At 43.7% G+C, this 125,983-nt stretch overlaps 2 protein-coding genes across 6 annotated transcripts; both read left to right on the top strand.

Moving 5' to 3' along the window:
- Positions 1–15,764: 15,764 nt before the first annotated feature.
- On the top strand, positions 15,765–16,616 carry LOC128911907 (RING finger protein 223). The gene has a single exon (XM_054207496.1). The coding sequence runs from the start codon at positions 15,765–15,767 to the stop codon at positions 16,614–16,616; it is 852 nt and encodes a 283-aa protein (XP_054063471.1).
- Positions 16,617–29,973: 13,357 nt separating this feature from the next.
- On the top strand, positions 29,974–109,848 carry PAX3 (paired box 3). Of its 5 annotated transcripts, none has more exons than XM_054205953.1 (10): positions 29,974–30,058; positions 31,036–31,271; positions 32,647–32,704; positions 33,427–33,561; positions 35,495–35,503; positions 84,033–84,232; positions 95,540–95,705; positions 96,808–97,022; positions 109,036–109,282; positions 109,814–109,848. In XM_054205953.1, exons 1-10 carry the CDS (start codon positions 29,974–29,976, stop codon positions 109,846–109,848), a joined length of 1,386 nt encoding a protein of 461 aa, XP_054061928.1. The 5 variants fall into 5 exon arrangements, with proteins under 5 accessions (XP_054061928.1, XP_054061924.1, XP_054061926.1 ...); XM_054205949.1 differs by lacking the exon at positions 35,495–35,503 and adding an exon at positions 48,592–48,600 and having other exon boundaries at positions 32,647–32,776; XM_054205951.1 differs by lacking the exon at positions 35,495–35,503 and having other exon boundaries at positions 32,650–32,776; positions 84,027–84,232.
- Positions 109,849–125,983: the final 16,135 nt, after the last annotated feature.

Genomic DNA, 125,983 nt, shown 5'->3' with positions numbered 1-125,983 from the left:
TTGAATCAACTTGAGCAACTGTAAGCGATACATAAGCTGATGACGGAAATCTGTGACCCTTTTTTTGCTAAGGAAGGTGAAGGGATTTGTGAAAGTTATGTTCCTAATATAGGCTGATTTCTGGAATGAAAGAAACATTTCAGGTTCGGAAAACTCACTGACGTCTTTTGGACATTTTCTTAGGAAGATGACGATCAATCTGACCAATCTGCTCTACCACCTCCCCTCAACCAATTTGTGAACCACCTGGCAAATGCAAACCACATTCATCACGGGAGCAGAGGTTTCCCCGGACTTGCACTCCTGCTTTTTTAGGGAGAAGTGGCAGTGGAATAGTGGACAGAGACACAATTTGGGCTGCCTGATGGCCCCATGCAGGACAGGCTTATTTCCAGGCGTCCTGCTGGCAATGCCACCTCTTGGCTACCCAGTATCTAACAGCTGCATGGCTGCAGGATACAGCAGTGTGGCTTTGGGGGACTGGGAAGACAGAAACAGAGACATTTCCAGTATGGAACAGAGGATAGTAGGAAGGACCACAAAGATGATCAGAGGGCTGGAGGACCTCTGCTGTGAGGACAGGCTGAGAGAGTCGGGATTGTTCAGCCTGGAGAAGAGAAGGCTCCAAGGAGACCTTAGAGCCCCTTCCAGTACAGGGGGTCTACAGGAAAGGTGGGGAGGGACTCTTTATCAGGGAGTGGAACGATAGGACAAGGTGTAACAGTTTTAAACTGAAAGAGGGGAGATTCAGATTGGATATTAGGAAGGAATTCTTTCCTGTGAGGGTGGTGAGGCACTGGAACAGGCTGCCCAGAGAAGCTGTGGCTGCCCCATCCCTGGAGGTGTTCCAGGCCAGGCTGGATGGGGCTTTGAGCAGCCTGGTCTAGTGGGAAATGTCCCTGCCCATGGCAGGGGGGTGGATTTAAGGTCCCTTCCAACCCAAACCATTCTATGATTCCGTGATTCTACGACCATAGCACACCAGTGGGAGGTATATGGGCCACAAAGAGCATGGAGGATTCAAGGAGAGAACTGAGGGCAGAAGACTGACTATTGCAGTGGAAAGTGCCTAGTAATGTGGAATAAAAATCTATACGAAGCTTGTTTTATCATTTGCACTGCCCACGGAACAACTTGTTTATTCTTGCTGAAAGCGGGAGTATGAATCATCCCTCTTCTATTCCTCCTATAGAACAATGCCCTAATCGCCCTTTCCTGAGACCTACCTCACAGTATCTCCAGTGGCCAAGAAAAATACTCAGGATTTGGCTCCGTGAAAGATTTGCTTCAGAAAAAACACCACAAAAGTGAAACAAAAAATTCAAGAACTGTCCCACACTTCGTATGCCCCTTACAGATTCTCTGATCTTTAGAAAGGCAGTTTTCTGTAAAATCAGTGGAAGCAACATCACTGCAAAGGACTACATGAGTAGCATTCTGAGAGTGTTTAAAAGAAGCTGTTTATAAACTGTCCAGCTGCAAAGAATGTTTTTAAAGCTTCAACTGGTGAAACTACCTCATCTAAGGGCAAAATATCTCACTAATAGCTGCTCAGCATTCAGCTACATTTTCACAAGGGAAGAAAATCACCTCTGGGCTGAGGATAAGTGTGAAAGACGAGAATACAAAGGATAACTTTTGAGAAAGCTGAAAATAGTGCCTCGCGCTGAAAGCATTTCCTTAACAACAACGGGCGTCACTGTCATGACAGTGGATAATTTTGCCTCCAGCATCAACAGAGCTAAGAGCGAAGTACAAATTCCACGACTGGGGGTGGATAACGATGCTAGGAGAACACAACTCAGTTTCCAGATGCCAGTGTGAGTTTGCAATCCTGACAGCCAGACAAGTCTTGTTTTGACTGGTAAGCCCAGGGAATGGGTCTGAAGGAGCAAATACGAGCATAACTTCTACAGTCGCTCTACAGACAACCACCATGTTTCCCTGAGGAGGATCGTACTTAGAATTACTTCAGCTAACAGCCCTCTTGGGCAGCAGTGGGTTATTAGTTATCCACACAAATGTCAGAACTGCGGTTTTCCAAACAAAAAAACACTGAGACGACGTGAACATGGACAAACTGAAGCCTCCACTGAAACTGCCCTAGAGTAGGCACAGAGGCCGCTGCATTGAGGTGTCTCTGGCACCAGGGGAAAAGGACTTAGAACCATAGAATCGTGTAGGCTGGAAGGGACATTTAAGATCATCGAGTCCAACCATCAACCTAGCACTGCCAAAGCCACCACTAAAGCATGTCCCTCAGCACCACATCTACCCATCTTTTAAATACCTCCAGGGGTGGTTCAACCACCTCCCTGGGCAGCCTGTTCCAATGTTTGATAACCCTTTCAGTAAAGAAATTTTTCCTGATATCCATCCTAAAGCTCTCCTGGCACAACTTGAGGCCATTTCCTCTTATCCTATTGCTTCTTCCTTGGGTGAAGGGCCCGACCCCCACCTGGCTACAACCTCCTTTCAGGTGGTTGTCGAGAGCGAGAAGGTCTCCCCTCAGCCTCCTTTTTTTCCAGGCCGAACTTACTAACATCTGAAATCCCGAGAGGGGTGATGAAGATTTAACAAGGTAGAGCCATAAACACCAGCACGCTGTGACCTGGGACCTGCAGAATGTGACGGTGGGATGGGGGCTGTGCCAGAGGGAGGGCTGGGACTCAACTTAGGGTTTGGTGTGATCAATCTTCTTCACCATTTGAAGACGCTTACGGCTAGAAGCAGAAACACTTTGGCCATGCGGTGAAGACAGAAATCCCACCAATTCATCAGTATCGGAGCACATTGTATTTAAACAGGTTTTGAACACATTTTCTTTCCAAGCTTCATCCCATACGTTTTCATTATCCTCAGTCATTTTCTCAATGTACTGAAAGCCCAACTCTTACTTTCATCTTCCTTCACCATTTTTTGGCAATTTGCATTTTTCACTGTTTATATCGCAAAAGAAACTATTAAACTTTTTATGGTTTTAATACCAAAAGTTTTGAGTACTCTTCTTATAAGACTCTTGCATTTTCATTTTATGTGGTTGACACGCTACTGAACACGTTATTTTGGATCTGAGACTTTTGTACTGATCGTCAGACCCAGCCACCCACGAACCTCACAGGGAACAAAACAGAGCTTTCTCAGCTTGGCTGGAAGAATTGAAGATTTTGAAGTGAGACGAAGAGACGGCAAAGTTCTTGTCGAGTGTGCCCTTAGAAACCAATGTATGAGAGACTACGGTTTTCACAGCACTTGATTTTTTTGCTTTTGATTTAATGCATATCAAAGTTCAAATAAAATTCATTCTGAAGACATTTCCTTAGAAAAAAATCTTTTGCAACATAAGTCAGTAGAGAAAGAAGCACAAAGCTTCACCAGGCTTTGCTCTGCAGCAGTAGGAGTGGTCTTGTGTCTGCAATGTAAAGCCACAGGTAGGTACAATTCTCACTGAATCTCTCCCAGATTTCATCTCCATTTGAGATGTAGCAACATAAACCAGCTTGATTTTGCACAACAGGACTACCCACAGCTGTAACGGGTCTCAAGGCGGTGTCTTTTGTATGCCATTTCTGACTTTGAGAAAATGTTTTCCATGCAAATATCTTCGTTAGTTTAACTGAGCAGTATAGCCAGATTGGACCGTGTTTCTGTAATACCTCTGCAGCCTTCACCACGCTGACTGCATCGCTGATTGTCTTTGCACAGATGGGCTTAAAAATTTGAAGCTCCAGCACACAGCATGTGCTAAATATATGTCAACCCTTTAGGGTCCAGACTGCTCGTCAACTCCCATAACTTTAGGCACGGGAAGAAATGGAATTGTAGACCCATGTTTTATAATTCTGACCTAATTTTATTATAAAATCCTTATTATAAATATGGTCATATTTTTCAGTTTTAGAGAATGTAAGTACAAAAGCAAAGTGAATTTTAGAACTTGGAAAGATTAAAAGCATCGCCAAAAACTGCAAGAAAGAGAATGTGCTGAAGCTGTGGCTGCTGTCTTGGGTAGGAATAATTAACTTTTCTGTTTGCAGTGTAAGTAACCAGATAATGCTATATAATTGCTTATGATTTGCATTGCTTGAAATTGTATTGCTAATTTCCAGCAATGATTAGCATGTCATTTAAATAATTATTCTGCACCGTATCATTCGGACACTTCAATTGCACGCACATCTACTGTGAAATTCCTAGAGGTGTTCTCAACATTTCAAGTTATTTGTAGGCTATACCATACCTTGGCTGTTTCAGTGCTTTGGGAAATAACAGCAGAAGAGAAAGTCAATAATGCTGTGTTTAAATAACAAACTTAACCCCTAAGAATGTTTAAAAGCTTGACTATCATAACAGTTGACCTTTCTGATTTTATTTACAATTCTGTATCTTAGCTCTCTGTAAAAAAATCTGATTATCTCAACAGCAATCTAGGCCTAAAATGGTGAAAATTTGTCTCGTTGAGTTTTGCCTTAATGCACTTGAAACCACAGAAAGGTTTTCTAGCGTTTTTAAGGCAGCGTTCACGCTGCTGCCTGGCGCACCTCTGCTTACAGCAGTCAGTGCCTGGGCTGAAGGGGAGACACAAGGACCAGGGAATTGGGCACTCAGGCTGATAGTACACCTTTCCCATAGAGACGTGGTCACTGCTGTAAGGGCTCAACTGAATAAACATCCTTTCTCTTTGCTTGTTTTACGCTGAGAAATCTCCTGGTACGCTATCTTGAATAAAGCCTCATTCCTCATGTGGAAGAACGGTGACAACATGACAGCTCTTGAATAATTATTATTAAATACAGCGTAATACCCTGCTTCTTACAACTCCCTTGTCTTTCAGGCAAGCTATTATTCTAGAAGGGTTGGGTTTGCTCTGAGCCCATAGGCACAGAAGGAAGCCTAAACACGGTGTGTTGTCTTTAAGCAGTCAACGGCTGACGGGCGGCTCACACCCAGAACGGACAAAACTGAGCAGACTGCAGGAGAGGAGCTGATGATTTAAATCACGTACCTTCCCTGGAGGAAAAGCCATTGATACTCACTAGTGGTGGGGAACAGCGGTTTATCTTGCCCTGGCAGAGAACACTTCCAAAGGCCCTTAGTGCACTGCACTTTTTTCTATGGTTCTTCATCCTGTTCAGAGCTGAGGATGGGTTTGAAAGCCAGGTGCCTCTCCATCATAGCTTCTCCTTTGTGGCACCTTACCTCTAAGAAACTTCCTGCCATCACTTTTGAAGCTGCAGCATTGTGTTTTCTAACTGTTTGTTGCTGTGGCATGAGTCACTGCTGTCAAACACTCGTTCGGAATGCAACAGACTGAGAGTATTTCCTTCTTTCTTTCCTCTATAGTGTTTATTTGCGGTATGGAGCTGGGCATTGCCAGTGCAGGTTAACCTGGCCATCAGAAATGGTTCAGTCCTCACAGAGACCCAGCCAACACGAAGCATCCTGAGAAGGGCAACGGTTTTTTGCTGGGAGCTGCCGACTTGTTAATTATTATTTTTTTTCAGGTAATTTATGAGTTTCAACAAAAAGTCTGTTCGGGTGTTAACAGTCGAGAGAAGCAAGGGTGGGAGTGGAAAATGAGCAATGAAATGAAGGGTAGTGCAGCCAGTTCATAGATTTATTTTATCTCCAGTTCATAGATTTACTTTGTTTGTATGCATGAACTTTGGGTAACTAATGCCTTTTAAACCACTAAAAAAATATATGCTCAGTCAATTCATTCAACTATGAAGAGCTTTGAAATTCTCCGCTTTTCATTCTACTGCCGCCCACATTACAGATGTCATCCTAAAACCATAAATAGCTCTTGGGTTTTTTGCTTTATTTCTACTATTTACATGACAAACCTTAATGTCATTGATCCTATTTTAAAGACAGCAAAAAATCCCACACCCATATGTCAATGTTTTAACGTTGATTGACTGGCAGTAAATCAAGAACGATACATATGTACATTTTTTATGGTATAGTAGATAGAAGCAATCATTAGGAGGTCTGACAACGTTTGCCTTGATTCCTTAGAAATAATACAAGTCATCCACTTCAAACACTGGAAGCTATGAAATGAACTGTACCAAGCAGTGAGAAAAAACCTTTTATATTCTGGGAATTTGCCCTGATTCTAGCAATTAATAGTCAGCTACTGTTAATCTTACATATGAATAAATGAAGTTGAGATTACTTTCAGATGTGATCAGCGTATTTCCAGAGCTGCCCTGGCTTTCCGAAGCAGTTTGCAACCCCTTAAAATGTGACCATCTTCAGACTGGAGGAAGGAAGGAAGGAAAGGGGATCCACAAGGAAGACAGAAATATAGGGCTACCCTGCACTTACAGACCTCTTGTGGAGACATCACGGAATTCAGACGCAGGCAGACTGAAGAGATGCCTTGTCTGGGCAGCTCCCTCATCCCTCTTCAGAATGCAGTCATCATTGATCCTTCACCTCTAATAACTCATTGTAGGAGAGATTTTCCACTATGCCTCAGTCTCAGAGCAAACGTTTTGCTGTTGAAATGTATTTAAGTATCTCCAAATGGCAGGCATTTTCAATATTTTTTGCAGGAGAGAAACACGGCCATACTCTGTCATCACCCAACAATACAAACCCAACTCTCTGTACAGCTATTTTAATAATCCTTATTTTCCTTATTTTTAACTATTTTAGCAAAAATATTTCCTCTGCATCAAATTGTTGAGTATCAAATGTCATCCGAGAGGTGACCGATCACCCCCAACTGGAGCTGCTGCACCCTCTGACTGGGAAGGTGGATGTTACGGCAGCATCTACAGTGCTACAGCCTCACCCATGGCCCTTGCACGGACACTGTGCAAGTCAACAAGGCTTGAGACATCCATTGATTTGTTGAGAGGACAACCATGTCCACCCTGTTAACTCTATTTATTTGTGCTCATTTGGGGAATATGCATTCTTTTGAAAGACAATAGCAGCACCTACAGATCTATCAACTATGATTGTTGACCATCCACTGTGGATCATCCATCTGGTTGGCGGCTTCCTTGGCGGCTTTCCTGGCGGCTTTCCTGGCAATGGCTGAAGTCATGTTTTAACTCCCTTCCTTAGTGGTTATAAGTCCCTAGCAGCGCAAGAGTTGAGAGAAGCTGCATTCCTTGGGTGCTTTCTTGCATTAGCATCTACAAATCTGAACCACAGCTATAACTCGGTGCCCATGCTTCCAGCAGAATTAAGACAGAAACTCTGGGTGAGCTTCTGAAATCTTATTTGAAGCCTCAGACAGTCAAAGAGACAAGACTACAGAAATAAATAAAACAAAAATATTGATCTCAATACACTGGGTAAAAATATTTCTCTAAGATTACGGGATGAGGTTTTTGAGGGCAGAAGTGTTTCCAGAGACCTGAAGTGGCCCTAAGAAAATTTCTCCCAAATAAGGTATTTTTCTCTCTACCCAAAAAACAGTCAGTATAGATCACATCTCCCAAAATGAGATATATGACGATTTCTTGCATGAAGAATGAATCGCCTCTTCTGCTGTTGATAAAATCATCCAAAGGTCTCTTTTAAAGTAACTGCCAAACCAAGCTTGTTTTTCACTGATTTTTTAATCTGCATATGAAAGACTTGATCTGGAATGGGACCTCAGCCCGGCTTCCGATTATATTCCCTCAGGTCTGAAAGTGGAAAAATTATGCATGCAGGGCCTGATTCTGTACTGGCTAAGGAAGGTGCAAGCAGGAAAACGGCAATCAATCCAGTGGAATTCTTCCAAATTGGCATTCACTAGTGGGAGTACAAATTTAGTCCACATTTTTTGTGGGGAAAATAATTGTGAACAAAAAAAAAATGGCAATTGAATCCATTTACAATTATTCTTACTCATAAAAGTCAGGAACCATATACTCTTCAATTAAAGTAATTTAGATTTCAAATTAGGATGAAGGAATCTCTTTCTGGACTCAGCTAGAACTGCATTTTTAGCTAATTGGAGAGTTTTCTCTTCAAATTAAACATCCTGAGTTCTCACCCCCATCAGAAAGACATCCCAGTTGTTAGTTGCTTTTGTTCCAAAATATTTAATAGCTAATCAACCCATTAGAAACAAGCTTCTCATCTTCCTTTCCAATATTATGAAAAAGAGTGGGCCAGCAGACCAGACTATACAGCAGGCGTATGCCAAGTAACAAATCAGATATCCCTTTCCTTCTAGAGTTACAGTCACCCTTGGCGGGGCAAGTTTAGCAGTTGGCGGCATCCCTTTTGGCAGTCTCCGTCCCCTTGCGATGCTGGAGATCCGTCCACTGTGTCTGAGTTGCTTGGCTTGTTCAGCGGAGTCAATTAGACAGCTATTGTATCCCCTCTAAGCCGCCTCTTCCGGAGGTTGTGCACTCCTGCTCCATTGGGTTTCCTTCACAAGGAAACTCTTCCCAGTCCCTGGTCATTCCTGCTTTTCCCTCAACACTTTCCTTCCTAGTTTGCCTTCCTAGAGAAGAGGCGCCAGAAGCTCAAACGGTGCTCAGTACGTGATGGATACAGTGGCAAAACAATGTTTTAATCGTTCCTAATTGACCCCTAACACTTGATTTGCTTTTCTGACTGATACCTCTTTTAAAAGCAGCGGCTGGGCTCCTCCGAGGTTACGGAGATCCAGGTAGGGAATGCAGAGGCTTCCAAGAGGTGGGGTGAGCAGGGGGTCTCAAGGGTGGCATGTAGCTCTGCCGTTCCGGAGGCAACCCAATTTCTATCCCTTACAAGCCCAGGTGAAGAATATGAAGTTTCTTCTCCCCTATATAGGCACTTCTTGAGCACAAAGCTGAAATACATCTACAATAGAAAATACTACTATTTGAAACTAACCTTGAGCCCAGAGAAACTGACAGAAACAGTCCTTTAGGTTTCAGCTGGCTATAGGTCAGGTTTTAGGTTCATTGCAAGTGATTTTTGAATTTGTTATTTCTTGTGAGACGATGTTAAGGTTTGTCTAAAAAAAAAATCAGAAAGTCCCATGTGCTCACTTCAAAAAAACACAAAACAAAACAATTTTAATATCTGAATACATGCAATAGCATGAATGCAAAAATCCCCAAGCCCTTCATCTGTTTCTCATTCGGAATAAAATAGATTTAAGCATATATACATAATATTGTGGTCTGAGCAATAGTAGTTGCTTTCAAGCTGTCTTTAAAACTATGTCACTGCCATTATCAAGGATAAAAACTTGTCCCCTTTGCAGCTGATGAAAAAACTCTTACCAGCTTCACCGGATCAGGATTTCCTTTGGAGATAACCAACCCTATTTTAACTCAATGTTACCAATGATACGCGGTAATAAAATCAGTAACTGAAATGTGCGCTGTGTATTTTAAACAGAGCTCCCAAAGCACTAAATAATCTTGTAAAGTGATTCCATATAGGAATAGCTTTCCTTTCTCGGTACGATGCAAGGACAATTTGGGTAGCAGAAAGTCACTGCCCAAGAGCAAACAGCCATGCTGGCATTCACTAATTAATCACCCTTATTAGTAATTATTAATTTTGGCTTTATTTTCCCACAGAGCTGCTTTAATGTGGCCAGCAAAGCCATAACGCTTAGCTCATTTTAAGCCCCAAGGTGCACAGCAGTCCCGCACCCCGGAATGTCCTGCTCCGCGGAGTTGTGCCTCCTTGCCGAGGCTGCGGAGGCAGCACCCTGCACCAAGCACGCCCCGACAGGCTCTGCCAGCCCTACGCTGCCACCTACATCAGCATCCAGCCTCAAATTCCATTTTCACGATCACTGCGACGTGCAGAAAGCACAGTGCTGGCCAAAACAAAGTCCTTCTCTGAGGTTTTCTCTCTTTTTAGCTTGGTCCTTTTTGAAAAAACAACAGTTAAATTAGCGCAATTCCTGGATTCTTTTCTCATTTGTATCATCGGCAAAAGGTTTAAAGTGCAGTTTGCTTAGTAGAAGGTAAATTTTATAAAAATACGTTTGGTCCTAAAGCTGCAACCAACCTGGAAGACTGCACCAATTTAAATACTGTTTTCCATGAGATTAATTAAATCCCTGCGAACACTCAGGGCAGATCTGCCCTAACACAGAAACACAGTTCCTGTTTCAGGGAGGCGTTAATAAAATGCCATACACGAGAGAGATGTGGGCTCTTTTGGCTGCGCTTCGCCGGGACCCATGAGGCGCTGGGCTCTGGACCCCAAACGATTCATCTTGATACTCCTGTTAGCTTGATTAAACACGGGTCTGCAAGGGTAACACTGGAGTCAGTATTAACCATGAACCGTGGAGTTACCCCATGTCTGCCATTAGCTTAAATAACATTTCTGAGAGGGGTTTGCCCTGAATAGCGAGTCTGTGGTGACGCCCCTCGTTGCTGTTATTCCTTGGCTATTTGAGAAGGATATTGCACTAAGGCACATAACTTCACAATTTTAAATGGTTCCTCATCTTTTCTTAACCAAAGCTCATAACGCAGTTACCTGTTTGGGGCGTGCTGAAAAGACAGCATTATGGAAAATAATTGGATGGGAATAATCAGAAATTGTTGCCATCAGAAGTGATGCGATCACCTCCAGCGTTGAGCCCGCCTCCTTCGCCTTTTTATTGCCAAAAAACCTGTTGCACAATTTGGCATCAGATTGATGCCAACCAGGGCATGTCTGTGCTTGGGGCGTCAGGTCAACATCGGGTGAGGAAGAGAAGTTAAAGCTTAATCTAGAAGAAAAGAAAAAGCAGAGAACTCGCCAGCAGAGGTATTCACCTCTGCAGTGAAGGCACTGTCTTTTACACATTCCGCATCACCTGAGGCAACTGAAGTAGGACCATCTTTAGCAGCTACAACACAATAAAGTGTATTTTGGGGGGAAGGGGTGTCAAATAAGGTGCCTCTGCATCTATTTACCTCTGCCTCTTTCCTATTACAAGCATTAAAAGAACAACACATTTTGGATATGGCTGTGACTGATGTGGAATTGCGCATAATTGCAATCCTCCTTCTCTCCTTTTTCAGCTCCCTGAAATGGCCCCCAAATATTGTTGAAAATTAACATTCCTTTTTGTACTGAATGCAATAGACAGCGCACGCAATAGCTTTTAGGGTAGTTCCAAGACAGAAGAGGTAAAAAAGCACTTTAATTATAAATTATTCAGAAATACATTATATGAAATAAAATGTTACAGTGAAGAAAGCAGAAGATGCTGTTGCAGCATCCTACAATACAATGATGGTTGATGGTTGGACTCGATGATCCCAAAGGTCTTTTCCAACCTAAATGATTCTATGATTCTATGATTCTATGATAGGGCATAAAGACAATGCACAGCTTTTGCCGCCCCTCAAAAGTAAGTGGAAATGGGGTTGGAGGAAAAAATTCTTCCAAATTAATGTGAGTGGAAGGATGTAAAGCGGAAGAGTTGGTTTTTTTCCTAAATATTTACCAAATGAGCTCTAGGGTTAGTTACTTAATGCACTCTAGAAAGTCATACAATAAGTAGACTTTGAGAAAAGTAAAAAACTCCTGATATTAAAATATTGCCAAAAAGCTTCTAATGTCTATCATAACAGTTCATTAAACCACAAGGACTTACCTGAAGAGCTGTCTGACCTTCGCATCGGTCCTAAACAAGCTACTTAATCATTGAAACATATAGAAAACATAAGGATAAAAAAAGGGGGGTTTAACTTTTTTACTGAGAGTAGGCTGGCATCTCATCCATTCCTGTCCTGGGCATCCATCAGAGGGAATGTTCTTCCTACCTGTAAATAAAAAGCAAGATGTCAAGTTTCATTAAATATACCTATTGTAACGCAACACAGAAATCCTGAAGAATTAAACCAGCTAAACAAGATGTTATTGCTGCAGGGATATATGCCTCCCTTGTGAAAAACGGGAGGATTCTTCTACGAGGTTTTGGGCTTGGCTCATCGGTGAGTTCATTTTACACTGTTACAGCTCTTCTAAGATCAAGTCTTACACCAGCAGAAAACTGGCACACTGCACTGGGTAAATCAGGCCCAATATTCAAAACGCAAAAAATCAATTCTTACCAGCTGCAGGATGATTATTTTAACTGGAAAAATGTGTATTTTGTAAGGATTGTTTGCCACTTTTGCTCAGAATTCGTAACACAACTTCTGAATAACATCCAAAGTCTCCAATAGTGGTTCAGCCAAAAGTCAGCCCTCTGAATCAGCTCAGTTGCATTTCAGGGTGTTTTTTTTACAATAACTAATACATATTTCCCACTAAAGAACACGCCCTACAAGCTGACAATCCAAAGAACAAATGCTCATTGTAATTAAAGTGACGAAAGGAGAGAACACGTCTGGATCTTAATACTGTAACTCTTCCAAAAATCTGAAGAACTTTCTCTTCTCTTCAACCCCAGCCTAGGAAACCTGTGAATTCAACATGAAGAAATCTTCTAGTACTCATGGTCCAACTCCTCCAACTTGTCCAACTTGTGAAGAGTTATGGATTTAGTCACCAGAGGAATCTGGCCAAGAAGTCACCTTCAGCTCCAGGTCAGACGCTCTGACAGTCCAAGTGACTGAGGAGCCAGGGTAGCACCACGTCGCAGGGAGTAGGAGTGCGTGCTGCACAGACGTACACCCTGCACGGGGAATCCGGGCACCCCCGGAAAGCTACAGCTGAACACTCTCCTGCACGGGATGCAATATGCTTGCTCTTCAAGTTGTCACAGCAGACTTTCAAGCCTTGCGCTGGACTAGGATACCCCTTTATATACACAGCACGATGCTGGATTAAGACAAAAGGGCTGAAATCATTAATGGCTTTGTTCCACAGCAAGGTAAGTACATAAATCAGCATCACTGTGGTCCCAGACTCATTTCCTCTCCTGACCACAGCCACCAGCATTTTTCTTTGCACTGGCTGCAGACCTCATGCACCCAGGCAGCAACCCACTTCTCTGAGCTGCTCCAGCAGAAAAAATAATAAAAAAGTAAAGAGCGTTCAGTTGGATCATCTCCATGAACTGACCGTGTCATCGCATGAGCTCCTGTGCTAGCAAAAGGCTAAGGACAGAACCCTCAAGTGCCATGAGATACACAAAGAGGTAAATCGGAGTAGCACCCTTCCACAGAGAAAAGCAGCATCTCCCCAGGCGTGGGAACCAGGCGGTTTATATCTTCTATTAAATAATGTTCTCTAGGGACCGCACGGCACAAGGTAATCTTGCTCATGCACGGTCTAGTTATACAGCATTGTGTTCACAGGGCTAATTATGAGCAAAGAAGTTTCTGTGACTACGCACCAGTTTTTCTCAGTCTTAGTTTTATCAAAAAAATGCAAATTTCATCCTAATTTCGCATATAGCATTTTTAATTATTATTTTTCAGTTATGCACAACTTTGCCATCTATTCTATATAGTTTTCATGCCAGAATTACAGGAAGGTTTCCCAATGCTAACTCTCATGTACTTATTAGGTGGAGTTTCAGTTGACCTCAAGGCAGATACACATCAGATAAGAAAACTCAGAACACAAAAGACAGGGGCAAAGCAGTTTGAACCAGAAACGCAGCTGATGTATCTGGACCTTATTAGAGCATTTGACACAGTGCCTCAAAAAATTTTACTTGAAAAATTAATTCGGACCTGCTTGGATCTAACGACTTTCACGTGTTTTGAAAATTAATTGAAAGCTGTAGGGTTATGAAAGTGGCAATAATATTAAGCGGAAGGGAGGTGCCTGGGATAATTTGATATATATCTTTTAACAATGAACTAATTAAATGAGAAGACGACACTAAACAGGGAAATGGCAAGCAAATAAAAAAAAAGGGGGTGAAACAAAACAAACCACCAGAAACGTATATTTAAGAATACCTGAGTAAATATGATAAGATTTTGTGTAAGAAATAGAATACACCAGAGTTAGAGGAAGAGTCCAAATTCATCAGGGATGATATACAGCACTGGGAAAACAGTAACACTGAAAAAGTCCTCCAGGTGATGGGGCAGATTAGCTCTGAGGGTGCAAACCAGTATGGGCTTTAAAAAGGGGTGATTTTTGACATCACATGCCGAAGCAGCTGTGCACTATGGACAGTGACTGCAAAATTCATTTTCTTTCTTCTTTTCAGAGGCTGAGCCTGGAGTTTTAACAGACTTTAAACCACTTCCTAGGATAAATCACAAAAAGAATCAGGCTCCCTGTACAGAGAGCGTTCCTACTTTTCTCTGGCTTTATCCCATTATTTCAGTTTATGCTAAGATGAAAAACTTGAAGGAAGTTCCCTCTTTTGCCAGTTTTATTGTTCAAGGACTCATGGACAATCTTCAGACCTGCCGCCACAATTTAGTAATATGTGCCTTTTCATCCTTCCAAAAAGCCCTTTCTTTCTAAACAAGCAACAGTTTCCCCATTTTGCCTGGCTCTTCAAGAACACTCCGGTCTCAAGAACAATGTAACTCCCAGCACAGGCAGATAAAAGAAAGGATGTCACGGTAAGGAGGAGAGGGAGCTTCCCCTAGCAGTGAAGCGTGCCTGATACAGCTTGTCACGCGCCAGAGGGGAAGATGCCGGAGCTGAGACAGCTCTTAGTCCAGAGCTCTTTCCCCAAAATGCAGCTCTGACACCACCGCAGGGCGATGCGGAGTGCCCAAAACCTGGGCCTTGCCTGCCAGAGCTATCCCCACCTGCAACTGCATTTTCAGAGCTACAAAGAGAAATAACTACTTTTATGGCCTGAGTTACACCTGAAAATAATGGAGTTACTCCAGACTTGCCTGCTGTGACAGAGCAGAATTTGATTTAGTGCAATCTATCAGATTGTTTAACATATGACATTGGTAGCCACGAACACTTCATTGTTCGGATTGTTTTGCACCGAACTGGGCAAAACCTCTAAATCTTATAGCAATGCCAGGATGTAAATAACAGCATCAGTAGTTCCTTCCGCCTCTGGCTTCCCTAATAAAATACCTTTTATTTTCACAGTGCTCTGGCAGGGGGGTTGGGCTAGATCTCTCCAGAGGTCCCTTCCAACCCCTACCATTCTGTGATTCTGTAAAATCACAGTGCACAAAAGGTTCTTGCCGAACAGAAGCAAAATACACGTTAGCCTTCGAGCTGTATGTATTGAACAGATGTTAACCTGCGATGATGGGGAAGCCCATATTAACCCTTGATTAGCGGTGTTCGCTGCCTAACGGAGGGTTTGTAATCAGAGCTGCTGGTCCTGATGCATAATCACACTGGGGAGTCCTCACAGACTGCTAAAAACAATAGAACGATTGAACAAACGCAAGTCAGGACTAAAAAGCTACCGGCACTTTCCACCTGCGGGCGTTTCCCAGCGCCAGGGCGGCTGCCGGGGCTGCCGGGCGGTGGGACCCCGCGGCAGCGCCGGGCCCCGGCACCCCGACCCCCGCCCCCGGCGACCCCCCCGCCCCTCCACCCGCCTCCCCAGCGGGGGCCGTGCCGAGGGGAGGCGAGGCGGCCCGGGAGCAGGGCCCGGGAGCAGGGCCCCGCCGCCGCCGCCGCGGCCGGGACGCGCTCCCCGCCGCCCCGCACCGGGGGCGGGCGGCGCCGATCCCGCCCCCCGCCCGCAGCCCCCGGCGCAGGCAGGCGGGCGGCCGCCTCCATCCCTCCCTCCCTCCCTCCCTCCCTCTCTCCATCCCTCCGTCCCTCCCCGCCGGGCCGCGCCGCAGCCCGCGGGCGCGGCCAGGAGGCGGCGGGGCCGCGGCTGCCCCGGCTCCCCGCCCGCCTGCCAGGCGCGGTGCGGGACTCTCCGCGGCGCTCCGTCCCCCCTCCGGCGAGATGTTATGGCCGAGCCGGCGCAGAAGGGCGGTGTAGGGCAGGGCGGGCGGCGGGAGGAGGAGGATGAGGAGGCGGCGGCGGCGGCCGCGGCCGCCCCCCCCGCCAGCTACGAGGACTACGAGTGCAAGATCTGCTACAACTACTTCGACCTGGAGCGGCGGGCGCCCAAGCTGCTGGAGTGCCTGCACACCTTCTGCCAGGAGTGCCTGAGCCAGCTGCACCTGCGGGCCGCCCAGCAGCCCCCAGCCGCCGCCGGCGCCGCCGCCGAGCCGGGGCCCGGCCGGGCGGGCTCCCTGGCCTGCCCCCTCTGCCGCCACCGCACGGCGCTGCCCGACCACCGCGTCCACGGCCTCCCGGTCAACACCAAGCTGGCCGCCGCCTGCCCGCCGCAGCTGCGGGCCCGCGACCCGCTGCCCCAGGACCGCCTGCCGCCGCTGCCGCCCCGCCGCCCGCCCCGCGCCCGGGAGGCGGCGGCCGCCCTCGCCCCTCCGCCCTCCCCCGCCGGGCCGCGCTCCTCGGGCGGCGGCTACGAGAGCTGCCAGAGCTGCAAGCGGGCGGCGCTGAGCGCCGGCTGCGTGTGCGTCGTCGTCTCCTTCCTCTCCATGGTGGTGCTGCTCTTCACCGGCCTCATCTTCGTCAACCAGTACGGCGGCGACGGCGGGCCCGGCGCCTCGGCCTCGCCGTCGCCGGTGGGGCCCATCTGCCTGTCGGTGGCCAGCATCCTCGCCCTCTTCTCCGTCGTCGTCACATGGCTCATCTGCTGGCTCAAGTACCGGCCCGAGGCGGCGACCGGCGGGGCCGCCGCCAACGCCACCCCGCGGGGCCGGGCGGCGGCCGCCCGCAGGAGCGACACGTAGCGCCGGCGGGGCCGAGGGAGGTCGGGGGCCGTGACGCGGGAGCGCGGCCCGGCGCCGTGCGGGGCCGTGTGGGGCCGTGAGGGAGCAGCGGGCCGGCCCCCTCCCGGCCGGCAGGTTGGTGTTAGCCCCGTCCCGGGCGGGCGAGGCCGCGGCTCTCCCGGCTGTACCGGCCCGTCAGCGCTGGGCCTGGGGCCTGCCGCGGTGGCGGGGGGCGGCCGGGCAGGGCCCGGTCCCGCCGGCGGTGACAGGCCGCAGCCCCGCTGGCGGTGACAGGCCCCAGCCCCGCCGCCGTGACAGGGTGTGGCCAGACCAGCCCCGCGGCCCAGGCGGAGCCCGCGGTGGCGGGGACGGTCGCAGGGTGACCCGGCGAGGGGTACGGCCGCTCCGGAGGGAGGGCAGGGCCGTCCCGCTAGCCGAGGTGTCTGCGAAGGGCCTCCCCGGGGCTGGGGACGCCGGCTTCCCGCCGCTGTCGGGAGCGATCCCTGGCTCCTGGGCTCCCCGATGCAGGAGGAACAAATCCCCGTTACAGAAAACTGGCTTACTGTTGCCCCCACCTGGAAGATAATTGGAGAGATTGGCTGTGGGTAGGAGCAGAGCGGGATCACGGTGTTACAATTGCGTTTTCCCTTTTATGAAGTTAAGTCCATAGGCGTAATAAGGCGTAACAGAAATGTATTATCTGAAAGAGACTGAGCCAAAGTTTCCCTACGATGTATTGAGTACGGTTTTGTTATAATTTTATTAGAAGGCCGTCGGGCCCTCTGTTGGTCACTTAAAATAAGCTTTATTATTTAATTCTTTGAAATTCTCATTTAATGTGGGAGACTGAAATACTACATTGCACACTTAAAACAATTTATGGAAGATTATTTAATTAATGGAGCTCTGAAATAGGGCTAAGGGACTCCTGTGGTAGGGAGTAATTTTTCACTGGCCGTTGATTTCGATTTTTACAGAGTGAGAGAAGCCCACATTAAAATACGGACGTTCAGCATCACTGCAAAAGTGGAATGCGGTAGCATAATTTGTGTATTAAACATTTACCTTCGACTGAGGTAGCTATAATGAGATGGTGATTTTCCCTCTTGGTAAGTTTCTCTTCTGTGTTAAGAGTTTTTCTGTAAAGGCCAGTAGAAAACGTTTTTGTTCTGTGAGGTTGGAACATCAAAGATGTCTTTGAAATGTGACAAGATGCTCATTATATGACATGGAAAAACATTGCCATACAGCTGGTTTTGTAGTATATTAAGGAGAGCACTCTATATAGATACTGTTCTATGTTGCAGGATAATTCATTTGGTGCCTGAATTTTTTTAACTTAATTAGTTGGTATAATCTACTCTATTGGGAATAAGATAATGCTGCTTATTCCGTGTTTCTACACAGTACTGTAATGGAATGAGGTAATTATTTTCGTGCTTAAAAATTCCAGAATTTTACAAGTGATCTTTTAGTATGTGTATTTTGCAAGCTGTCTGCATGATATTCTGACAAGTATCCTCTTAATAGACCTTTACTTGACCACTTCTATTTATCACAAGTGCAAAGGAATTTACTATGTAGAACTGTAAAGACAGCAGGTGAAGATGTGTGATGTGTTTTATGACTGCACAAGTGATGTGTACTGTGCATTGCCTCGATTATCACAAATCTGTGAAAAACAACCCCCTGGCCCCCAAAAAACCCCACAGACCCGAGCGAGCGGTGTTTATACAAGACTCTGTTACGATGGACACAGTTTGTGGAAACCATATATGATTTTTGTGTCACTTATGTCTATTTAAAAAGATCCGCACCAGCCTTTTAAAGTGGTATATCATAATATAAAGGCCCTGAGGAGATAAATTACTGGGATCAACTGTGGCTCTGACCGTGGTTCGTGTATTTAGACCAGTGTTTTCAAACTTGGAGTTGCTCGTTAGCCATGTAAAAGGTGTATGCCTCCTAAAATCAGGCCTGACTATTAGCCCCTGTTGGCTTCAGCAGTAGTTGTGGATGTTCTGCACCAAAGAAAATCACGAGACTTTTATTTAAGCATCTAAATGAGAATTTAGATGGTTGACTTCAGGTACAAACATTTGAAAATTTTGGCCTTAACCTCTCTGTTCTTCGGTTAATGCATCTGTAAAGTTTGATAATAGCGTTGACCTACCTCACAGGCAAGATGTGAGGCTTTATTAAAGTTTTTAAGCAATTGGAGATCCTTGAAGAGGAGGTGCTATAGAAGTGAAAGTATTATTATAAATGATACTGTCGTAAGGATAAATATATGTAAATTAATGGACATACACAGCAGCAATGTTTTCTAAGAAAAATAAATATATAAAATATGTACGTGTGTACATCATATGGACCGATATATGATTTACCTGTTTGTGCTTCTACTGCAAATGCAGCGTTGCGTATCAGCATTTCTATTTGATCAGGTAAGCTCCGGTACCTTGCAGTTCGGAGGAGCCCACCCAGCAGTCACTGCTGTAACTCCACCTCATGTAGACATGCCGAAGGTGGCTCCCAGTGCTCGTGAAGCTCAGCTGGAGCTCACCGCGTAGCCCTCACTTTGCTCCTGTGGGCTTCCCGGCTGCAGTGAGCTGCTGGGATAGCGCAGATGTTGTGCTGCCAGCACTGTCGGAGCGAGCGAGATCATTCGCACCAACTTGGGTATGTTTACAGGAGCTGCAGTCGCAACAGAAGCTATTTCGTAGCTCTGCCCTGAAATACTGATTACAGTTAGAAATGTATACTCCATCTTTTTCCTTTTCTTTCCACATCATAGTTTTGTTCTTGCCTTTTCTCTGTAAACAGTATTTGCCATTTTGACTAAACCAATGGTTTCAACTGGGATCCATGGACTACTTCTAAAGGATCTGCGAAAGGTAAGTAAGAAAAGCAAATTGATCGTCAGAAGCTTAAATCTGTTACGTGAGGGTCAACTTTAAAATGTTTGGAGGTTGGCACATTACAAAAAGTTGAAGATCACAGGCCTAAACAGGATTTTCAGGCTCATTCACAATTGAACGATCGTGTTACATATCAGGTTCCTACCCATATATTTGAAAATATTTCAGAGACAAATTAAAACGGACAGTCTGACCATATGCCAAATCCTTCTCTCTGCTTATGCAAATTTGGGGAAACCACTGGTTTCGGGAGCATTAGTCTGGATCCACATCACAGTACCAGTCAGAAAAAAGTCATGCATTGTATACATCTCTGGCTACTGTAGAATCCCAGTATTATATTTGTATTTTGGGTTCCTTTGAGTGTACAGATTGCTTGTCCAAAGCCAAACTTTGCTCAAGTTTCAGTAAAAAAAAGTTAAGTAAAATACAAAAAGATAAAATCCTTGTGGCTGGTGGTGTTTTATTATCATAACTATTTCAGTCAAAACGCTTGTGTTTTCTAGTTGTTTAAAAACGCAGAGAGGCTGCAGCTGAAGGGCTATGCATCAGTTACACTATCCACACATCTTACAGAAAAATAACAGTGCTTTGAGGCACTCTGTGGGAAAGCAGAGAAGGCGGGGTATACCACAACACCATGGGCAAAATCATGGGAAATACAAGCTGCTGGGCTTTTTTTTTCCCTCGCACTCTTTTTTTTTTTTTTTTCTTTTTCTTGCGCTGCAACTCCTCTGCGTTACACGGGCTGGGGCACAAGGAGCAACAGCCAAGAAAAGGAAGCACCAGGAAAGTAAACAAAGGCCTGAAGCTTTCTCAGGAATTTTTTGACCTCTGTGGGATCACAGGCTGCATGAGCTCTGAAAGAACTGCAGTTTCCAGTGCCAAAAGATCTTACATTTTGTGTAGCGGTAATCCCCCTATTCCTCTACCTGAGTGGAGCATGCTGGACTCCAGACTGGAAGATCAGATTAAATGTTAAGTTCATGAGTTGGAATTGGCTGCCCCACATCAGTGGTATTAAGTCCAACAGAGGGAGAAAAAAGCAGACGGGGGGCAGAACCCATCTTACCAACACAGAACCTGGGTGGGTGGTCATGTGCTGTAAACTGTTCTCTCCCATCTTACCTGGGATAGTCGACTACCATCTCTGCTTGACGAAAGTTCTCTCTGGAGCTAACCACAGCTGCAGGATAAAGCTCAGGATATGCCTCTGCCATTTGTGGTGTTTGGGGATGTGCTAGGACACTCAGTACAACATTACAACTTTACTTCATTCATGTTGCCCTTCTTAATAACGTGTGCTCAAGAATTCAATTTTTTAAAGCACCATTGTGTTTTTAACACAATGCCACTGTGTAGAATTTTTATTTCTGCTCTCTCCTTTGAAAGTGTCACTGGTAAATACTGCGGCTCCAGGAAAGAAAATCATATTCCTTTCTGCATCACTAACCCACAAGTAGTAAATAACCATACAATATTAATTTATGTAACGTTAGGCATTCATCTTTTGAAAGGCAAGTTTGACAGAAAAACACCTGAGTATTTCATAAATGCATGGAAGGAATAAAAACCTTGATTATCTAGTCAGATTGGTTAAAGGGCCTGCATACGAAGATACTTTTGCATTCCTTTATCATGCAAGAAGAAGCATAGAAGTTATTCTTGTATTTATGATCACTAGAAATGTACCACAAAGCCAAATAAGAAAAAAACTGACTAGCAGCTGTGGGTACTGAGTTGTACATCCCTGCAATTGGATCAATGACCTGAACTTCCAGAAGCGACTGGTAGTCTGGATCCGATCTATTTTTGTCTGGGTTGAGGCAGCATTTTGGAAGCACATTTTGAAAATCAGGCTGAATCACAGTATTGTGGGTTGAGAACCCGAAAGACCATTTTACTCTGAAAAGCGAGTTTCTGTCTGCATTTATACCTTAGAGGAAAGAATAAACTCCCCTTATTTTTCCCTTGTGCTGTAAGAATATGTTATTAAAATATGGTGGATTACAGGCGCATATAGAAATACTGTTGCTTCTTACCTTAATGCTCTTCTTTTGTAGCTCAGATTATCATTCACAGGGATTCAGGTTTGCTTCCAAGGCTTACGTCCCAAAGTAGCTTATTGTATATAACTCTTTGTATAAAATGTCTTTTGCCAATGATGGAAGAGTGAGCTGCCTTCACGCAGTTACCACAGACTCCAAGGGATACGGGTGTAGTTATAGGGTTAATGTGTATTTTCAGTAGAAATCCTGCTTCGGTGAGCAGTTCCAATGGAGTGGGCGAACTGTTCCAACTGGCCAAGACTGCTGGTTGTACAAAGAGGCAAAATCCCGCTGAGTGGGAATTTTGGGTGCATGTGAACTACACGCTTCTCTGGAAAACACTATGCAATCATGTAATCAGACCTGGTGCTGAAAACCTTTACTTAGAAGGGAATAGTTGTGGATCCAGAGAAGTGCTGGAGCAGCTCCCTCGCTCATGTTCATGCCTGGCACAGTCCGGTCTCCGTGTTTCCCATTTCGGTGTGTTCTGTGTATCAGTGAAAATTCAACAGCTGCTGAAGAAGACTATTTCAATACAAACACGTACATCATTCAGAGGAATGGTTATTAATCATCTCTGACTTGCAGGCTTGACATAAGCAGTGCATTTGATATTAATACAGTGTGAGATATCTTTCTGGACACAATACTGAGTGCCTAACATTCATTGGAAATAAAACTAGGAGAATTCTTTGCCTAACTTTGTCAGAGCTCTTGGTGTGTGCTGAAATCCTCCTGAGCTCAGCGGTCCTTTTCCCTGTGTTACGGACGTTTCGTAGATATAATGTCCCTGTCTGTTCTGCTGGTCTAGAGGATATGATTTATCTCACTGGAAGTTAGTTAATTTTGTTAGCATATTATATTGCCAAGGAAAACGTGAGTCTTCATTTGTATTAGCCTCTGCGCATTTAAACCACATCAGAGGCAGCTCCCTGTCTGTCCGTTGGTGTAAGATCTTCACACAAACATTACAAATGTTGCCTTCGTGTTACAGACAGGGCGATGGGTCCTTCGTGGCTACAATTTCTAATGTTTCTGAAGGGTCTTTAAATTTTGTGTCTCACTTTTAACAAAGCCCTGCAACTTACCCTGCTTCTACATTTTATCCTGATGCATGTAGAAATGTAGATATTGGGAAGAAATACCAAAACTGTGTTAACAAAATGCAGTTTCCATCATGGGGGATACATATATTCATACAAAATATATTCAAGTACGTTGTTCTTTCATCAATGCAGAATAAAATCCTTTTGCTTGTGCTATGGGGAAGGAGCAACACCGACTGTCCATTTGGTGTGTATTTCCTCTTACTGAAACCACACAGGTCTGAAACTGGCCTTGCAGCTCAGGTTCTGAGTCTCAGGCATATTTTTCACATTGTGCAGATTGTGAGATTTTGGATCAAGGTGACCGAAATCTCTTACAAATAGTTTCAGTTGAGAAATACCTCATCTATTTTGAGATTTTTACGGTAAACAAATATCATAAAGTTGATTTGTCTCATTGGATTATGACATTTGAAAGATATTTTTTTAAAATTATTATGTTTCCCCTGAAGCTACTACTGATTTGTCAAGGAATCTAAATCTTAACACTTCAGCTCATTACAGGTGCAGATGTAAGCAACATTTCCCCATCCTATCTCTAGGTTGTATAACCATTTAGCAAAATCTAAGAAATCCCTTTTAGTTATTATTTTGTTCTCTTTTTATTAATAGCGGATAGCAATAACAGCATTTGGTTTGGGGGGTGGGGGGATTGAAGGACTGAAATTTGAGAAATATGCTTGTCATATAAATCAAAATTTGCTTTCCTTTAAAATGGGAAGAATGAGACTTTTTATGACTTAGAAACTGTGGTGATGTGCAGTAATTCCAGTTTGATTTCCACATTGTAAATGAGGACTTGTTACTCGCCCAGGGACTAGTAGGAGAGAGAAAAAATACTCGTCTGTCCAAAAAAAAAAAAAAAAAAAGCTGTAACTATTGCAGACTTTGAAGTGAATTAAATGAAACCATAAAAATAAAACGGAAACCACCCTTTCTTCTGGGCAGGGAGTAAACGTTTCTCTCGGGGGGTAATTTAAGATCTCCCCGTATTATTTAGGTATCGAAATCGTCTGGGAAATAGGTGACATTCCGGTTGTTCTGGAAGTTCTGCGGACGAAGGGAAGGGGAGGAGGACGGTCCCCGCACGGTCCGCAGCCGCCGGTACCGGCGGCTGCGGGCCGTGCGGGGACCGTCCTCCTCCCCAGGTGACACCGGAGTGGGACCCGCAAGGCCACGCGTGTTCCTCTTTAACTCCCCCCCCCCGGCACGTATTCCGAAGCCAAATATGTTTGTTTGATCCTTGGGTCCGTAAAAACCCCGCAGTAAAACTTCCCCCCGACACACACACGCCCTCCCAACTCAGACGAATCCGAAATTTCGATTGCGATCTTTAAAAATCCGAAATAAGGGAGTAACACACGCTCTTTTTTTTTTTCTTTTTTTTTTTTTTTCCCTCCCGGCTCTTTGCAGTAGAGGACAAGCCCGTCCCCCGCCGCCGTGGCCCGTTGGATGCGGCCCCCCCCCCCCCCCCCCCAACTCGGGATTCGGGGTCCGGCGGCGGGGCTGGGGGGACACCGCCTGTCCCTCCTGCCCCTCAGCCCCGGGACCGCAGATGCATCCCTGTCCTCGTCCCAGCAGGCATGCGTTAGTATGGAGTGGCAGCTGTAGTATCGCTTACTGCAGGATCTGGTAGTAATCAGAAAGGTGAGGAGTTAGTGAAATACATGTTGTATTTATTGCCATTTTACAGGGAGAGCCAGGGCGGCCGGTGCCGCGTTTGTAGGGTTAAGCGTTTCAGCCTTGTCCCGCCAGCGGCCTCGCCGGCCTTCGGGGAACTGGATTTCGCCCTTCCCGGGGATCAGCTCCCAGCCCGGGGCACGGCCGGTCCCCGGGCGGCGGGCAGGTGCCCCCGAAGGCCAGACCCGGCGGGCGGCGGAGGAGGCTCTCCCGGGTGTTCGCTCCCTGGGATCTGCCCAACCCGCGGAAGTGCTTTGCCTTCACCCTCCAGATTTCCCTTTCCTCCGACGTCCCGGCAAAGGCGATCCCCGCGGACATTCCCTGGGAAGAAAACTCCTCCTTACGAGGGGCAGCGGCAAAGCCCCCTCCTTTCCCCTCGACCCGGACAGCGGGGCTCCGGAGGGGTCCCCGGGCTCGCCTCAGGGGTCCTCGGCGTGGTTAGGGGGGGTCTGGGGTATCCTGTCCTTTGTCTTTACACAGAGACTCCTCCGGTACCGAGCTGCCCCGCACCGAGCCCTTCTCGGGCTGCCAAGCGCTCTGGGGCTGTAAATTAATGAAAACGTAACCCCTCAAACCAGGGGGGGCGGGGGGGAAGAAAAGAATAAAAAAAATATAAGGCGGTGCTGAGACGTGCGGATGAGACATAAAAGCGATGGAAAAAGGTTCAAAGCTTTCGGTGATGACTTTTCAACCTTTATTTATGTGCCTATTAATGCAATATCCATCATGGAGATATGCATCTTTATCCTTTCAACTGATATGCTGGGAATCAATTGGATATGCAGATTGCATTTCATAAGTTTCCAAATGTTAATCTCCCCGGCCCTTTGCTGGTAATTTCTTTTTTTCGCCAAATAGTATTATGTTTCTGCCACCAAAAAAAAAAAAAACCCCGAAAAAAAAAAGCCCTTAAAACAATTAATCTTAAGGCTACTTGTCTCGAAATATATATTTGCTAAGGCTCGGGCCCAGGAGCTGGGCGGAGGGCGACGCTCCTGCCCGTTCCACCGCCGGACCGGGGCCTTCCCGGGACACCGACCCGGGCTCCGCCGGGGCGGAGGCGTCCGCGGGCTCGGTGCGGGTCCGGGGCGACCCCCGCTCTTGCAGTGCGGAGCTTGGTGAGGCCGGGGGAGGTGTCCCGGCAGGTCTTTTCCCCTCTAAACCTGGAGGTGGGGTCTGGCTCCCTCCTGGCGCTGGAGCACGGCGGCTGGGGAAGCGGGCCGGCCCGGGAGCCGGGCGGCGGGGCTCGACAGGTAACGTCCCCAGACACCTCTGGGACCGTAAACGGGGAGGAAGTGATATGCAAAACTACGTCCTGGAGAGGCTTTCCCTGGGAGGGCTCCACTCGCGGAGCTTGTTTCCAAGGAGGAAGCTGGGCTGTACGGGGCTGGCTGTCGCCGTAACCGGTCGCTTCTCCAGTGTCGCCGCCCGCGGGATGCCGCAGGGTGCCACCACCTACTGCTTCCCCCTGCCCCGCTGCGCCGCCCGCCTCCCCATCGCCTCTCCTGCTCAAAGCAGGGCATTTATTAACCGTTCGTGTGACTCTAACCCCCAAATTACTAGAAGAGCACTGAAGTTCGACATTTTACAACCCGCCGTCGTGCGCAGGTCACTCTGGTCCGAAAAAGTCGATATGGGTTTGGTTTATCTCCGCTCTGGTCCGCGGCAGCGCTCGCATGCCCCCGCGTCTCGCCGGAGCGGGAAGGGACCCCCTCGACGCGGGGCAGGGGCTGGGGACGGGCCGGCGGTTGCTGGGAACCCCGCAGCCCCCGCTCCCCACCCCGCCGGGCGCAGCCCCCCCGCAGCATTCCCTGCCCCGCTCTGCCGGGCCCTACGAGATCCCCCAAACCCGCTCGCTCGGTAGGAGAGGGAGAAGAGGGGAACCTGTGTAAAGAGATACATGAGGCAGCGGGTGAAACCCCCCCGGGCAGCCCCGGGGCAGCCACGGCAGAGACCCCAAGCCCAGAGGTTCCTCGGGAGGTGTTTATGGAGAGGGCAGCGTGCGGCACCAACCAGATAGTACAGGCGCCATACACACACTAGTTTCTTTCTTTTCTTTCTTTCTTTCTTTCTTTCTTTCTTTCTTTCTTTCTTTCTTTCTTTCTTTCTTTCTTTCTTTCTTTCTTTCTTTCTTTCCTTCTTTCCTTCTTTCCTTCTTTCCTTCTTTCCTTCTTTCCTTCTTTCTTTCCTTCTTTCTTTCCTTCTTTCTTTCCTTCTTTCCTTCTTTCTTTCTTTCTTTCTTTCTTTCTTTCTTTCTTTCTTTCTTTCTTTCTTTCTTTCTTTCTTTCTTTCTTTCTTTCTTTCTTTCTTTCTTTCCTTCTTTCTTTCCTTCTTTCTTTCTTTCTTTCTTTCCTTCTTTCCTTCTTTCCTTCTTTCCTTCTTTCTTTCCTTCCTTCTTTCCTTCCTTCTTTCTTTCCTTCTTCCCTTCTTTCTTTCCTTCTTTCTTTCCTTCCTTCCTTTCTTTCTTTCCTTCTTTCCTTCTCTCTTTCTCCCTTCCTTCCTTCCTTCCTTCCTTCCTTCCTTCCTTCCTTCCTTCCTTCCTTCCTTCCTTCCTCCCTTCCCTTCCCTTCCCTTCCCTTCCCTTCCCTTCCCTTCCCTTCCCTTCCCTTCCCTTCCTTCTCTCTTCTCTTCCTTTTTCCTCTCCTTTCCTCTCCTCTCCTTTCCTCTCCTTTCCTTTCTCCTTTCCTTTCTCCTTTCCTTCGCTCAAGTACACGTTTCTGTTTATAAAGCTGTACTCTCCTCTCCCTCTCACCTCCCCTGGAAATAGTTAGATGGAGAACTCCCTCCGAAATCCTTAAGAGAAATTAATGTATGCGCGCAAACCCGGAAACAGTATAATTGATTTATTTCTAATAGAGGAGAAACCAGTAATGTTATCGTTCAGAAATGATTGCCTGTGTTCTTAATAGCTCTAATTTTCACCGTCCATTTGATGTGCTGCAGGTTTAATATAGAGCACTTACTAATCCAATTAAAAGTGCACCTGGCCTGGAAGAGCTCTGTAATTAGCAGGAGCATTTTTAGCTATTTCCACTGGAAAACCGTGAAATCATCTCTGCTGGCCTAAAGGACTGTAATATGGGGGTGGGGGCGAGGAGGGGAGGGAGGAGCGGGGCCAGGCGTTCGTGCCTAATCTTTTTCCCTTGAATTTTTAACAGTTCCCGTGCGGGAGGATGCGGCTGTTTCCTCTCGGTGCTCTCGGTGTCTGGTAGCGCAGGACGCGACTAGGTGGGTTTCACACCGCTTCCCCCCCCGCCCACATCATCCCGGCCCAGGTCCCTGTCCCGGGGAAGCGGGGCTCGGCTCCGGGGGGGAAGATGTTGGGGCGGCGGGGGCCCACGGGGCCGGGAGCGGAGCGGGAGACCGGGAGGTGTTGCGGTAGCCGCCGCCTCCGGTCATCGGCCTCGGCGGGTGTCTGCTCCCACGCTCGGGGCCGCAGCGGGATCGGTGTTGGGAGTGGGGGGGGGCGGTCAGGGGATGCCGATCGCGCCCTGTGCGCTCCCAATTAAAACTTAAATAGCTTCGTCCTATTTTTTTTTTTTTTTAATACCACTTCTCCCGACTTCCTTCCTCCAGCAAGATACGCGTGGCGTGGAGGGGACCTTTGCAAGGTATCCGAGAGCCGTGTGTACCCCCACACCTCCGGCTGCCCCAGCCCGGCTCCGGCCGGGGTCTCACGGGGCAGGGGCGCGGGGGCGCGGTAGCGGTTCGCTCGGAGCCTCGGTCACCGGGGTGCTTTCGTAAAACGCAAACGCCGTGTAAAATACACGCGTCTTACTGTCGTGCGAACTTTCCTTGCCAACCTGTTTCTGGGGTGGGTGGAAGCTTTCCTGAGCGGAGCCGGCCGCCGCAGCGCTCTCGGGGTTCGGGGTTTATTATTTTGCATTTATTTTTACGCGTTTAAAACCAGCTCGGTTTGGTGGCCGGGGCTGGAGAGAGACAGGACCATGGGCCAGCGGGGTGGCCACGGCCGCGGTGGGTGCGGCGGGGTGACCGGGAACACCGGCTCCCCCTCCCCGAGCACTCCAGTGCGGAACCCGCCGGCCGACGCCGCGCTTCCCCGAGCGCCGCTGCCGCCTTTCCCTCGGCGGGAGGATTCGTTTAGTATTCCGGCTCCGGATTTCTGCCCAAATAACGCGAACCCCCGCCCTCCCCGGGGCCGGTACCGGCCCCGAAACGATCGCCCGACCCGTAAAGGGGAAGGGGACTGGGAGCCCAGGAAACATTGTTTCCCTCATTTCAAAGGGGGAAACCTGAACGATTCTCATCCTTTTGATTGATTAAGGTCTTGAATAACTTGAAGCTCGGGAGTGACAGTTACTGAATAGACTATTGCAAATAAAGAGCACTGTGGAAAGCTGGGCTGGCACTTCAGAGTGTAAAGGAGGCGAGTTTGCTGGCACTTACCAAGTTATAAATAAAAGGCCATGCACAATAGTACCTTCTTTAAGGACAGACAGTCTTTACAACACTCCTGGCGTCATATCCTGCTGTGGTCACTTCAGCTCCTAGGCAGACTTTACCTCTTTTATTTTTCCAGCAGTTTAGTTTGAATACTACAATAAATTCCTGGGAACAAACGCTTGCTAGTAAGACTTTAACACGCACCGCATCGCACCCGCACACACCCGCATGTACACACTCACGCACACGCGTGTACCGCGGGGACACGCTGGTGCCATCGCGTTTTAACAGCAGAAGTCCCCACGGAGACCTCACGGGCGGCTCCGGCTTTCGGAACTGTTAGCGCTCTTTGGCCCCGGGATGTTTCTGCCGGACGGCGACAAATTTCGGTGGAAAATAAATAAATAGAAGGCAGGAAAAAGTTTTTTTTGTTAAAAAAAAAAAAAAATTAAAGGAGGGGAGGTTGTTCCCCCCGTGCCCCCCGCCACTAGTGCCCGGAGCGGAGCCAGCAGACAAAGCGCTCCATGGGCAGCGAGGCGGGGGCTCAGGGACACGGGGTGCCTGGTCCGGGCTGGTGCTCCCTTCCCCAGGACGGGGACCGGGGCCGGCACCGAGGCCGGGGCGGCCGTCGGGGCACCCAGCACTTCCCCACCGCCGGGCGCAGCGCCCGCGGGGCTGTGCTGTGCCGTACCAACCCGTGCCGTGCCGAGACGTGCCGTGTCGTACCGAGCCGGGCTGGGCCGTGCCGTGCCGGTACCGGGCCGCGCTGCGGCGGCGGCGGCCGGGGCGATGCGTCGGACCCGCCCGTCTCGCCCAATCAGCGGGGGCGGCGCGGCCGGGCCGGGCGGCGGCGGCCAATCGCGGCGGCGCCGCCGCGGAGCCGCGCCGGGGACGGAGCCGATAAATGGTCCCGGCCCCGCGGCCGCCGCTCCCCGCCGCACCGGGGACCGCGCCGCCGACCCCCCCTCACCTCCCCCTAAAAAACATCCCTCCCCCGCGCTCAGCCTCGCCGCACGGCGGGGCCCCGGCCCCTGCCCTCCCGGTGCGGGGCAGCGCGGGTCACTGACAAAGGGGCAGCGGCGGAGCTGCCTCCTCCCCGCCCCCCGGCGGCATCGCCCACCCCCTCCCGGGACCGCTCCTGATTCGGTGGGACCGGCTGACAGCGCGGATCTCTCCTAGATCAGCCCTCACCTGGATATAACCCTGCCGGGACGCCGCGATGACAACTCTGGCTGGAGCTGTCCCCAGGATGATGCGACCCGGGGCCGGGCAGAACTACCCCCGCAGCGGGTTCCCGCTGGAAGGTAAGGCCGCCACCGGGCTGCTCCCACTCGGAAAAGCGAGAATTGCTCCGTGCCGGGATGCCAGGACAAAGCAGCTCCCCCCCGGGTCCCGCCGAGAGCCGGCTCCCCGGGCAGCCCGCCGGGCTCAGCCCCGGGCTGTCAGAGGCGCCGTCCCGCTGGCGCAGGGCCCTCTCCCGGGACGGGCACGGCTGGGGATGCTGCGGGCCGGCGGCTCTGGCCTCGCACCCCGGCAGCGGTCCGTCCCCTCCAGCCGGCGGGAGCGGGGGGAACCGGCCCGGGAGGTCGGCGGCGCAGCTGGCCCCGCGTCCGCTCTTTAGCGGAGCGAGGGGCAGTGATTCGAAGAGCCCGAAGTTAGGAAAGAAGTGAGGAAAAAGTTAGCAAAAAAGATTTAAAATCAAATAAAAGCGATGCAAACGAAATCGAAAGGGACTTTAGAATCGAGGGCACGTCCCCGGCCGGCCGGGCCGCTGCGAGCGGTGGTTCTTCCTCCAGGCAGCGGCGGTGCGAGAGCCCGGCAGCTCCGGGGAGCCCCGCGGGCCCCTGCCCGGGGGAAGAACGGGCGGCGGCGGCTGCTCCCCTCGCCGAACCCCGCGGCGGCAGAGCGGCGGGCAGCCCCCCCGCCGCCCGGGGAGACCGCCGGCTTCCCGCACCGGTTTCCCCCCTTCTCCGCCGGGGTCGGGGAAGCCCCGAAACCCGGCTCCGGTGCGAGCGCAACAGGTGAAGCCGCCCCGCCGCCTTCCCCTGCCCGCAGGGGCGGCAGCGCGGGGCTCTGCGGGGGCCGGCGGGCCCCGGGCGCGCTGCGGGGCGGCGGGGCGGGCGGGGGCGGGTGGCGAAGAGTTGCCTTACAGAAAAGCAACGACAAAAAAAAAAAAAGGCAAAAACCAAAACAATAACAAAACAAAAAAAAGACCCAGCAGGATCCGAAGGAGACGTTAACGCCATTTCCCCCTCCTGCCTCCCCTCCCCTCCTTTTCTAGTCTCTACTCCTCTAGGCCAGGGCAGAGTCAATCAGCTCGGAGGAGTGTTTATCAATGGCAGGCCTTTACCCAACCATATCCGACACAAGATAGTGGAGATGGCCCACCATGGCATAAGGCCCTGTGTCATCTCTCGCCAGCTACGAGTGTCCCACGGCTGCGTCTCCAAAATTCTCTGCAGGTACCAGGAGACGGGCTCCATCCGGCCGGGGGCCATCGGCGGCAGCAAACCCAAGGTGAGCCCCTCCGTGCCGGCCCGGAGCCGGGCAAACCCCGGCCGCGGCGGCGGGGAGCGAGGCCCGTCCGGGACTCGGCCCCGGGCAGCCGGCAGCGGAGTTTGCGGGCGGGGAGGGCCGGGGGGGGACCGTGCGGGGGTCTGGGGTGGGCGCAGACACGCACCGGTCACAGAACAGCCTGCCGCGGCACCGCCTGTTGCTCCCAAACTTTCCGAGGCTTTAAAAAATATTGTTGCAGTTTCATGGCAATGATTTTTTTTTAAATTAAGAAAATGTTATTTAAAAAAACCACCAAATTTCTCAAACGAAACTAGAGAGAAAAGCGTGGGTTTGTGAACGCTGGGCTGCCCAAAGGCCCGGGCGCCCCACGCTCAGCCCCGCGGGAGCCGCGGGTGGGCTCGGCGCTGCCGGGACGGAGCCGGGAAGCGATCGGTCAGAACGTCAGGGCTTGCACCCAGCGGGATCGGGCCCTCGCTTCTTTCGTTGCAAAGCGCAAAAAAAAATAATTTACTTTATTTCCGTCTGCCTGTCTACCGCTCCTTCTCCTGCTCTGTTTATTTTTTTCTGTCCGCTCCAAAGCTGCGTGTATTTATAGTTACACAGCTAAAAAGTTTGTGCTCACAATAATGCAGACAAATATGGATCCCTGTCTCAAGATTAGCCTCCTCCTATTGTAGCTTTTCTTTCCCACAAAAACGAAGTAAAGGTTTGCGTTTCTGTTGAAAGTTGCTGCTAGATTTTTTTCCTTTGTTGCTTCTAAAGTAGCAATGCCTGAACTTTCAGTGTTAAAACTCGAGATATGAACGAAAGGCTGTTCCCAGCCGGGATACCTTTGTTTTCTTTGAATTCGGCTTAATTTTAAAATAACGAGGACATCGAAAAAACCTCTCGGTACTCGGACTTCTCAGCGTTTTTATTAACGCGACTTTTCATTTGGCGCTGCGAGCTTTGTTCAGTCGAAACTTCACTAACTTGGAGCTTCGCTGACACGGAATCCTCCTCTAATCCCGACCCAGAATTTCCCCGGGATTTTTCTGCCGGCCGCACGGCAGCCGGTGCTGCCTAAATCGGGCTTTTCCTTGCCGAGGGCTCGATCCCACCTTCCCGTGTAACCCCGGAGGTTTTCCCGGGAAGTTTCGTTTGACTTGGGGGGTGCTTGTCTTACGCGGGCCCGTTGTTACCTATTACATCCCCTCTGATTTTAACCTGCCCGTCCTCGGGGAGTGTTATAACGGGGTTTCTCAGCGGGGCCGGTTTCGTCTCCCAGTGCGGCGGCGGCGGCGGCAGTGGGGGAGGCTCCGGTCGCCCCGGGGATCCCGGCGGCGGCAGCCGGGGCTCCCGCAGACTGTGCCCGCTCGCCTTGTCTTTACTGAAGCAGGTGACGACGCCGGATGTTGAGAAGAAAATCGAGGAATACAAGCGGGAAAACGCGGGCATGTTCAGCTGGGAGATCCGGGACAAGCTGCTGAAGGACGGGGTGTGTGACCGCAACACGGTGCCGTCAGGTACGGGGGGGGCCGCCCGGGCAGCGGGGGGCTCGGACACCTCCCGGGGTGCCGGGGCCGAGGGCGGTACGGGGAGGGCAGCGCCGTGCCCGGGGCGAGCTCCGTATCCGGCGGGAGCGGAGCCCCGGGCCGGTGCCCGTGATGCGGTCGGCGTTCGCTCGCTGGTACCGGCAGACGCGTCCCGGGAGGTTCCCTGCGCTCGGCGGGGGTGTTTTCAATTAAATCGCAACTGCATCCCCCTCCCCTCCGCCTCCCCCTGCTTCCCCGCTGTTCCGCTGCTGCTGGACGGCTCGGGGCTTGCCGGGAACCCGGAGCTGGGAAGCGGGAGCAGCTCCCTGTGCCGGTGGGTTGTTTGCCGGGGGGGGGTACACGGAGCCGGGGCGGTGTTTGTCCGGGTGTCCGTGGGCTTGTTCTCATCACCCACTGCCCCGGCTCGGGAAAAAAAATACAGGGCCCCTGTGCCGGCGCTGGAGTGCGGTGTGGGACAGTGCCCTGGGAAAATCCCCGCTGGGACGGAAGCGGGCTGCTGCCCCCCCGAAAGCCCCGACTGGCAGCAGCTGGGGGGGGAAGTGGGGCTCTGCTCCCCGGCCCAGCTGCCGCGGGGGGCTGCTGGGGACCAGCCTGGTCACAGCTCTGCGCTCCTCCCAAAGTGAGCTCCATCAGCCGCATCCTACGGAGCAAGTTTGGGAAAGGCGAGGAAGAGGAGGCCGAGCTGGAAAGGAAGGAGGTGGAGGAAGGTGACAAGAAGGCCAAGCACAGCATTGACGGCATCCTCAGCGAAAGAGGTAAAGTCCCGTTTCCCCCTGTTCTCCGTGGAGCCCTGGGACCGGCTGGTGCCAGCCCGGGGTGCTGGTGGGTATCGCTCTCCCCCTTCCCTCCCCTTCCTCCGGGAGGTCGTCCTGGGGCCAGTGCAGCGGGAGGCATAGGGCGAGGAGCTAGCCCCGACGGGGTGGTTGCCACATCCCGTCCCGTTCCCCCACTGGTATGACCCTGCGGTGTGTGGGAATGGCGCAGAGGTGGGGGCAAAGAAGGGGGCTGCCACAGATTTGGCTTTTAATAGCAGGGATGGGGGCCAGGGAGCAGGGAGGTCTGGAGCCGACCATGGAGCCCCTGGCACGGCTGCGCAGGGGCTGCTTTGCCAGCCCACGCCGAGCAAAAGGCTGCAGCTGCACAGAAGGGGCAGTTGCAGCCAAAGGCTGCGGAGCCTCAAGTCTCTGCCGCCCTGGGCAGGGCAGGGCAGGGAGACGCATGTTTTGGGTCTTCTCTTAAAACTGCTGGGAAAAGCTTGTGCTGGTGGCTTGCCAGGGACTGCGGGGAGGTTGCAACCCGAAGAAGGCGCAGGCGAAGGGGTGCTCCGAGGGCAGCCGCTGCCCCCGCTGCGGTTGTGCCCGGGTCCCCGTCTGGGCCGGGGCGGAGGGGCAGGCAAGGGCCCGGCTGGGCCGCCTGTGCGTGGAAGTGGCTGCCCAGCACATGCAGAGGCACTGGTGAAGGCGAGACAAAAGTACCAAATGAGCTGGTCAAACATTTGTACAACTTTTCCAGCTTTTACAAAGAAGGCCTTCTATACACAATCTACACTTGGAGATGAACTTGGAAAACAAAGAGGGGGGAGTCCATTGAAACTCACACTTTGGCTTTGCACAGACAAAGCTTCAGCTAGCAGCAGCTTGATGTGAACAAAAGAAGGCAACCTTTTTATAATTCAAGGAGAAAAGAAGAGAAAACAGCCCCACAAAAGGCTGAGAAAAGACATTATGGGCTTGCAATGAGGGATGAATTATTCAATGAGCCCCTAATAGCTGATGCTCCACGCAGTTTTATGGACTCTCTCCACCATGGAAAAAGTAGCTGTTTTTACCTAGAAAATGTTTCTAGCATTTCTAGACATTTAGAGATGCTGAGCGCCATTCACGAAGGACAACTGAAACCTGTTCTTTACAAGTAGAATAACTCCTTGATGTGTAGGAACAAACCCTAAAACCCTCCCCAAACTTTTAGTTTTCAAGTCTATTACTAAACCTTTCAGGGAAGCCTCATCTTCTGTGTGTCTGTGTTTGCATGGGTGCATGTAGTACAAACATGCAGAAGGTGCTACCAAAGTAATAGATTAAGGCGAGAAGGCACGGTTTGATTTGCCCCTGTACGATGGGTCACAGAGTTTCGCCCAGAACCTCCTGCAAGAGAGAATTGTTCTGAGGGATGTGCACCACGGGAAAAATAGCTAAACTCGGTGCCCTAGTTGTTTTAAAATATCTAGCTTTTCTGCCTTCCTGAATTTCTCAACAGAGATTAAAAACAGAAGATAGGAAGCCTTGATAATATCCCTGCTTTATGGAACAAAATTAATTAATAGAGACAGCAAGAGAAAAGATATTATTAACAATATAACCCACCCCTCTTTGAAATACTCCTCCTGTTCTTTGACTCTCTGCTCTTTAAAGCGGGGCTCCCGATCTGCTGTAAATCGGTGTCTGGGTGCGTGGCTGCTGCCCTCCAGCCCGGGGCAGCCCCGAGACTCCCACAGGAAAAGCAGCGGGGCTGTCGGTCCCACGCTGCAAACGGGGGCTGGCTGGTGCCCCCCGGCACGGCCCTACGAGGAGGCTGCGTTCTGCCCTCCGACGTAACCCTCTCCACTCTCTGCAGACGTGAGTGTCCCATTTTGCCTCTTCCAAGTTCAGTCAATAGCAAAATTCCCCCTGACTAAATGGGGTAGCGCAGCCCCATCCTGTCCTTGCGCACGCAGGTTTTTGCTGGATGGACGTGGCCGGGCGGTTCTGTGCAAACGACAGCTTGATAATCCCGTCTGCTCGGTGTCGGTGCCGGGGAAGGTTTGGCAGTTGGAGGGAGAGCGTGCTCTTCCCCGTAGCAACGCCTGCTCCCCCTCGCCGGCTAGCAAAGCTGTCACTTAATCTTATTACCGGAGTGGCTGGGATGCTGCAGTGTGAGAGCGCTGCTGCTCAAGGAAGGATTTGTTGCTATATATGTGCCTTACATATGGTATAGTGTGATATTATAGGGACAACACAAGAAAAAAATGACCATAAAATAAGTCCACCGCTGTCCACTGGCCAACAAAAAGGGTTCTGCTTCAACTCCCCTTGCCAGCAGACGAGCTTCCATTTCACCCCGTCTATAAAAATCATCAGGTCAGATCCTGCTCTGTTACTGAAGTAACTGGCAGCGCTCCTGAGGATTTTGATGCCGCAGGATCGTGTTTGCCCGCGCCCACCAGCCCGGCCGCGAAGCCCGGTGTGGCAGAGGGTGCCCGCTGGCAGGGCGTCTCGCATGCCCTCCCCGGCGCTCTGTTTGCTCGCAGTGTGTCCGAAGGTTTAAAACAGCAAAACCCTGGCATGGCAGCTCACTGCCGAGGGCTCTCCGTGGGAGTGCTCTGCGTTACAGAGTGAAAAAAGTGCAGTGTTTTGGAGCCTTTTATAGTTTGAGTTTTTGTTGGTTTTTTTTTATAGCTCTGGTCTCAGGGGCTCAAGGTATCCCAGTAGCAGGACCGTGGGTGTGGAAGGCTTTTGGTTAGGTCAGAAAGCAAGTCCTGGGGCTGAACATGGAGCAGGGAATCGCTCTCCTGCTCGGGAGCACGTATCTAGGCTGGATGGATACTTGCTGACGTTGCCTGAAATTCCCTCCAACTGTGGGCATTTGGGTGGCTCAGGGAGAGGCATTTTTTCCGAGGGCAAGGATAATGATTGTTGTAATTTTAAGGGTAGCTAATTCAAGATTTGGGATTTGGGGAGTACTTACAGCAGAGTGGGATTAGAGAGAAGAGAAACATGATATTTTTGAAAAATGGGCGACAGAAACAGTATAGCGTGTGCCTTGGGATTTCTCCCATCGCACATATAAGCATAGGTAAACTTTTGTATGCCCCTCTGTGATTCTGTTTCAGCCTCTGTTCACGGACACTTAAACCTGATTCTCTTGATGGCGTTTACAGATGCCACATGTGCAGCCCGCTTTGCTGTGTCTCAGCATTTCTCTGTGTCACCCTCTACCCTGATTTTGGATATATATTTAAAGAAAACCTCAATTGTCACAATGCCTATCAGGAAGCTTATAATTCTATAATAGCATATCTGTGTTTCTGCATGCATGATATATTTTTCTTAAAGGCATAAGCCATAAATAAAGAACATGAAAGAGAAACTTTTGTGCCTTTATATGGCACGTCGGGGCATATTTTTAGCGTAACCGCTACAGAAGAGGGAGTCGCTTGTACCTTTAGCTGGAGCTACACGGGGCAGGGTTTGCTGGCTAATCTGATAACTCCCCCCTTCATAAGATAGCTGTTGTTTTCTGCCAGAAACCGGGGGCTTTCAGCGCTCAAACGATGGGGCGTAGAGCTGGTCCTGGGGCCGCTGCGAGCGGGCGGCGCTGGCTGGGGCTGGGGGCCGGGACCCCCCCGTCTGCCCTCAAAGGGGGCCTCTGTTCCCGGCCGGCGGAATTGGCCCCCGGGCCCTGTCCTGGCGGATCCTCCCCCAGTCATGCGCACCCGTCCAAAAAGGGCCCTACTCATCCCAAGCCTCTACCCTTGGCTGTACTGAGAGCAATTCAGGCTACAGCAGACTAAATTGCCTCCTTTATTTCCTTCTTACTTTCATCTTGGACCAAACCCTTCCCCCCTCTCCCTCCCCTTCCTCTTTTCTTTTTTTTTTTTTCTTTTTTTTTTTTTTTGCTTTCTGTGTGCCTGAGGCTCACATTAATACAATTTCGGCACCACCCCTATTTTTGTGTGTGTATGTGGGGAGTTTGAAGGGGGGGGGCGGGAGGAATAAAAAAGGACCTTAGCACAAAAGCCCTGCTCAGCAGCTAGAAAGTTCAAGCTGGTGCTGCTTGTCTAGCTGTGTGATGCTTTTCCTGTTTGCGAGTTTTGGGAAACATTTTTGCTTTGTACTGTAATGGAATTAAGAGGACAGATGCTGACTGTAAATGGGACACGCGACTACCAGCCCCTAGCTTAAATATTTAGATGCAATGTTACAATTACTGACTTGATGCACAGGCTTTGAAGTGGTGGCACATGATCTAAAGGGTAGCTGGGGCTAGACGGGCTTGCAGATGTTTTGATTAGGGTTGGTCAGTATCACGCAGCCAGTTATTTTTAGGTTGTTAAACTAATAAAGGCAGTTTATTAAGGGACAGGATTAACGTGCAGGCACCAGATATCAGTTGGAGTCATCCCATTCATTTCTGCCTCGTAGACCGTCGGGTTAGCGGCCGGAGCATGGGACGAGGCAGATGCCGAATTAGATTTTTGGTTGTGATTTTCTGATGCAGGGTTTGTCGTGATTTTGCTCCAGCGTCCCGTCCCAGGGCGGGAGGACTTACTCGTGTGAAATACTGCTGTGTCTTATGGCTGGGAAGCACAGTATGTTCCCTCGCTCAATGCTCCCGGTCAAGATTCACTTACCGAACGAAACGTGATGTCTGTGGCTGCAGACGATTATCATCTCGAGCCTGGAATTTCATACAGTACTTTACATATTTGGTAACTAGCAGGTCTAAGAAATCAACTCGTGTAACTTGAACAGAATTTCAGTTCTGAGGCTCTCAGAGCTGACAAGAAAATAGTGCTTAATTAAGAAAAAACTCCCTAGCGACTCCAGGATTTGGCTCAAGGCAGACAGTGCTAACAAGTATTTTCTGTCTGTCTCTTTCCCTTCCTTTCCTCATATCTCAATAGTGCGTGAGTCCAGTCCTGGATAGAAAAGCCGGGTGCCACACAAGCGCAAACCGAAGCAGGGGATGAAGTCTCTTTTACCTGGGCTTTGTCTCTCCTGCCTGCCCTGTTGTCGCCGTGGGGCTCTGGGCCAGGCTCCCTCTTCCAAATCATTATGCTGAGCGAAAAATAATAACTGATGCCCTCAGCGATCAATAACTTGCCAACAAGCGAGAGCATGGTGTCCCACCGTGCTGAGCATTTTCAGAAAGGTGCTGTATGTTTGTGTTTTGAGTGGCTTCAGAGACAGGAGAGCTGGGGGGCTCCGAGGAGAGTGCTAATTAGCAGACTCACTGCACACTAATCGCCTTCCGTAAGCGCTAGTAATACTTCCAGCTGTGGGAAGAAAGGGTGTTACTCAGTCTAGCAGCGGCTCTCTGAAGTAATATATAGACACATCATATCCCTTTCTTGAAATCGTGATTTCCTTAATGGGTTTGCATTATTTTGCCATCTTATGAAAACTTTCTCCAATTTAAAAAGGGTCTGTGCCTATTCAAACAGAACTGCTGTGGGCATCCTTTCCAGTTCTTCTAATTGCATATATTTAGAACAAAGGCAAATGTTATTTTAGCAAATATCAGGATGGCTTCACACTCAGCAGTTGATTAACTGGAATTTGTACTCAAGTTTTCATCTTATTTTGTTGCTCTGAAAATATTAATAATCCATTAGATTTACAGTGTTATTTTGGAAAGGCTGAGGCAAGAAATCGGCTTCAACGTGGCTAGGACTTACTCCGAAAATGTGATTTTTATCTTTGGCTTTCTGGATTCTCCTACCATTGCAAAATCCTTGACGTCAGTAGGAATTTGCCATGGGTGGGGATCAGGCTTTTCTTGAAACCAGCTCTGTAACGTGCTGAGCAACTGGAGCTCTGGGGGAAATCCTCAGGTTTAGGTTTACTGGATCGGGTATCAGACCTCCAGTTCTGCAAAGGCTATCGTATGTGGGTAACGGCGAGGAGTCCCAGTCAAAGGGCCTATTCATGTATGCAAAGTTACTCACGTGGGTCGGGGCAGGCAGGAATGGGGCCTGAATTTGTTCTATTCTGTTAATAGAAAGTACCCACTCAACACGAGTGTGGCTCTAATCCCGAGTGAAAGTCTGGGGCAAAACTCTCATCGAGGGCAAGGACCTCTCCCTCTGTGTTTACACAAAGGTGGCAATGTTATCAGCAGACAGAGATTTTAAGTTAGATAAAAAAAAAATAATTAGAAATTAATGCTGAAAGTAAAAGTTGATGCTGATGAAATCCTTAAAACGGATTATTTTCCGGGTCTGATTTCGAATAGTAATTCTCTGTTGTATCAGTCAAAGGCGGTGCTTTTATCTAACACTTACTCAGGGAAGGTTTAGTTTGGTATTAGGTTTACTTATTGATAAGGGTTGGAACAGGGTTTAGAAGAGGGAAGCCAATAAAGTTGATAGTGATAAATTATCACGAGTCCCCCGGGCTGTGTAATAAAACTGCATTGGGAAATGAAGCAGAACTACAAAGTGCTCTCTGGTTAATTTAAGAAGAAATTGAGTGAAACGCAAAGCAATAAATCAGAGCAAGCCAGTCAATGTGAATTTCTCCATGTAAATGTCACTTTAAATCCTATGGAACAAACACATGTGGCTAAAGAAAGACTAAAATATATAAATAAAAATGCAGGATATTTCCAAGTGTTCCCCAAGCGCTGAGCTCTCTGGCTAATAAAAATGATGTACAGTAACATAATTCACCGCAAGACCTTGTTTAGCGGGGTGTGAGCACCGCGTTTTACTTTACTTGCCCTGGAGTACTGCTGCCCCATGCTGTTAAACTAATTCAGTTTAAATCACCCTGCCTAGAAAAAAAAAGTGAAGCGTAATGAAATTAAAACTCACTGAGGACACATTAGAGTTAAAGTGTGTCATGCGCCGAGATTATTTAGTTAGTGGAGTTTGATGTGACTGTCGACAGGTCATTTATTTATCCTAGTAAATAAAGATTCACGAACTATTAAGAACGTGCATATATAACTAGTAAGACAGTAAAAGGCAATTAAGCAGTCAGTTTAATGTCTTATCTTGCTGGTTGCCCTACAGTTGTTTTACAACTAGGAATTAAAATTTGAAAAGGAAGTTTTCAGTGTCCCTGGCCAAATATTGATTAAGTAGTTGTTTGCTGATGCCATTGTGGCACATAAAAAGGCCAGTAGTTCTGCCCCTTGTTGTTCATCTTCCATTGTCGCTGATTCTTAACCTCGGAGATCAAAGGAGGATCATTTCAGTTTATCTGTCTTGGAAAATCCTTCTTTGCTCCTAAACCCGTATGGATTAATGACCAAATTGTCTTTAATGAGATGTGAAATTTGAATGGAATCCTTATTTTGCATGGTCTGTTGCATGTATGCACTGTACGCTCTTACAGTTTTGTGAGGGATTTTTGTTTAGCATTATTGGATTTGTTTTGTTTGAATCGGTTTTTAGTATGCAATGCACTGCAATTTTACTGTTACAACAGGTAAAATATGTGGTATTTCACTGAATTTTAATGAAACTAATTTTATTGCATGTAACCTTTCTGATGAGTGTAGCCTAAAGAAAAAAGAAGTTGGTTTTTTTTGTACCAAATCACCTAAGAGATAAATGGTCCAGGGCTGCCACTAAAAGAAAGGGAGTTTGAGAAGCCAGCCAGTTCTCCGGGTTGGGCTCCCAGTATAAAGGGGACACAAACGAGCCTGCAGCATTTCTTTGTGCGTTTTCTTCAGTTTTGATTTTCTAGACCTAGCTTTGATTGGCGAGTGTAGCTGTACTGCCCTGCCTCAAAAAAGTGGGGAAAGTCGGATGGGCCAGGCTGTGCTGAACAGCAAGCAGGAATCCTTGAGAAAAATCGGTTCCTTCTTGCATTACGGGAAGCCGTACTTAGTTCAGAGGTAGTAAAATATATTCCATCACATCCTCGGTAGAAGAGGCTGTGCAATCTGCAGGTGTTATGTTGGCTTGTAATTACGATACGGAGTTTCATCTGAATTGTAGCGTCTGTGAGCGTTAGAGCCAGGTCCTGCTGCTTCCACTGCTGCAGCTGGACACGAAAATGCAGCTTTACAAGGAGGAGTAAGAAGCCTGGTAAAGCTGGAGAGCCTTTTCTGGTGTCACGTTGATTTTTACGTGGGTGAGCCTCCTCTGCTGTGGTGACAAACAGCAGAGGGCTATGCCAGAATTTTTTTAATCAGCATTTTCTCACTCGCTTTCTTAAATACATGCTGTTTTCGTTTTGTCTGGTTATCTCTGAATAAAATATCAGTCCGTGCACACTTCACAAGTGCTCAGCTACTTTAGGAGATATTTTGCCCCAGAGTAACAGCTAAAATTTTTTGCAAGCATTTTAGGTGCAAATTTCCTTAAAGTCCATGAACTCAGGTTGTTCGTTTCCATGGAGAGCTGCAGTGAGGACACTGATATACATTCTACCTTTAGATTTTTATTTTTTGTTTTAATGGATATTTGCCTGGATGTAGACTTTCTGCCAAACACGACCAATGTTTATATCATGGGCAAGTCCATATAAGGACCTGTCTTAAGGATTTTTGTATTTATGATGTGGCTCGTGTTGGATGGCTGATCCAAAACTGACTATGTAGTAATTTCTTTATCAGATATAATGTCACATAGATCTCTGTGGTTTGAATCGTACGAGGAATAAACTGTCTGCAGCTGACATGTCTGCAAGCAGACAGCTTATTCAGCCCCTGTCAAATCTTGTTCACCTTATTTAAATGAGTAGGACTGTTCATGCCAATATAATCAGAATCTGTTCCATACACCAGCCCAGGAAAGCAGTAACAACTTCAGTTCTCCTGGCTAAATTGCTCTCTCCTTTGTTAAAAATGTAGCCAGTGTATAACCCATACACCCCCTGCGAGGCAGTAGCACCAACATGCTCAGAGTAACCAAACTGTACTTAAAACTGCTTTCCATCTCTGCATCTTTAACTGGCTCAGGGAAAAGTAGAGATGGATGCAGACAGGTTTTATAGAAACAAGGGGTAGTGGGGAAAGCTCCCACAGAAAATCCTTTTTTACCGAAGATGATGTGGCAGGGCTTCCCTCTCACTTGTGGTGGTTTGATCAGGTGTGAAGTGCTGAGGAGCTGGAGCAAGAACCGGGGGAAAGAGTGGCCGGATGAGGACTCTGACACCTACCCGCCCCCTCCAGTCAGGCTCCGTGATGAGAAAAAACCTGCCCAGAACTAGCTGGAAGTCAGCTTCGCACTGGTTTCATGAGCAACAAAATACATTGTTTTCAGAAAGGAGGCGTTTTGACAGAAAAAGGAGAAGTGACAAATGTTTAGCTTAAAGCAATGTGAAAATGGAAGGTGAAATACACTATTTTCCCATTTTCACAATGAAATCCTGCAAAGTATGGAATTTGCCAAAAAAGCCCCAAGGAAAACCTCAGGAAATCCATTTACCGAGGTATAAATCAAGATTAACTCCGCTGCAGCTGGTGGGCTGACGCTAGGGTGTGAGCAAACGCTGAATTAGATCATCAGTATTTACACGCAAGAAGGGATAGTTTCAAATAACTACATCCTGCAAATTTAACTCACCCACTTCTGATAGTTTCACCAAATCCAGAAAAGTTATCCAACTAAGGACTGTTTCCACAAGGAGTGATGTTTCAAACCTTCATGGTGCAGTATTTTGGAGGGAGGGAGGTCTACAATTTCTTTCTGTACATTTTTCTTTAGATTTTGAATACATGCGGTGCAGAGGAAGGCACGGTATGCTCTAACCTCTCTTGCTGCCTATGGTAGCTATTATGTGTACGGTATGTACTGTGTACTCTGCCGCCTTCTGTGGAACTGCAAATTAGTAGAAGAAAAACATTGAGGAATCTATTTAGAAGATCGTACAATTGATGTTGCAGTTAGGAAAAAGCCCTGTGGGTTCATCCCTGGTTTAGTGCAGTTGATTGGACCTGCTCCCTTTTAAATCAACAGGATCATGCAAAAATGCACAAAATATTTGGCAGCTGTACAGAAAAATCACACAAACGCCTGTTGCTTTAGCACCCACGATTTGTTTTCCACCAAATGCAGCGGTACCTTTTGAAAAGCCCTTAAAACTAATTGCTTGTCCACCTTTTCTGGACATCAGCGAGACCGGCATGAACTGCGGGTGGTGTGCGCCGGGGCAGGTGATTTGGAGCAGCCTGAGCTGAGCTGATGCCCAGTGGGGACTCAAGCACCGAAAAGTATTGCAGGCTGTCGCGGGATGCTCACTTCTCCTGGCGAAAATGCAAAATGGCTGCATATAGCAGACATTTTGTTTGTCTTTTTATTATTTCCTTCTCCTGCGCTTAAAAAGTTTCTTGAAACCAAGTTGCACTGTCGTTTACATCTGAGCAATCCCAGTGCAGGTTGCTTAGGGTTGAATTTGGCCCTGTATATGAAAGTTTAATTATGTTTCAGATTTGAGGGAACTCATTCGCTTTCTCAGATTTAGTAAGACTTTATAGCGCTAAACAGCTATTTTTGTTGATAAATAAGAGATCTGACATGGCAAGTAAAGCCTAGTTAAAATAAAATGTTACAAGCAGAGCAAATTAAAACGAGATGTTTTAGGGAACTGCACTTAAAAATTTTTCTAACATATGATTTAGCAAAAAAAGGCAAAGGAAACGTCTGGCCCTCTGCTGTGAGAAGCTCTGTAACCAATCTGCTCCCTCAGTCCCCGCAGGACGGCAGGCAGAGCGCTGCTTGCTCCGTTTGATTTCTGGTTCCTCCCTAGGTGAAGGGTATTGCTCTGTCCTCCCCAAAAGGCATTCCTCCCCTCAGCCTCTCCTCCTGATCAACACGGCAAATTGGGAAAGAAATCAGGAGCTCTTAATTCGAACAGTCGTCAAACCCTACACAATGACAGGCATAAAGAGGTTTTTTGTCCGAACTCTTAGAGGTCATTTGGCTAAGGAAGGACATAAAACAAGCCAGCATTCAACGTTACTGTACTTCTCCTGAGCTGGCAGTCGAAAAGATGGAGTGATGATTGATGACATAAGTATTTCTCTTAATCTGACATCAGGAACAGACTTGTCAGCCTTGGAAGAGTAAATCAGAGACAGAAATTTAGAGTGGGTATTAAAAGAATCCTAAATACATCTAGTATCTGAATCCAGATGATGGTAATTATAAATGAGAAATAAAACAAACAGCCCAGAAAAGTCCTATAAGGGGGAAAGAAAGATCCTCCAGGTGATCAGAGAGTGGAGTAGGGACTCAGCTGTTTCCAGTCTTGGGCATTATAATGCAGAAATCACTCTCTTAAATAAATAGGCCACCTAGCACTTATTTTTTGGCCACTGGCTAGCAGTGGGAGGGCATGCAGAATGATGGGTTTCCCAGGGCAGCAAAGGAGGAAACTCCTTTGGATGCACTTTGTTTTCTTGTGATGTTACCCTTCCTGTTTTAGCCCGAGGGGTTTGGAGGAGTGGCCCTGCCCTTGGGGTGCCTTGGACTTGTTCTGCTGGGTTGGATCCTTTGGTTAAAAGACCCATTGTGCTTCTCTGAGCCTGAGTTCACCACAGCAAGGAGAGCCCTGCAGGGACGCAGGGCTGGCTGCAGTACCTCTAAGTTCAAGGGTGGCTCCCAGCTCAGCTGGGAGCCGCTGCTGCCCTGTTTCCAGCCTGGGGACCTCCTTGCACTGCCCTTTTCTCCTGGAAGACCTTGCTCTGCCTCTGCCCTTCTCTTCCAGGAAGCTTGTAAGTGCTTTTCTTTTTCTTTTTTTAAATATGAAGTTTAAAGCTTGCACAGGACCGTTGTGTTCTCTCGGTGGAGATGTTGCGGTCACAGTTGTGCTTGGTAGGTGGTGCTTTGCACTTGGTGGCATTCAGCTCTTTGAGTAGATGCCTGAGGTCCCAGAGATTTGGGCTAAATGGCTTCCCCCCGCTTGCACAGCTGGTGCTGGTTTGCTGCTGGAGTTCCCACAGCTGCGGGAGAGGGGCTGCCAAAGGCATCTTTCCATGGGCTCTAACAGTCTCCTGCCTGGGATGTGGCGAGTGTGGTTCTGCATCTTTGGAGTGGGACAAGGGAGCTTTTCTTATACCCTCTCTAAGTAGGAAAGAGTGATCTTGGTGACTAATGTGTTTTATAAGTAAGTGATACCCCTAAATATAAATGAACAAGAAAAAATTGGTCATAGCAAAAAGTAGTGCTGGAAGAGTTGGGTTTGGTTTGGAAGAGAACTGGTTTGAGTTGTTATAATCTGCCCGGCGTTTCTCAGTGTTGCCTCTGCCCAGCTGAGGTGGGACCACTGTTTCTCTCTCCCCGGTTACTGGTTGCTGCTTGGTCATAATCCCCCACAGCAGGAAGAAGGTGTTGTTTCTTGCTTTCTACACTCTCCTTAACTTTTATTATTTTCTTTCCTTCTGTTACTGTGGGCCCTGGCAGTGTGTGCAGTGGAGAAGGGGCTGGAGTGTGGGAGATCTGGCTACGTCAGTTGCTCCTGTTTGGCTAAATCTTCTTCTTGTATCTTTGTGCAGTTTTTTTTTTTCCTTAGAAATGAGATCAATGATATTTTCCTCTCTCAATGGTGTTTCCTAGTGTCTGGGATCCAGAAATCAAAAGCGTTATATAGGATCAGCTGCCACAGTTCCTCTGTTGAAACTGCACATCTAGGTGAAACGATGGTTTAGAGCAACTGAGGTGGGGGAACACTGGGTTGTTTGTGGAGGGGCTGGAGGGCGCCCTCTGGACCAGTGACCTGTGGTGTGGAGCACTGCTTACCTGAGCAGAGTAACGCTGCGGCCCCTGGCTCGGGGCAGCAGGTGATGCCTTTTGATGAAGTAGATCAAGACTCAGTGTTTTTATTTCTGATGCTTTTATTACTATTGTTTACAGCAAAAGCAGACCAATAACTAGTATGGTCTGGGATTAAGTTCACCAATTCAGAGGTGCTGCCTCAATTTACGCTGAGGCTCTGAGCCACAGCGTGTTTACTGCAGTGCAGCCATTAATGATACATACTTTTTGCTGGTTTTGCTGGGTTTCCCATGAATAGTCTGAAGTTTTCTCAAATACGGGGTGTGGAAAATCTATTCAATAATATATGCAAATAATCTTTGTTTCTAAGCAAATGTTTGATGCTTGAAATTTATGTGGTTGTGACTGGGCACGCTGGTCTCGCACTGTTTTCTCTTCTAGAACTGGGTGTTGCTGTTGCATTCGCTAAGAACGTACCATAACTCCTGGAGAGCTGCTTAAGACGTTTTCTTTCTTTTTAAATTGGATTATTTTTTTTTACTAATGTGCTTGTTAAAATAGAAATACGAACTGGGCAGAAAAAGGAGACAAATCCTGCTTTAAACATTCTTTTGTTGTATATTGGTATTATTTATAATTTAAAACTGTAGCTTTCAAAATCTTTATGCAACAGAATGCATTTCTCAGTGGTGGCATTTTGTGTTACGCAGACTGATTATAGATGAACTGGTTTGGTTTGTTTTAAAACTTTTTTTAAATAAAATCTGTACTTGCTTTAATAAACATTTTCCTCACTAGAGAGAAACAGTCTAGTGAGTTGGACATAAAGCTATGAGCCAAAAAACTGAGGAGCCATTTCCAGTTGATGGACTGGCTTGAACTTGTCAACAGGTCTTAAAAAAGAAAAGAAAAGATTTTAGATGTGCAACTGCAGTACAACTTGCAGCAAGGCAAGATTTGATTTCCAGAGTTGCCAATACAAATAGTTCTTACTGATTTCTAGAGCTTCAAGGAAAATGGCATTGTTACAGTCAGTTTTTTAAACAGTAAAATTGTGGGGTTTGTTTTGTGGTGTGGCTTTTCTTTTTTTTTTTTTTTTTAACACCACTAATTCTTCTAATTAATAGTGTCAAGCATGTGAGATTTCTCATAAACCTCAAAAAAGCCTATTCAATTTAATGGCAAGACTTGCATTGTCCTTAATGAAATTTGTTCAGATCTTCCACTAATAGGGCTTTTTTTGTTTTCTAGATTTCTTTTATTTTTTTGTTGTTGTTTCCCTCTCCTTTCCTTGAGGGGGAAAAAAAAGAAGTTTTTGGTTGTTTTTTTTTTTTTTTAAGAAATGGGGGAATTCTAGCATTCCTGGGCATGAGAGGAGAATACTGATTAGAATCAGGCAGAGAGCAAGCAGGTGCTGAGCATGTTCGTTGCTTAACCCCCTGCCCTGCTCCTGCTTCCCTGCCCTGACCCAGCGCACAGCCCCTGCCAATAGCAGCCAGTTGCCAGATGTTGGAGATGTTTGCAGGGACGGCGATTATTCACCAGGTCTCATCTAAAACCAGGGAGTTCCTACAATGGTTGTATTTCATGTTTAAAGCTGGGCTGGATAAGCCACTGGAGACTCCGCTGGGGAAAAATACTGTATTTCTGAGGAGAAGAACTGGCTGTTCTGCTGTGAGCTGCTGTGTAGCTGTGGTATCCGTTTGCAAAAACTAATACGAAAAACTAACAAGCAGACTAGATTGCCTGAGGGGGGGAAAGCTGCCTATTTTTTTTATGAACAAAAAAGATTTTTATGGCTTAGAAACAGTACACCCTAAAGAGAGGTGTGTTTAAAAGTTTGACTCGAAAGCTTTTGTCTGGAGAATAATACGCTTGGTGTAAAGAGCGGCACAATGGAAGTCTTTTCTTCTAGTTATGTATGGGCGAGCATCAGTCAGCCAAGGAAGAACTTCAAAGGCCAAAGTAAAAACTTGCTGGGCTCTTTCTTTCCTGACAGGTTTTTCCCGAGGTAAGATGGGGAGAGCTGTTTGTGCTGGGAACTGGTGCTCTCCTCCTGTAGCAGAGGCAGCAATTGATCATATGCAAACCCCGCTACCTAGCCTGAACCACCTCTGTCTCCAGTTGATGTGCCTTTTTGGAAGCTACTGAAGTATCCCATCTCGTGAGTCTTTCATTGCTTATGCATAAAAAGATCTCAGAAATTCCACTTCTGCCTTGCTGGGAAGGCACCGTGCCAGATCGAAGGGGAAGCTCTTTTCTAAATGTGTTCCTAGGGAAGATGATCTATTTCTCTGCCTCCAGAAAATACTCATTATTCACACACTGTAGACTGCCTTTAAGGTGGGGAAAATAGCCCCAGTGTGTTTTAATGTAAGTAGTCCAAGGATATAACTGCTGTGCATTAAATCAGCCACTGAACTTCGTGTCTGTCATGTAAATAACATCCAGAGAAAGGTCTTACGTGACCTTGTAGAATCACTTCATTTTGTGAATTTTGAAAGCTTTTTTTTACCTGGGAATTTGTTTACCTGATGTTAAAAGCAGCAGTCATTTACCTAGGTTAAAAATGTAATTTAGTGTTACCTGTAAGGCTGTGTTCTGGAGGCAGGCAAAAAAAAAAAAAAAAAAACCAAACGTGCCGCTGCTTTAGCGGACTGTGTGGTCACATCAGTCTTTGTTAAAGGCAGAGGCACAACAGAGGAACGAGAGGATGTCTGACGGAGCAAGCAGCTCTCCTGTGTTCCCAAGAGCACAAAGCGGAGTGGTCCATACCACGAGCCTAAAATACAGTAGAACTATGCTGACTCTCCTGCTGGTGTGTGTGAGGCCATTTGCTTTCTGGGGAGTGGGGCAGGGAAAGACAATCACCTTTCAGCACAAAAGATATAACCGCAGCACTAATTAATTAACTAATACTCGAGAAATGCTTGTGCAGGCAAGAGAGCAACCCTTCTGCCAGCCCACACTCACAGGGTGGTAGGTGAGCATCAGCGAGCGTGGCTTGTGCCACCGCAGAGCTGGTCATCAAGCAAAGCTGTGGGAGGAGAGCACCAGGTCACCTTCCTCATGAAGCACGTAGCAATTTGTCTGAACATCAGAGAAGGCTCAGGCAGGCTGTTCTCATAGAGTATGTTTGGTGTTAGTCTGTATTTGGGCTTTAGTGCTGTGAGAGGAGACTGGTGGTGGCTATTGGGTGTTCTTGCTCTGCATTCCTGTCCTGATCATCTAGCTGGCCAGATCTACAGCCTGAGTCCCTTTCCATGACAGCCCTCACCCAGTTAGCTGCGCTTTCAGTGGGGAAGAGGAACTAATAATTATGAACGAGCTCGTGATAATGTGTTTCAGTAACTCTGTTCCATGTGGTGTTTGAGTTGGTGGCTTCAAGAATGGAAAACAGGACTTCGGGATGACCCGGAAGATCTCTTTGCATGTTCTGTCTTTTGTATCAAGCCAAATCATACATGCTTAGGCATCCTGGGCTTCGGTCAGACCGTTTGAAGGAAACAGTTTCTGTGAGGTTTAGGTTGAAAATAAATTGTTTGCCCACAACAGCAGCAGTTGCAGTGATATTTGGTAGGAATGCACTGCATGATTTATCTAGACAGGGGCTACAGAGTGCTTTGAAGCCATCAGTGGAAGGTTAATGAGAAAAGCTGGCTTAGTGTTGATTGGCTTAGATTTGCTATAGAAGGGTTCGCACACCTGTGGAAGAAAACTTCTAAGGAAAACTGCATTGATGATTTTGGGTGAGTTCAGCTTCATGGCTGAGAAAGGCTCAGTCAGCAAAGCGAAGGGGTGTTTGCGTTCACCAGGGAGCACAGAGCAGAGATGCGTGCAGTTGTCCAGAACAGTCAATTGAACGGATGCTATTTTATAATAGATTTCAAATGTGCGATGCTGCAACCTATTCATGTTTTCTCTTTTGGTGTAGCGCAATGCCATCTCTCTGAAAATCAGGTCTGTGAACAACCAATTACTATTGATTTCATCTTCCATTTTGGGAAAAGGATGAAAGAATAAATAGGAATTAGACCTAAAAATGGGACAGCAGCAGGCTTGGCTTTGGTAGACCGTTGTTAGTGGGGTTTTAGTCTTTCGAAAGTAAAGGAAAGAGGAGCATTTTTGATTCTGGTTTTGTTGTGGGCTGATGGCCGTAGACTGTTAGTGGGAATTGGATAATAGTCCTTGTTTTGTATCAGCTGTACAGAGCTTAAAACATATCTGGGAAATGAGAGAATTTGGTTCCCACTTGCATGGAACATTTTTAGACTCTTGCAATTTGAATATAACATTTTTGACCATGATCGTGTGTCTGTATTCTCATCTCCAAAGTACTTATTTATTTTTATAAAATAATAAATAACATGTCATTTGACTCCCCTAGTGGAAAAGCACTAGATAAATTCAGGGTATTATTTTTACCCTATTCCTTCTCCTAATTTAAAGCACTGGCAATTTGCCAGAGATTGAGATAGGGGAAAGTTGAGGACCAAGGGGGATTCTTATTTTGCTGCTGCTTTTCATCAGACCTTCATCCCTCGCAGAGTAAGTGCCACAGCCACTTACAGAATGAGTCTTTACAGGTATCAAAATAGAATAAAAGCCTGAAAATTTGTCTGACAAGTTTCTGTTACACAAATATTCAGGATGTATTTGGGCATTTATCTGTCTGTCCTTGATTGCATGGGGGAGAGAGCTGTGTAAAGAGCATCAGGTTCAGTACACTTAGATTTAGGCACCATCATCACCTTCTTCCTGTATGTTTCTGTGGTTACTGTGTATCATGTATTCAAATTTTGGTCAGAGAACAATTTTTAATCTCCTTTTATATGTTTTGATAGGTTACAAAGAGGAAACCAGCATAATTTGAGATACCGACTTAATCTAATTACTCTTGTAAAACAAGCAATAATGGACTGAGGGATTACAAATTTGTACTTCCATGTAGATGTTCCAGTAAACTGGCAGGAATTAGTGCCATGATACAGAATATGTTTTAAGACCAGATTCTGGCCCTGGCATCAAATTCGATGCCTGCTGGCATCAAATCAGAGTGGTTCCTTTGTCGAAGACCCTTGATTTCCAGCAGCGTTAACAGAGAGCTGAATCTGGCTAATCTGCCTTTATGGATAATTCTGTAGAGTTAGAACAACTGAGGACTTCTTCCTGAGCAAAGGCATGTAATACTGCCAGGTATAGGATTATCTGTGTTGTAAGGTTTAGTTATTTTTCTAATTTTCCAGTGGGGATATTAGTGGATGTTTATAGAGGATCTTTATTCTATTTAATTATATAAAACTAGTTATGGAATGAATAATGCTATGCTTTTGGGTAAATCTGAAAGATTTATGGTCACTTTTAATGCAGCTTCTGTAACAAGGTGGTCACGCACACTTTAGCCTGACGTATGTGATTATCTGATATTAGTCCCCTGAATGTATTGTTAAGAAATCTTACCAATCTTAAGCATCGAAGCTCTGTAACTTCTTGTTGGGGTGTGCGTGCCGTATTTCGCATGCACAAGCGTACAGATATCCGCAGCAGATGTGGGGAAGTGATGGAGCTGTTGGGGCAGAGCTGAGTTTGACCAGACATGGTGCTTGTGTGGCCAGGAGAAAATCACGTACTCATTACAACAGATGCAGTTGTAAGTATTTAAGGAGAGCTGTACCTGCTTTTTATTAGCAAAAGGACGTAAAAGGAAGATTTTGTGCATATTTTAAGAGAAGTTTCTTTTGCTGCTCAGAGGGCTTTTGGTCAGCACCCACTAAATCTCCAAATTATAAACAAAAAAACACAACAAACAACCCATCCCAAACCCCAAGTTTCGAACCAAACCCGATCCTATGAATATGCTCTGTGTGATGGATAATTTAGTAACCCAGGCTATATCCTCTAAGACAGTTTTCTGGCACCACTCCATGTAAGCACTGTTAACGTCCTTTGAAATACTTTGTGCTATTGTCTTTCCAAATACTATTTTGAGATTGTGCTGATCAGGAGCTCTCAGAACTGTTTTCTGCTGGGAAGATACGAGGCCTTTGAGCATGAAACTCCACCAAATCATGGCAATTACGGCAACATTTTGTTCTGAAGAAAACAAAAGGAAGGAGCAATTTAGGCTACGTGAAATCATTCATTTCAGCGTTTTACAGAACTCAATATTTTTATTTGTTAATTTATAAATGTTGTTTCTCATTTTTAAACTCTGGCCCTTAGAAAACAAAGATTAAAGGACTGATTTTTTTGTTGTTGTTGTTGCTTTTGAGACAAAGTGAGTGTACTCAAAAAGAATTTTCCCTACAGTTTTCTGCTATTGAGGCAATATTCATATTTCTGTCCTTAACCAGAAGGAAAACAAACGCTGAGATACCCAGATTCTCTGGGGACTAGAATTTCTCACTCCTAAAAGAGTCCTTTAGAGGACTGACTATGAAGGAAGTGTCAGAAGCAATATTTTCACTTTTTTTTTTTCTCCTCTCAGTCTCTAGTTTACACAAACAGTTAGTCCGTGGGATGCGGAGAAGTTGGCAGCCTCTTGTAGGATGAAGTAAAGAAGCAATTTTGGTGGTTGTTTCCTGGAGCGTTTCTGTGCACAGCAGCATCCGGCACTAGCAGGCACCGCATCAGATAGGAAGGACTTGCATTATGAGATCTGCCTTCGCTGGCTGGGTCAGTCCCTAAGAGCAAAAGTTACAGCAAATGCTAAAAGTGCTCATTTTTATTAGAGCAATATATTTTCCCCACCTGTGAAGTGTTAGTAATGAGTGAATTTAGTCTGTTGCTTAGCTTAAAAAGGCAAGTGATTTATGCAATATCTTGAAAGGTTTTTCATTTTGTTTTGCAGACTTTCTGTTCATCTAAAATCATCGCAGCTGGTCAGAGAAATGTTAGACAACATTGCAGCAGAGCAGTTAATTATAACTGAGCAATAGTTTTAAATGAAGACATGAATATTAATTCTCTTAGAGCTGCCTGACGTATAAGCTGAGTTTGATCAGGGGCTGCTTCTTTTTCTCTCTCTCCTTTTAGCATTCCTTCACTTTTTCATTCTTTTGTCCACTTGACACGCAGCTTCTCTCAAGTAGCTTTGCAGAAACTGCTGCGCGGTCCCTACACAGTCTTTCCACAGAGTAAACCGCTTCCCCAACATATAGCCCAACTTTTAATTAAAAATTTTGTCTGTGCTGTTTCAAACAGATGAAGAAATAGCTGTTGATGTAAAGGTACGAGTGGAAAGATGGCCTTTGGTGCTGACAGGGCACCTCTGGTGCTGTTGGGGATAAAGAGGTTTGTGGGGAGGAGAACAACGTAGTTTTTGCTTTGGCAAGATTTCTGGGGCTGCCAAAAGTTTTCAGTGAGGTTATATTCAGTGTCGCTGAAACTTAAACACGGGTCGAGGAAACGGTTTTGTTTATTAACTCAAGTTATGGGTGCTGTCAGTCTTCTGCAGGGGGGAAAAAAAAGGGAAAGAAAGGTGTAACTTTAAGCACACACTGATTTGTTCTTATTACATAACAAAAGTCTATTTCTTTATCATGTTATCATTCAGTTAATAAAAATTAGCTACAATAACAGCATCAACTTAGAAACCCCTCAAAGTCCAGGGGATTTTCTTTCACAATGAACATGAATACTGTTCAGAAATACAAACAGTCAAAGGATAACTTTAGGTCTGAAAGAGAAACCTGGCAAGGGTAATTGAATAAGCCTGGATCTCCTGAATATGTCATGGTGAGTGCAGTCAACATGTCATAATTAGGTTTATTGAGGGCCATTCCAACAATCTGCTTCTATTCTTCCTGCCTTATTGTCCACAGCTAGGCAAATAGCCAGGGGACAAAAGGAATCAAGTGCTGACAAAACATGAAAGAGGAAAAAGATTTAGCTGCTTTTATCAAAGAAACTGAGAAGGACTTTGTGTAAATAAAGTAAGTAACTGGCCATCCTGCATTTAGGCAATGCCGTTTTCATTAGAATTAATTCTTGACATATTGGAAGGGTTCCAAGGGAAGGATTTCTACTTCTGACAAGTTTAATTTGTAAATTAAAAACAGTTGGTTAAACATGAGCCGCCATCAACAAAACTTAACTAAAGCCATACATGGTCAAGTCCTAAGCAGGTGAAAGAGAGAATTACTTTGAAAACAAAGTATTCCCCAAAATTATGCAAATTCTTATTACTTCATAACAAATGTTTTCTATTGAGACCTTCAGCAGGATAGCTGTTTGGAAATTTTCTTTGAATCCTGTTTATTTCCCTCTTTAAGTCCCGTTAGCTTGCACAGCAGTTGCTGCTTGTTCTTTACGGTGGATCAGCAAAAGTGGCCTCAAGGCTTTGGGATCTACTGGGGGACTGAGGCGAGGGGGTGGGGGGTGAAATTGGCCTGTGCTTTGGGGGGCTCTGTGGTAGTAACTGCAGAACAGCAATTTGGGTGAGTCCCTCCTGCCTCTCCAACTCTTGAAATGATGGTGATGTTTCATTTTGATCACAATGGCAAACAGAATATTTTCTGCGATTCAGAACCGCCGTTTTGATGAGGACCAAACAAACGCTGCTGTCCCGGGCTGGGAGCTGCTAGTGGAGCAGCCTGCTCCTATTGAAGTCAACCTGAGCTTCTTGCTGGCTTAATGGGAGTAGAATTGGGCCCTCTGGGCTGAGCTGGTAGGGTAGATTACATCATAGCATGTGCTTTGGGGTCACAGCAATGGTCTTTTAAGATTAAAGAATTAACATATGGTCACACTTCCATTCTCTGGTATGACTCCTAGTTTTCCTTGAAGATGGTTGTATTGTGTGTGTGAAAACTAGGAGCCCCTATTCTGTAACTGTCTGAAGTATTTGTTTTTTGATAAGTTTGTCACTGAACGTTTCCAGACCAAAAACCCTCAAACACTTTTGTTAATTTGGATTTAAGGTTAAGCAGATGTACCATGAAGAGGATTTTTTTTTTAATAAACACATATAAATCTTCATCTTAACAACTTTGGAATGTCTGGAAATGAAATAGGAAATCTGAACTTTATAAAATAAAAAATCAATACAGAAAACTTTGGAAAATACTTCTAAAAATCTTTTGGAACTTCCAGGGACTCTGTTCTGGTTAGAGCTGGAGGCCTTGGGAAGGTGGCTATCCTGCTGCAGAGGAGCTTGAATGCTGACAGCAGAGTTAAGTTTATCTAGGTGCTTTCCCATAGATTTCAGTCTTGTTAAAAATTCAGCCTTGATTTTGAATTTTTTGTTTTCTAAGATCTGATTTGCTTTTTGGCTTCATTGTTCTTTTAAGGCTTTTTTTAAAAAAAAAAAAAAAAGTCAGATGCTGATTCATCTGTTCAACTTAACTCCAGTTTCACTGAACTTCTCTCCCAGAAACTCCCTAAGCTCTTAAAGAAGACCTAAAGATTTTGATAAAATGTCCCAGCTGAAGGTAGGGTTTGGGCAGGAGGTGAATGAGGACTTTCCCACCTGCATTAGGCTCTGCTGAAATCCCATGAAAGGTGCTCTGGTGAAGGTGATCTCCCTGCGAACTGTAAGTTGTCTGAACAATGATTTGTATTGGGAACTCTTCATTAAGTCAAGTACGGAATGGGGAATGTGTTGGTACAGTTTAAGATCAGGGTTTCAGATAGTTACTGACATGTCCAGGAGATCACTTTCAGTAGCAAAGAGCAGGTTGTATCAGGTTCGGGACTCTATTTCTGCTCATAGTACCTAGATGGTAGGGGAATACTGTTCTTCCAAGTTTTAGTTGGGTACTTACACTCAGTTTCCTGAAGATAAGATTAGGTGCTGACGACTAAGCACTAAGTTATTTTGATTCCTTTTTTTTTTTTATTATATGCATTTCATTTCTCCTTGTTTTGTTTAGGAACAATAATAATTACATAAACCCACTATCTGTATTGAATTACTTTGTTTAGCATTTACTAGTGAAGTTGCAGATAACAGAAAAAGCTGGATAATCAGAGTTCGAAGCCTGGTGGTTAAGCTATTCAGGTGACAACTGTGACCAGAAATAATGTTGGAAAAATGACAAAAAGTAGAGAACAGTTGAATCCAGTTATCACAAAAGAGTCTTGTGTTATTTGTCACAAAACTTCCAGGAAAATGTTGTCCTGGATCACACGTGCCCCAGGCAGTAGTGGATGGACAGCTAACTAATTACAGGGGAGTAGTGATGGTTGTGTCCATGCCCCTGTCAGGTGTGAAGTGACTCGCATCTACGGATGGTGCTGTTTTGCTTTATATCAGTAAAGAATTTATGTAATACAAACCATCAAGAGATCCATTTGCTTATGTTTTAAATTTTATGGTGGTTCTTGATAATTCAATAATAATAATCACAATAATAAGAGTTCCCATGCTTCACAAAATATAACGATTTAACTATTTTTATGGTATTTAATATGTAAGATGGCTTGACTAATATTTTTCTGGTTTGCCCATCAATTAGACTACTCTAGAACAGTTATTACTGTAACACTAAATAAGTTTCATGCACTGATAGAAGCTGGAGTGACAGAATAGACAAAATAAGGAGTTAATTTAACAGGGGAATTGATTTATTTTCCTGTTTTAATGTTTTGCATGTTTTTAAATATATAAGGATAAAGCAATGTTGCCAAAAGAGAAATAATCTAACCTACTAGTTTGATTTTTATTAGGTTGATTCTTAGCATGTTCCAAATGAGAAATGTAGCTATCCTTGTTGGAGATCTGTACTGGAACTCCGGATCTAGCTTTGCATGTGCCACTTATACAGCATACTCAGGGATTAAAACTAGGACACTCTGCTGTATTTCTAGACTGCATGCTAATTAATAAGAACACTTTGTATCAAAGAAGAAGAGTACAAATTGCGAACACCATTGGTACTACTGGTAAAGAGAGGGTAGTCCATGTGTTTGGTCATTATACTGGTAATGTCTTAACTGTGGTAATTAGTGTGTGGGTAGATGTGCTTGACTTGCATTAGTTTTGACCTGACATAGGTCAAATGTAGGGTCTCGGCTCCTGTAATGATAATATAGTGTCTATCTCATGGCTGTGAATGGTTGTGAGATTCTTCCTGCTGGTGAAGTTGGGGCTGTGCCAGCTTTGGGGCCCTGATGGCTGTGTCTGAGTCTCATCTTTTCCTTGAGGAGCTAACAACCTGGTGGTGCCTGGCTTGACCTGCCCCCAGTTTTTCTGTGAGGTGGTGGCATGAAGGAGGCCGCTTTGGTCTGTGGTTTGGTGCCGTGGACAGGCAGCCAGTCCCTCTGCATTGGAGCAAGCGCTTGGGAAAGGCTTTGCCATCTCAAGCCCTGAGCTTGTGCCATGTGTTGTTGGTCTTCCACTTGAGGCGTTGTCCCCGCAGCATTGCTCTTAAGCACACCACATGTGCATATGTGGAAAATGTTCTTATTACAGAAGTGGAGGTGGCATATAAGTAACTATTTCTAAATGTAGTGTGATGTGGTTTCACTTCTGATAGTCTACCAAGGCTGGCGTTGCTGAGAAGTCGGCTGCACTGTGGTTTTTAGAAGAAGAATTCAAATGTCTTTCACTACCAGCTAATAGTATAATCTAGCCCAATGTACAGAACTGTCTGAACTCTTGAAGGACACTGATCATCTGAAATATGGAAAATATAGGAAAAAAATTAGCTAATGTTTTTGGGAAAACGTGTTGGGAAATATAAGACTTCCAAAACAGAAGAGCATCAGGTGCTAGAAGAATGATATAACCTTGGTGGTGTTTGACACTTACTGAAATAGATCCTGGAGTTAATCCAGAGTTTCTAGGGTCTTGCCTAGTGTTAAAGTAGGATTGCAAATCAGGCTAGCTCAAAAAAACCCACCAAAATTAAAGCTTCAGTAGTACTGTTAACTTAAGGCAGTAGAATTGAGCGGTTTCCTAGTAGGTTGCTTGACATATGGTTTTATATTCTGAAAAAGACCTCACTTAACTATGCTGGCATTGGCACCGAAACTTCAGAGCTGCTTCTGTCCCTCTTCTGCAGCTGACATCTTTCTGCTCTTCTCTTCCCTGTCTTTCATTATTACGCTTCTTCCCCCCACTTCACAAATGCGAGATGCTTTTCCAGTGTTTGTTAGTACCGAGTTTCTCGCTGGATGTTTAAGGTCAAAGTTCTTCACGTTCTGGTGAGTAATAAAGATTCAGAGCCAGGATTGGGGTGATGAGCGCTCTTGCTGAGCAAGGCAGGAGTAGGGTAGTGACGGAGGGGTAAAAAAAAAAAAAATTAATAAAATAAATCACAGGAAGCGTCAGTAAGGGAAAGCCTTGTGACAGGCTGCACACAGGGTTAGGCTTAAGTGTATGCAATATTAATGAGAAATCCTTTTGAAGAAGTGGGACTAAAAATGTGGTCTGTGTTTCTCTGCGTTGTTTGTACCCCTACAACCTTCTTAGTTATGGGAGATACGAGCACAATTCCTGATGTGAATGCACTTATAAGGCACTTTTACACTGGTATGAGTATAGCTAATCCTCTTTCATGGGGGGATAACTCTACTGCAATAAAACAACCTTGTATTTGTTAAGTAAGTTATTATTTCTGGGCAAAGAGAAGCTTGAGTGTATAAATAATAAGTCAGAATTTATAAAGAGGGCACCTGTGAACTTCTTGTTTCTGTATAGTTGCATTGTGGCTGTAATTGCATTACAATATACGTTAAAGCTTTTCATTTTAATTTTATATTCTTGGTATTTTAAAGAGAAAATAGAAGTCTCCGTAGGTAGGATTAAGAAGCTGAGTAAGTTTTCTTAGTGCAGCTTCATAGGTTTCAAATAAGCAAAACCAACCAGTCAACCAAACAAAATCCCCACATATTGAAATTTAAAACAAAATATCAGGGGCTTTTGGGCAATTAAGAAAGCTGAGCACTCACATTTTAACACAGTACTGACTGAATGCATTAGCAAAATGTAAATCATTAAATAATTTAGGTGTAGAGTTTGTTATTGCACAGGCACCAAAACGCAAACCACTGTCTCAGAAAAAAATTGGCAAAGTTAACTTGCTGAGTCTTTTTCTTTATTCCTTGTTGCAAAGATAATATTTTTTTTGGTATTTTCTTTTTTCATACCTCTGGAAACAACTGTTTTAAAACAATTTGTGTCTTTGCTCCGAGACTAAGGGTTGAAAGTTTAACCCCCCCAAAATGTTTTTGTGGAAGGTGAAGGAAACGAGGGGGCTGGAGCAGCGGCCGAGCAAAACTGAAGCCCAGCATTTCGCAAAGGGTTAATGGCCGTATTAACACAATAGGATGTTTGCTGTTTTTTAACATATTCAGGCTTATTAGCTTATTTTCTGTTGCCGGGATGTTTGTGTTGTGTTTTTTTTTTTTTATTTGTTTACTCTTGTTTGTTTGAACTAATCACCACTTAAGCAAAAGTCTCCTTGCCTTGCCCTGCCTCCCCTTCACGCAGCATTTAGCCATGGTGACCAGTCAGGCATAAAAACGTGCTTATCTGCAAATGAATGGCAGCTCTTTGCTTCATTAAAGCCTCTTTCTCTTTTGGCACTCGCATTGTGACCCTTTGATATTAATTCAAAGGGCAATTAAAGAATGCGGCCCATCTTTGAAGTAAAGCATTCAGGGCAAGGAATGGGATGAACCTGGGACTCTGATGGACTGTGCGTATTCAACAGGCCTTTTCAAGGCAGTTTGAAGTGACTCAAAGAAAATGGGCAGGAGAAGGTCAAAGAGAAAAAAGGGGCTAAAGAAACAGTCTGTATTTGTTCGAAGTATTAGCCAAGCAAACTGCAAATAGCAACAAAATGAAACAGTTAATAGAGCAGCCAGACAGAGGCATGTCAATCACTTAACTTGAACAGCATTGGACTAACCAAGGCTTCAGTCCACTGTGTTATCTAATTATCTTGGGAAAGCCAGTAGCTGGAAGTAATAGTATTGTATTTCTTTCTGCTTACTGCTCAGAAAAGGTGATAAATACTCACTGCTTCATAATTATTCAACATATATACATAAAGAGTGGTGGGTTGGTGGATTGTAGGCAAGCTGCTAGTAGAAAACCAACAAAAAAACCCTTCGCGATTAACCTGAGATGCAGAATGTGAGCATTAGCATGCTTAAAAATTGTGTAAGGGTTTGCATATGGAGCAAGCGAAGGCACGCATGGCTTCCTCTGGAACAAACCTTAAAGACAAACACATTTACGAACCTAGGAGAGTCGTTCCCGCTCTCTTTCCTCCAAATATAGTTTTAAACCGCATATAATGTTAAGGGTCAGATTTTAAACCACAATAAACAATGAGATTAAGCGCTGAGACTGCAACTCTCCTTACTTAACATATGCTGTTGTACCTAAGCATTGTGGCACACATGGTATGAGATTCCTGATTTATTTTGCCCTAACAGGGTAAATTAAGGACAAAGTTTCAGATTTTCCTCACAATTTTCTTTGTATTGTTGGTTAAATTATCCCCATGGGGCGTAATTTTCCACTGGCCTGAATTTACGCATAAAAACCAAATACACAATTTTATTTGCAGAAATGGATGTGCCCATAAACAGGCATATTTTAAGGTCCTGGCATAAGAAAAGATTCCTGAGTTTGTCTTCATAGTTGCACTAAATTGATGCTGTTATTGAAACAAGGAGATGGTAATGAATTTGCAATGTGAGAGAAGTGCTCTTGTCCTGATCCAGCTATGCGGACACATGGACAGAAGTGTGTGGCGAGAACCGTCTTGAAATACATGAAGTTTTACAACATTACTTAAGTACTTGTATCTTTTTCTTTCTTTCTTTCTTTTTTTTAATGCGTAATGGATTGTAGTCACAAAGAGCGGCTGTTGCTTTGTATGGGCAAAATCTGCCAAAAGGCTGTGCGTTGGTTTGAGCGTGATCACCTTTGCGTAAAAGTAACTTTACTCTCCAGTGTGATCCTGTTTGGTGAAATCCCACTTGAGTTAATAAGCCCTAAGCCGTGTAACAAGATTGGGCGGTACTCTTGGATTTATTGGTATAACATGGTAAAGAATTTGTAGCAAAAAACGCTCTACACACATGAAATGGACAATATACAATATGACTTAACGCATGTTAAAAAAATACTCCATCAGCAGCTGGTAATGGTTTACTGTGGAGGAGAAAGAAGAAATAATTTTTTGTCGCTGTTGTTGAGAAGACAAAAGCATTGGCACAGTCAAAAATCACTTTTGTTGAGATCTTGCATGCTAAATTTTAACCAGAGGGACTTTTTTTTTTCCTGGCTACATTGCACCCTCCTTTGAACTTCAGTCTAACAAATAATCTAAAAGAGTATTCAGTGTGGTTGTGCTTGTATGAAGCATTCTGCCATCATACAAGAAGTATCAACTTTTCTTTTATAGTGCCCATTGTAGTTTTTTTAAAGGAGAAGAGGAATTCCTATATATGTCAGGCATAGCATAGTTTCAAAGATACAGATTAATAGGAAAAAATGGCACTATGTGAACACTTCACTGTCTAAGAATTCCAGCTGGAATAACTGTACAGAACTAATGACCTCTTTCTTCTGTATGGGTCCCTCCTGGTGTCCACAGAGTTTTATCTATATAGCCTGCTGGAGTTACAATCCATAAATTGATTTTGTTTGGTTTTATTAATATTAGAGCCTGATGAGAGGATAAGGTTTTGTAAGGATCCCTCTGAATATATCAAGACTGATAAAATATCATTGCATCAGCTGAAAACAGAGAGGACTTCTAGAAGGAGCATAGAGCCTTAGCTGGTGCAAGCTTTCTTGCCTGTATCTCCAGCTGGACTTGGACCAGGATGCATGGCAGTGGAAGTCCTGTTTGGTGTAGTTCACTAGGTGATCTGGTTTCATTGCCTCTCTCCTATGATTTTTAAGCTGTTTCCAGGTATTACCTAAACTTCATTCTTCTGCTGCAAATGGAAAGCACTCTGTTCTAACTTCCTGGGGGTAGCTGTATTTGCCCGGAGCAAGGACAGTTAATGCACATCCCCAAGGGATTGTTTCTCTGTTGTTGTGTAGGATACCAGTTTAATAGGTTCTGCTGATCTAAAATTTGGAGTGTAGGACTGAAAAAGGAAGCAATACTCTTCATGTTGTGAATGGAGGAAAGAGGGGATGGCTGGATGGAGTCAGCTAAGCCAGCAAAAGAAAACAAAGCATTAAATTCTCAAGGCGAGCATTATCTATTATTCAAACATACAATAAACAACTTGGGGGTTGAATACCCAGTTCTGGGGAAACCTGCAGAGTCAGGATACCTGCCCCAATCTCAGTCCCACAAGCTCTGGGGAGCTTTGCTTCCTCCTTAGATCTTGGTTTCAAACCAAGTGAGCCCCAGCTGCAGAGTGTGTCAGCAGGACCAATGCTGCCCGCCAGCGCCTCGCTTGGAGCAGGTCATCTTTCTTTACTGCAGTTGTCTCTGCTCATGGTTTAGTCCTGCAGAAATCTGTCTGATCCGCTGATCCAAGGGAGGCATCAGGCCCAAAGCCCTGAAAAGACTAGTCCAAACCCCACATTGTCTGGGCTATGTTCTAGTCTGGGTGGAAGAAAGAGTGTTTTAGGTCTCTTCAGACATGCGTAGGGATTTAAAAAAAAAAAACCAACAAAAAACACACAAAAAAAACCCCCAGACCAACCCAACCCTTGATTATTGCTGTCTGGCTGGTAGGATTTTCCAAATGCTCTGTGTGTGATCACGGCCTCCATGTCCGAGTGTCTCTCGAGGCTGGAGGCTGCCCTTGGCTGCTCCCACATGTCAGCCAGGCAAACTGAGGTGTGGGACGAGTGCTTGGGATGCACCCCTCAGGGGCCTGTGGGGTGCTTGGAAGCACAAAATTTTTCATTCGGCTCTTCCACTACTCCAAATCGGAGTCTCATTCACCCACAGCAGTGAGAAGTGAAGTGGAACCTGAGCCTGTCTTCTACTGAACTGGCTCCTGCCTATCCTTGGTGCAATTGCTCAATTCACTTTCTTTAGTGAGTATTGGTTGGTGGTGTGTGGACTTGTTTTTTTTTTTTTAAAATGCAAAACTTAATTTTTAACTGCATCTTCTTGGAGCTTTTGGGAAATATTTTTGTCTAGCAAGAAAATAGAGCAGCTCTAAGAATGCAACATCATAATTGCTGAGGCTGTACTACATTTTATGAACAAAAATAAAGGCTAGTTGCTTCATTTTGCTAAACCCCCTCATTTGCCATGTCTCAGTGCTCCTTCTTGAGACTGGAGGCCTTTTATTTGATGGTGTTCCTTACCAGACGCTGATTGCTATAATGCTATGTGTGCGACGTACACTTGATACATCATCTAAGCGCTGGAAAGCGTTCATTCTCTTTGTGCGATCTCTCAGTCCTGATGTAAAACAGGCAGAAGTGCAGCAATTCCTGCCATAATGTAACATGATTCCAGGAATTAGAAATTTCCATCTTGGAATGTACCAGGAAGCGGGAGCGTGCCTCGGCTGGTGGGGATGGGCTGGTGGCGGGCTCCTCGCCCTCTCCTGTAGTACACAGTGTATGTATTTGGCTGCTAAAACAGAGGGTACAGAGTGTAGGAATATATGTGTGTATATATATACTTTTTCTTGTGTAGACACAGAAATTTCTTCTTTCAAGAAGTAAGTCTAAAAATGGCAAGTGTTGGCTAGAAGCTGACAGCGAGTGCCTCAGCCAAGGGGCTGGATCCTGCTGACCGGGGAACTGATGGAAATGTTGCCATCAGCTTTTATGGCTGCGGGATCACATGTAAAGTTATGTGAAAACAGTTTTCAAGCTCTAGAAATACACAGATAAACCTGAAAAGCAGTGCACAAAAGGAGGCTTTTTAGAATATATTATTGTTCATGGGGTGCTTTTTTGGAATGTTGAGGCACTTGAGTATTACTGGGAGTTTTACAAAGCTTGAAAACAAAGGATTAAACTCTGAAGAGGTATCTTTAGGTTTTTTTTTGTAATCTGGAAAACCATTAAATGAAATAAACATCCATTATACCTGAATTCAAATAAGAACAAATTAAAAAGAGAGGAGAAATGCTTAATAAAACATGACCAAAATTACTTATTACTAGAAAATAAGTTTTTTCCACTTGCAAACAATTGGCAGGGTTTAGGAATCAAGTCTAGGGTCAAAGGGTCTTGATGGCCAAGTCAAAGGGCACCCAGAGATGTATATTAATGCGTGTCAGCTTCTAGATCCTAGAGTCAAGCAGTAGTTCATAAAAGAAACAAGGCATCTTAAGAAGAAGTGTTATTAGCAAACATCAGGTCAAAGTTTATCTTTGGGTCAGTGTGTACTGGAGGGTCACCTATTCATGCTCCTAACGCAGGCGTTATCCTTAAAGCTGCCTCGGTGCAAGGTGTTAAGGGAAAATAGAAATATGAAGTCTTAACTGGGGAAACGTGATAATTTATCAGAACATTTTGCAAGACTGATACTTAAATTGAGGCATCCTTAATGGAGTAAAGGAAAATGGGGATTGTATTTAAATTATTTTTGTTTTTTTTCTTTCTTTTTAAATCAAAAGCTAAAATATACTTTTGTATGGATGTATAAGATTCTCAGCAAGGTCTCTGCACTCTTTGCTGCGTCAGTAGAGCTGATGCTATAGGGGACAGACATGTCTTTCTTTTGAAAGAACCAGTATAGCCAACGTCAAACCCTTTGATGTGGAGGTATTGTAAATCCTTCCACGTGATTCTTCCTGGAAGCCATGCATTTCCTAAGAAGTGTGTTGACCAGTTCATCCCATTTACAACGCTGCTTCTGCAGCTCTGCTTTCTCCTCTTCCCACCGCCTTGGGTGTGGGAATCCCGGCGCCCAGGGCAGCCGCGGCCGGGGGCGCTCCGCCACTCAGACCTGGAGGAATGCTCCCGCTGTGCTGGAGCACACAAAGGCTGCCTACTTGCTTTGACAAGCCCATGCTGCAGAAAATCCTTGCAATCTTTTGTGCTTCGTGGTGTTGACTTATTTTAGTTCCACGCTAAGATGCTCCCCATTGAAATAAGCAAAAAAGAAAAAGTGGAATACGGTTCTTTTAAATACTGGTAGTTTGATGCCTTTAGGAGGCACTTTGCCTGTCTTTCTAAAGAGATTGGTTTGAACGGTGCAACTTTGGAGGGGAAGAGAAGAGCACAGTTGTAGGAATAATAAATATGACTGCTTACTAAAGCCGATTATGTTTGTATTGAATGGCGATTAAAATATAATGTGCGATGATAACTTGGTATTTCTGAGAACCAATGTGACAAGAAGTGACAGAAAAGAGATAATCTGTTAGAATTTTACTTGCATAGTGTGAATATTGTAGCCTTGAATTGTGCATTTAGTACATAACATCGTGCATTGGAAAGTCCTAAACTCCAGAGACCTTAATTTGCATCATCGGAAACCTTGGTGTGCTCATGAAAACAGTAGTGTGTTTGCTGCTTTTCAGTGCAGTTATGCCAGAATAGTTCCAGCCTCTTAAATCTTTTGGTAAATCTTTCTGAATTTTGTGTTGGTAAAATATATGAGGCAAGTCAGAAGACGAAAGCTTGAACCGTAACAGACAAGCTTCAATGTTTTTTGGAAAAAAAAATACATTTCTTTTTGGGCCCTGACAGTTGGACAAAACAGACTTTTCTTGGGAGCACATCCCATTTGTTAGAAGTTTCCTGACTCCAGCTGGAATTCCCGGTTGGAAGTAGGGGGAGAAAGTGCCTGTCCCAACTGCCATGAGCAAGGCAGCTCCCTCCCTCGAGGAAGGGACATGTTTCCCTGGTGCTGAGGGAGAAGTTGTAACCAGACCTCTCTGTGTCCTCTCAGAGTTCCTCCACCTCATCTGCGTAACTACCATCTATTGGGCATTAGGATGCTTCCTTGGAGTGCAAGAGATCCCAGTTCAAATGCTTAAGGATTATTTGAGGGTATGTGTGTGCAGGAATGTTGGGTTTTTGTTTGGTTGTTTTTTGATCTGTTTGTTTTTAAGCACTAAGTGGACCTTTTGAAGAGTGGAAATGGAGAAGGAGCTACTGGGCTCAGAGGCTGTTCAGTGCACAGTTGATCTCCACTCTAAAGCATCCTGAACAAGTGTCACGACCACACCCCTCTCCCTCTAGAGACAGATGATTCCCTCTCTCTTTCCATTTTTCATGAAGGACTTGAACAAGATTTTGTTTTTCCGCTAGCACGGAATGGGGGAGGCAGGGGGGAGAAAGCTTGGAAGGAGAAACATGAAATGAGGAGAAGGGCAAATATTCCCTTCCTCACCAAGTTGCAACTATGGTCCGAGAGCATGAAATGACACCAATTAGAAACATACCCAAATGGCAGAGCTGCTGAACCTTTGCTGGTATAATCTGTCATGGCTCCACTGAAGTTAATTTGAAAGTCTGTCTGTTCCTGAATCGGTGCAAAGGCCTTCCAATGAATTGTGTGTTACCATAGGAAATCATATTAAAGGGAATGGCATTTTAGGAGTCTGCAAGTCATCAGTTTTAATGGTAGCTGCATTGAGTTTGATATAAACACTCAAAAGAGTTTGAAGGATTGACTTTAACTTTGTTTGTGAGAATATCTGTCCTGCTAAACTGTGAGTTTAAGCCCTGTAAAATACTTTGTGCGAGAGCCTGGTCCTGACGCAGTTCTGCTAATTAATGTGAGCTGAGTGCTCACCCCGCGTCATGGGAACAGACTCTTGAAACCATGCTGTATGTGGGGTGCAAAATTCAGAAAACCAGAAGTTTGTTCAGTGTGTTGGTGGACTCAAAGGCAGAGGAGGAGGGGGGGAATCTCAGTTTCTTCAGCGGCTCAGCAGGATGAAATTTGCATCTAATTCTTTCTCCCTAATTCTTGTTGCAAAAATTAACCAAATAAGACCTTGGATTTGTCAGAAAAGGATTAGGAGCTTACCTTGCTCCTAATGAAGCTGATGGCAACATGAGTTTACTGCAAGATGATGCCCACTAATTTAATAAGCAATCACTTGAAAAGAGGAAAACAACTGAATGCCAATTAAGACAAACATCAGAACGACACTGTTCCATTTTTCCACTGAACAGAAAATGATTTATGGCCAAAGGATTACTTTTGAAATTGTTTTGAATTCTGTCCTTTAATTTATTAAGTGAATCCTTCTTAAGAACTTGATTGCTAATTCACTTTAATTTAAAAAAGCCCCACTGTCGTCTTTGGATGTAGGCAGAGCCCTCAGGGGTCTATAAAACTGTCAATATGGCTGTTAATTTGGGTTTTCTTTTTTCCTTATGGCTGAAAGCTTAATTGTGAGGGCTGGGAAGATGCCATGGTTTTGGTTTGCAGGGACTCAGACAGTGTATTATGGGTTTCAGATCCCATCAGAACTCATAAGGACCCTCCTGCTGCTGCTGAGATGTCAGGTTGGAAAAGCTGCAAAAATCTGGGGAGGAGTGGGGGTTTCCTGAAAGTGAGTGCCACCTGGTTTTCATGCTGGAATGGGAGATGGACAAGAACCGAGTGCCGTAGCCTAAATGTCCCTCAGTTTTGGGTGGGTCTGAATCCAGATCAGGATCTGAACTTTTTGTGCCTCAGGCTTGTCTCTAATTGAATCCATGCAAAACCACACATTTCACATGACTTTGATGCAAAACCATAAATAGGCCCATTTTTTATTCAAAACCAAGTCCAGGCTTGCTTAGGAAGATCACAAACCTTCTACTGAACCTTGATGGTCCCAGGTTGTAATGAAAATTCAAGTCTCTGATGCAATAATGTTCCTGGAGGGAATAATGCTTGTTTTTGTCATTCTAGTTAAATGTGTGGCTGTTCTGAGATGGGCAACGATGTCCCTCTCACTGCAAGTTGGTCAGAAGATGGTCTAGACTCTTCCTCACACAGACCCTGATCTTAATTATTTTTCTTGGGTTAGATCCTGATCAAAAAATCTCAATGGCACGTGTACTGGTTTTGTCTTATATAGAGCAATATAGGAAAGATTCTGAGATGTGTGGGATTGAAAAATCAAAGCAAAGGTGACAATGGGAACATGAATGAGATTGTTTTGTTTGAATCACTTTTGCAAACTTTTTTCCTGAGCAGTCGAATTGTGCAAAAAAAAAAAAAAACCAAAACTCTGGATTTTGAATTTTTGTTTGAATTTCACAAAACAATTCTGATGTTTGAAGGAGACTTTCAAAACAGTGCACGGATTTTAGCAACTGAAGTTCTGGTACCTTAGCAGAACAGTGTGACTGTTATTAATTTTAATAACAGATGCACTCTCTTCTCTGAAGATTGCAATCTGAGCATTCACTGGGAAGTTATCCACTGCATATATTGGTTAATCCATTTATATACAATGATATATGTCAGATTTAAGTGAATGTTGACCAGAGCCCAGCCTGGGTCAGTGTTTGTTTGTAAGGTATTGTTTGGTAGCTGCCCTTAGACCATGATTTGGGAAGTCTAACTGGAGTGTCTGAATAAGGTAACTGTCACTGAAAACATCAGAAATGTTTCCAGGCCATCTGTTGCTCAGCCACTTGTTATTTGTATTGCTATGGTAAACAGGAGCCCTGCTCATGGACTGCCACTGTGCTGGGAGCTGTACCAACACAGACCTTGAGATGTCTCTCCGAAAAGGACCTAATGATGTAAGCATATGATGGTGCACAGGCATGTTTAGACTTTAAAGCAGAGATGGAGGCTCTTGAGCTCTAGGATGAGCAGAGGTCTCAGCCCACTGATGCCCAAAACTGCAGCAGAGATGTTGGTAAGCTGTCGCAGCAATGAAGCACCTCTGTTTATTCCTGTCTAGTTTGATGTCCTTAGTGACAACTGATGTTCTAGGCTTCTGCTGTGAGCCCGAAGGCATGACATTACATGCTACCACAGACAAAAAAACACTGGCCAACAGTAGATGAAGACAAAAAAAAATAATCCACCAGTCTGGCCCTCACAGGGCATCTCTCTTGCACTTGTTTCTGTGGTTTGTGATCCCCTTGGGCAGTGTTAAACCTGGGACCCTGCATCTCCTTACCCTGCTTTTCTAGCAATGAAAAGGAAGCCACTTAGAAAAGCTGCAAGAACTCGTTTCTCAGTTGATCTCCGTTTTCCTTTGCAGCCACAGGAGGCTGGCTGGGAGCATGTGGCTTTTATTCTTTTCTGTCTCCCCGCTATTGTGCAGAGTTCATTCTGGCAGGCTCCCCCGTATGCATCTGGGGCATCTGTCAGGCCCTAGCATCGGGCTCTGGCCGGCTGGGTTGCAGGCCAAGTTTTGACTTCCTAATCTGTATTTAACACTTTGAAGTGACTCTCAGCTGATTTTGACCCAAAGCAGACCGAGAATTGCATCTCACAATCCACAGGGTGTGAACTGAGGAAAAATTGATTATTTTAAAAACTTGCTGTCGAGTAAAAGAAGTGCATATTTTTTTCTGAAATTCAGTGGGTGTTGAATGCTTGTTTTTTCTAAGCTTCCTTAGAAAAGCCCCACCGAAATACATCTGCATAGGTAGGGGGAAGCGGTCTGTGTGTTAGTGGTTGCACTTCTTCCAGTGCTCATGATGGGGGTACTTCTATTTCAGACTGGACTTACAAGATGAGATATGGCTCACACGCAGCCAAACCCAAGTTCCTATTTTGGGACCTGTTACGGTTTCATACTGTGGCAGGCAAATGCCAAGCACCCTGGAGCCATGAAGAGTCTGCTTTCAAGAAACCATCTTGCTTTTGAATGTGGTGCAGTATTAGAAGATTTTGGTGTTTTCAGGAGAAGTTAGAAACAAGGAGAACTACTGTTATCTCCACCTAAGAAAGCACTCTTGTGGAGTTATCAAGACTTTCACTTGTGGGTGTTACTGGGCACCCAGCATGACATGTATGAGTCTTTGTGGGCTGGAGGGCTCTTAGTCATGAGCAAGGGGAACAAACAGGGACTCAGTTCAGCGGTGCCACAGCACTGGAAGGCAAGATGAAGCAGGAGACAGAATTTTTCTGGTTTTATAGTTGACATAAAACTTTTCCCAGATCTCCCCCTCTTCCTCCTGTAATGCTGAGGACCTCTGGGAAACAAAGAGAACCTTTAAATAGATGCTACCAACTAACCCTACAGCCTAACAACTTAAGATAGCTGATTTTAGAGATGAAAGATTGTAGCTAAGAAGCTAGGCATTTTAACAACTTTTCTGAATTCATATGTTTGCGCTTTGGTAATTTTTTTCCTAGTTTTAAACATATCTGTTTGGGACCGCTTTTGCTGTTATCTTAGCGAACTTGCCCTATTTCTGGAGGGTAAAACCATCAGCTTTAATGAAACCATTGATTTTCAGCGTGTGGGAGATCATCTAACATTGAACCATGCTCCAAAAAAAGCACAGGCTGTTTCATTGGGTTCCCATCTGGGTAAAAGGAACAAAACTAAAGGCTATCTACCTTGTGTCTTCTGTGCATGGAAATTCCTGACACCCATGGGTGACTGAGGGCTACATCCAAGTCTAGGAGCTGGATCCACTGAAATGATGAGATTTGCATTTAATACTTGGGATGAAGAACTAGATTCTTCAGTGTCTCTTCCATGAGGAATGGCAAGGAGAAAATAAGTGATAGTATGTGTGGGTTTTGTACCTTATATGTGACTTAAATGCTCTCAGTTTAGACAATCATGTCACTTTAAGTCATTGAAAGTCCAGGTGCTTTTGTTGTAGGGACACTACATGCAACGTTCATGTATCTCAGTACTGCCTTGATCTGTGTGCTTGGGATACAAAAGATCCTATAGCACGCTTGTACCTTTGTAAAATTAAAGCTGCCCTCTTTTCTCTCCTTATCTTCATACCAATGGTTGTTACTGCTCGTCTTAACAGAAGGTGTGTGTTGTATTTTTACGCATGCACGCAGGGTTTGCAGATTATGCCCTACTGTGTATGCAATTACACACGTACTCTGTGTGTAGGGTGTGCCAGTTTTGGCAGTGGCAAGGATCTGCCTGTCGAGGCTAGTGTGTGTTGCATATTCTGCGTTCCTTAAGTCTGCGGAAGCTGAGACAACAAAAAATACAACACTGATTCGTGGTAGGAAAGATTCTGTTTGAGAGTGCTTTATAATTTGTCAAATTTTCTTTGTCAGGTGTGTCAGCAAGTGTGGTATTGCAGAGCTCTGAGACATTTTGGCATCCTGTAACACCTTGCATTGTGTAAGAGTGAAGAACTGTAAGCTAGACTTGGAAACAGCAAGGCAGGGTGAGATGGTGCGAGAATGGAAAACAACCAGGAGAAGTCAGTGAGAGCTGGGGATCTGGCATGTGGTTGTGTGTCGGTATCGGACCTGGGAGGCTGTAACTGCAGGTGGGATGCAGGAGTTGTCCCACGTGCTTGACGTGTAGCAGAGGTGTAGTATTGGATCTATACTGCTTCCCAGCTGTTAATAAATACAGGGTAGATTAGCTAAACGTCCTTAGCCAGCCTCAAATCCATGAGACTGTTAGAAACTGAAAAACCATCTAAGCCTCAGTCTAAAATTTTACCCCTTTGCTCAGGCTCTTTAATATCTCTGCTTACTTAAAGGCTTACCTAAAACTTTTTAGTAAAATCCCTGGATCTTCTATTCCACTATTTTGCACTGCAGCAGAGAAAGCTGGGAAATGGACAACATACTTAGTAGCAACTATAAAACTCTGTAGTTTTAATTACTGAGAACTAAAAAAAAATAAAGGCAAAAAGCCAACCCCTGAATGCCCCAAACCCTGAAAACCATCATCACAACCCTTTGCAAAGAGCTGCGTGGTAGCGGGGGCTGGCTCTGATCCCACAGCCCAGGCGGTGCTGGGAGCAGTTGGGAGCCAGCAGGCATTTCACGGACTGTCCTCTTGGGGACTGCTGTGGTCCCAGGGTTAAAGGTTTGGTAACACTGTTGTAGATAGTTCTTTACATGCCTGTGGGAATTATATTTTAAAATAGAGTGACGGTACTTCCCTATACCCCCCCCCCCCCCCCCCCCAAAAAAAAAAAAATGGAAGCAGCCTTTTTCATGGTTTAATTTGCAGCTTTCTGGGAAATGCTTTGCAGCCAAATTTCTTTGGGGGAAATGCATAAAATCATAGTTCTTTTAAACAGCTACAAAATGCAAAGTACCATGGTGAAGTCTACTCAAATTAATATAGTAAATGCAATAATTAAGCTAACATTTTATATGGCCGTAATAATGTAAGTATTATGTAAGTTGTGCTCTATACGCACACTGTGGGTCTCATGCTCATCAACACATACATTTCATTTCTCACTGTTTTAAATTTCTGTTAATGTCAGAGTTATATAAAGCAGCTTGATATCAATTAAAACTTTGTTTTGATTCCTGAACAAATATTCTTTCAAAATAAATAATATCGGGGGGGGGGGGGGGGGGGAAGAAAGAGTCAAAATGTGTTTTGTATGTTAGTGTCCAAGCAAAGCCTACAGGATATACCAAAAGGTATCCTGCTTCTTCTGCCTTATGCGTATGGAGGAATAGTTAAGAAAAACGGGTGTGTTTAATCTCATAAAATTTGGTGCAGAGTTACTTTTTCAGTTTTTGGGGCTGCTAGTAATTCAGAGAGACAGTTATAAATTTATTGTTAATATCTGTAGAGATTTCAAAGCAGATGATGTAAATGTGTGTATGTTTAGTCAAATAATTTTTGACATCTCTACCATTAAGCATTCACCAGCAGCCACCGTTCTTTTAGGTTTTCAAGAGCATTTATCAGCATCTGTCAACAAGTAGTAAATGAGAGCGAATGTATGGGAATTACATATGTCTGTGGTGTAGAGAATGGATCAAGAGTGACTCCCAGCTGGACACATTTCCCGTGCTGTAAAGGTGCTGCGGGGCTGGCCGCAGTCCAGCGCGGCACGTCGCTCCCTTCTGTTGACTGCTCTGAGGTTGGCTGATGCTGGGCTTTGTTCTGGTTTTCTTATTGAACTGAAGAATTGTGAGTTTTCTTTGAAAATTAAGCACCCCATGTTTCTTTTGAACAGATAGCAAGCTCTATACCCTGCTTCACTATTAGCAAATCACAGTGTTAATCTCTTCATAGCACTGTTGCTGTGTGTGTGGAACTTCTTTCTTTTTTTTTTTTTATTGCCCAAATTTCGGTTCTTATGATGTCTGCTTAAAAAGTAGAAAATGTCTTACTTTAATTTCTCATGTCTGCCTAGTATCTGTAATGTGGCAATGGTACGGTCAGGTGGCATCTATGAGCTCTACTAGCTTTTGTGAGGTTTCTTTGCTCACGTTTCACCTGACCAGAGCAGTTTGGGTCATGTGCAGGTGTTGCGCTGCAAGCTCTCAGGTGGCAGTCACTGGGAAGGGTAATTAAAGGATGATGCTAAGAGCTCATTGCCACACAGACTCCGCAGGGCAAAAGACAAGGAGAATCTGCAGGTGACTGGCTCTTGGATGGACTCAAGTTAATTACTGTAATGGCATCACAGGCACTATGATGAAAGAAACAGCATTGTGTGCTTCAGGGAGTCTCATGCACAGAGTCCTGCACCCCTGTGCTGGCACCCAAAGGCAGGAGCTGGGAATGAAAGACCCCACGGGAATTAACACAAAGAGGTGCTGAGCACCCCACTGCTATCCCGTTATGGGGTCCTTTCATCCCAAATACTGAAATAACCATAAAGGCAGGGAATGTCTTTGACCAGTGGGACCAGAGGGCTCAGTACCCAGTAGGACCAGGTCCCGTGACAGAAGATGATGGATTTTGAGGTCAGCACCCCAATTCTTATGTAGTTGTGATGGGAGTGACCTTGAGTTACTAACAGATTTGGCTGGAAAAGAAGCATTTTGCAGGAGTAGGTAGTACCTTGGCAAATCAAACACAAGAAAAATATCTGGTGAAAAATGTAACCTTTTTTTTGTTGACTGAAGTCTAGAAAACGAAAACAAGTCAGCACTTTTAGTTTTCTTTCACAAAAACCCCAGCAATCTTCTGCAAAGTGAAGTTATTTCTAGAGGAAATGGAGTATTCAATGACAAAATCCAATATTCTGTTTTTTAAAAAAAAAAGTCTGGAAATATTTTGGCCATTTTAAGTCCTCAGAGTGATTAAATAGAGATGATCATATAACTCAGTTTAGCCCCATAGTAGGTAAAAGTGGCTTGAGGGGTGGTCTGGCTGCAGCTGTGGGTTTCAGAAGAGATGATAGCCTTCATTTCCCATAGAGACTTTGAGGACTGTAATGTTGACATTGAGATGAAGCTATCTACAACAGCATGCTCTGTCAATGTCTGTCTGTTTTGACTCGGGGATGGTGTTAATTCAGGTGCTAGAACTAGTTGAGAGAGATAGGGAACATATTAAAACATTCTCCAAATTTTTTATCTTAGGCGTCTGTACAGATTCTTTTTTCTTAAATGTTTTAGCAACGCTACTGGGTCAAAACGCAGGGAAGCAATGCAGAGCTGTTTTTGAAAAATGCTTGTCAGCTCTTTCTGTCTTGGTGTGCCCAGTAAGTTTGATCAGCTTGTATAACTTTGGGATTTTTATTTCCATGCTGTTGTGGCAAAGGATTGAGCCAAGTATAACTTATGGATTTTTTTTTTTTTCTTCTGAAGAATCCACACTGCCTACACAGTGAGAGATTGCTGACAGCTCAATTACTTGCAGTGCTTTAACTCGTTAATACAGTCTCATTATTTATCCAGAGACTCCTTCATTTGCTTTATTTAATTTCTCAGCTGATAAATTCCATCTCCCAGGATACTCAGTGTTTTCAGTCTTAATTGGTTACCGATCGGCTCTTCCATCGGCTGATACTGGCTTGAAGACGTGATGCCAACCCTTTCTTAGTGTGTTCTGGGACTTGAAAAGAGAGATTTAGCTTTCCTCTTAAGTGCCTCCTTCTTTTATGTTAAAATATTGCCTAAAATATCATCTTCCAAAAGGGTGTTGAGAGCAAACCTCATTCAGATTTGAGTATTTAGTTTCCTTCACCTTTTTCTAAATTTAGGAGGAAAATATTTTTGTGGGTTTTTTTGTTTGTTTGGCACTTTTTTTTTTGAGTCCTCTGGAAGTTTTCCCTTGAAACCTCCTAGTGTATCTTTTTTAAGTGAGAAGCCAAGATGTTGCAATGATTGCAATGATCAAATACAAGACTTGTGTTTGCAGCATTACCAGGCATGCTCCCTGGAGGAAGGCTTGGAAAAGCCCCCAGATGTGGGCACTCGTGAGCTCCCGCTGAAAATGAAAGTCAACGGGACGCGCTTGTGACTGCTCTTCGTGCTTTTCAAAAATCCCTCCTCTCCAAGTCAATAGGCTGCATTCAGAGAGAGGTCTGGGGTGACTCAGAGTCCAGTGACAGTGTGATTGTACGGGTGGGTGCTGGAGTGCTTTGTCCTGCCCAGCGTTATCACAGTACCTGCTCCCTCTCGCTGAACTTCAGCTGTTCCCAGCAGATCCAGGGAAGGAGAGCTTGAGCAAGGGCCAAAGCTTGCCTGGATTCAGCTTTGCTTTTATACCGCTGCAAATGGCAGAGTAGTTCTCTGAGGCGGTGAATAAAACCTGTACAAAGTCAGCAAGGCAGTCTTTTCTTTGTGGGGAAAGCTGTAGCAGTTCAATTATTTAGTCTTTAAGCCTGAGCTAACACTTACGTGGGCACCAGTCTTAAACCACGGGGAAAGGTCCCACAGGCTACACAAGTTTTACCAAACAGCATTTTGTTGTTTTTGTTTCAGGTAGTGCGGTTGCTCAAGTAAATCTGGTTGGGGACCTGGCTTGCCCTGGTCTGTGCGACTAAGTTGGGAAGAGGGGGTGGTCTGTTTTTCTGCCCTCCCTTGGGCAGGTTTCCTGGGCTACACGTGCCCGTGTGTGTGCACTACCTGTTCAATAGGATCTGACTGCTGTTACTCTTATATTTAGTTTACAACAGAAAATAATAATAATTCCCAGTGCCAATTTACAGCAGTGAAACTTGAGGGTGGGATCAGGCCCACGTGCAAAGCTGTTAAGTACTTTAAATGTTACTTGTATCAACAAAACAAATCTCTTTTTGGAAAAGGAGGTGGGGGGAGTAAGTAGAGATTTTTGTAGTTGTATCTGCAGTTTCCTCTTCCCTTCCTTTCACTCTAGAAATTCCTTATCCTTTCATGCACAGTTGAGAATTAGCCATTTATTCTTAGTGCTGGTGATGCAGTCTTTGATATTTAAAATGGAATGTGTTCCTTTTTGATGCTCTGTGGTTTTGAATGAAGTACATGCTAGCAGATTAATGGTGCAGAACAGTTAGACATTGGCCGTTTTTTTCCCTTTTCCATATTATTTCATCATTCCAAAAAAAATTAAACATATTTTTAAAAAGAAAAGCCTGTGAATTGTCTATTGTTTATGCGGTGAAATTGTTTTCACAGAGTTGTCATTCTCTTCTAAGTTGAAATCGTTGAATAGCTATGAGCTGTCACATTTTTTGCAAGTTATAACTGCATCAAGCTGTGCTGACAAAATGTCCCTGCATAACTGTTAATATGCATTGTCATTTTAAGCATGAAACAGTTTAGCTAATGATTTATCTCTTATAATGCAGCACTTGGGGCAGCTGTATGATTTGTCTCTTTAGCAAGTCAAGTAATTTCTTTAACAAAATGTTAAGCACAGATGGGCCATAGGCTGTCAGTTAACCATTATTGTGCATGCATCTGCTTGCCTTCAATGCACTGTTTTATGTATTCAGCCACTTACTTAGGCACAGCGCTCTGAAAAGCGGAACCTACTCTGATTGGCAAATAAAATGTTCATTTGTCTCTTCTTCCTATTGTTTTGTTTTGGTAACACATGTCAGCAGCTCAATTACCCAGTTCATTAACAGCTCCCAATGGACATGATGGCCAACCCATGATAAGGAGGGCGATTGTGGCACATATGGTCAATAATAGCCTGTCTCTTGGTAATTGTAAATAAAAGTCACTGTTGGCCATTTCCTTTTACTGCAGCTACTGTTTTCCTTTTCACTTTGCTGTACAAAGCACATTTCTCTATGTGAATCAGTCCAAACAAAATAAAAATACCATCCACTTCTCTCAAGAAGATCACTTTTATTGCTGTTGTGGTTGTTGTTCCCTTTCTGCGCTGCCTTTCCAGGTTAGAGCTCACAGGAGAATGGAGTTGCTCTCTTCCAGTTCCAGTAACCGATTAATTACTCTTATTAATCATTTTACTTAAACAGCAACATATTTTATCCCCATTTCTCTCATTTTCTCACTGCAGACTTTTGTAAAGTGCCTGTGAAGTTTTAAAAAACAAAAAAAGCCATTTACAATTTTTTTGTAAGTATGCCCTTTGCAAATAGCAGTGATTTTTCAAAGGAGTAAGTGAAGTGTGACTTAATCCTTGTTAGATGAGAGATATTCATGTCTGAAACAGAGGCTTGCTTTTTGGTTTCATTTCTTGTTTTTAATATATCATAGTGAAAATGCTGGTAGAAAGGGTTAAAAACAATTTTACTACTCGTGATTATTTCACACTGTATGCTGTCGCTTTCTAGCAAGATTCATAACTTTCTCATATATTTGTTGATCCTAAATTTTTGCTTTTAACAGGGAAATAGGAGTATGTAGCGACACTAACGTGTTTTATATTTTGTGGTTTCTTGTTTTGTTCTTTATGTTTCTTGAAAATTGCTTTTCCTCTTGAAGAAGAGTCCAACTGCTAACAAATTTTGGGCTATGACCTAATGGGGTGAAATCTGGGGTGCCCAAATCTCCCCTCTCTCCTCTGCCCCCATTGATGGTGGAGCACGGAAAGTGAACAGTGAATTGGGTGGAATTCCAGTTCTGAGTCCTGGTAAACTTGCCAAAAAGTGCTTCGATGAGAGCACTGCAAACCAAAATTTAGGGGTGCTTTTCTCATCTTGGGAGCATGCTTTACCTTAGATAAACACGGCGTCCAGTTGTGGCATCTTAAACAGCTCGCAGGTGGCCATGGGGTGACTGCAGACCCCCGAGCTCATCCCCCACTGCCTGCCATATTCATAACTAATCTGTACTCTCCGCCCAGGGCTGCCGGCACTCGGGGAGTTGTTGAGTGTCAGAGTTTATTTGTCCTGTTTTGATTAGCACAGACCTGGCAGGGCGTATTTTCTTTTTAATGGCTCCTTGCTGTGACAGTGAGGTTTCAGAGGAGGAGGAGAGGGGAGCCCGGCTTCACATTTCCCCAGGCAAATACAGCAAAACGAAGGGCTGATGTGCGGGGAGGGATGGACTCGGTCAGCTCCAGAGTCTTTGTTATATTTTTCTGTACAGATATGAGCCTGCCCCTAAATGGGACTGCTCAGAGGGGAGGGAGCTGTTAGTAGGAAATAAAGATGCTGTTTTATTTTTCCTGTGGGCTTTATTTCGAGGAACGAAAGGACGCCTGATGTGTTTCTAGCCAGCTGCTGAAAGCCTACCCCAACACAAACAAGGGTGCTGGGAGGAATGCGCTGATGGCCACCTCCGGCCAGCGCCAGGGGTTTGTTTAGCAGGGGCCTGGGGTGACTCTGGTGGCCCCCGCATCCTGGGAGGGTTTTCCTGCCTCTCCCCCTGCTTCCTCATTAATTCACCGGCGATACGAAGGAGGGTTTCTGTCTGAGCCCCCTCACCTCCAGCAGGGTGGTGGGGGGACGCTTCCAGGTGCTGGGGTTCTGGGCTGGGGGTGGTGGTGGTGGTGTGTTGGATTAAACCCTGCTGTGCATCCCCTCGGCCCCGGCCGGCCCCGCCATCCCCCCAGCCCCCGCTGCAGCTTCCTTTGTGCCTCCCGCATCCTGCCAGGCAGGTGTCAGAGCCCTGAATGCGGGCGAAGGCCCTGCTGATGGATACCACAGATGGAGCGTGGAAATCGGCCGAATAGGCCTCAGCCACAGGCCATTTCTTCGGGCCCAACAAAAGCCTCCCAAATAAGTCAACAAAAATCCCGAAGATCACAAAGAGAAAGTGTCATTTGTCATTGAGGGTGGGGGTAGCGGCCCAGCCGCGCTCCTCCTCGCCTGCACCCGAGTAAACACGAGGGAGGTCACTCGCTCGCCTCTCCTTGGGCGTGAGGGGCTGCGGGGAACGGCCGGCCATAGGGCTGCGCCAGCAGCCCCCAGGACCCCCCCTGCTCAGGCCCATGGCTGCAGACCTGAGCGACAAGAGATGTGGCATGAGGGGGAGAAACTGGGAAATTAACCTCTCCTAAAGAAAGAAATGAGAAGATGCGGGGAGTAGCTAGCAAATAAACCACTGCCAGAACCCTCCCTGGCCTTGGATATATTGTTTTTTCTTATTTATTTTATTTTAGCGAGATCCATGGCTTGACAGAATTTATATAGGGCAGACCCCAGGCTGTTACGCTCGGAGGAAGAGGCTGTGTAATAATTTATTAAAGAAATGCCACAGTGACTGAAGGATTGCCTGAGAAGTTGTGCTGTTGCAGAAAGATAACCTCTCTGCTTGCCTCTGTCAGGTGCGCTGTGCTGCAGCTGTAATGCATGGCTTTTAAATGGTTGTCATGTTTTTGTTATTTAATTATTCAAATGAAATGTCTTGCTGAGAGGAAGAACAACCCAAAGAATGACCTCTTGTGTGTTATTTTCTTGTTAGGTTTTTGCCCCGATGTGTCTATTTACAGTGTTTGGAAAAGGGATGGTTGCAGAGCTCCAGGTGACTGAATGCCTACAATGCTGGGCAGAGGGTTTTTTTGTGTATCGTGGTGATAACCAGCATGCAGCATTTCCTCAGGCCACCAGGCAGGTCATGAGGGGTTAAGGGACAAAAAATTGCTCTTTAATTCTGTAATTCCTTCTTTAATTAAGCTGCATGGCTCAGATACTGGCAGTGCTTTTGATTGCCTCTCCCATTGTGAGCCGTGCAGTAAGTGGGGGTACCCGTGAGCCCACGGGCTCTGGCCGGGGATCTCCCAGGACCCTGGTGAGTCTCCGTCCTTCTCCTATTTATAGCTGGAGGGGTTGGAGTATTCAGATCATTAGGACAACTGTAAAGGTTAGCGATGTGTGTGTTATGTGTCTGTGGAGGTGATGGAGATAGAAACAACCCAGCTAAAATCTGACTGCCTCCACCTGTGCTGAATAGTATCTTTTTATACCATGGAAGTCAGTGGATCTATTAGTGAGATAACGCTTAGGAAAAGGGCAATACACTATGGCTATGGAGCATATATAAAATAAATACTGCTTTTTTAAAGGCTGAGATGTGTCCAATTTGTGTGCTTAGCCAATACTCTGATTGGTTTCTTACCTATGTAAAAGTCTAATAATAGTATTTTAATAGGAAAAATTAAGAACAAAAACTTTATTGAAACTAATAATAACTAAGAAGACTTTGTAAGAAATAGAAATATTGCAGTTTGTAGTATAGACCTGTGGCTATCATTTGACATTACGTTTGTCTGACTTTAATGTTGCAGAGAAGAGAAGGGAACTCAATGGTTTCAATAAAGCTGCACATCATAGCAGCCAGGCCTGGCGAAGGGTAACACCAATGAAATCAGATGGATGTGAAAGGCATTTAATTTGATATACACTTTCTCCTTTCTCTCTAAATGTTTGCACTTGATTAGACATATTGTCCTGGACTCTTAGGTACTTTGTTTGATTTTTTTCTGATTGGCTTACCTTTGTGCCTTTCATATAAAATTGGGTTGGGAAGGACCTGCAAGGGTCACCTAGTTCAATCCCCCTGCAATAAGCAGAGACACCTTCAACCAGATCAGGTCACTCAGAGCCCCGTCCAACCTGACCCCGAATATTTCCAGGGATGGGGCATCTACCACCTCTCCAGGCAACCTGCACCAGTGTTTCACTATCCTCACTGTAAAATTTTCTTCCTTATATGTACTTAAATCTACTGTCTTTCAGTTTGAAACTATTACCCCTTGTCTTATTGGAATGGGTCCTGCTAAAATATACTGCTTAACAAAATGTAAAGATAAAATGAAATGAAATTAAGTCAGTACTGCATTCTCATGGCTTCATGAATGCAAGATGCAGGGAAATGTCACAAGATTTTGCTAGGTCTTTATAAAACATTTTTATAAAGATCTTTATAGGTGTCCTGATACTTCCCACCCAGTTAGTGAGGGGATTCACTTCAGAAATTTAGCAAAAAATATCCACTTCAAATTGCACGATTTAAGCTGGCTTTTTATAGGCATATATGTAGACTTTTGAAGAAGTTCCATACATACATGTAAAGTCTGAAAGAGAGCATTGAAAGAGTTGCTGAGACTCTCTCTTATTTTATTTTTTTTTTTAAAAGAAACCAACTCATTGTACACAATCAAAAGCGACTTTTGTCAGAGACGTTGTCTCAGAAAGGGACCTTCCTGAGCTCTGTTTCAGGTCTTACCATGTTAGGGACAGACAGAGTGCAGTGCTAGCCAACATGACCCTGTTAGCATGGCTGGTGTGTTCTCCTCCACTGATCTAGCTTGTCAGCAATAGCTGTTCTGCTTAAGGTGTGTGATTGTATATGAGACTAATTATATTTTAAATGTCTCATGTTTCTTTTTATTCTTGAACAGCAGCATGAAGCCATCCTGGAAGGTTTTAACTTGGTAGTTGCTGAGGAAGGCAGGTGTCACTGATTTGCTTGGGGTCCCAAATGAGAAAATTTGGGATTTGTCACTAGTTTAGGCAATGTATTATGTTCATTTTGGGATACTCTGGATTTCCTGTTTAATAAAGAATGACCTTGAATTGCTTGGGATATGATGTTTGTGCTGATTCCCCTTTGTTCTTGGGGACAATATTCTCAAGAACCAGCTTAATTCAGTCTTACCTAGGGCAAAACTCCTATGCAGGTAAGAGACTCTGTCAGTCTGGATATCCAGAGGAACTGGACATCAGTTCCTCCTGATGTCCTGTGTATGTTGGATCCAAAATATTGATGGTGTCTGGGCAATGAAGATAGCTTTCACATAAGAACCTCTGGTATAGCAGTAACTGTTCTTTTTTTGGTATGCAGAAATTCACGAACTCTTCAGTTGAGTTGTCTGAAAAAGCACTTTGTCTTTCTCATGCGGTAAGACCACATAAGCAGATTAGGTGTATTTATTAGTTCAAACAGCTTGAGTGAAATTGGAAATGTAAGATAGCTAGAAATGAACACGGTGGGGGTTTTAGCTGGAGCTTGAGAAACAGTGATTTCTTTCTGGCTTTGTGTTCTCAGTTACTTCCAAATAAATCATGTTAAGGAGATTATTTTAAATCAATGTCTGTATCAATAATTTATTTGGAATTATTGAAGTAGTAGAAGCGGTGCTTGTATTTCAATTGAGCAAGCAGTTTCAGCATCACTGGGGAGTGTCTGCCCTCTTTAGGTGGTTTCCCTTGAAGACTCAGGCAAGAAGGAATGCTTGTTGCCTGGGACAGCAGCTGATGGGAGTGAAGACTGGCTTTGGAACTCTACTCTTTTGGTTCATTACTGTTTGTTGGAGAAAAAGAACGTGGCTGCGTACTGGAAGAGGCTTGGCTGCCTTCACAGCTGTAGCTATGGGTTCAGCCGTGGCTGGGCTGTAGCTGGAATTCACTTGATTGCCACGGAGCACAGGAGAAAAGCAGTGATGCCAGGAGCTGTCTGGGTGTGTGTGATCTCACTCTCTCCATGTCCCTGAAACTCAGCAGGAGTTTTGGTTCTGATTTCTCTTTAAACTGCTGCTTGCAAGAGTTGGTAGCCCTTTTTTGGGTTCATGGACATGCTGTGCGTGGTCTGCTTCTTGCCGACTTTCCTTAAGTACCAACTCAGGATGTTGTGTGAGGGGCCTCTGGTCCACCACAGCCTGGCTGTTTTGCAGTCACATCCTGGCCTGTTGCCTGGAAGCTGAGCATCAGCACATCTGCCTGTAGCTGTGCTCTGTGCTGGAAAACCTCCCAAGGTTATGAGGAATAGCGATGAAACCTCAGCGAAGGAAGCATGCAGTATGTGTATTTCAGGTCTGGTCATCACATATGCTGGAATGTCCTTGCTTTAATAACTGGAAGAGTCAAGTCAAACTATTGCTCAGAGCTATTCTTACAGGAATTCTCTGTGCTATGTGCATCTCGGATTTTTTTTATTTTCAATTTTTTTTAAATATTAACACTTGTCTGGTTTGTCCTAAGGTTATGTTAGGTGGTCCTAAGACAGACAAGTTGCAAACAAGTAGGAATGTTTAAAGGTGCTGAGATACACTAACACAGACATGTAAAATACCATTTAGAGTGTAGAAAAAATAATACACATGACATGAAGTAGATACTTGATTGTGTATGAGAATTAATTTCTTCACTAGAGCTCCCCATACCTTTGTAATCACTTCCATAACCATTTCGGCAATAAGGTTTTAGTGATGGATCCATAGGGAAGATCTCATGGGCATGTATCTACAGAGTTAGCAACATGCACGCTGGTGTGACAAATATTTGTATCCTTTCACTAGTTCAGGGAAAGGAATGAGGCCGTATTGCTTGTCTGGTTGCTGGGACTAAGCAGTACTACTTGAGTTTTTAAAACACTTGCAAACCGCTGGAGGAGTTAAAACAAAGACATTGAATAATGCATTTACTCAAGAAGATTACTAGAGGTCCTTATAAATATTCTTGGGCCAGGAAAAGGAGCTAAACTCATAGTTGAACTTTTGACAATTCTCTATTTGTTTGAGCACATTTGCACGATGTAACATGTAACTCTGATTTGTTTCTCACTTTTTTGGCTTTTTTGAAGTTGGCCAACTCAGTTCTGAGTCATGGGGAAAAAGCAGTTTTTCCATATAAGAGGATATCATCAATTAATCCAGTATTTCGCTTTTTCTCCCCTCAACTAAAGCTAATTTTTGTCTTTCATTTTTTCTTTTTTTGAGCATCAGCACCCCAGTCTGATGAAGGCTCTGACATCGATTCTGAACCAGATTTACCTTTAAAAAGAAAGCAGCGTCGCAGTAGGACAACCTTCACAGCAGAGCAACTGGAAGAGCTGGAAAGAGCTTTTGAGAGGACACACTACCCTGATATTTATACCCGGGAAGAACTTGCGCAAAGAGCCAAACTCACAGAGGCTCGTGTCCAGGTATGTATTTAAAAGCTGCCTAAACAAGGGAATTTCCTTTTCTCTTAGCATGTCAGGTCCTTTTATATGTGCACGTGATCCTACCCTGGGGTAGAAGGAAAATGTGAAGCTACAGTGTTTAAACCCTTAGAGGATTTTGCATCTGTACATGGACATGGTTTTCCAACTGTTTAAGGCAACAACTGCTTTGAAAAAAGTTTTGTGTTTTCCCCACTAATTGTTCCATACCTACCATGAATATAATACTGAGCCTTTAGAGAAGAAGGTCTATTATCCCAGTTTGTTTATTTTATGCATTTGACAGCACTCTGCAGATAATCAGGTCAGCTGTTGTGCCAGTTTATAGTTATTTAACTGATTTCATCTGTTGTTGTTTGGGTCTTTCAGGCATTAACAGAGGAGAGAAAAACATTTTAAAAAGGACAATATGTCTATAGAGCCAGGCAAGTGAGCAGGGTTACTGGTGCAGTATCTACAGTTTACTTTTAGTTTAGCTTTTGAAGTTGACTTAATTTAAACTTTGTAATCTCTCTTTTATCCCCACTCTCAGTTTAATTCAAAAGAAAATAGGCCCTCAAATAACTGTTAGATCTTCACAACTTCATGTACATCTGGGTTGTCTAAAACAAGCTAACATGCTGAACAAGTAAACCACGGAGTTGATTTAAATTAAAAAAAAAAAAGGCACAAATCTGGATTTTCAGATGTCCAAAAATGGACAAATAGCAGCCAAATAATTCTGGAATGAACTATATGCCAGAGTTCAGGTTCAGATTCAGACTTAATCAGTTTCATGGCACAGAAGCACATCCTGTAAAATGTTTAATACCGCAGGCAGAATCCTCTGCTGCTCTTTCACTACTTGACATCTAAGAGTCATCTGGAAAAGGACGCCCAGTTTAAATCAGTCTGAATTGCAGGTGTTCATAAGCAAATGTGTGGTTGGGTGACAAGCAAAATGTTGTAGCTCGTGATCTAACCAAGGAAGAGAAATTAGTGGTAACCTGTGATCTAACCAAGGATAATGGTAAATTTGGTTGCTTTGGTGAAACTTGATTTTTATGTTTTGACCGTTGAAGCTCAGCCTGAGGCATTCAGACTCTGCAAACTGAAATAAGCAATACAAAATATCCCTCTGACCTTTTAAGACAAGCATGCCTATTACAGCATGGCTGTATTATCGAGGATCTGTCTTGAAAGGTCCAGACTTTCTCAGTTTTACCTGCTAAATGTTTCTGCAGAAGACTTCACACCACATTTCTTGTAAGTGTTTGTTATGACTGTGAGAGAAAATTAGATGTATGGATGAATTTGTCTGGAAGGCAAACTCAGTGGTGCATGACTCTCTTCTTAACGTGTTTACTAAGTGAAATGCTTGCAAAACAGCTTCATATATAGACTTGGGCCAGGTAAGACTAAATCGAGCCCTGGGAATCATCCACACATAAACACAACAAAGATAAGTTCCTACACAAGTTCTGTTAGCAAGACCAATGGGATCTAGGATATGAAGTTTTGGGCCTACGTTAGCTTCAGTGGAAAAATAAGATAAAATGAAAAAGACCTTGTTCGTGTTTTTCTAAATCAATGACCCACAGCTAGAAGAAAAGCAGAACTCTCATTAACATAACAGCTGTCTTAATGTGGCTTTAACCCTGTGACTTTTTACATTCCTTATGGCTTCCTTGGTTCCCTTGAGACGCATCCTGTCTCACACCACTCCTATGATCTACAGCCTCACAAATTCCCCAGTACCTCTGACATATGGATATTTTACCTAACCCAGCATGGAAGAAAGTTCCCAGTCAATCAATGATTAAAATACCAGAACAAAACCTTTCTGGATTAAAGATGAGCTGGGGCTGAAGTAGCCAGCCTGTGGGCAGTTTGCTAGTGCACTCCATCTGTCTGGTACCCTTGAAGCCTGGCAGAGTGATTTAGCAGTGGATTAAGGGATACAGGATTTGCCTTATCAGCATTCAGCACCTCTCTATAGCCCCTTAAAATAGCCACCTATGATGGGCATGAAATAAAAGACGACCTGTGAAAAGAAAATAACCCTAAGAGACTGAGGCTGAGAGGGCTGAATAGTCATACTGATGTAGCATTCAAGCTGTCTTAGTCACACTTCTTTTTTGGTCATAGTATGACAGAGATCAGAGATACCAAATTTTATATGGATGTATACACAAAGATCTCTTTGACTGCTTCCTGATCAAGGATCATCTAAAAGAGCTGGCTTTTTGCAGCCTGAATCAGGCTGAGCCTAGAAAATTCTTTTTTTCTTTTTCTTTGGACCTGTAAGGTCCAATTTTGTAGAGTTGTTTTACATTGTCTAGGAAGTTAGTTAATTGATTACAACTCGACCAACCTTGCTATTCCCTCTGTCCTTCCATGTCATGCTTGCATCTCATGTTTTGTTTTTTCTATCCCGCCACCCTGTGCTTCCCCCCTTTCCTTCTATTCCCCAAGGCGGTCCCTGAACACTTGTGAAAGGAAGAGTCTTAAACTGCTGAACCATCTATTTTCCTCACTTTCGCACTGTTGAGGGGTAACCAAATGCATGTTTCTAAGCTGGTTGGTTGGAAAGGGGCAAGGCGGGGTTGGGGGGTGCAGGTGAGGGGAAGTTGCCTGTGGGCTGAGATCAAACTTAAAACATTTCAGCCCCTAAGGGGAGTTTTTTTTTTAAAGCTCCAAGCAACTGAAAACAGACTTTACACTGTGAATGTTATTTGTGTACTTAATTGTGGGGACAGGAAAGGCTTTTGAGGAAAGAAGTGTTGAAACAAGCTCCATGTTGCAAGAGTCATGAGATGTATAACTGTAATCACTGCAAATAATTCAGCACTGGGGGTAATACAGAGTTAAAATGCTCCCTGCAATTCCTCCTGCACCACCTTTCCACTCAAGGACTGTTGAGTCTTTCTCTCCAGTGTTTGAGCCTAGAGGTCCTGTGGAACCAGGACAACCTCTTCTGCTGCTTCTTCCAAAAGCACTTGTCTCTTCTCTGCATATTAGATGCAGCAGGAAGGGGAAAGTTCTTCGGTCTTGTGCATTCATCAGATACAATTCAGAAACAGAAGTAGAGTCCCAAAGGTCTAGGATGGCCCTTTAATAAAGGGAAAAAAAAAAAGTAGTAACACCCTGGGAATGTGAAGTTAAAACTTCTTGTATTGTGAGTAAAAATGGCAGATGTGCACTGCTTTATTAGTCCAGTTTAAAAAAGCATTAAAACCATCATTAAGTTGCAGTGTAGGCCCATAAGGTCTGTGGCCTATTTTTACTGACTCGATATGAAGGTGAATTCTAAAAGTGAAATTTTTCCCAGTGTAGATAAAGATCAAAGGCTCTTTCTGAGCTTCAGAGCAGTGCGGTTATGGTTTCTGTAGCAGCGCATAAGGAATGAAGTGGGTAGCATCTCTTCTTGCCACCTTTTGATTCCCACATCAGGCTTATTTTTAGACCTGGATGAACTGGGCAAACTTTGGCAGGAGCCTGGAGCCTGCTTCAGACTGACGGTGGGAGGGGAGGTGTTTACTTCAATCTTTTGGTAAAGGATTTTTAAATACGGTTCAGCTTTGTCCTGGGGCAGGCAGAGGCCCAGGAGCCTGCCTTGACTGGTGGAGGCTGGCCAGTCAGACAAATCTTTTTGGGCTGTGTGTTGAGGGCAGGCCTCCCAAATTATCAGAAATGTGATGTGTGAGACTTGCGTGTTGGACCATGTTGAGGATGTGCCCCCAGCTGTATGGGATCGTGCAGGGCAAGAGGTCCTGCTGTGAGAAGTGTCTGGCACACAGCCTTCCTGCTTAAACACAAAAGGCAATGGGACAAATTTGTTTGGACTCTTATAGTCCATGAATAATAGTGAAAAAACAGGAGAAGGCAGGAAGAATTCTGAAACTTGAGTACGTCCTGTCCTGAAAAGGCTCTTCTCGGCCAAATCCCAGGTTTAAATTGGTTTTATTGAAAACTTCCAAAAATAAAAATATTGTTTTACAAAAGAGCATGTCTGAAAATTCAGGCAGATCTCTCCAGGCTACTAGAATGGGGTTGAATGCTCCCATGTCAAACTTGTAATCAGCTTGTAAGCTTTTGTAAAAAGCTTATTACATCCTCAGCAAATAGAAGTCCCAAGAGCTCAGACGTCTTGAGTATCTGGAAGAAAAATGATACATATATTTATTTTTTTTCTAAAGTGCTGTCCTTCCATATTGTTTTCTTTGTTTCACTATGGTACGGGGAGGGGAAGAGATGGTTTGGAGAAGAAGATAGTGGGGGGAAAGGTGAGATAAGAAAAGGATGACTCCTAAGCTAGTAGTAAAGTTTGAAAGCTCCGAAGTCCAATCTTTCAGCTTTAATAGTCTCTTCTCAGTAGCAAACAGTGAAAAGCATTCAGTGGGAAATCATGGGGGAGGGAGGACCTGTGCCAAAAAAAAGTCTTTATTTGCCCTCAGCTCCTCTGAAATGGTTTGAGCTTGTACACTGAACTGCACAGTCCAACAGGGAGATGGGGTAAAGGAATGTGGGACAGATTCAGGAACATTTAAGACCTTTCAGCGGATCTTTACAGTTATTCCTGATGCGGTTTATGGAGAATTTATAGTGCCTTTTCTTGAGGCTGTCCCTCTTGCATCATATATAGGATAAAGAAAGAAAAAGCTGTGTGCATTCTTGTAGTAGATAGCCCTGTAATTGCAGATTTTTTTTTTTACCCCCTGGGGTAAAGGAGAAATTCTTATGGGTAAATTAGCCAACTACAAACATATGCAGGCCTACGAAGACATTTTTAAATATAAAGGAAAAGAAGGGATGTGATCTTGATTCTCTTTTTCTGGTCCTGCCTGCCTAAGGGCTCAAATTAGTGGCGCTTTAATTTATAAATACACAGTTCAATTTGCTTATTACTCAATATTTTGCAGAACTACTCAGCTGCAGTGTTTTAGAAGTATTTGTGTAGGACTGGTTCAAAGTTGTGTGTGTTTTGTGTGTGTGGTTTTTTTTTTTTTTTCCCCAAAGAAACCTATGAGAGTTGAGTATGTTGGATCACATTGGGAGGTGGATGGAAGTCCCTTTGACACAGCCTAGTGGTTTTTTGGTCTGGTCTCTTTTTATTTTGTGTGTGGGGTTTGGGTTTTTTCCTTTTTCTCTATTTTTTTTTTTTTAAACCCCTGTGAATGTGTGGGTTTTTTTAATCCCTGTTCATTTTACAAGAACTCTGGTTTCCATCACACTGATAACTCCTTGTATCCCAACCAGCATGACTTCCTGTCACCATAAACACCCACGCACTCCTGGCAGATCCCAGGCGGAGAACCTGGAACCTTGTGGTGTTCCCACTGATGGTCATAGCAGGTCGTTCTCCGCAGGCTAACAGCACCGCTTTGGGATGCTGTGAGGAAACAGGCCTACACATGGCATGCCTCTGTGCGTATGCAGTAGACCTTATTCCTCTGAGGCTGGGGATGTGCAGATGTCACAGTGAAGCTGATTTACCAACTAGTTGTTTCTAAAAAGCAATTCCATTTCTACTCTTCTTCTTTCTATGGCTGGTCCCTGGCAGTGCTCTCCCTGGAGCTTATCTGATGCCAGGGTGAGCCAGGATGGAAATTCACCCTACCGCAAAAAAAAAAAAGGGAAGAAAAAAAACTTTATTCCTTTTTTCCCTGCTGTTTTGTGTTCTCTGAATGAACTCCCAGTCGGGTCAGGCTGGCACAAGGGCTGGTGTCAACTGTTGGACTGGCGAGAGGGTGAAAATGCCTGCAGACACTGCTCTGAAGGCTGCTGAAGTAAATGCAGCTCTGGCATCAACAGGGACTGCAGGACTGGTCACTGCAGATGTCTTTAGAAGTCACGCTGCTGTGTTTTGCAAAGGTAACAGAGCCAGCTGTCTCCAGGCTGGTGCAGCCCAGCTTCATCAGCAGAGTGTCCTTCCTCAGCCTCTCCTCTTCCCAAGGCAGCCCAGCCCCACTGCTTCTGGAGCACCCCAAATTCCTTCCCCGATGGCACACCCACTGAGGACTCCTGCTTCCAGGACAGTCAGACTTGGTTTTGGACATGTGAATTTTGGGGAAGGGAGGGGTGGGGGAGGCAGTTACCATGAAAAATATCATAAGGCAAAAGGGTAAAAAAAAAAAAACCAAAACCCCAAAACCACCAAAAGCCCTCTGTCTAAAATTAGAAGTGCCGTTAACAATACATCAGTCTTTGGACTTTGTATGTTTTTGGCACTCATGCTTGCCATGGTCAGGACTGTGTATAACAAAATATCCACGCGTTTCCTGCAAAACTCACATCTCAAATGCTTTGCCCTGTTGGATCAGAGATCTTTTTGCCTTAAAAGCACATAGAGCACTCTGTGTTTATGATCAGACTGTTGAAATGTCAAGGCTAATTACACTAGTGTGTTCCCAAGCGAATAAATGCATCTTTTAAAGAATATCCTGTTGAGATCAACGAAATAAGATGTTGGCATGATCACTTGCAAACTATTTAAAGGAAAAATGATAATAAAAGGCAGGATCTAAATGTTAGAAAATAGAGATGGGAGAAACCTATTAGTTCACCTCATCCTTTCTATATTGGTGCAAAATACTTTTTTTAATATTCTATTGAGGAATTATTTCTTCTTGGTCAGTCCGATTCCAGATGCTTGAAAAACTGGAGCCTCCAATACTTAGTTCCCTTAAAGGGCTATTTTTTTTTCCTTTTGCTCTAAATTTCATCCTCTTCAGTTCTTTTTTTGAGATGTAAATTTTGGCCAGATGCTGGGGTTCAATTTTGTTTCCGAATCCACTGGGTAATTTACATTCCATCTTTGACAGTGACATAGAAACTGAGGAGCCAGAGCCTCACTAAAATGAATGTGACTTTGCTTGTGGTGCAGACATAGCTTGTGGATGCTTGGGTCCCCCACACAAGCCGTGTTTCCTCTGGCCGTGTCTGCATTTGCACAGTATCAGGCACAATGCTGATCTAATTTAGAGCTCCTGCATATTACACCAACGCAAGTAGATCATATTCCTTCAGACACAGTACTGTTTGTGTAAGAATGCTATATTTTGAGTCTCTAAAATGCAGTAGCTTGCTTATCCCCTGCTTTTGCTGCCATGGGGGAATTCAGTGTGGTAGTGGTGATTTGAAGTACTGTCTAGGGTGGGTCCGCCTTCCACTGAGATCCATGCTCTTGATGGTGAAGGCAACACACAAGATACATTAGTCTGTCAGATTAAGTAGACACAGATAGCTTAGTTTTCTGTTACATCCACTGCAGGGTAGCACTTTCTCATAGTATGACACTTATGATCTTCACCAGGGACTGTGTTATACTCTGAGCATCTCTGCGTCCAGGTGATGATCGCTGCTGATGATCTCAGAAGGGAGAGTGTGGGAGAACAGAAGCATTCTGTGGTCCCCTACTAGGTTTGAAAAGGCCGCTCATAACATGAGGATTTTGTTGTGCTAGTGGAAGTTGAAATTTGCTGAACATAAGAGGACGTTGTGTTTAAATCATGTTGGAAATGTACAAACAAAATAAAATATTTCCCCAGGTGTTTACAACGTGCTTCTAAGCAGACACATTGGCTTGTGGTGACTAGATTTATTTTTAAGTCTTGGCCTGATATTGGTAAAATTTTTCAAGATTTCTTTAATTAGTGGTAATGGTGCACATGGATTTTTTCATGATATGTGCTGATTTAAAAAATAAATTTCTGAACTCTTGAGAATAAGTCAAGGCAGCCAAACTTAGTCTAAGTGAAATAATTATGATTTAACAAAAAATAAAATAAATAATTTTGGTTAATATAGAAAGCGTACAACTACTGGGTAAAGTTTGGGATCTGACTAATTTTAATAAACATTATGTAAAATGTAAATAAAATACTTAGGTTTGAGTTATTTAGTTTTGAGTGATTCTTTTTCTTGAGTTTCCAAAACCGAATTCCTACTTTTTAAGTCTTCCATTTAATTTGTATTTTTTTCTCCTGTCTTACTGTTAACATTATTTCTTCTTTGTGTTCTGTCACACACATGCCATCTGAAATCTGCAGTTACCTGGTATAAAATGGGAGTTAAACACAGTTACAACCTAAATATCAAGCTATGTAAGATTAGTAAAAACTATTGTGTTAAAACATCCAGAATTACAGATTCAGAGCTTTAATGTGTTCACTTGTAAAAATGTGTGATGGTAAAAGTTGGGGCCACACTTATGGTCATTTTAAGATAAATTATTTTTAGTATTTTTACCGAGGCTAGTTGAAAGCCTGTTAAAATCAAAGGGAAACAAGTATGTGTGTGGATCGGACCCCTGGTGCTTACTGTAAAGGTGTGTGGTTGTGTGTTTTGGTTTGTTTTTTCCCTATGTGCCTCTACCATTCTGTAGTGATGAGTACACGTGGTATCAGTCTCAATAAGACTGGCTCTGCAGTCTTGGATTTGTTCAAGGGGTTTTGTGAGTTAATTTTGGGCTGACTCTGGTGCTAGCCAGGTGCCACCTCCTTCCTGCCACCTGGGGAAAGCAAGAATCCAGGGCAAACAGCAGAAGGTGTGTGCTGCAGCTGATGGGGCAGCCAGGCAGTGGAGTGGCAGTGGCCAGAGATGAGGAGCCTGGAGCCATGACTGTGCCAGCAGCATGTGGCACAGGTGCCAGTCAAGTACCACCCATTTGGCATGTCCCAGTCGCATGGGACTGAGGTGGCCACGTACAGCCCTGTTTCTGCACAGCCCAGGCAGGTTCCTGCATCCCTGCAGAGTCCACTTAATTTAGTGAGGCTCCAGGTGGCAACAGAGCTCTGCGCAAGTATCTTCATCGCAGGGCTGCTGTAGACTTTTTGATACTGTTGAGTGTGTCCATTTAGAGATGTTTAATGCATGTGTTTAACATATGTACATATGATAACATATGCATTAACATATGTTAACATACATAAGAGATGTATACTACATAGTTTTGGAAGGATGCAAATCCATAAAATAAGCCAAAATGTTTCTGTAAATAAAAGCATAAAACTTGGCATTAATGCAAATCACTTGCTACAGAGTTAAAGTTTGGGGTCTGACTCGTTTAATAAGCATTTGCCTTCAAGCCCTAGATCTTTATCTGTAGAGGAAACAAAATCTTGTTACCTCATTTTCCTCGGTGAAATCCACTCACGTAGTGCAGTTCAGTTACTGTTCACAAAGCATTTGAAGATCATCAGATAACCCTTTTGACCTGAAGAAGGGAGAGTGTCATGGAGAAAGCCATAGTTAATGACCTGGCTAGGCTAATTACAACACGAGTTTGCTGTTCCCTCTCTGACCTCCATTATGCTTCCTAAGTGCTCTTTGGCTCTTTAGCAAAGCCTCTTTCTCCCTCTTTAGCATGTCTTGCCTCTTTTTCCTTCTCTTCAAAAGACGCTGCTGCAGGAGTGCGAGACGGGTGGGCTTTGGGAGGCATAAGCAGGTGGAAGGATTCTGTGAGGAGTAAATAAGAAATTTAGACCTAAATGTCAGCGAGGGAAGCAAAGGGTAAGGAGAAGGGTGAAAAAGGATATAGATGTCTGTAAGATGAGAAAGTAAAAAATATTGCTGAATCTAGACCCATTCTCAATTATTGCTCATTGCAGGTCTCTCATCTCTGCCCTGGTGCCTTGCCCCTGCCAGTTGTTTTCATAAATGGTTCATGTGGAGGCTGAGGGAGGGTTAGTACGTACAGCAAAAAACCAAGAGGGATTTCTGAGTTAGAACCGAGGCTCCATCTATCCCTCTGTCCTAGATCTTAAGCCGGAGTGGGAGTGTGTAATTGAGGAGTAGATGTTGTGGCCGAAGGAGGAGGCAGCTGTGTGAACTGAGCATCTCATTCTGAAGAGAGGATGAAGTCAGATCAAACTCATGGTGACAGATGGCCCACATCAGAAACCAGATGGCCCAGTGAGTCCAGCCACTCCTGCTATGAAACAGCAAGCAAAGGAGAAGCCCAGAGTGCAGTCCAAAATGTTGTAACGCTCTGATGTAAAGGCCACTCACAGTTTGTAAATCATGTTACAGAGAAATCCAGTCTGTGGTGGCTAACTCCTAAGCTGGTCTGAGACCCAACTTTTACAAATACGTCTACAGGTGGCTCATCAGCTAACATGCCTCAGTGGCTTTCAGACTGCCTTACAGGCTGTGCAGATGTACCTTGTAAGGCGCTACCACTCAATTAAGGTCTTGTCTAATTGAGAGCATCCATGGATGACCATTGCAGCTGCTTCAGGGTGTACAGCTATAAGTAATTGTTTGCTTGTTTACAAATGTGTGCAGCCTCACTTATCTCTAACAATCTTTCTTTTTGGCAGTCGTCCACCTCATGGACCTGAGTGCTGTAGTTTAGAAGTTGCTCTAAACCAGCAGCAGGGCAGTGTGGATGCACCCTGGTCCAGGCACCCCTGCTGTGGCTCGTTGCCCTTCTGATTTGTGGCATGTGTAATCACTATAATATCAGTGTTAACCTATGTGGTTTGCAACTCTTATTCTGTTTGCGTTTGTGAAGTCTTGCCTTCTCCTTTCTTGGAAGCAAGAAAAGCCATCCAAGACTTGGAAAACTTAAAATGTGAACTGAGAATGACGTGAAGGAAAGTAGATTTATAGCTAAAATATCCCACTAATCCAAATCCCATCTGTTTGGTACCCTGTTCTGGGAACAGATTTCAAAGTGGTTCTGAAATGCTGATCTACTTTTCATGACAAGTTTATTAAGAGATGTTTTGTACATATGTGAATACATGAAAACTTGCTGGGAGGGATTTGTGTGTTTCGTACACAGCGCTTGCATTTTTCAAATTAAAAGCTTAAGGTTCTGTTGATCATAAGGGCAATGGAGTTTCCCAATATATAAGTACAAGCACCTTCCAACAGCGCATTAAGTCATGCCGCTAACTTGTCAGCAAGTAAAATGCAAAGACAATTCAATCCAGACCAAATAGCTTTGGCTGGCACTTAGATCAAATGGAGAGACGTTTTCCCTTTCTCATTAAATCTAGCACAATAAGGATAGTGATTGATAGTTATTAAAAGCACTAAAGCTTGAAAGCATTAGTCAGCTTGTTTCTCAGGAGAGGCTGTGTTTGAGAGGAAACTAGGGCTCGGGATTCCTGTGTCCTGTCTGTTGAACCAAGGAAGTGTGTGCCAAGGGCTCCATTCTTGTCCCAGAGCTCTGAGACCAGTGTGCATCTTCTGTATCTCTCTTCTCTGATACTGAATGCATTTGAAATACGATGTTGTTATTTCTGATGCACCCGTATTAAATGTACAAAAATCAAATGTGCCTAATTAAAACGTTTGTAGGTCTGGTTTAGTAACCGTCGTGCTAGATGGAGGAAACAGGCAGGAGCCAATCAACTGATGGCTTTCAACCATCTGATCCCAGGAGGATTTCCACCCAGTGCCATGCCAACTTTGCCAACGTACCAGCTCTCTGAGCCCTCCTATCAACCCACCTCCATACCGCAAGGTACAGTAGCCAACAGGTACTTGGTTAAAATAGTGTTATTGGGGGGGGGCTTCTCTGTTGATCCACTGTAGAAATATTTTCTTCTCTAATGTAGAAAAGGGTCTAAATCAGTGAGGACCTTGCAAACCTGCTTATTAAGAACACAGGTTTGTTTTGCTGCAAGAAAGAGATGGTTGCATGTGAAGGGTGCTAGCTAGAGAAAAAATAGCCTCCTGCATAGCAGAGGGGCAGCATTGGTAAAACAACATATGCGCTTCCTTACCCTTCTGTTGCATTGGTCTCCTTCACTGAGTGCCCGGCGTGGTGGGGAAGGAGGCAGCAGTTGCATTCTGTCTTTTTTGTTGATTTCAATGGTGGTGCACTGGAAACTTCTGTAAGTACTCTGATTATTTATTTGATGGTGAAAAAAACAGCTATTCAGACCATCTTGTTTCACATCAGATAGTAGCAAGTCTCAGCATGGTAAAAATTTGTCTTAATGTTATCAGAATTTCTGTGAACTTTGATGGATTTGGGGCGGGGGGGGAGAACAGCCTCAAATCTAGGCTATGCTAGATTTTACTGTTAAAGAAAAACCTTACAGGTGAGATTTTATAAAACGAGTTACTGTGCTCTTCTTGCTGCCTCCTTGGGATTTGGATCCTTACTGTTGGTGGATGTTCTAATTAATGGGATTTTTCAAAGCCCAGGGCTTCTCCTATCCATTGTGAGGTTTACTACAAATCGCAGCAGAATTTCTGTGCTGTGACCAGGAGGTGAAAGCTTGTTACCAGTCTTCTAAGTAAATAATGCTTTTTCCTTTATTTTTGATACATATGTACGTGTGTGTATATATAAATATCTAAAAAATATAGCTGTATCAACTCTGAACAATATATGTCCAGTAAGCATTGTCTGAAAACTGCATGTGTCTGTTGCTATGATTTTTGTGTAATCTTACTGGCCAGTTAAATATCTAGCAATATTAAAAATTTACCTTTCTATTTAACCAGTACTTAGATGCAGGTCCTGATATAATTCTGTCAAGTTGAGGTTCACATAATGAACTTATTATGCCGGAAAAAAGGAGGAAAACATATCAACGTGTTTCTTTTACTTCTAGCCGTGTCTGATCCAAGCAGTACCGTCCATAGACCTCAGCCTCTCCCTCCAAGCACTGTACACCAAAGCAGCCTCCCTTCCAATCCAGAGAGCAGCTCTGCCTACTGCCTACCCAGCACCAGGCATGGATTTTCCAGCTATACAGACAGCTTTGTGCCTCCGTCCGGGCCCTCAAATCCCATGAACCCTGCCATTGGCAATGGCCTTTCACCTCAGGTCAGTCCTGTGTTTTCAGACAGAGGATTTGCTGTATACCAGAACCAAAGAGTCTATTCCCTCAGGCCACAGTATAATGAATTGCCAAATTTAAACCATAATGTATTCTTTATACAAGCCACATGATTTCAGTTTGCTAGTTTCCTTCTTTTTTTATTTTTTTTCCTTCTACTGGCTGAATCAAGAGTCATAGCTTATATTTAATTTCAAGTGATTTATAATGTAATCATGCAGGCTTCATGTTTACATTCAGTTGTCAAGCGTTCATAATGTACTGCTATTTTCTTGAAGATCGGTGGCTAGGTACAGAAAGTAGATCATGTAGTCTTTCTATGACTAAAATATCTCTTTAAGATAACCTCACCAAGGTTTTACCAAATGGTCCAGGAAAATTACAGGCAAGTTGTATGAAGAGAGTTCCAAGGGCTGAGCAGTGTGCAATGAGATGAGCTATAATCGAGTTATAAATACATAAATTAGGAGTATTACTGCTCTTTGGCAATATATAAATGCATGAATACCATAATTGTTTTTCTAATTTGCATGAGCTCTTTTTAGGAAATCATGTTAATAAATTGCCTTGATAATTGAGTGTCAAAAGGTTGGTTAAATTTTCCTACACGCGGCATCTGTCTGAAGCTGACATTATTAGTTATAGCTTGAATAGATGGCCGTTTATTTTATTAGCGAGAGCTTTGCCCAGGTGCCTGGAAAGAGATGTCCACTAAATTCTGAGAAGTCACAAAGAGGATGCAATCTATAATTACAATCAGGAATCTCTTCAGGGCTGAAAGTGAGAGTTTTAACAGCTTTATCTTCTTCTACCCTTTTTTCCTCTCAGTGGCTAGAAAAACAGAGAGGAGCTCAGAATGACACAAATGAAAAGTGAAAAGACAATTATACTCAATTACACACTAATCACTGACTATCACCACTGCCTAAGCAGGGAGAGGGCATTCTAATAGGCAGAAAATGAGATTTTAATGGCACAAAGGGTGGCCAAAATAACGACTCGTATATCTTTGCCTCCTTCGTTTTCTTCAACTTGTGGTTTGCATCTCGGGAGTACAGTTCCTGGTTCCTGTGCAACGGTGATAACTCTGTGCAGCTGAAAAGTTCAAAGGCACTGGAGTTGAAAAGAATGAATAACAAAGGCAATGAAATAAACATTTTTGCCCAAAGGCAAAAGTTCATAAACCCTTTTTTGTAACAGTAAATGTAATTAAGTTTCACAGATTCCTATAGCATAGAGTGGGGTACAAAACTTTATGGCTTGAAACCTCAGGAAAAAAATACCAACAGAAAAACAAATGGATGTACTTCCAACAAGACTTGAATGGATTTTGTTCTAAAGAATTCTGATTCCTGAATGCAATCTCCAACAAAAGCCATGACATTATATTAGTTGCTTCATTTTTTATTTTTTTTTTTAAATGGCCAGTTTTGTAGTGTGCAAGGCTTCCACAATTTTGACATAAATATCTCTGTGATTCAGTATTAATCCATTAAAAGTAGTTTTTAGTGTCAGTTTAAATGTATGTTGGTTCTGGCTATGGAAAATCTTTTCCTTTCACAAAGCTTTTATTGTCTGGGACACAGGAGTGGAGTTGTAACAGTAAAGAAATCTTGTGATGTCTTGGCAAAGTGGGACAAAAAAGTGAGGCCAGGTTTCCTCCCCCCAAAGTCTTGCTGATTTGAGGTTTGATATAATCAAAAGGAGATCCCTGGAGCAGATTAGAGGACTTTAATCAGTTACTGTGCTTCTTTACACCCAGCCCTGTCTTTACGCTGTGAAACTTCTGGTTTGTGTTGTTTTTCCTTACAATTTTGAAGCCTTTTCCTACCCCAGGGCTTAGAGCTCCTGGCTATGTCCTGCACTTCTACTAGCGGGGTTAGCAGAAGGCTGGTTACTCAAAAGCTGACGTCATGTTCACCACTGAGCGCATACAGGAGATTACTTATATCCATTTAGATTTTGAACAGCTTCTTGGCAACTGAATTGTTACCTTCACCGGCTGATAAAGATCTTTCTATCAAACAAACAAAAACCCAGCCCTAAATTCATGCAGTGTTACCAGCAGCTTCTCTGAAACAATTTTGGGGCCTGAACAATGACTCAGAGACACATATAAAACATACGTATGTATAAAATGACATACCTAGGCTTTGTGCTTATAGAAGCAAGTGATATACCCTCAAATATGCCAATTATGTGCAGCAAACTGTGGGATTCTAGTGAAACAGTGATTGTGCTTTACGCCTGAAAGAAGAGCCTCAGATGTCGGTCACGTATGTTGCGACATTACTGTGTGTGGAATGACCCTTAGTCGTGGGGTGTGTCGCAGTGCACCCCTTTGTCACGCATCCTCAGGGCTCTTCCCACAGGTGCGCAGGTGCTGCTGAGCGGCGGCTGGCAAGTCAAAAGGCAGCCCTGTCTTGGGGATTTCATGGAGAAAGAGAAAACAGGAGTTTTCCTGCTGAGTGGGCATGTTGCAGTGCCCTGCCTGTGTGCGTGGAATTTAGATGAGAAGGAGAGAGGGTCCTTTTACTAGCTGGTGGATTTTTGACCACAATAAATCTGGGTGTGTGAGCAATTAACATAATGTTTCCACCCATCACTGTCTCTCTCCCGGGCAAGCACTCTGGACATACTGTGTGTAAAGCTGAATTTATGGTGACTTTAGTGGGAGGGGGGGCTTTGTCTGAAGCCTGAATAAACTTTTGTGATTTTAGAAAACCCCAAACCTCAGAACGTGCAGAACAAAATCTAATATTAAGATTCTCGGTATCATATTCTTAGTAGACTTAAACCTCTGTTCCCTCCTTGACTTCAATTTATTCCAAATGAGGGTCTGACACGCAGACCCCCGGGGAAGCCTTATTTTCCACACAGGATGTTTCCTTTCTAACTTTGTCCTGGAGTATGATGGACAAGTATGTTGTTTAAGGCAAGCACTGGGTGAAGGCAGAGGACAAGCAGAGATGGCTAAGGTCCTGTAATTTTATTTTTATAGTGTTAGCCATGAACTTAAAAGTTAGAGAGGACTGTATGTTTTGGTCAGTTTTAGGAAGCAGAATGCTCCATAATATACCTGTCTTCAGGCTGGGAAATAAAATGTTGTTGCTTTTGTTTAAATGAATAAGAGAATAGAAAGAGTCCCAACTTGGTAATATGCCACACGTTTTTACATCAAGACAAGATCTACAGATCTCTACATGACTGATTATTCTCCTCATTCATCTGGTTTACTCATTCCTACCCGGCTGTGGTTAGAGAACCTGTTTTACAGACCTGCAAAGGGTTGACTTTTGCAGGAATAAAACAGGGATTAATGCCTTGGGGAACTGGTAGCCAGGGTGTCCTCGTTTGTATTTCATGAAAAAGCAGCCAAACTGCATGCATGCTGTCTCAGCCAGAGCTCTTTAAATATAATGTCAGAACAGAGATTATTAGTGTGTAATATATGTAAATTGCATATTTTTATGTTTTCTATGCCTATTATGCAGCTTCTTGGCTTTCATGCATACATTTATGGGAATATTGTATTTCCTTTTCAAATTAAGTTTCAGTTGCTATGTGCGTTTTCTTTTAACAAACATTTGCTAACTCAAAATTATTAAGGAGTAGCATATCTATGTGTTAATATGTGCGTATGGGACTCAAGCGTGCCTCTGAATTGGCATGTCACTTTCTGATCCCGGCATTAACAGTCGTTGCTGGTTCTTCCATGGAAAGCAGAAAAGCGACTGCAAAAACATTTGTCTTGCAACTGCAGGTGTATGGTCCTACTAGAGAGCAGATTGTTTTTAAGACGGGATATCAATATTTTGAACTGCTTCATTTAAGATAAGGAAAAAGGCTTTTCCGGTGTACATGGGCATCCCTTGACCTTGTCATGTGCTTTTTATTAATGTCAAAGCAGCGGAGTTTGCCCTACACCAGGCAGTCCAGGCAGTTCGCTGGTTTTGAAGCGTGCCATTTTGGACTGCTTGTGGATTCAGATGGAGCGGCAATACTCTGCTCGCATTGCTGCCCACTTCCTTGCTTTCTGTATTTAACCTGTAGGATACCCAGGCTTAAATAGTACTGCAGTATTAAGTTTTTACTGGAAAAAGAACAAATGTGCGTAACCTGTCCCCTGCTGGACATAATTTTTTTTTTTTCCTTGCTCTCTAGAAAAATTCTGAGCTCTATTTTTTCTTCTTCCTTGTCATCTTCCCCCATAATTGAGTCAAACCAGTAGCTTTGAAGACTGAAGTTTCAAAATGGGAAGTGGATTGAATGTTGAATGGTTGTATAGATCATAACAGTCTTTAACAACGTTCGCAGTTCTCATGCTATTACCTGGAACTCAGGAAAAATCTTGATAAGAAAATTCCAAACTTTGCCGTGAACAGTAGTAAAGATGCAAGCTGTTTTAAGATTGCTTTACTTCTACTGTCAAAACATTTCAATGCCTGAGTTTAAGAATTATCCTGTAACTCTTTTTGGTGAGAGAGATCTTAGGCAATTGGCTTCTCTTAAGTCTTTAAGAGCACTTGGTTTTCATTAACCTGAAGTATGGATCTGATGCTGCTGTCGAATCAGTTAGATATGTTCATATTGTCTTGTTAATTCTATTTTTAAGGGAAACACAGGAACCAGTGGCTAAAAACTTGCATTCTCTCATTAAGAGGGACAAGAGGGGGAAACCCAGCAACTATGAATTTATTATTCTTTTTCCTATGCCTTCTGTTGAATTACTGTCCCACTGGTTGCCCACAGAAACATTTCATTTGGATCCAAGTCCCACACCAACGAGAAGCTCATGATCTCTGTCACAATGATCTTGGCTTTGAGAGCTCTTCGCTTAATGACCCAAGAACATGAGACAGAAGTCAGGGATTTCTTTGTGAGGAAGAAAGTTAATTCACGTGGTATCGTTTTTCAAGAGCACGAGTTTTTGTTTTGATTTTATTTTTTAATGAAAAAAAAAGTTCAGCCAATGGGATTGATTATTTCTGTTTTTGGAGTGAGTACAAATAGATGGGATCCAATAGTTGTGTAATTGTTACTGTGCAGGAATAGTAACATTTATTGTTTTGTAAATATTGTAATGTTTTAAATACTATAAATACATTTCTATATAACCTATATAATAAAATATATTCACATAACAACAACAATAAACAGCTGACTTTACATTTTGAATGTCCACCTTAACTTCTCCCTCTGGGGCTTCAGCCTTCAAAATGCAGGTCTCATCTTACAGCTCAGAAATCTTATGTAGAGATTCAAAAAGCCCTGGACTTTTCTGGGAATTTAAGCTAATTGTTCTGTAACTTCATGACAATAAATGTTTAGAAATGCAATAAAAGGTATAGACATCTTAAATAAAAAAATGTTATAATAAAATGATACAATATATATAAAGCATATCCGTTTCTTGCTTATCTTAATGATATTGCTCACAAAAATGACTTTTCTTCTTCCATAATAATTTGTAGCATTTAGAATATACGCAGGCTGAGTATTCAGCGTCACAGCAGCCCTTAAAATAATTTTTGCTTTTGCTACTCATAGAAGTTCAATTTGAACCACTTGTTAAGTGAAAGTATGAGTCAGCTCTTTATAGAGTATATGACTGGCCTGCATTGGTGAACTTCTAATTTTTTAATGAATTTACAAAATAGAAATATCAACAGGAATCCAAATACTTGCATATTTATTCAATTACAGACTGGTACATTAATGTGGGCTTTGTCATGAGTAATCACAGATAGCTCACTGGAGTCCTTAATTATGCTCTATATCTTGGATTTCCAAAGAAAGGTACTAAAAATACCATGGCATGATTCAGTGAAAAGCAAATATTGCTGTGGGATCACAAAGAATAGGATTTCATCCCTAGCAAAGTCACTCTAGAAAGCCATGTCTTTAAATGCATTGGACTCAAATTCCTTCAAAACTTCCTACCTCTCTAGAGATAACTGTTTTATTTTCATCTTGATTTTTTGTTGGAGCATCGGTAATAGTAATAATTTTCTTACAGAAGAAAGACTGAGTGCTGAGTCAGAATACAAAGAAGCTTCCCCTAGTGGAAATAGCAAAATACTTGTTTTTCCTCAGTGCTGGTTAGGTTAGAGGCCCTGGCGTATACGCTAATGGGAGCCTCATGAGTGAACCCTTCTTTACTGGTTGGATTCCTCCAGGTATGCTTGTCCTTTATCTCCTCCCCCCCAAATTTATGGATAACTTAATGTTTTTACCTAAGTGGCTAGGATTTTGTAGGAATTTCCTGTTGGTAAATCCAGCCATGTAGGTGTAGATCATGCAGTAGCTGCTGTTGTAGGGACAAATGCTGAGTTTGGTGAGAGTCTTCCTGTGAAAGCTTTGCAGATCCCATCCCCTGGCCATCTGCCAGCAAAATAAAATCACATACTGTTTGAATTAAAAAGGGGGAAAAAAAAAAAAGGTGTGTTTTTTATTTTTGTTTTGCTTTCAGAGGGAACAAACCTGTGTACCCCAGTTGTGGAGGGAAGAGACAGCTGGGGTGGTTTTCATGATGGCCAGAATCCTCCTTTTGTGTTTTGGGTTGAGTAGGAGGTGGGAGGAGAAGCACTCGCAGGCAGAGCGCTACGTAATCTTAAATTTAGGCTTGTTATGAACTGTTGTATGTAATATTGTCATATTTAAGCATTTAAACTCATGAGTCTACAGTCTCTGAGACTGCCTGAAAAAGTTTTTAGATGTTTAATTTTTTATATATATACATTAATATATTCAAATACATATATGTAAAAATTGTGAGTATATGTTCCTTTTTGGGCTTTCTGTATTACTTTTTTCACTTGTCTTGAATTTTTTTAAGCTTTTCTATACAACCAGGAGCTAGACAATTACCTTCTATTTGAATTATTTTGATAACGTTATGTAACCCTGTGACTCCCATGATCTAGCACATGAAAAGAGACATGAGTTCAGTGACAGACTGTGATAATGTTGTGAACATTAGTAATCTCCTGTAGATAAAAATATAATTCATGAAGGATCAAGTTATTCTCTTAATTACCCTAAACGTACACCAGTGCACCTTCTCTAATTTCAGTGTAGCTACCACTGATGTCTAGTGGTGTGAAATCAGTATGAGGTCTCATTTGATATGAGTATGCAGAAGGTCAGATCATCAGATGCTCAAAGTCAGTGTATTTGCTCCTGTTTTCATTACCCAAGTACGTGGTTCCTAGTGCTTGCCATTTGGCACAAAAATGCTTTCTGTTGGGTTTCTTCATACATTCAGCAAAAATATTCACATGTATAAAATGAATCAGCAACATGGATCTAGGATCCTATAGGTATAGATCCATGTAGCTAATTAATTTTAATTGAGCTTCTAAAATATCTCATTCTAATGCATTAGAACCATCCTTTTTGTGTTCTTTCTTGTGCAACATTTTGTTTTTGAGAGATTTTTCTACAGTGAAAAGAGTTAACAGCAGGTAATGCCATTCATCTCGGAAGAAGTTTGAAATTTTCAGTGTTAGTGATGAATGAGGGTATCTGACCCACATCTGTTTTACATTAGAATGGAACATTGCCCTGACATCGGTAGAAGCATTTGTCAAGATTCCCTGGACAGAGCTTCTGTAAATTACATGCTGCAAATGTGTCAGGGTCAGATAAGAGGATATCATTAACTCCACTAAAGTTTACTCATGATTCTGTCAGTTCAACTTAATACGTTAACTGCCAACAGTTTTCCTTGAGCTGTTTCATTAAATCTTTCATTCACAGGAGGGGAAAAAAAAATGTATCACTGTACCCAAAAAATATTGCACATGTTCTTTTCTCATAAATCATATTAATTGCAGACATGGTCACAAAGCATATTAAACGCAGGCATGCGTAAATGAATTAAAACATATGAGAATTTTATTGTGCCTATGGTAGGTCCTACATCCTAAAATACCAACCACATTAACAGGCATAATGTTTCATTTAAATAGAATAAGCTTTTTCTCAGCTTAATGGTCATTATTTTGTTGATAATAGAAGTATTTCCTAATAGCTGATAATGGACCACATGCTGCATACGTGGTCTTTAAGTCTTTCATCGTTCAATTTCTCTTCCTGGATCATACCCTCAGCTAGCGATGCTGTGCTGACCCCACCAGCAAGGGATTTGTCCTAATGAATATTTTGGATTGCTTGGGATGTGCTGTCTGAAAACTTTCCTGTAGAGTTTGGTTGTTGCAGTTCACTGTGTTCTCTTTGTTCATTCTTAATTGCACCTTTGTTTTCCAATAGAACTATTTTATCAATTATATATACTGTCTTTTATTAGATAAGCTCAAAGGCTATGCGTCAACATTTGTGCATTTTTTTTTTTAAATGAGAACAAAATAGAAGTAGCCAAAATCTTACAGCCTGATTATTTTTGTTTTATTTTCACATTGATAGGAGTTCTTTACTAAAATAAATTGAATGGTTACAGCAGCATTTGGTTCCAGGTGTCAGATCAACCCTTGATTTTTCTTTCATCACCTTTGGGATCCAGATCAGTGAGGCTGACAATTACTGCTTTGTCTTTCCCAAAGTAATTCAGAGGGAAGTATGTATTTTCCAGTAATTTGGATGATACATGGATTGAATAAATTTATTTGCTTCCTTAATTATTGTAAAACAATCAGATCTGTTTACCTCTTTAGAACTATACTGTGTCATACCAGCAGGAGATCTGAGTTGCAAAATCCAAAGCTTCGTGTGTCTCTTGTACACCACTAAGCTGAGGGTGCCGAGCATCTTGCAGACGTGGCCCATTAATGGCTTTCTAATTGATTAGGTGAAAGTCAGCCATGCCCTTCCTGTAACTCCTTGTATGGGTGATAAGGTCATGGCACATACCGTACGAAAGACTTCTGCCCTGAGGCTACTTCCCTTATAGCTTTCAGAACAGACATGACCAAAAATCTAATTATTTAGATACTAATCAACTGCAGGATGATTCTGAAGGCCTCTGAAGAAGATATTTCTGAGAAGATGGTTACTGTTCAGACTTCAGTTTTCTCCACCTCAAAGATAGAGAGCTGTGTCAGTTCTGCTCCAAAGTGTCTATTGGCTGCATATGCGCTTAATAAAAAGATGCCTAAAGACTTGTATTATCTGATTAATTTAATTTTTTTAAAGTAAATCTCATCAAATGCTAATTTTAGTTTGTCAGAGAAGATAAATCTCCATCCAAATATAGATGCTACTGAAATTGGAGTGGCTTTTAAGACCAAGTCTGGATCCAGGTTTAAATTTCAAGGCTAATCTCTAACTCTAAAATAACTTCCAAAGCTTTTTAGTTCAGTGTTTTTGCTGGCAAAGTCCACATAGTGTTGTCTTGGGCTCTATTCTGCTGAAAATATTAAACAGAAAAAAGTTTAGTTAAAGTACGTAGTTGGCAAAATGACTATTTGGCCAACTCAGCAATCGGTCCTAAAGTGCAGGTAGAGACAGGGTGTGATGTGAGAGCGTGCAGGCAGAGAAGAGTGCCATCGGGACTCCAGGGGGCTGCCAGGGCGACGCCGGCCCAACCCATTCTCTTGAACTTGGAACAGAACATGGTAAAGCCCCAGAAATATTGGTATTGCATAGGTGCTGTGCGGGAATGGAAAGGGCTGTGCACTTATTTCAGATATTTCTGATAAACCATGTGTGTGTTAAACTGTAGTCAAAACCATGATACTTGTGCCAACATAAATATTTTCCAAAGTAGTAATTTTCAATGTAAATATTTAAGTTAAGCTATGTGTTTTTGTGGATCTTTCTCTTCTTTTAACTCTATTAGTGTTAATTTTAAAGGACATGGATTAATATAAGTTAAACGAACAAAGGTTCTAGTATTGTATCCTGCTGATGCCATGTCAGATCATTAAGCATGCTAGATTTTTCAGGACCAAATCATTTTCCAAAGGTATGAGGAAAAATACTTGTAATTCCTAAAATAGAAAAACTTTCTAAAATAATCTTTAGAAATTTTAATACTTTTCAGGAATCAATTTTTAGAATAAGAGGTTGAGAGCCCAGTTATTTGAGCTTTTAGGGGGTTTTGGGACAAACTGCTGTGCAGCTTGCTATGCAAATAACATGATTTTTCAATCTGTGGTGATTCCAGAGATTTTTTTTTAAATTGTTTTATGTTAACCTCAGATTCTTTTAATAGGCTTTGTGCATTGAAAAGATTATTTGAATTAAATAGAAAATATCTTACAGCCTCAATACAAATTATTCTTTTGTGTTCTTAACCTAAAAGTTATAAGATTTCAGTATCTAAGTAAAGTCTTTGGATATATTTTGAAACTTGTTTTTGCATGAATACTTCAGTTTGTGAAACATTCAGAAAATACCATCAGTTAAACTCATCTTGTTCTGCTTAGTGAAGCAGAAGTGAACGTTCTAGTGCTGTAAGTAGTAATTCAACTTCTTTATCAGCACTTTTTTTTTTTCTGGTGAGATGTCTTGGGTGCATTTGATGCAGAGATGTTTTGTGTCCTTGATGCGGGTACCGGGGTGTCTCTTTTTGAAGTACCCTGCTTGTGCCACTTGCTCTTTTCCTTATCAGATATGTAAGACCTACTTAAATCATGATCCCTGGGGCTTATTTCATTTAATTATTAAAATCCAAACAAAACTCGGTGCTGAGACCACAAGGTCCCTACAATAACCATCCCCTTTTTTTTTTGCGATGGAAAATAAATATAATTCAAGAAGGAGCATCAGAGCTTTAGGAGCCAGACACGTTCCTATGAGCATAGATTTATTCTTTACAAAATAGACTCCAATTTTAATAATTTCTTCTTAGTTCATGGTAAGAAGTGCAATAAATTATCAAATAGCATAAGTAATCCCTTCTCAGAGGAAGAACAACCTACAAGTACTCAGAATACGCTGTTTTGGCAGAAGCTGTGCGTCATCCATCCATTATAAGCAGCAGACTTTTTCTCAGGCTTTGAAGTGCAACTTATTCCAGCCGAAGCAAGCAGTTCTCGCAGTAGTACTTATTTTCAAAATGTGCTATAGAGATGTGCCGGGAAAGGAAATGCACAGCAGCCTGTAGCATGAGTGATTTTTGTACAACAATAACTTATCACTGTAGCTTCCTTCACTCCTGCTTGAAAGCACAGGTGGTTTTGAAATTTTTTTTTTGCTTTTCTACTGGAAATTATGTCCTAGAGGGCTGGGCTTTTATAGGGACAGGCATGTATTTTCCTGTAATCTCTTTTCAACTAGCCTTGACTGCTAATTTCATAACTGTTTGTGTACAAGTAGCTTATTAAGGGAGTCACACTCGACTTGAAGCTGGTCTGGAATGCCTTCTGTTGGGTCCTCTAACTCAGCAAATGAAGTTGAGAACTGGTGTTATGACCAGAACTTTACTCTCTCACATTAATTTCTTCCCAGGCCAGTACACAGGACGTGCAGCACCAGGATTTATGGCTGCTCTGCCCCTTCCCCACATATTCATGTTGTTCTGGGTGCTGGGATTCTTTGTTACTTCCATCAGTATTGTTGCTGTGATCTGCTCCAAATTAATTTCATTTCAATGACTGCTAATCTTGGAAAAAGGAAAAAAAATTGTGTGAGCTTTTTCACAGTTTTTCTGTGTTTGTAGATCATGCAGGACAGCGTGGCTAAAGAGCCACTGCTTGCTTCTTACTCTCTTTTAATTGAGTCCTCAAGGAATAAACATCTGCAGAGATCCCAGCTGGAGCATGGGAGAATCAGGCACTCTAAAATGATAAAAGTTTTAAAAATTATTTTTCCTTATTTGCCCTTGGTATCACTTTTTATTGGTTGTCAGCCATCAGTTTTTATTTTGGTGGATGATGCAACCAAATTCCACTTCCTTTTTGGATTGGATACTCAAAGCATAGTTTGAATACCAACTTTAGGAAATCAAATGATAGACTTGAGAACTCCCGTGGCTCTGTAAGCAATACAGCTCTTCACGTATTTTAACTCTTTCTGTTATTCGACCTTTCATTTTAGGTAATGGGACTCCTGACTAACCACGGTGGGGTGCCTCACCAGCCCCAAACTGATTATGCCCTGTCCCCTTTGACCGGGGGCCTGGAGCCCACCACCACTGTCTCAGCCAGCTGCAGCCAGCGGCTAGATCATATGAAGAGTTTAGACAGCCTGCCTACGTCCCAGTCCTACTGCCCACCAACTTACAGCACCACGGGTTACAGCATGGACCCCGTCACAGGCTACCAGTATGGACAGTACGGACAAAGTGAGTATTGGACACTTGCACTGGGAAGTGCAATATTGTACTGGTTTATCAATAGTCTGTATTTTTGCTCTGTAACAAAGAGAATTATGAGCAGGGATTCTAATGGCTGACTACTACTTCTCTCCAAAGCCGAGCAGAGCGCGCTGGTGAGATAGCTGATTGTTTGAGCAAGATTTCTGCTGCATAATTATTTTCTTAAGTGATGTCAACAACATCTTGATGTTATTAATTGTTGAGACATGAAACCTGATTGCCATTAGGTAAAACATAAGGGTTGTCCAAAATGAAATAACCACTGGCATTCCACTATTAGAAACACATGTTCTTAATGAGGTCAGCTCAAGAATCATTACAGTATATAATCCCAGATACATAGAGTTTTGTCAAACTTGTCCTGGGAATAAAAATATTAGTCCTTTTCCTTTGATATATCAGTATTAAATATGACAATGTCAACCTGTAGTTGGCATGGCCCCATGCTGTGAGGTTGTCACAGCATGACTTAAAAAGCTTCTTTTGCTTTTTTTGCAGGTGCCTTTCATTATCTGAAGCCAGATATTGCGTAAATGAACTGTCCACTTCAAGTTAAAGCTGGTCTTGTTTTCCGGTCTCACTCCAAGGCTTGGATACGAGGGATCTTCTCAACACGCTGCAGTCTAAACTGGGGCAGTCCCACTGAGAGAAGCAGGCTTGTGATGTTCTCTCCAGCCATAGCTTTTAGTAGACTTTTGAAGGCTGGACAAAGCTATACAGAAGACAAAGGCCAAAAGCAATAATGAATAAATAAATGCGACGTGGTTCATTATGAGTGGGTATACAAAACAGAGCAGTATTTAATATCACTGCCTGGCAAAACATTCCATTTTTTGTTGTTGAAATTAATGTGCATTGATTGGGACAAATGGAACATTTTGAAACTTAGAGCAGTTGAGCTCTGCGTACTCTGACTCATCTGGCATCCAGTGCTGACTTTAGTCTAACTGTAAAACTGCTCAATTTCTGAAGCAAGGGCAAGAGAACCTCTTTCATTTTACATACTGGAGATTTGTCATCAAGAGGAAATGTCACAGTCCATAGGAAGCTAGGATAAGTGCGAAAGACTTCCAGAGCAATTTAGTGGTTACCTTACCGTGCTTTTGTATTCATGCTGTCAATAAATGTCATTTACAAGTTTTGCTTTACCAACAAACAGATGAGATCTTGTGTAACATGAAAAACGGATTTTACCTTTTTCGTATGTGGAGTTTTCCTAGTCCGTTGTACCTTTTTGAACAAACATGGGAGAAAAAAAATCAACAGCAACGCGACTGATTTTTCATGACTGCCTAGCAACGTGCAATACTGTGTACCTCACACAAACTTTGGGATCTTCCAAAGTTATATAGATAGAATCAGAACTATATTTTTGCAGGTACTTTTATTTTTGCAGTGCATAATTCCTGATGATAAAATACAGAAATGTTGCAGTCTGCTGGACAACTAAAATCCAGCTTGCTAATTATGATTTAAAGGTCATTTTCAGGAAACAATAAGAAGAAATGATTACGTTTACATTTTTTTTTTTAGTCATGTACAGGACATGGACAGAGATGGACCTGTATTTGAGACATTTGTTTAAATTATACAGTGATATCCAATATAGAAAATTATAAGTATAGGAACCAAGGTTTACAAGAAGTTTGCATTGTGACATTTTTAGAATGTCAATAAATTTGTGTTTTGTGATGTTGAGAGGAAGAGGAAGATGGAAGGCGGTGTTATTTATTTCTCTCTATTCTTGGAACAAAGAGGGAGGCAGAACACAAATACATTCCTTTTAGCATTAAGGACTATGAAGTAGTGAGTTAGACTAGGTTCAGTACAGAGGTTAGTTCACACATTGGTCTTAAGGGTGATGGAAAAATGAAATATTATCTTTGTGTTGCAGCCTCTACAACAACACATGTGTTGTAAAAAAAAAAAACCAAACAAAAAAAACAAAACAAAAAAACAACAAAAAAGAAAACAAAAAACAAACGTCTTTCATGTAAAAAGTTCAGTAAATATTTACTATTTATAATGAATAAACATTATGAAGACTTGCAAAGCACTGATGATTTTGTCCTAAAATGTAGTATCGTGCTAAATACATTGGTACATTTTAATCTGAATATCATGAAGAAATAAACCATGTTATCTTCAACGCAAACTGTATTCATTATGTCAGCGTATTCTGCACACATCCCAGGGCTGCGGGAGCCTCAGGCAGCCTCTGTGCCAGGTGCTGCTCATGTGCTGCTCCCAGCTCTGTGTTTATTAAGGAACTATGCATTTTCAAGTGCTATCGGTACCAGTAGTACGTCTTCCCAACAAGAAAAAAGCATTGTGCCTTTGCCATGCATTTAAAAGAAAATAAAATAGGCTGAAAACCAGCACAAGTAGGGCAACTGGGATGGCTTCATGCAATGCAGGAACTTTGTAGTCAGTCATGGGCAGTATCTGTGCTGAATTTCTCTCTTTTTTTTTTTTTTCTTTAGAAGCCTCAGAATTTTTTAATAGGCTTACACACAAGCTGATTGAAAAATGATTGGAGACCTTTCAGAATGAATTAAGTTTTAGTAGCACATCAGTGTATGAGGAAATTTTACTTCACACTAGGCTTGGTGGACGTTTAATTTCCTCACCGTTTCGTGGGGGATGTAACCACCTTGAATTTCAGCTCCTATTTCTGTGTGCATTTTATTTTTGTTTTATTTAGTTTGTTCTTTAGCCCTTTTCCATTGGAAAAAGGAGGAATATATTTTATGAAAAGAGGACATTAAAAAAATGCTGAGAAATGGGGAAAGGATTATGTTTCTCTGATATGCTTTTAATTTCTGTAACAATTACAATATAAAAGTCTCTTACAAATACCAATTCTCTGCTCTAAACTGCTAATTTTTCTGATTTTTTTTCAATATTCCTTCCCCTGCCGGAGGACTTGGCCCTTGGCACTTGTCTTGTGCTCTAGGCTTGCTGCAAAGGCCAACTAAGCCTCTTTTTCCGCACTTGCCGTCCCTTTGCTGTAAAGTACAGGGTAAAAGCTTGCTTGCTTGCACGGTTTGGAAGTAGATGATGTCTGTATTAGCACCCTTTCCCAGAAAGGGTGTACCTTTGTCACAGGATAGGTGAAAAACGCTGCCTTTTCTGTCTGCCCTTTTATGTCCCAGCAGCTTGGGGGGGTGGGACAGAGCTGTGATTTCTCCCTCCATCCCCGCAGTGCTACTGGTGAGGTGCTTTCCTGACCTGAAGTTAGACAGCGGGCGTTTTGACTGCTCCATCCTCTTTTTAAGTGTCTCCCAAGCACTTCCTTGTGTGAGAGACCAAGGCAGAACGCGAGAGCCTGGAAAAAAGACAGATAAGGACAAAATCATCCATCCCTCTTGCAGGCAAGCCATGCAAGTGGGGAACCGGGATAAGCTCTTGCCGAAGGAAGTGAGGAGCCCGGGGCAGAGGGACTAAACAGCTTCCTGATTTATGATGCGCCATAGGAATCTTTGACAGAGCAAGAAAGGTTACTTGGGATACTGTTGTGATCCCTTCTTGTTATCGCTGTCAAGGCTGAAGAGGTTCTTGGGAGCCACGTGTGTTTCCGGAGTACGAATCTTGAACACTTGGAAAGTCAAAGGGGCTTGAGCCTGCCGCGGATATTGCGTTTGACACAAATGCCATGGAACAGCTTGGAGGAATGTGCTCACAGCTATGGAGTCCAAAACCTCCTCACTGAAGAGTGCAGAAAGGATGGATCTCAGGGCCCTTCCTCTTTTTTTCTGGGGGGGTTTGCATATTTTACAAGATGGAAATAAATAATGACAGCTGCTTAACCAACTGTCTGTCATTTCATAGATAGAAGAATTGGAAATTCTTGAGAGACAGGCTTTGATGAAAAAATATTTATTCCTTATGGCACAACGTGATTTTTTTAATTTATCCTTTGCTTTTAAATCTTCCTTTATCTACAAATAACCTCTACTCCCATCAAAATACCCAATATATGCATTTTGGCATATATTTGCATTGGTATATGTTACTATTCCTTTATTTGAGCATGCGTCATATTTAATGAATGAACTAGGAAAAGAATTATTTTTAATGGCACCTACTATTCTTCTGTTTTCCCTGGTTAATACAGTTTATCCTATTTAAACAAAACTTATAAATAAACATTTTTCGCCAATAATCACACAGGATTTTCTACTCAATATTGCTGAGAAGTCTTAAGTCTTTCCATTTGACGTATGACAAATACCGTTGAACTGTATCTTTCTGTAGCTATTTTGAAAGGCACAAAATGCCTATCTGAACCTACAAACCTTCACTGAAAATAGCTGACTGTTAAACAGGATTTATGTCCTCAGAAATCCAATTCTGCATATACATGGTATTAAAGCTAGATTTTTAATCCCTAGGTTAAGGTCTGTGCGAATTCAAACTTAAAAAATATGGCTATGGATCTGTAAACTAGATCTCCAAACTTAATGAAAAAATACAAAGTTACTTAATTTTGGAAATCCCAAACCTATCCCAAATTATCAAATGATACTAATAATTTATGTAGCAAGGATGTATTTGCAGTATGGGAGACTATAGCATGCAAACTGTTTGTTATGTCTAAATTCTGTGATAACGTAAGAAATGTATTCCCACTCATCAGAGTGCTGTTGGTTACTGCTAATGTGTAAAGCATATGTTTTTGCTGCAGTAGTAACCATGGAAGTTCTCAATATTTTCTATCCATAAAGTCTTCTGGCCTTAAAGTCTATAAAGTGGATTACTAAAAGGTATTTCTGTATAAAATAACAAGAAATTAATTGAAGGTGTTATCAATGAGACCACCAGAAACCTGGAACAGCTTGAATTCATAAACCTCTCTATATTGTTCACTTCAATGTTCTGTTGCTCGCTTTATTAAGCAAGAAAACTTGCATTCTGATTAGAAGATCACATTTTTAATTTCTTTTGGCTTTTCCAATGACATCTAGATATTGCCTGGAGACAGAGGAACATAATCTGGAACAATATGAAAAACTACACTAAACTAAATTGTTAAATTTCTGTTCAATTGACATTAGATAGGTATTTTGTTTAGAAGACATGTATTGCAACGCATGTTTGCCACTGCCTGAAAAAGTCTTGTATGTCATTCAGTTTATTCTGTAGCTAGTGTTTATCGTAAACCAGCGCATGTATTTATATAGAGTCATAGGGTTATTTTACAGAATCGCATGAGTTAATCTGAATCTGTTCAAGATATTTGTCTATTGTAAAATAACCAAAATTGCAGTCTGCTGCTGCAGTCATCGTAGGTGATTTGTTCTCTCAGATTTTCACTATCTGTTCTGTCCCAGCACTTCTGGGCAGCTCACCACAGGCTGGGAAGTTCTCATCAGTCACAGGGAGCAAAGTGCTTTAGCTCAATGGTTATTCAGGTTCAAATATACTTGCAAAGTATTTAATGTACAAGCAGGCTTCAAAATCTGTATGTAAGCATACTGCTGGAGCGTGGTTCTGTTTTCCCATCGTGCTTCCACAAGCAACACTTTGCAGTGCTCACACGTAGTTTAAATCTTCGCTCAATGCGTTTACATTGCCTCAGAACTGATGACCGAGTAGGCTCGTAATCCAGAGCCTGTGGGTAGCTCGGGCACTGCAGCCTTTTGACAGGCACTGTTTATTATTCAACTACTCAGGCAATGTCATGAAAAATCATAATAAAACTAGGAAGACACATCACATTTGACCTTTTCTGAATAATTTAATAAAGCTAGCTCAATACACAAATATGAAAGAGCAGTTGCTGATAAGAGCAGAACTATTGCTTCCTTGTCTGAGAATTGGAAACAGTTCAGAAGCTTTATTAACTATTCGGTGTCTTCATCTTCAGCGAAGTTTGTCCCTTAGGCCGTAGCCAAATGTTAAGCTACTTGTTTCTTCCCGCACTCTCCTCCTTTCAGCTCCTACACGGGTAGATACTTCTGCCGTACACAATTATGTTCTCAGTTTTTCCTGTGCCTCCGTACAATTAGCCATGCTTTTTTTTCTCACGGACTCCATTTCGTTTACACAAGTATTTTTCTCCCCATATATATGCATTTATTCATAATGATCTCAAGTGGATACACCTGTAAAAATTTAGCTTTGTAAGGATGATTGTTACAGGCACTCTGCGCACTTAACCCATAACACTTTATAATTCAGCAATTGAGAGGCGGACAAAATTTCTTTGGAGCCCACCCTTGTGTGAGTGTCCCTGCAGTCAGTACTGTAATAATTTACAAAGTGTACAAATCTCCAGAGGCTTTTGAAATGCTGCTTTAGCCCAGCCGTGTCTATCCTAGCGAGGGGCTGGGGGGCGGTGGGGCTGGCAGGGATCACCCAGGTCCTGCACAGCACCAGAGCCTCGTCGGGGTCTTGCCCCTCTGTCGGGTCCATTACCCAGCATTTGACCGGACCCTTTCTCCATTGTCTCTATCTGAAGTCTCCACATGGTGGAAGACACCCCCTTCCACTCGGTGTCATGGCTGCCCCCCCTCGTGTCCCTTTCCCCGGTGGCTCTCTGGTGACTTCGAGCCCTTCCACTCCACTGCCTCCATCAATTTAAAGAGTTTATCTTTCACCTGCTCTTTCCAAACGCCGTTACCACCCTGCTGCTTCCCTGAGGGCCGCAGGCTGCGGGCCCAAGGGCTGTGGAAAGCAGGCTGGGCGGCACTGCCATGGCTTCCCGCTGCCAGGCCCCGGGGCAGAGCAGAGCCGGCGGGCACCTGCACAAACTGAATGAATAGGTGTTGAGTCCACCTCTTCTTTTAGAGCTCAGAGGGGTGTCTAAGCATGATGTAGTGTAGCCGTGGTGGGACTGGGACAGGGATGGCGGGGGGGCACTGGCAGCCACTCGGGAGGACCTGTCCTGTGGGAAGCAGCCAAGACATGGCACCCACTAGCTGTGAGGTCAAACAGTCGCTGCTGGGGGAGGTTTCTGTCATGCTGGGGCTGGGGAAGATCGGGGGTGTGAGCAGAGAGAGGGCTAGCACTTGGCTGGCTCTCCCCCCAGGAGAGGTGGTGGGACTGGTCTCTGTGGCGTGTGAGGGCCGAGGCGTCAGCCATCTTGTCTCTCTGGTGCCAGGGTGTCCGGCTGACACACACAATGGCAACAGCATGGCTTTCTCCACGGGTGGGTAGGGGAGGCAGCAGGAACCGTGCTGGGAATCCTCTGAGAAACCTGAGGGGTGGTTTCTCCTGAAGGTGAAGCCCAAATACAGTTTTCCACAGGGGTGCTGCTGTCCCAGGGAAGGCACACAGTGGGTGGGGAGGGGAGATGGTGCTGTGGCCCCTGAGTGTCCCTGAAAGTGTATTTTCCTTGAGTGTGTGGGGTCAGTGAGGGGCAGCCGAGGGGAGTAGCCGGGACAGAGGCATTCCACCCACGGCAGAGGGGTGGCCGGTGGGTGTCTCCGGGCAGAGCTCCATCTGTTCTTTGGGAACGGCTGGGAACAGTGTTTGCCATTCCTGTACTCGGCTCCTGGCGCATGGAGCACTGTGTAAAACTAAATCCCACTTTCTTTGCAGGTTCTACTGTGGGACGTGGTGGAGCTACGTTAGTGCTGCGGCGGTCACAGGGGATCTACGTGTGAGCAGCAACATGGTGTGGTCGGGATCAGGGTCGCTGGTGAGTGGCCGCTGGGGATTTGCTTGCTTGGGATCCAAACCAGGCTGCTCCTGTGAGCCTTTGCTTCAGGCTGCCTTTGGTTTCAGAGCATTTTGTCGGATCCAGTCTTGATTCAGAGCATGCGTGTGAGTGCTGAGGCCACGATGGAGTCTCAGGCATGAGGTCTGTGTCAGTCCACGTGTGGCCGGGCTCTCCTAGGTGCCCTCCCAGGCCAGGCGGCTGTCCCCAGCTGTGGTGGCAGGGTGCCGGGCTGGCCTGCCTCACCTTGGTGAGAGCTGAGCATGGCAAAACCATCTGCTGAGCCTCAGCAAAAACAGTTGCTTTGGGTAAAATTACCCAGTAGATCTTGGTAAATTTTATCTGGGGTTTAGACGTTCATCCAGCTTGTGGCAGAAATCTCTGCCTGCCTCCTTTTGTCATCCTTATCTGTAAAGGGCTACATAAACACCATATATTTAAAAGACCTGGAAGGAAGCTGTTTCTCCATCCCCAAAAGGTTATTTTGGTATTGTGTCCTAAAGATCTAAAGGAAAATAAAAGCTGTGCTAGTGTGGATAGTATAACAAGCTTGCTTGCCAAAAAGGGCCTCAGAGTAGTTAATTTTTTTATCCCTAAAGCTTTAAAAAAACTCCTAAAATGAGAACACACAGTAGATAAGGAGCTCCATCTTATGTCCATGTGCACCTAGGCACCTTCCTTTGATTTTTAGTGGAAATTTTAGGTGCATGAGGACCTGGAGATAGCAAAGATGAGTGAACAAGGCAATTTTGATCTGTGAAACTACAGTTCTGTTGCTTCTATTCTGATTCTGCTCAAGTTCATCAGGAAAGATTAACTTTGGCAGCTTATTCAGTGACTAAATCTTGATATTTTTGTGGCTTAATTCATAACATAACTGTAAGCTATTGCCCTGTGTTTATATTTCCCATCCATTTCTCACATTTCCAAAGCATACTGATATGTGATCCTGGCAATTTAGCTACCATAATTGGCATTTTTCTAGGGCCAAAAGGAAACAAATTCCTTATCCTCCATACTTCTTTAATTTCTGAAAAACAACAAGTAACATGGTTAATCCTCTTTTTGATCTTTCCCCCCCCTTTGAATTTTTCTTATGGTCTTTTCCTTTTAATCTTTTACTTTCTTTTTAATCTTCACTCATTGTCCCCCCGCATTTGAAGAATTTCTTGTACATACATCTCTAAAAAGAATTGGACCACTTTATGGAAATAGCTCTTTAGGATCTTGTTCAAAGCACCATTATGTACTTTTAGCTGTTTGGGGGAGGGTGAAAAAAACAAGAGAGAAAAAGCAACTTTAAAGTTATGTTTGTTTGTGTAGCCTAACAGAACATTGATCTGTTCAACTAGATACAGAAACAGCGCACGGAAGCACCCTAAGTTACAATAAAACCAGATTACATTAGAGGAGCAGAAGGGTGAATGAACATCTCCCTTGAATCCGGGTTGGGTCACATCATCTGACTCGCTGCAGGTGTGTTTGGGCAAGAGCATTTCAGTAAGGGCAAAGCAGGGCAGCACAGGTGAGTTCTATGGGCCATTAGTGAGCAGCTTCCCTCTCCCAGCTCTTCTGAAGCAGGAGGGAATAAGCTATGCTGTAGCTGGAAGGCATAATGCTTCCCATGGCTGATCAGAGTGCAGCTGAGGTGCCACCGCTTACCCAGAAGTGTGCCTGGAGGCTCAGTCTAGCCATTTGAGTTTGGAGGCGGAAGAGTTTGTCTGTTCCGGTATGTGTGTACTGTGGTTTGCAGTTTTCTTGTACATGCATATGCAAAACCTTTGAATTTTTCCTATTGTGGGCAGTGTTAAGGCTACAAGTTTTCCTTTGCACATCATCTTTTCTTAGGTGGTGTGGAGATTACACCATCAGTAGTCATGTGGAAACTGGTGAAATGTAGTATGGTTTATGTTAAGGTGGTTTACTCTGGCCTAGAGTAGCTCCTACTGTGGGGAGACCTGGATACCTTGATACCTTATGGCATGTCTGGAAAGGAAGGTGTAGAGAATTGTGCCTGGGTTCTGAGTTTGTGAGCTACCTGTGGGATGAAGCCTACGTATTGGTATGTGTGGCCCAGTGTTAACACAGTAATTTAGCTTCCAGGCTTAGGCTGATGTGGATCTGACTGTCTGAAAGGTGGTGAAAGTACAAGTCCTTGTGTGTCTTTCATTAAGAAACTGCTTAGACATGTGAGGCTGTCAGTTCACTGCATAGCTAAATGTGAGTTAAAGCACTTTAAGACATAACGACTGCACCTCAAGAAGCAGGGTGTGGCAGCTCTGTGTTAAGAGGTATGGTGAAGTGTAGACACAGTTCATGGTGCACCCAAAACTGCCACTGTGAATTCACTGCTGTGATTTTTGTCCCTTGTTTCTCTATGCAGTTGTGATGTCCTACCTCCCCTTGCCCCACTCTTTTTTTTTTTTTTTTTTTAATTTATTTTGCTAATACCAAAAGGCCCCAGAAACTTGACCAACAGAGGTCACATGTTTCTCAAGCAGGCAAGAAATTTACAGGGATTAGCACGTGTCCAATTTAATTTATGTAGAATCACACGCTTCTTTTACTGAAGCAAATTCTTTAAAAAACAAACAAACAGTAAGAGTTTACAGAGTTCTGGAAAAGTTGCAAAACCTAAATGAAAATCCTTTTCCAGTTACACGAATATAAATTGGGCATAGTTACCCTGAAGATTTTATACTAGTTTAGTAAATGTATTTTATTTGTAGTTAAATTGATGATAAAGCTTTTCTTCTCTCTCCTCAAATCAACATTAGGTCCCTTAAATCTGTTCTCCTTTAACCACAACAATAGGTGAATAAGATCTCTCTCATAACTGGGCCCTAACAAAGAACAGGATTTGGCATTGCTCTTTATGGGGATTTTTCATCTTTTTTCTTTCTTTTTTTTTTTTTAAAGGCTGATTTTAAAACAAATAGTTAAAATGTGGAGCTGAACATTTCTTCTAGGAGTTGCATGTTCTAAATGTACTTATACCATAGTCTGCTGCTCATATAAAATTACAGACTTCACTTTCATCTTTCTTTTTACGAGAAACCCTTAATGACAAATGCAGGCTGTTTAGCGATACCGATATACTGCAATCTTAGCATGTGAATTAGTCATCATACAATCAGTTCAGGGGGTCAGGCCTAAAGAAACAGTGCAGAGTTGGCAAACTGCTAGTCGGGTGATGTGCTCTCCACTTCAAAGTCATGGTGCTTACTCCCCAGAATTCAGATCACAGAAAGAAACAGCTGGCATTGTCGTTTGTGGTAGTAAGGACTTTTTTTTTTTTTTTTTTTTTGTAGTGAGATAAGGTTTCACTACTTTGTAAAACAACAATTTACTTTAGAGTGACCTAGCCTGTAAAACACAATAGGAAGCAGGAATCCACAGAGCACTGCTCTGCTATTATCATGCAAGTAGACATGACCTGTGACAAACCACACTGGAGAAGACTTAACCCCCTTGCTCCTTGTCTGAAAATACTCAGTGTAGTCCGCTTGTCAGTGGCAGTCAAGGGTTTCATTTTCCAGAATGACTTTATAGGCAGTTCTTTTCAGTTTGGATATTACTGTCTTGCATATTTCCAGTGTGGTACGTATTTGTGGCAGCACACAGCTACAGACTACCAGTCCTAATACTTACACAGACACATTAAAGCATCCAACTTTCCACTTAAGCGCTGAGGCTGTCATGTTTGAGTTGAAATTCAAGTTGTCGTGTTTAACGTATAGATAGCAACTGGTTGAAATACCGTATGGGTATCCAACAACCCTTTATTATCCTGAATGCTGGTTCACTCCACAGGCAGTGGATTTTGATGGCCTTTCTCTAGGGACTGTGTGGAAAGGAGTCAGACTCCGGGCTACCCTCTTGCACAGTCTTCCAGGTGTGATGCCGAGAGAAAGCACCTGAGAATGGCATTTAGAGATGCTTGTTAGAAAATGTGTGAGATTGTTTATGTGCTTCAACTCAGAGACGGACTTAAGCACCTTCCTCAACTGAGGACATGATTCTTTTTTTCTTTTTTTTTCTTTCTTTCTCCTGTCTCTGGACCCCTATCATATCCCACTGGTATTTTAAAAATCCTTTCACTTAGTGACTTGAGCAGATTTCTTCTGCAAATATAGGGGCAGGGAGAGAGGGGGGAGGGGAAAACCCCCACAACCTCCTGCATTTAAAACTGCCTGGCAGATGTATGTCTCAGGGATTTGTTATTGTTCCATTATTGTTATTATTAATAGACTTCACTTCACAGGCAAGGCAGGCTTATCAGCCAAATGCCTCATTATCAAATGACTGAGACCCAATAAGTGCTTAACAGCATTCCTTACCAAAAGAGGAAATGATTACAGGCCAGATCGAACTCCTGTTAAAGCTAGATTCCCACTTCAGCAAAGCATCGCTTGGGGCCCCTGCATCCTCGCTCCCCTCCGTGTTTTATGACATGCTTTTTAATTCTCCAAAATGAACCAAACAGCTTTAGCTTCTCTCATCTCGCAATGTGTTCTGCAACTTCTGGAAAGGAACCTGGACACAAGGAAAAATGCTACAGAACAAAAAGAGCCACAATACAAACCATATGACAACGCCTATTTCTTCATCCTCTTTGTCATGTTGTTTTACTCTTTCCTGGCATTAACTGTCTTTTTTGGTTATGTACGCTCGAAGAAAGCCATTTCAAAGAAAGATCCTTACCAGGAGTTCATCGAGGATAGGAATCGAAATAAGAAGTGGAACATGACCCGGCCGGTGGTGGTGAAATTTGACTTTGAAGAAGAAAGTATTCTTTGAACTCCTTAAACCAAAATACTCTGCAAAATGCACCGGACTGTCTCTGCTGCCTACGTCTCAAGTGAAGATCTACATGTTTATCTTGTTTGGCTGTCCCCCTCACAATAAATCAAAGCATTGCTTAAAATAGGTAATGGAAAAAGAAGTTTCTTTCTTTCTTTTTCTTGTAATCCATTTGTTGCTGGAATGTGACTTTTCTAAATACGGAGGAAATATTGTAAACTTTAAAGTGACAGTGAAAAGTGGCCATTTTTAGCTTTTGCTTCCAGTTTGGTGGAACAAGAATGGGAATCCGTCCTATGTCAAGACTCGGAATTTATTTAAGATGGAGGACTAGTTTATGTATGCACATACCCACTCCAGGGGAATGAATGCTGTCTCTTCTGAGTTGCTCAGGCCTGGAAACTGGTGTGTAGTGTCCCTGGAAAGTGCCTCCCCTGAATAGCAGAACACATTTTACCATGCCTAGACCAGCAAATACTCTTTAACATGTAAATATAGAAAAGCTCCTCTTGCATTCCCTCCCCTCAAAAATTAATTTCACATGCTATGGCAAAAGATTCAAAAAAACATCTGCGAAATGTAATTAAAATGCATCTAGTGGAAAAACAGGTTGTGTATTCAGTGACTTTGGAGTCCTTGCCTTTTCCATCTCTTGTATGTATTTATTCTTTGCCAGTTTCTTGTTGAAATTTATATTTCATCCTAGTGAATGGTAACAACAGCTGATCACAAATCTAACAGAGGAATGGCTTCTCTGTATCTGCAATAAATATTTGCTAAAATGTTGTACAAGCTTCATTCAGAGTTGCACTGAATACATGAGATTGCCATCTGATCTTTTCATTTTTCTACTGCTTAATAAAATAAGTATTATAATAGAATTTTGACTTAGAACATATTGCTGTGCTTAATATAAAAGAACAGTGCTTATTCCTTTGTGATATTGTGAATGTGATACGACAGACACTGCTTTGTGATAGCACGCCTGTATTGTCTTCCGAGACTTTCACTTGTTTGCCTTCTTATCTAGAGTCTCTCAGTTTATGGTCCTGTCACAGAACTGCTTAGGTACACTTAAGTGTATCTGCATTACAGATCCAGTTGCGGCTCAGAGGGCTATCTGAGCACAGTAACTGTTTTCAGGTGGTAGGTAGGCTCTGATTTTTCCTTAATATGCATATGAAAACAAAGTAGAGCAAATAAACTTTTCTCTTTCTGCTAGTGGAATTATAATGTAATGAATTTTGATTTTTCTTAAGCGTGTAGTGTTCATGGTTACGTGTTGACTATTTTAGAGATGTGTAGACTTTTAATTCTTTTAATATTTAGAAAAAGTTTTTATATGTATTCAGCCCAGGCTGAGCAATCAGATGTTGTTCCTGTTTCCTGATGGGATGTGTTAAGTGTTTCTGGTGCATGTGCAAGCAGGGAGGTTGATGCTATGCATAACCCTCTTCTCATAAAACTAAAATTTGCTTCCCACTTACCAGCATGGGTGCTTGTAGGAAGAGCTGTGGATCAGATCAGGGTGCTCTGTCTCCAATAGCTGTGCCAAAGAAAGCTAATAAGAATAAGGTGGCACTTTCTCATCTGTACTTGCCCAGCCTCCAAGGATTTTTTGCTCAGGGATCATCTGAGCCAGAAGCCACTCATTTTGTCTAAATGTGGGGGTGGGATATGTGCAGAATACTGATGTATGTGTGTATGAACATAAGCATTTTAACAGGCCAGAAAATGTTCACAGATGTATTTTCGCTGGATTCATCCAACTCCAATTTAAATGGTTTTGACTATAGAAACAAGACCAGAGTTGCAGTTCTTGCACAAATCAGTGTTTCGTCTATGTTATACGTGTCCTGGCTGCTTCATCTAGAAAGTTTGGGGTGAAAAAATGAAAGTTCAAGTCATCTGTGCTCACATCACGCTCCTGACTTTGGACTGTATGACATGAAAATCACTCTTGGTTGGGTGTCTTATAACAGCTTGGAGCAAGTGGGGAGACTTAGTCTTTTGAACACGGAGTTCTGGATGTCTGTCCTCTGAAAGGGGGTGTAAATGTGGATTTGCTCTCCTGACAGAAGATCTGTTCTGTTTTTATCTTGTAGTCAGGTTTTTTTTTTTTTGATTCTTTGCAGTGTATACTATGTCATCTTAAAAATTAAAGATCAATTTTTTTGAAACTTCATTCAAACCCAACTTCTTTATTTCTGTAAGCTGTTTCAGCTTTTGTCTTACCAGGCAATTATCAGATCAGCCTAAATCCCTTAAACATTCTTTAGCAATGTGCTGCCATTGTCTAGTGTCTAGGCTTTTTGGAAACATTCACAACTCATTTAACAACAAGACCACAAGCTCTTCAAACAATTTTGCATAGTGCGCGCCTGTGTGTGCGTGCATGTGTGTGTATGCCAACAAGACGAGGCTTTTTCCTATCCTATCTCCATGCAGCAGTAAAAATGTCTCTTTGTAAACGTTAGCCACAGGGCATGTTGGTGACATTATTAGCCTTTCTTCTTCAGTGTGTCAAAGCCCGTTTGTCCCTGCCCAGGAGATCTCACTTATTAGTAACAAATGAGAAGGGACACTTGAGTACTACAGCACCATAGGCGTACCCTCAGCCATGACAGCGTTTCTGTAACTTCAGTGCAGCTGTGTCGATCTGCACCTCCTGACATCTAAAGCGGTGAACTAGCTAGAGTTAGAAAAGTTTTAGGTTTGGAACTGTGGCACAAGCTCTGTGCCCAGCCTTGAATGCCCATTTTGGAGGACATGCAAGGCCTCTGACAAATTGGTGTGTAGACAGAATGAGGGGCAAAAGATACATCTTTTTCTCTCTGTAGAAGGAAAGATGATAAGGCAGTGTAACTTTTGGTCTCTCTATAGCATGTTGTATTGGCTGCCTGCACTGGAAACAGAAGGGGGTGAGGGCGAAGAGGACTGGGCTAAATGGCATACATACATGATGTGAAATTGCTGAGGCAGTTTACATGTTGCGTATAATATGAGAATTGTCCACCTCATTTTCTTTCTCCTATGTGTGAAACTAGTATTTGTACGGTACTCCCAGAGCTCACAAAGCATGTGATCTGTAACCTTGTCAGTCTCCTTTATAGCCACTTCTGGCTTTCTGCATGTGGGGTGTGAATTGGGAATAGGAGAGCCAAAATAACCCCATTCATGGTGAGCCATGGGCTGTGAAGTATGATTTACACCTCTGAGATGTCCAGTCTGCTCCAGACTAAGCACTGGGGAAAGTGGGAGGGCAGTACAAAGCACCGTAACACAGACTTAGCCCAGCCAAGGGGCTGTGACGCTGTAGGAACTGGAGAGGGAGAGGGTGCTTGCATCTGCAAGACTTGTTTCTATGTGCTAAGTGTCTTTAACTTTAAAAGAAGAGAGGGATTCATTGTCTTTGTTTTGTATTTTTCTTTTCCTGTCTCTGCTCACTGGTGTTCTGAATTAATATTATTCATCTAGTGATCTTACTGAGAAGCTTCTTGTTACTTCTTCCTTGCTAGTAAGAAACATACTAACACAAAGTAGATCATGAATCCTGCTTTAGTTCCCCTACCTCTTGTTAACTTATGTGGCCCTCTCCAATGCATTGCAGCTGATGTGTGGGGGTTGTTTTTGGGTTTTTTTTGGGAGGCATCCACTTTGAGTTTAGTTTGAGAATTTTGAGGTTCTCTAAAGGCTTCACTGAAATACAGGCATGTTGCAGTTTCCATTTAGCCTTTGTGAATTAATACTGTAGCTTTCTCAAACTGGTCCGTGAGAAGGTCTACTTCTGATTAAACTCATGTTTATAAGTATTGGGTTGTTCTCTACTTTTATATGCATATGTGCATACACATGTGTGCATACGTGTTTTAGTGTATTAGGGTCTGTCGTTCTCTGAACGCCAAAAGTATAAGAGATAAGTAGGACTAGCTAAAATGGTACATACTTTGGAGTGCCCTCATACTCATGTAAATCTGGAGTAAGCTGATTTTGCTGTTTAAGTTCTGGTGTTTCCTGGTACATGAGTTGCAACTAGAATTGTTTCTTGCACTATAGGCCCATTTTGATTACTTACAGCTCTGATCTCTACAAATGAAACTTTCTGCTTCCATGGGGAGTCTAAAATACATAATGTGTATGACCAAGTTTTCCTGGAGCCTGTAGGCAGCTGTAGACATTAAGTGTTATTCTGCTGTGGTTAT

The sequence above is a fragment of the Rissa tridactyla genome, chromosome 6 (genome assembly GCF_028500815.1).
Source record: "Rissa tridactyla isolate bRisTri1 chromosome 6, bRisTri1.patW.cur.20221130, whole genome shotgun sequence".
In the NCBI taxonomy this organism is placed as follows: Eukaryota; Metazoa; Chordata; class Aves; order Charadriiformes; family Laridae; genus Rissa; species Rissa tridactyla.
The sequence above is the reverse complement of the archived record's forward strand: the minus strand, read 5'-3'. Positions and strand labels throughout refer to the sequence as shown.

Bases quoted from the DNA above. Each gene is read 5' to 3' on its own strand.
- LOC128911907 (XM_054207496.1), top strand. From the start codon at position 15,765: ATGGCCGAGCCGGCGCAGAAGGGCGGTGTAGGGCAGGGCGGGCGGCGG.
- PAX3 (XM_054205949.1), top strand. From the start codon at position 29,974: ATGACAACTCTGGCTGGAGCTGTCCCCAGGATGATGCGACCCGGGGCC. The intron at 30,059-31,035 runs GTAAGGCCGCCA...CTCCTTTTCTAG, and splicing joins CAGCGGGTTCCCGCTGGAAG to TCTCTACTCCTCTAGGCCAG. The intron at 32,777-33,426 runs GTACGGGGGGGG...CTCCTCCCAAAG, and splicing joins CCGCAACACGGTGCCGTCAG to TGAGCTCCATCAGCCGCATC.